The sequence below is a fragment of the Mastacembelus armatus genome, chromosome 16 (genome assembly GCF_900324485.2).
Source record: "Mastacembelus armatus chromosome 16, fMasArm1.2, whole genome shotgun sequence".
Lineage (NCBI taxonomy): Eukaryota > Metazoa > Chordata > Actinopteri > Synbranchiformes > Mastacembelidae > Mastacembelus > Mastacembelus armatus.
The window spans coordinates 15,579,334-15,720,516 of record NC_046648.1 but is presented as its reverse complement, the minus strand read 5'-3'; the positions used below and the strand labels follow the sequence as shown (position 1 = coordinate 15,720,516).

General features: G+C 40.5%; 2 protein-coding genes across 6 annotated transcripts; one reads left to right on the top strand and one right to left on the bottom strand.

Annotated features, from left to right (window-relative positions):
- Positions 1–28,922: 28,922 nt before the first annotated feature.
- efna3b (ephrin-A3b) lies at positions 28,923–83,840 on the bottom strand. 4 transcript variants are annotated; one of them, XM_026316521.1, is made up of 6 exons: positions 83,428–83,840; positions 82,909–83,123; positions 39,037–39,329; positions 37,310–37,375; positions 36,262–36,339; positions 28,923–31,347 (listed from the first exon to the last, which is right to left on the bottom strand). In XM_026316521.1, the coding sequence occupies exons 2-6, from the start codon at positions 83,016–83,018 to the stop codon at positions 31,229–31,231; spliced, it is 666 nt and encodes a 221-aa protein (XP_026172306.1). In that variant the 5' UTR covers positions 83,019–83,123; positions 83,428–83,840; the 3' UTR covers positions 28,923–31,228. The 4 variants fall into 4 exon arrangements, with proteins under 4 accessions (XP_026172306.1, XP_026172309.1, XP_026172307.1 ...); XM_026316523.1 differs by lacking the exon at positions 28,923–31,347 and adding an exon at positions 32,997–33,667; XM_026316524.1 differs by lacking the exon at positions 36,262–36,339.
- A 24,042-nt stretch (positions 83,841–107,882) lies between these two features.
- On the top strand, positions 107,883–137,240 carry efna4 (ephrin A4). 2 transcript variants are annotated; one of them, XM_026316574.1, is made up of 5 exons: positions 107,883–108,362; positions 126,107–126,405; positions 129,792–129,860; positions 135,193–135,219; positions 136,681–137,240. In XM_026316574.1, the coding sequence occupies exons 1-5, from the start codon at positions 108,238–108,240 to the stop codon at positions 136,776–136,778; spliced, it is 618 nt and encodes a 205-aa protein (XP_026172359.1). In that variant the 5' UTR covers positions 107,883–108,237; the 3' UTR covers positions 136,779–137,240. The 2 variants fall into 2 exon arrangements, with proteins under 2 accessions (XP_026172359.1, XP_026172360.1); XM_026316575.1 differs by having other exon boundaries at positions 135,756–137,240.
- The last annotated feature ends 3,943 nt before the right edge of the window (positions 137,241–141,183 follow it).

The window sequence follows — 141,183 nt, the reverse complement described above, 5'->3', positions numbered from 1 at the left end:
ACAACATGTTCCTGTGGGATTTTCCACAGTACTGCCAAACCTGATCAGCAAAGGGTCATCTACACACAGATATGCATGCTTCACTTGAGTGATTTATTGACTTGAAGGCACTGAAATTATCCAAGTTATCCAAGTGTGGACAGGTTGTGTATCCAGTTTTCCGATGACAGCAGGTGATGGGTTAAAGGAAGGTCGGGTCAAATTTTAAAGGTTATTTAGAGAGTTAAAAGAGGCAGCGAGCAAAAGCGAACTTTTGCTCGCTGGGCGGTGGTCTTCTCCAAAGCTCTTAACAACTAACAGATGGTGTCCTCTACCAGAATAGACTAATGGAGTAAAACACTGATTCAGTTAGATGCACGCACAGTAAGACATAGTAACACATTGATCTTGCAAGGGAAGAGGCTCATGGGGATCTGAAGGATGTTTTTGAGATTATTCAGTTGCAAGGAAAAAGGGAGGTGCTTTTGGAGAAGCCTTTTCATCAGGGACGCTACTCATTCAAATAAAATGTTCTTTTCTGTTGTGGGCTTTTATAGCACTGTCAGAGATTGATTATGCTCATGACCAAGATGTCTTAGTCACTGTAGCATAATGCATCAGTGCTGCCTCAAAAATGAATGTGATGCATTGTTATAAATTTATTCTTCAGAATCTTGGTCATAGTTGATTTTGACAAAGACAGGAACTGGAAATGAACTAAAAATCAAAATTGGATGAGCGTCTGCAGACAAAATGAAGACTTTGCAATTATATTTGGCTTTGATAGCTGCCATCTGCATAGGCTTGCTGGCCAAACCTGTCAACATTTTTGTATAATTTCTCACTTAAAATTAAGGAATCTGACAAGACCCAGACTTGGGTGACCTAGGTCTTGAGATAATAAATGATTTTTAATTAACAAGGTCATTATATTCTGTATTTATTCACTGTATAATTTCAAACAAAAACTCTTTTCATGTACATATGTTTTAAAGGAAAAAATGTTTGTGAAACTTCCATTTGAGGCCTACTCCACCTCCTCTGTGGCGGTACGTGGTCTAATACAGCTTTCTAGCCATATGTCAGGTGAGCTAGGATGCTTTAATGGACAGGTTGTGACGTTACATAGAGAACAGTCAAAGAAAAGTACCGGAAAGGATTACCTAGCTCTATTGTTACTCTTACATGACTAAAACCAATCGCATTACTGTGTCCAGGGCTGAAGAGCAGGTCTGGTAAGTCCAGTTATAATAGGCTTACAGTTAAGGGCCACGAGCCTTCAAGCAATATGGTAGATCATCACTCTGAAGTCAGAATTTGTCATCTAATCTGTGCATCACCTCATGTCTAAGATTTCACATCTGTTAGTGGTTTGAATTCTGGAACTGGAGAGGACATAGAGAAGGAGAAATGGCATATTAGAATGAATCCTGCAGCATCACTAGGAACTGAATTTATGGTCATCTAAGTGCATGTGGGACCCCTTCTCTTTATACTCCTCAGTAGACTCAAAGAGCTAACCCCATTATATGGTATTAAGCTTAAGTGGGCTAATGTCAGTGGCTATGTCTATTGCAGGGATGTGAGTGTATGTTTTTTGTTTGTGTGCTTATGAATTTGTACCTTCAGTTCACTATTCTGCGATCTAATATAAAAACAGAGTGGAGTATGTCAGTACATTTGGCCTAAATCAGTCACAGAAAAATGTCAGATTTGGAAAAGATGTCAGATTTGGAAATGATTACAGCAAACAAAAAACTAGCTTCTGCTCTCATCAACATCAGAGCGAAAGATAAACCATAAACACAAACTATTTACTGTTATGCTTCAAGTATTTTTTTTTGGTCAGATTTTCACCCCTTTCAGGCTGTGTATGAATATATATTTCTGTAGCTGGCAAGGGGCACATGGATGCTTTTGGAGTAGCTAATTTAACAGAAATGACAGTCAGTCTGATAAACATCAAAAGCAAGAAAGCAAACAGAGGAGATGAAATGTAATGGGAAAGTTGAAATAGCTTAAAATATGGTAAAAAGAAATTAAAAACAGTTGTAATTGTTATCTTAAAAATATGGATTAAAGGTTGACATAGGTAACAGTAGTGGGCAAACAATTGCCATATATAACTTAAAGTATTGTGCAACATCTGACAAAAGATAGACCTGATAAAAAAGATGCCCTGTGTGTGCGAATGTGACCAAAAAATGGCTTCTCATAGTTTTATATGTGCTATGTGCCATTCTGTCTCTATTTTTGTAGAAGAAAATTATCCCTCTTCCTGCCAGAATATTACTGTTTAATGTAACCCTGCTTGATTTAAGAGGATTTCATACTCTCATATGGATTTCAATAAAAAGTCAAATTTTGAAATAGATTTCCAGTGCTAGCGTACGCTCCACACTGTGGATTTTGGGAGAAGAAAAAAAAATGGTTAGAAATAAAATGTAGCCAAGTTGAAATTTCATTAAATTAAGCTTAGTGGATGATATGAATACCAAATTAATCAGTGAATCCTGCTGGCTGGGACAAGTGCTCAAGTAAAGCTCTCATATTTTTCATATTCTGGTGGTTTAGGTGTGCATGTTTCCTGGTAAGTCAACAGTAAACCACCTTTGCAATAGTAGACTTTACAGACATGTTTTTTTTATTTAAAAAGAGAGAAGGAGTACAGCTTGACAGGTCCAGCACACACTATGTCGTGTATTTGTCTAATCTGTATGGTCAGTAGACTTCAAGGCTGTACTCACATACACACTCTCTTTCTGTTCCACATGCATACATAACACACATGGTCATGGGACCAGTCCCTGTAGTTTTGCATCACCTCTCTACTGGCCTTCACTCCATCATGACTGGACTGGAACTAATTCCCTGACTACAAATGGCTGCCAACAGGGTTGCTAGTTCAACTGGTTAAATTCCCAGTCCAGCTGTTTGTCTTGTATGTATCTGGAGAAGCAGGGCAAAGAGATGGCCAGAGATACACAACAGGTCAGCGCTGCCATTTCTAATTACAAAACAGGATATAGCAGGGACAGGGCTGTTAACGCAAGTTGGTCTGTTCAGACTGACTGCTATAATTACAATCAGGCTGGATTCAGCCTGGCATAGATGTGCCCCTTCTATAGGGTCGAGGTGTTAAACCACCCGTGGCTCTCATTAGAGGACATGGGCTAATGAATGCACTCCACACGCTTACACTGGGAACAAGCACAAATACACACACATAATGTCCATAGTTCACTGTGCTTTTACAGCACTCTGGCAAGCCTAATTTCACACTTTGGGCTCCAGTGACATACACAGACACACATACCCTGGGAGGGGTGTAATTTTAAATAGTTATTATGAATGGAGCTCTGAAAGAGCCAATTAATCGTGTGTGGTTCTAATTATGTCGAACATTTTACTGCACACCTGACCACAAGGGACCCGGAGCGCAGGAAAGAGGTGTGAAGGAGAAATTTAAGGAAGAAATAAAATGGTGGAAATAGGTATAAGACGAAATGTTTCCAGAGGTGCAACAAAATTGAGGAATTTTAAAAGAGAGAAAGGCAAAAATCGGGAGGATGAAGATGGTGAAAAGAGAGCAGGAAAGAAGGATAGGGTGAGGGTGAAGTAGGGGTAACCTGATCTCTGCCTTGATAAAGCCAAATTTATTTTGGAGGGTAACAGAAACAGCTCCATGTCGCCATGCAGATCTACAAGGCTGGGGAGAAGAGGAACAGCAAAGCCCCATAATGTCAGAGAGAGAAAAATGAGGGAACCCATTAGATTGGTAAGATGGAGGAACACTAAATAAAAGAAAATGTCAGATTGAAAGTCAGTGACTGTAGTATAGTAGTGTTTATAGGAAGAAGGAAAAAGACATGGGAGAGGGGACAGAGGAATAAATGACTGACTATGAAATGATGGTTAAATGGAAAAAGTGGGGATGTCATCCAAAAAAGTCAGGTCTATAAAATTACAGATTTTTGAGACATGCACCCCACCCAGACACTGTCAGGGAAGTTATTGGTCTCTGGGGCCTGGGTGGTGCATTCAGAAGTGCTTGGGTGGGGTGAATGTGCTTTGGAGTTGAGCTGTGTTCGTTGGACTCGTGTCGATCTACATCTGCGCGCGTGCTGGCACTGTTGATGTTTTATTTGGATTGGTGTTGACATTACTGCCATGAATGACTTAATGTGTAGACACAGCAGTCTAAACAAAGTGCAGCATCACTCAGAATGTCTGTCTTACCAAGTAAAGAACAGCCTGGTGTCTGGTATGCGTACACATACAGTATGTCCAACTTGGCAATGTTCATCCAAAGGGACTGTCCTGACCCAGATCTTACTGTCCGTTGATTCAGACAGCTAACAGTAGGCTAAGCCCTACTTATGCACAACATTACAGACACCTACCGTGGCTTACTGATTCGGTTCCATTAACACAGTGTTAACACAGCTGTGGGAGAAAACGAAGGCTCCGCATTTGCTCATGTGAATTGCACAGAAAGATAGTTAGAGGACAAACTGTATTTAGGACAGTTTTTCCAGACAGTCTGTACTGATCCCTGTGGCCTTAATGCACGGTCCAGTCCATTACAGTCTTCACAAATTAAGTAGTGGTTATAGCAGTCAGATCTGGGTTGGACTACTTGGTCTTTGCAGCTTAGGGGTTTCAGACAGATTCAAATGGACTAAATTTAATTGACAGATGCCTGGAAAACAGAAAGAACAGTGCTCTGCTTCACACATCTATCAGAAAGTCACATTTTCTTGTTTCTGTCAAACCTGAGTTGTTGAGAGATGAAAGGATAGGAGAAACAGGTTTATGGAGAAAAAGAAGGATTGTGATATAGGGATGAAAACTTGGGACCATGACTGTAATTAGGCCCTGCTTCAGTCTGGGTTACCTTGGCCACAACAGCTGGCACAACTTGATGGCATTATGGGATGTAGCGTTGGTAATTCCTTCACATAGTACAGGTACATTGTGAGAGTACAGTCAAAATATGCCAATAAATAAAATGTAGTGTGTCTGGGGATCATGTACATGAATACTGCATATTCATGTGTGATGTATCTGCTATTGCATTAGTGAGCCACGTGTATGTCTACGTGCACTATATCACAGTGAACACTGTAACTGTGAGAGCTATTACTTGGGTGCATGCGTTCACTTTGTCCCAAAAGAGATAAGAAAGTCTTACAGAAAGAAATAGAAAACAAGAGAAGGAGGGTGTGTATGATTGTACTTGTTATCATAACTCAATAAAACTGTTATCTTACAAGTGTATATGTGCAAAGTTCACCTCTGTTTCTCAGGAACAGACTTTGAAAGTTTGTTTCATCTGCACAGACAATGTCAACTGAACTATAAGCGTTGAAACATTTCTCCCTGTGCATCTGGCTGAAGTGGAATCCATTAAACTCCCACAGAGACAGGCACAGCAATGCTCACAAAGCTTATACAGCCGCCTTTGTGCCTGCATCAGACCACCATTGTCTCTGTGTTTGCATGCATGTGTATAGTCACTGCCTTGTGAACCAATATATGGAAGTCTTCTGTTAGTGTATATAGTGTAAGTGTAGTAATGTATATATGTCTTAGGAGAGGGAGTTTGTGGACTTTGGGGTAAGAGGACAAAAAAAAAAACAGAAAAGGACTGAAAATAAAACGTGAATGATCTAACAATGAAGGTGTGACTGGGCTGGAAAAATACAGCAAAAGAGAGTAGAAAAATGAAGAAGAAAGAAAGAAAGCAAATATTTTGATACTGAACAAACATTGATATTGCCTGGGAAAAAAATGTTAAAAATCCTTGTAAAAACTGTGCAGTCAATCAGAATAATACCATAGAAGAAATAAATAAAGGAGGAACTAGCCTTATGGCCAAATGGCCTGTTGTCTTATCAGTCATTAAACTAGGTGACATCATGCCTGCTTGTCAGGTTGATACTACACTATTTACATCATCTAGAAACACTACTCCTGTTTACCTCATTAGCTCTGTGCACCTTCGTCTGACTCAGCCATCCACATGCTACACTGTCCACTCCTGTGTGATGCCATGGTGTTGTCAGCATTATTCCAGGCACTGAAACATGAAACCTGCAAAGCACTCCAGTCCACAATATGGGTTTATTATTGCGCCTCCCTTATACTTGCTAATTGCAGATTGTCTGTTCTTGTTAGCTTAGGTTTCATTACTGGAGCTTTGATTTGGTTTCAGGAAACAAGCTGACTGAGCTGAGTTAACAGTGAAATGCAGTAAATCTGTGAAGAATTGGCCGCTGAGGATCTTGCTGAGAAGTGAGAATCTCTTATTGCACTGTATCTTTTTTGCCATAATACCCAAGGCCACAGTAAATGACTTGGTGCTTGTGCAGCACAGAAATGCTCTTCTCATAAAATCATCATCATTAAGAAAGTACTCACTATATTTTACAGTCATGATTTCATATTTCTCACATGTTGTTTTAAACACAGTATACTACAGATTAAAGTAAACCTTTAAAGGAAAGGCTCAACATTTTAAATATCCTTATTTGCTTTCTTGTTGGTAGTTATATAAGAGGATTGATACCACTCAAATATATATGCTAAATATCAATAGACCTAACGGCACTGGGTTAGCTTAAAGACTTGAAACTGTACAAAAGAAACAAAACCACCTACTAGCATTTTAAAATGGACCACAAATAATTAACCATTATGTTAGCGCCCATACCTTTTGCTTATGTTAAGCTGAGCTTCAAAGATTTTGCAGCATCTAGTGGTGAGATTGGAGAATGCAACCTTCTGAGCACCCCTCACACCCCACCCAGCCCGTTTCCAAGCTCAAGGCAGGGTACAGTGACCATCGCCTTTAAAACAAAACACGATTCCTTTTCTAGAGCTAGTGTTTGGTTTGTCCATTCTGAGCTACTGTAGAAATATAGAAGTGCAACATGGCTGCTTCCATGACAGGAGACCTGCTCCCTATGTACGTACAAGGCTCATTCTAAGAGTAGGACATTGCAACAGTTGGAATTTTCCAGTGATTACACACTAATGACAACATATTCATGAATATTACATTCTATTTTTGCTCTAAATATTCCACATTGAACCTTTACATGTACAGTCATCAGTCTTCTTATGTGATTAATTAACTGAGCTTTTCTATAGTGTGTTGGTTATTTCAAGTACAACTGAGCTCAAATCACAGAGACTCTGTTTCTTACTTCAGGAGGAATGAAGAGTAGTAGTACGTCTATGTACTGTAAGAAAACCAGTGTGGCCCAGCTCTCAGTTCTAGGTCAGAGGAGATCAAAAGCTCTGCTAGTCTCTTTCCTGCCACCACAAACACCACCACCACCATTTCACACTCCCATCAATCACCCAGTCTCTGTTTGTATTTGTTTGCTGTTTCCTTGTACCATCGAGCTCTCTGTGCCTGTCAAAACTCTGGTTGTTGCTGTTCAAGTGATGGATCTCAACAGAATTCTGTTTGTGTCCAAAGGGAAACAATTAGATCAGTGTATGTGTGTGTATGTGTGTGTGTGGGTTGATGGGTGTATGTACCAATGTGAATGTGAGAAGAGCAAGTGTTCAAGGCTGTCACTGAATCAACTCATTAACTGACCATTTGTTATAGGCTCGAGACAAGATTAAACAAGATATAAAGACAGAAAAGAAGGACAGGATTTGAGATCAATGTGGGAGAAAGGAGGAAGAGAATGGAATTCAAAACAGAAAGAGAAACGAGAGTTACAACTATAACTGCGGTTCTATGAATCCCGAATGAACGCCGGAGGTGGTGCTTGAAGAACTGGATGATCATCCTTGCGCATGCGCAGGCTGAGTATTAATAAAAACAAAGTCACCTGTGACATTTCCGGTGACTTTCTGCTTACTGGTGCAAGTGAACAGTAGCATTTAAATGTTTGTTTAAGTGAATAAAGAGTGAATGTGCAACTCAAAAGGGTTTTTAATCTTCATTGGAGGTTCTTTTGCTGTTCTTAGACTTTTACCACTCTAATTAACAACATAAAGTGAAATTGCAGTTAAAAAGATGTAGGCTCAAGGAACATGCTGAAACGCTGATGTATTACGAAATACCGAGTATTAATAAAATCAAAGTCACCTGTGACCTTCCGGTGACCCCCCCCCTGTGAATCTATAAGATCATATGACACCAGAGGCTCAGTCTCTTGTTCTTCTCGCAAAAACACAAGGATTCTGAGGGACCAAGTGCTCTGGTGGTCATTTGGGATTCATAGAACTGAAGTTACAGTCGTAACTCTTGTTCTAGTTCATCCCTACTGACCGCCAGAGGCGGAGCTTGAAACACTGGATGACTTCATTGATAGCCACCTTAAGGTCTGTGTCTGCCAAGGGCTCAAAAGGGGGGGGGCCCACAGGGTATTAAGTACCAGTGAGAGATCCCATGTCGGTGATATAGGGCACCTTGCAAGAACAAGGAGACGTGCTTGTTATGGCCAATGGTACTACCATCCACTTCATCATGCCAATAGGAAAATTGCAGCAACATAGACTTTCAGAGTAGATGGAGGGACTCACCTGGAAGGAATCATTCTTGTAAGAATGCTAGGACGGATGAGACCGGGCAGTATACAGGATCTAGTCCCTTTCCCCAACACCACCTATCAAAAAGTTTCCACTTGTTGGCATACAACAGACGTGTGGACGGTGCTCATGCATTACTTATCGTATGACCTACTTCCACAAGGTAGTCTGAGAATGAAGTGCTGGGCCCTGCAGTGGCCAAACCCAGAGCTAGAGGCAATTGGGGTTGGGATGTAGTATCCTATCCCACCCGGGATAGGAGATCTCTCCTGAAGGGGAGGTGCTTTGGCGAGCTGTAGCAGAGCCTGCGCAGCAGTGGAAACCAAGTCCTCCCTGGCCAGAAAGGAGCCACCAAGAGCAGTCTGTGTCCCTCCAGAAGGACTCTCAGGAGTGTCGGGAATATTAGTGACAGCGGTGGGAAGGCATAAAAGAGAACCTTGGGGCAGTCGTACGCCAGTGCGTCCTGGTCCAGAGGGCTGCCACTGTCTGTCAGGGAAAACCAGAGAGGGCAGTGTGCTGTTTTTCTTGAGGCAAAGAGGTCCACCTCTGCTTTGCCGCAAACCTCCCAAATGTACTCCACGCACCTCTGGACAGGAAATCCACTACCCAGTTCTGTGTCCTCGGAATGTGAACTGCGCTCAGACTGAGAAAGTGAGAAGCTGCCCAAGTTAGCAGCTCTTAAGTCCAATGGCAGCAGCTGTCAATCTGCCCAGGAGGCGAAGATAATGAATGAAGGGCAACATCCTGCCATGTTGGAATGCAAGGAGCATTTCCAGAATTTTTCTGATGCGTTGAGGTGAGGGGCAAGCGGTCATAGGGATAGTGTTCAGAGCAATTCCAATAAAGGTTGCTTCCTGTGGCAGAATCAGGTTGCTCTTGTCGAGGTTCACCTGTAGGCCTAAACAGCCTGTATGATTGAGCATAGTCTGTGTGTCCAGAAGAGCCTGGTCGTGGGTTGGTGCACAAATCAGCCAGTTGTCCAGGTAAGGCAGAATATTTAAGCCTTGTGCCTGCAGGGGAGACAGGGTCACTGCCACACACATGGAGAAAACCCTCTGGGACAGACAGTCCGAGTGGAAGACCCTGAATTGGAAGTGTCTCCGCTGTAAAGTAAAGTCTCAGATCTAAAATCAGGCATAGATCGCCTGTCTTCTTTGGTAAAAGAAAATATGTTGAATAAAAGCCCCCTGGATCTATTAGGGGGTCCACAGGCACTATAGTACCCTTAGCCAGCAGGGTAGAAATTTCCTGACTCAGTGCCTGGGCCTTTGCCAGATTGTGGATGATAGTCATCCTGACCTGGCCAGAAATGGGGGGCCGGTGTTGGAATTGTAGGTGGTAGGTGGTATCCCTGAGACAAGGTGGACAGCACCCAGGTGTCTGGGTGTGAATGGCCCAGTAACTGAGTTGTTCTGGGGTAAAACAACTGACTACCGGTTCTGGGCCCGCTGGCCCTTTGAGGGCCTGGGGTGAAGCCGAGCAGGTGATATCGGAGGTCACTAAAATTAATGTTGAGTCGGTGTGTAACTTTGCTAAATTAATGTCGGACTCCGTAGTTTTCTCTGGACCCCTCCCCAGTCTGACCAGCGATGACATGTTTAGCCGCATGTCATCGTTCCGTCGCTGGCTGTCTAGGTGGTGTCCAGCAAACGATGTGGGCTTCATAGACAATTGGGCCACTTTCTGGGGAAAACCTGGTCTGATAGCGAGAGATGGCATCCATCCCACTTTGAATGGTGCAGCTCTCATCTCTAGGAATTTGGCCGAGTTTCTTAGCCGACCTAATGCCTGACAATCCAGGGTGGGGACCGGGATGCAGAGACTCAGTCTAAAACGCTTCTCTGCAGTTTCCTTAGAGCCGCCGCCCCCTTCAAACCACATAGAGACTGTGTCTGCCCCTCGAACATATAAATCAAACAAATCAGAAGTTAACAGAAGAGGAGTTATTCATAAAAACTTAATAGAAATTAAGACCACTCCTCTTATTGAACAGAAAAACAGAACTGTCAAATGTGGATTATTAAATATTAGGTCCCTTTCTTCTAAATCTCTGTTAGTAAATGATTTGATAACTGATCACCAAATTGACCTACTTTATCTTACTGAAACCTGGTTACAGCAGGATGAATATGTCAGTCTGAATGAATCAACCCCCCTCAGTCATAAAAATTATCATGTTCCTCGAAGCACAGGTCGAGGTGGAGGAGTAGCTGCAATCTTCCAGTCAAACTTATTATTAAACTTTCATCCTCAGAACAATTATAACTCATTTGAGAGCCTCACTCTTAGTCTCTCACATACAAACTGGAAAACACAAAAACCAGTTCTACTTGTCATTTTGTACCGTCCACCTGTTCCTTACTCAGAGTTTTTAACTGAATTCCCTGACTTCCTGTCTGATTTAGTGCTTAGATCAGATAAAGCCATTTAAGTGGGAGATTTTAACATTCATGTAGATGTTGAAAATAACAGCCTCAGCATTGCATTTAATTCTATATTAGATTCAATTGGTTTCATTCAAAACGTTAATAAACCCACCCACTGTTTTAATCACACCCTTGATCTTGTTCTGACCTATGGCATCGAAATTGAACATCTAATAATTTTTCCCCCAAATCCTGTTTTGTCAGATCATTCTTTAATAACTTTCGAATTTAAAATGATGGATCATGCAGCGTCTGGAAGAAAATTCCACTACAGCAGATGTTTATCCGACAACGCTGTTAATAAATTTAAGAAAATGATTCCATCTTTATTTGCATCTATGCCAAGTATAAACATAGTGGAGGGCAGCTGCCTTAATCCTACTCCCTACCAAATTGATCATGTTGTTGACAGCGCTGTAACCTCACTGCGTGAAACGCTTGATTCTGTAGCCCCTCTGAAAAAGAAGTTAGTGATTCAGAGAAGACTAGCCCCATGGTATAATTTACATGTTCGTACCTTAAAGCAGGCATCACGAAGGCTGGAAAGGAAGTGGCGTTCCACAAACTTAGAGGAAATTTTTCTAGCCTGGAAAAACAGTCTACTAACAGCTCTCCGTAAAGCCAGAACTGCATACTATTCATCACTAATAGAGGAAAATAAGAACAATCCCAGGTTTCTTTTCAGCACTGTAGCCAGGCTGACAAAAAGTCACAGCTCCGTTGAGCCCAGTGTTCCCTTAGCTCTCAGCAGTGATGAATTTATGAGTTTCTTTACAAATAAAATCACAACTATTAGAGATAAAATTCAGCAGATGCTTCCTATACCTGCAATAAATGAATCTTTTACTACAGTAGCTCTTGAATCATCTGTAGGACCTCAGTTATGTTTAGACTGCTTCTCTCCTATAGATCTCTCTGAATTTACATCAGTAGTTGCTTCATCGAAATCATCAACGTGTCTCTTGGAACCCATCCCGACTAGACTGCTTAAAGGCACCCTGCCATTAATGAACTCATCTTTATTGGACTTGGTAAATTTATCTCTAGTATCAGGCTACGTACCACAGGCCTTTAAGACTGCAGTAATCAAACCTTTACTCAAAAAGCCTAGTCTTGATCCAGGAGTCTTGGCTAATTATAGACCAATATCCAACCTGCCATTTATTTCTAAAATCCTAGAAAAAGCTGTTGCTAAGCAGCTATCAGACCACTTACACAGGAATGAACTATTTGAAGATTTCCAATCAGGATTTAGAGCACATCATAGTACAGAAACAGCACTGTTGAAAGTTATCAACGATCTTCTCTTAGCCTCAGATAATGGACTTGTTTCGATACTTGTCCTCCTAGACCTTAGTGCAGCATTCGACACCATTGACCACAACATCTTATTACAGAGACTGGAGCGTGTGATTGGTATCAGAGGAACAGCGTTAAAGTGGTTCCAATCCTATTTATCGGACAGATTCCAGTTTGTTCATGTCCATGATGAACCTTCCACACGAACAAAAGTTAGTTATGGAGTTCCACAAGGTTCTGTGCTAGGACCGATTCTGTTCACCCTGTACATGCTTCCTTTAGGATATATCATTAGGAAGCACTCTATTAATTACCACTGCTATGCGGATGACACTCAGTTATATCTATCTATTAAACCTGTTAACACAAACCAGTTAACCAGACTTCAAGCCTGTCTAACTGACATAAAGGCTTGGATGACCAGTAACTTTTTACTTTTAAACTCGGAGAAAACAGAAGTCATTATATTTGGGCCTAAAAATCTCAGAAATAACTTTTCTAAAATTATAGCTACTCTAGATGGCATAGCCCTGGCCTCCAGCACTACTGTAAAAAACCTTGGAGTTATTTTTGACCAGGACATGTCCTTTAACTCACACATAAAACAAATTTCTAGAACTGCATTCTTTCACCTACGCAACATTTCCAAAATTAGGAACATCCTGTCTCAAAATGATGCAGAAAAACTAGTCCATGCATTTGTTTCTTCAAGGCTAGATTACTGTAACTCATTACTATCTGGATGTCCTAATATCTTAATAAAAAGCCTCCAATTAATCCAGAATGCCGCAGCCAGAGTCCTGACAGGAACTAGCAAGAGAGATCATATTTCTCCTATATTGGCTTCTCTTCATTGGCTCCCTGTAAAATATAGAATAGAATTTAAAATCCTTCTTCTCACATACAAATCCCTTCATAATCAAGCTCCTTCATACCTTAAAGACCTCATAGTACCATATTATCCCAATAGACCACTTCGCTCTCAGAGTGCAGGCCTACTTGTGGTTCCCAGAGTTCTCAAAAGCAGAATGGGAGGCAGAGCCTTTAGCTATCAAGCTCCTCTCCTGTGGAACCAGCTCTCAGCCTGGGTTCAGGAGGCAGACACTCTCTGTACTTTTAAGGCTAGACTTAAAACCTTCCTCTTTGACAAAGCATATAGTTAGGGCTGGCTTCAGGCAACCCTGAACCATCCCTTAGTTAGTTATGCTGCTATAGGCCTAGACTGCCCGAGGACCATCGGTGCACTGAGCTCCCCTACCCTAACCCCCCCCCCCTTCTCTCCCACCTCATGTATATTCCACCATTGAATGTTACTAACCTTGTGCTCTCTCTCTCCCCTAGTTTGTGCTCTCTCCCTCCCTCTCTCTCTCTCTCTCTCTCTCTCTCTGTACCTTCTGCAGGTGTCCCTGGTCCTGGAGCTGTTTATCGCTGATGTGCAGTTACTGGCCCCACCAACTTGCAGTGTCTATTTGTTGTTTATTGTTGCTGTTCTTTTCTCTCTGCTCTATCCACTCACCCCAACCGGTCGAGGCAGATGGCCGCCCAAACTGAGCCCGGTTCTGCTGGAGGTTTTTTTCTTCCGTTAAAGGGAGTTTTTTCCTCTCCACTGTCGCCAAGTGCTTGCTCATAAGGGAATTGTTGGGTTTTTGTTTTAGTTTTTGTAAAGTGCCTTGAGATGATTTGTATTGTGATTTGGCGCTATACAAATAAAATTGAATTGAATTGAATTGATATTGCCCGAGGAAAGCGCAAGGTCGGAGCCCTGACCTGTTCTCATCGGTTATGGGCTGGTCTGACCACCGGTCGCTGAGGTTCCACAAAGGGGTCAGCCTGAATGGAGTATCCCCGGTGAGTAGTCGTTCCCCTGGAACTACAGGAACACTCCTCAGGGTCTTTCTGCAAACCGCCGTCAGGAGCGACTGTGCCAGTCATACCTGATGTCGAGTCTGCGTCAGCATGGAGAGTAGATGTCCAAACTCCCTGGACATAAATGCAAAGGCCTGCAGGGAAGCGTCGACCAAACCATGTGTCGGAGCATCGACTGAAGAGGTCTCCAGTGAGGCTGAGAGACCCAAAAGCAAATGGGAAAGGGAATTCCCAATATGGCCTATACGTGCCCCCGCATCATATGCCTTGCATAGCAAGTCGTCTGTAATACGACGTTGTGGCCGTGGGCACCTGTCGTTAGTTCTCAGTGCCTCATCTGGGGCCACAATCAGAGAAGCTAGAGCTGGTTCAACTGCCAGCAAATGGCCCAATCCAAATTTTGGAGCGTCCTGCATCGACATCAAAGTCCATCCATCTGATGTAGGCTGTGAAAATGCCTTAGTTAGTGTCTGCGGCTGTTCAAATGCAGCCAAGCGGGTTGCCCTTATGGACCGGGGCAAAAATACTTCAGTTGGTACATGCGTTCTTGGCGAGAGCTTCCCTGAGATTGTCAACAGACTATCATCAACAGTCCAGCGTCGGGTATATTATAATGTTAATTTAGCTTGCACAGCCCCTGGAGGGCGAGATGCACCCGCATTATAGCTTCACCAGGTCACCAGGGGGGTCACCGGAAGGTCACAGGTGACTTTGATTTTATTAATACTCGGTATTTTGTAATACATCAGCGTTTCGGCATGTTCCTTGAGCCTACATCTTTTTAACTGCAATTTCACTTTATGTTGTTAATTAGAGTGGTAAAAGTCTAAGAACAGCAAAAGAACCTCCAATAAAGATTAAAAGCCCTTTTGAGTTGCGCATTCACTCTTTATTCACTTAAACAAACATTTAAATGCTACTGTTCACTTGCACCAGTAAGCAGAAAGTCATGAAAATGCCTGGAGGTAAATGGGACTAAAATTACTGCAGTGCCAATTCATTCATCTACTGTATTTCTAACTGCAGGATTGGTCAAAATGGATAATTAGAAAGTGGGTCTACTAAGCACAGGCCCAGGAGCCTTTTTATCTAGTGCCAGAGTCTGTGTATGAAGAGTTAATATTTCTTGTCAGTAAATGGCCACAAAGTGATACAAAGAGATGAAGACATAACAAAAAAGAGGCAACAGAAAGACAAATACAGAAAAGCAAAATTACCACAGAATTATGCAAAAATGATGACAAAGAAACATAAAATGAACAAAAGTAATGCAAATCTATAATGCAAACAGTGTGTATGTCTGTCAGAGAGGCAGAAATGTATTTAAATATATATATATATATATATATATATATATATGCACATATAATACCTCTTATAAAAAGCATAAAGGAAAATGTTGATTCCACTCCATAATCTGCAATACAGACCTTGAAATAAACACAATAACATTAGCTATTTAGTTTATGTTGCCCTGTCAGAATCGAAGATCATGGGCACTCACCATTTTGCACCGTGCTGCTGAGAAATCGCTTCTGGAAGACCAGAATCATAAAACCATGAACTAATATGGCTAAAATACATGTTCTGTTTTGAGTAATGGGAACAGCAACTCTCACTTTTACGCATTGGAGAACTTGTGGTGTTACTACTACTCATTATCACCTCCAGTATCACTGCTGCACTCTGTATCTACATATAAACAATGTCAGGATAAGTCCAGGCATGTTTCTGTGGGATGGTGAAAGGTGTTGTGGGAAATGTAGTAAATGAATTCCCTGTAGCCAAGCTCATTTGAGGCTACAGGAGAAAAGGAACACTATAGGGCTGTGTGCATAATATATGAGAATAAGTAAGTCATCATTTCTCTACCAGCATGTCCAGATGTTTCTAGATTCCTCTCTCTACCCCCCATTTCTCTATTATCCATCATCCACCCTTCTGTTCTGCTCCACTGACATGCTGTTGATATGTGTAATCCCTGATTTTTATCTCCTTTCTCTCTCTACCATGTCTTTATTATGTATTTGTCTGTCCTATTAAATCTCTTCTTACAAAGTGGTATTTCTGGACTTCTGTAACAGTTGTGCGGAGGGTGTGAGTGTATTTATAGACCATAAAGTAGAATGGTATAACCTCCTTATTAGATGTGTGTTAATATGCTGTTGATGCCAGAATGAATCAAGGACAGCCTGCAGGATGTGTGTTAATGAGGTGTTGGGATTCATTCTGATGTGCTGTACTATGTGTGTCAGTGAGAGTTTGTGTGTATGTTTCTTGGCTCTGTGTTTGTTACACAAACTAATATGTTTGTCCTTAGTGACGACCTAAGGGAGAACACTGGATCAAGTCTCCCCCAGTGCATTAACTCGCACAAGGATTTTCTGGATAATTAACCTGTTCTTTGTGCACGGCCCAAAATAGGTGTTTTCAAAAGATGTGTGTGCCAGATAAAACTGAAACTAAAAGTTTAGGGATGGGGGAGAAGGCACAACATCCTTATCAGTAGTAAAATGCATCACTCATGGCAAATCAAAGTAACCCTGTTTAAAAGCAAAGTTTTCTCTGCCATCTAATTTATTTACTGTAGTTTTTAATTATTAAAGATGTGACCAGGTCTGAGTATACTGTTAATACTCTTAGAAAGGGGTTGATTCAACAGCATCATATTACATTAGTGTGGTGCTAATTCTAATTTTCTAATTTTAAGAGTTAAATTAATTAATAATAAAAAAAAACACATCTCACAATGTGATCTATAGTCTAGCACTTGGCATAGATCTAAAGAAGACAAAGAGGCTCGTGAATTGATGATGGCACTAGATTAAAAGTTAATCTTGTTACAAATATCCTGTGTGGGACACAGATGTCTGTACCTATTCATGTAGACATAAATAAATAAATAAAAAATGTCAATGTCAGACATCCTCTGAGGAACATGAATGTCGGTACAAAATTTCATGGTAATCAATCTAAATAGCTGTGGACTGAAGTGGATGATCAACAGACCATTTCCAGACCAAGCCTCAATGCTTGAGAGGCTAAAAATAACCGTAGTGTGGATCAACACCACTCTGACACAAGATCAACAAAAGCATTTATAAACACATGATCCTTACTGGATTGCATTTGACTGTGTGGGTGTATCAAAGAAATTGGTAACACTGGTAGCTCTACAGTTTTATAAATATTAAAATACACAACCCAAATCATAAATATGCATGCTGTCAGACTATATACCTGAGGGTACATCGTACTGTTTTGTAAGCTGAACTCACATTTCTGGAAACAGTGAAATTATTGCCATGTGATGCACATCATCAGGCTTTTAGTCAAAGGTGATGACTGACATAGTAACTGCAGTAGATCTGCAATTCCATCAGAAGTGGAATCACAAAATGTGATTCAAATTTTCTGTCTTTAACGGAGTTAAATGCAACAAATTTTAGGCTGGCTAATGACTTGGTTTATATCAACATGTACAATGAAATGGGTACTGGCAAAACAGAAGCAATAAGCTGGTTAAACATTTTAAAGAAGTGCATTAATTGGCAACTAAAGATAATCATTCTGTTTGCAAGACATGTTTATAGAATTAATGAAATGTTAGACCACCACATTATGACCTTTATAGCAGTATGATCTTTATAGATTTTAAGTATTGTAAAAACAATGGGTTAGACGTGTTGCAAATTAGCTGTTTAAAAACTCGAGATTGCCTAAAGAAGCGCCATAAACTAGCACTTTTGCATAAAGAGTGACTGAGGATTGGTAGAAATGTGTGATGTTTGGAATTTGCAGGCTCTTTTCATCCATTAAAATCCTTTAAAACTCAGAAGTGAAAAATGATTTCCAAAAAACTCCAAAAGACACAGTTTAGCTTTTTTGTATTAGCCTGGTGCTGATTTTCAAGACTAACACTGGATGAGACAGGCATAGTTGAATATAACAAGTCAATGGTTACTTGTTAGAACTGAATATCTATCCTTTAGCTGTTGTCATTTGGTGGATATGAAAGTTAATATTTTCACATATCCTTTCAGCAGCTGAAGATAAGAACTATTATTAATAATGAGTTCATATTCCAGCAAAGTAACTTCTGATGAAAGAATAACTGTGAAGGTGAAACAGAAAAGTGCTCACACAGTTGACATTTCACTTGTGTATAAAGGCTGTTGTGTTTAATTTGCCACCAGTGAAAAGTCAGGGTCCTAAAGCCCAGAACAGAAAGGAAGCTTCAGCAGAAGTCCTGTTAATGATCCATAGCATACAGAACAACAATAGTACACACTGCATTCTTAATCCTAGCAGAAAATATGACAAGCACGGTGCAGACAGACAACAGAATTAGTGCTTTTGTAAATGTTTGTGCATTTTATAGAAAGCAGCTTGTAGAGAAATCAATTTATTGTCAATAAATGTCTCACTTAGAAAAATTTACACTAGGAGAAACTATCAAGCTTCACATTTACAGAGATAAATCTGATGAACATTTCACATAGACCTATTAAGCAAGAACATTATATAACACATTATGCATGAGTATGTTATACAGTTCATTACCAATGTATATTTTGCAGAAAATAATCTTAATGGCACTATACTGCAGTACAATGTCATAATGAAACAATACTAACAAGATAAGGATTGTCTTGATCCATATTATGAAATGCTGTGAACTGACTGCAGCTTTTGGCTATAGGGATTAAATTTACTGTACCAACAGAGATTTATCACAATAATGACAAAGGCAGTGTTATACAGTTGTCATCATAATACTTCATGTAGTCATTATCAAAACAGTTGGTAAATTTCTGGCATCTGATTAATGTGAAGGTCAAGGGTCAGGACAGAACAGCAAATAAGCCTTATAGGCTGTTTAGAAACCACATAATGACCCATAAGCATTAATGAAATCCCATTATGAAAAAAGCTCAATAAAGAAAATGTATTTAAAGATCTGTAAATCCTTTAAATCCTATTGTCCTACAAACAATTAAATCTCTTTAGGCTTCTAACATCTAGCATTTATCCCCACATGCCAAAAACCTGACTCCCATAAACACATATTTATTTCAGAATTTATAAAGGCCATGAATTATGTATGATAGACATAAACCTCAAATCCTAAGGAGATTTTAAGGCAACTTACTCTTATAAAATGAAAGGGCAGTCTGGGACACAAGAAGAACAGCTTTAAGAAATTCAACATGAAACTCCTGCAATGTTAAGCCAATGTTGACTTGTAATTATTTGAGATAAGAAGATGAGTGGAGGTTTAGTGCATGTCTATGCTAAATGAGAGAGGTTATTTGTTTTCCTGGGGGCACGGGATGATACACTCATTTTCCAAGCTTAGGCTGCTGCACGGTCTGTTCAGAGCATCAGGGACATGAGAGGATGTTTCATTGGTCATGGTAACAAACACAAGGGATTGAGCATACAAACACACATAAGCACACACATCAAATCGTCTAATGACACACTGACACAATGTTATTGTTTCTTTTCAGTCCTTGCTTGTCACCTAAAATTCACAATAATCTACCTATCTGCTATGCTATTGGCTTGGTGCAGGTTACAGCCCAGGAGACGTCTAATCCGTGTCTGACTGTGAGTTAGTGTGTGAAACCGAGCCAGGTGCTATAGCTTTGATTATAGATCTGATTTTCCAGTATTGCTACAGCTGGGACATTTGGAACAACAGGAAATGATTCAGTCAAATATAGATTTGAAGAGACACTAAGACAAAAATAAGGAAGAGGAGACAAATAAAGAGGAGAGCTGAAGTGAAAATGACAAATGACTGGAGAAATAACAATCCTGTCAGCAACCTCTTCTCAAAACTGAACTGACAAACAAGCATCTCCATCAATTGTAACCTGCTAGATTAAATTGTGAATGAGTTGAAGGAGACTGATAGAGCAGCATGTGTACTGGAGAAATTGATAACTCTAAACTCTTTAAGGCTGTTATTTAAAAGAATTTTACAGTGGCAAGAATTTTGATAATTTCCAGAAAATGAAAATCATATTTTCTAATTAGGGATTTAGTATCATTGCATGCCACCTTAGATAAGCATGAGTCACCTTGAACTTTGATTTTATTGTATACTACACAATAAAGGCAAAGTTCAAGCTTTCAGATGACTTAATCACTATAAAATAGGGTCAGCGTAGGGGCACATGAACCGAACCTGAACATGGAGTTGCTGTGAATCAAAACTACTAAATGGCAACAGATAAAAATGCATGGCACAGAAAATAGGTATTATATGCAAATTCACATTGCTCAGTGTATCACAGCAATTTGAGATCTGATTCTGTTAATACACACACGTTGTCACATTGTCCCACTAGGACAGCCTGTTATTTTTTTCCTCATTAATTCCTCTAAGCAGGACTCAGCAAATTGCAACGTGCTCACAGCTTCAGTCATGCTCATCAGTTTGTGTGTGTGTGTGTTAGCCAGACGGCTGAGCTGTTTGTTTCTGAGTTGTTGGGCATTTGAGGGACTTGTGTGGATAAAAGTGGAAATGTGACTCTTAAAACAACAAAAAAAAAACACTCCTGTTTTTTATGGAGGACAGAAAAGCAGACAGCGTAAAAATGAGGCACATGAGAGATTAAGAAGAAATCTAGGGACAAAACAGCAGACACACCATATGCCCCCCAGCCCATTATCCACCACTTCAGTCCAGCTTACACTTATGTGCACCCCATGGATTTTCAAGGCTCAACTTTAGCCAAAAAAAAAAAAAAAAAAAAAAAATAGAGCATTAAACCTTTTATTCCGACATGAACAAGTGCAATCTTTCAGAACATGTGGATTCCCACAAATTCATTGAGAACAAACATACTCTATACAGGCTTAAAGTGATATTATATCCAAAATGGGACTTTTCAGTGTTAGACATTGATTTCCAGGTTTTCAAAGCAGAAGCTTTAAAGGAATATTTCTATCAATTTCTATCTATTGAAATGTTTTGCAACTGAATCCAAATTGCTCACAGCCATTGTTTTCTGCAGATAAGGAAATTAAAGCCAGTTTTATGTCTAAATAGACGTAGTGTCTGACACTTAAAAGAAGTATTTTTGGTTTCGGTTCACTTTGAATGTAAAAACATTTAAATTTAAAACACCAAGAAAATCTGCATGGAAATTAGCACAGGTTTGTTATGTTCCCATGCTGATGAGCATCTGCACCTAATAGTTATGTATTAGAGGATCATATCTGTCATCCTGACCTGACATTTGGCTTGTGAAGTAAACATATTTTTTCTTCATGTGTGGCTTGAATAAATGAATAAATGCATGAATTATGGAACAACGGTCATACTGGGCGTGCAGGTGTTTGTGCTGTATGGGTGTACGTGTGCTGCATGTATAAAAAAAATCCATCAGTCTGAAAACCTCACAGAACAAATAACACAATATGCCCAACCTGATGGCAACCTGGGTGTGTGTATATGTGTGTGTCAGTGTTTGTGTGAATGGGTCTGAGGGCGTGTATATGTATGTATTTGCATGCATGTGTGTCACATCTTTGACGACAGAAATGATTCAGACAAGCTCGTCACATATGTCTCACTCACCACGCGTGCCAATGTCAGTGTCATGTGTGGGTTATTTACGTATTGTTAGTGCAGTTCAGAAACCAGTAGAACTTTAAAAAGTTTACTCTATGCCTCAGTCATTTTTTTAATATAAAAAAGTAGCTTATAGTTACTTAACTCTGGATTTTTTCATGTGTTAGTTTTTATATTACCTGATACCTGACAGCGACCTTTAAAAAGATGAGCAGTATGTATGTAAAAACACAGAAGATAGGATATAGACGTCACCTAAACAGGCCAAACAAGTTGTTATCATCATCTGCAACACACAAACTCAACAACAAAGACTAGAAGCTGGCACTTCAGAAATCTTTATCTTGTGATAAGAGGATAAGAAAAAAGAACATGGCTGGATAGAGGTACAGCTAAGCTGGAAGATCCCACGAACTGATTAATCAATTAAATCCAAATCATTAAGTCTCTTTGATGCCTTATCTGACGGATAAGCAGATCCAAAAGATGATGTCCACCAACAAATGTTGTTTAGCATTAATACACAGATTTAGACAAACGCATTTAATTATGCACAGTCACACAGCAAACAGGCATCTTTAACAATGGTGTAATGATGCTCTACCCTTGAGTGAACGCACTCCTTAATTATACATGTGAAAATACTGTCACATGTGTGATGGTGCATCATGTGAGAGCTGTTTTTCCACACACTGGGAAGAGTTAAAGGATCAAATCACACTTTCAATTTGCATATTTACTCTGTAGTCTCAAGAGTTTTTCCACCTTCAGTGTGTATTTAATGTTTACACAGTGTTAAAGTACATGTGTACTGTATGGACGAACATATCAGAGAGACATAGAGTAAATATAACCCTTCCATCTGTTAAGCCTGTACAGATGCTGCCTCAGAAATAGAGGATCAGTGCTAAACTTAGAGAAGAGGGGGGAAATGTGATGAGAGGACGAGGGGAAAAGCTAGGCAGTGACTAACACCAAAAGCATAAATCTGGAGGCGACTGACAGCATCAGAGCAGCCGTTCGGAGGGAGGATGAGAAAATGGAGAGATGGCAAAGCAGGCTGTGTAAAGCTGCGACTGGGCCAAGTATGTTGCATCCATGTAAGGGATGAGAATTTGGGGAGAAGGAAACTGTGAATATAAGAAAAATGGGGTTATATAGACTGAATCTAAGGAGATTAATGTGAAATATTCAGCATAGTCATAACATCTCATCAAAGCCTTAGATATGGTTAGTTAAAACATTTTTTCTGTGCAGTAAACTCAGGGTGGCATACTTGTTAGCCTTTAGCAAGAAAATGTATTCCAATCTTCAAACAAAATGATTTTACTGTACATATGTGTCAATTTTCTTCTCTTGAGAGGATCAGTCATAATTCCACTATTCACTTCAAAACTGCTGGGTGTTTGAAAAAGTAAAAAGAATTTTGCTACATGAGAAATCAATGGAAAAATCTTTCTGGCACAGATCTATAAACTCTAATCCACAAGGCAGTTTAGTCATTCAGTGTGCGGCTCTTCAGGCATTGCTGAATTTCTGTGGTCTTTCAAATAAAAGATACAGAGAACTGCAATCCAAAAGTCACATGTTTTGCACTTGTCAGATGGAGACATGACATTACATTGGTAGGCAAAACCCTGATTGCCTTTTCATGGCTGAAGGCAATGAAAAGTTCAGATGGGTCAAAACTCCAAGTTGAGAAGCTTGGGAGCTGTTGATGTGTCTCCATTCTGTTGTGCTGCTCAGTGTGAGTGTGAAAGGATGAAACTTTGTGCAGATTGTAATTTCTTGTTGAAGTACATAAAGCATGCTTTTGATAATATTAGTGAAATCCTAAATTAAGTAACATAAAAAAATATGGGTTGTGTTTGCAGCAGGGCTTAAGAAAAAAGTCTCTGCATCTGTTTCCTTTGTTTTATTTGTGCTGCAGGTTGAATTGTTCTGCCGAGCCATGGCAGCTTTCAACGATCATTTTTGAGGTACTCCTATATTTATTTCAGGCAAATCACTTACTGATAACAATAAGATCTTACACATTTTTAATAGAAAATAGAAAAGCAGAACTGTATTTATATAAAAATGGCACAAAACATTGCTGTAAACTTACTGGATTTCACCTTGAGGTTGGAGAAATGTAACGATAGGCATCAGTGATCAGTGATCAGGCAGGATTCCTTCAAAGCCCCAGAGAGAGCGTCTTTGGAATGAACCAGACATGTCTAGGAGGTATTGGCTCTGCATAGGATTCAGGATTCCTCCTGATCTTTCAACATGTGGGTTGTGGCAGAAAAAACAAAGAAGAGAAAGTTTGTTTTTGAACTGAATCTAAAGAAAAGCATGAAATAGAGCCAAACTTGCTGATAAAGTTCATCTTTAGACTTGCAGAAAACTGTTAAAAGAAGCCCTATTGTTCTCCACATTTACTGGCAACATGAAGGGAAGTTTACCTCCACCACCATGCAGGCCTGATGATTAAGCTGGTGGGCAGGAAGGTTTTCTGAATTTGGCTTCAGGTGCCACAGCATGACATCACTGTCTCAGCAAGGTTTTGGCTTCTATGGCTCCGGAAAGATGCTGCAACAGACAGACTCACACACACACACAAATACACTTACATTACATGCTCACCACATACATGAGCATGCAGTACACTGTGTGTTTATATGCAGACTCAGTTGCCCCTTATGTTCAGTACAAGGCCTTGGAGTGAATACAATATTTTATTCAAGGCTCATTGCCTGAATTAACATAAAGACAGACTGCTGTGTTCACATGGTGAAGGGCAAGTTTTCAAGCAACAGCCATAGGGTAGGAGGAGAGCTTCACTCAGGGTGCATCACTGCCATGCAGGCCTGACTGATGATAGGAGTGTGTGTCAATGCAGTGGAATCATCTGTTTTATGTGCACTGTATTGTTTCTGCTTGTGTTCCTTATGTGGCTTTGGGTGTTCTGCAGATGGATGGCTGTAGGGATATCTGGATAGAGGTGGTTTTTCAAATTAACGTTTTTTTTTTGTTTTGTTTTTTTTTACAACTTGTGTGTTTTATCCATAGCTCCAGAAATAATTGGTTGTATTGATTCTAATAGCATGTTACTCATCAAAGTCATTTCTGAGAGCTTCAACATCACTAGGAACAGGTCAAGCAAGGGAACAAGTACAAGCTGTCACATAATCATACAGGCTGTAAACAAACCTGTAATTTAGTCATATCTATTTGGAGGACAAAATGACTATACACTTCAAACTTCCAGCACAGCCTTGCAGCCTGACTTTCTGGTTCACCTTTGGCCTATCATGTTGAGCACACACAGTTTTTCTGCCTGATGAGACATTGTCATTTCTATTTTTCCCAGTTAAACCTATTTTTGAGGATGTTGCTACATTTTGTGACCTCATCAAATACTTTGATGGATACAATGGTATCAAAAAGGCAGTCTCTGTCTCTATGTGTCAGCTCTGTGATAGACCGTCCTGAGTGTATCCCAGCTCTCACCTAATGTCAGCTGAGATTGGCTTTAGTCCACCATGACCCTGAATTGCACTAGGCCATGTAGAGAATAGATAGATGGCTTCGAATAAGAATGGAGTTTTTGGGCATCTGAGGTATTATGATTAAAATTAAAACCTCAGTTTTGTATTACAATTGAAATTATAATATATTTAGTTAAGTACAAGACCTGAGGTCGATCATACAGTGTAGACAGTTAGCCGGGTTTATTGTGTTGCCAGAGGTCCTTACAAACGAACAAAAAAATTGTGTGTGTGTGTGTGTGTGTGTGTGTTTTAGATATAGTTAGAACAAGCCTGTTGCAAAGAGCTTCATATTTACAAGCCTGCTCATGCATAATATTGGTTTCTCGGTAAAACAAACACAATCAGAGAAGGCAGAAATTTTTCTCTTCAGCCTGACTCATTGAGATAAATGAATGCAGGCAGAAAAGCTGCCTACTAGTCCGTGTCGGGAAGACCTTGAATTTGAACACTCATTTGCAGAAGCCTCGGGTGGATAGCTGTTGCATAATTTTTCACTGTTCGATATTTGAGAGTTTCCAAGGGCTCCACAGCCACTTTCCCATCATTGGAGAGCCACAACAAACCCCATCCATGATCTCACCTGTTTCAACATGCTGCAAATTAAAGGTTATAAATAAATCTAAAATGAAAATGTATGTTTAAACCAAATGACTCCAATGACTTCAGTGGATTTCAGTATTCAGACAAAAGATTACAAGTTAGGGGCATTAAGGAGCAGGACTTCTCACCAAAGCTGTGACTGAACAGCTGCACCAAGTGGTCAGCACAGGCTACTGCAGCATGGATTTGTAAGGAACCTCTGGTTAATGAGATCCACATTATCAGAGATTTCACAATTTTATGCTACACACACTTTTACCTGATTTGTTTTGCATACATTAGGTCTGTGAGGATACATGAACATAAAGACTTATGCCTGAATGAAATAAAGTAGCATTCTACTTCCTGATGGTTGGGTTTTAACCTAATGACAGAAGTAAGCTTGATCAGAAATAGTGGCCTGAGATTAATAATGTGTAATTTGAAAAGAAGAATATCTGAGAGCATCACGTCACCCTGAAGTGCAGGACAGTTCTCAGAAAACAAACTTTATTTTGGCCGCGTTGGGTGGTGTCAGTCATATTCCAGTCAAGTCCATAAACCAAATGTTATTTAAGTCTGAATCACTGCCTGGATCCATTTCCACTGGGTGGATGATGTGTCTGTTTCCAAATGGAAGTGATGACGATCTACATTAGATCAGCAGGAGGATGAGAACATGTGTCTATTGTGCAGTATATTAATATTCATTATAAAACAAAAAACTGGAGCCTCTGTGGCCTTGTGGTTGTACTTCATAAAGTTCTATAATGTTGTGAGACTTTAAGAAATTGAAATCAACATCAGTTTTTATACTCAGCACTTGGACAAAGAAGATGTACTAGTGTTTTATATACCCTACTGATTAGGTAAAGCAAAGATGCAGACTATGTATAATAACATAATTTCAAATTAGAAAAAAAGAGGACTTTCTGAATAAAGTGGCCCTCTAACCCCAATGCCGGCCATCTCTGTGTTCTCAAAAACGTTGTGGCAAAATATTTGTAAAAGGCATTAAAACTATTAATCATTAATCACTGATGATTTGCTCTATAAAATGTCACACTGTTGTGAATTGATTTTTTTTACAGACCACTATATCATCTTGTCATTGCTTATACCTTAACCTATTGGGACATTCAGTTAACTGTCACATAAGATGTATGTATTCACAATTTACTTTGAATGGGTGAATTCTCCTGCAAAATTGGACACAGTCAACAGAGAGATGGCTTAAGAAATCATTGGATCTCTTTAAAGTGTAACCCATTTGAATGTTTTTCCTAGTGCTAAAATTGCTTGTTACTGGAGTCTATAGATATGTTTTTTAGTGTTAGATTAAACTTGCATTACATTGCTCCCAGGAGCAAAACACGATTATCTTTCATCAACAAATTTTTGTCTTTCATACTGTACATCTTCTGATGACTATCTCTTCATCTTCTATCGTTCTACTTTACCTCTATCTCCTGACCTCTATCGTTCCATCTTCTCTCTCTCATGTTGGCCTTAGTCAGTGGAGAAAAACTCCACCTGTTTGACAAACACATGTTGCGTAAGATCACAGACAGTGAGGCTGGCAGTGCACTGACACCAGTAGCTGTTTTATCCATCCATCAGCCAGTGCAGGCATTCAGCAGCAGGTACACACTGCTGGCCTGTACCATTGTTATTCAAATGTTGGGCTGGTGATTGAGGCTCTTATCGTTCCTAATCGGAACATGCAAAGGTATTACTGCTGAGGTAGAGCGTCGCCACACCAACTTTGATATGGAAAAATCACATCTGGCAAGCTTCCAAACAACATTATTTACAGAGAACTAAATTTACCAGGTAAAATCTTTCTTGCAACCTTTCCATCTGTTGTTCTGGATTAGCTCCATGCTCATTCTCTTTTTTCACATCCTCAAAGAGAGAGAGTACAGGAAGGGTGAGAGGGGATTAAAAAGTGAGGCAAATAAAGAGCCGAACACACATCTTGTTAAAAGTAAGATCTGTAAGCTTATTATTTTTGTTATCATGATCAATGTTATAACCTCTGTTATGGTTTGTTCAGTTTACAGTTTATTTTCAAGTTCATTTAAAGTCATTCCAGTCGAAGGTAAACATGATTGTAAATTGTTGTTTCCAACACTATTAAATGCTTTTGTTGTTGTTTTGCAATCAATCGGTCACACAATCACTCAAACACAAGGAGCAGAAACAAAGAGACAGTTGCTCAATGATTCTGTCACTCATTCACACACACAGACACACACACGCATACACACACACACACACACACACTTTTACACTAGTACACACATAGATGGACAGCATCTCATGCTAAAGCTTCAGCACACAACCATGGAGTAATTCAAAGGAATGATATTGTGATTCTTACTGCTTCGGAAACACACACACACTTCCTTGCTCTCGTGTCTAAGTTCTTAAGTGCAACTTTTCGAAGAGTGATTTGCCCTCTGGCACAGTTCTTTTGCCCCTCCCACTCCACTCCACACCAGAACCTGAACCTTTCTTTCTTCACCCCTCCCACCAAGAGCCATATATATACCTGGGCTGGTTCACACACTTGACAAATACGTTTATCTCAGTGATGCTCCAAAGCTGGAGGATCCTTGTTTGTTTCCACAGAAAGCTGCTCTTGTTAATAAATCCCTATGAATATTTGACTTTGCTTTATTGTCCTGATGCATAGAAATAATGGTTTAAAATTTGTGGACAGAATAATCTGGTTTATGGACGTAGCTGTTAGATAAGAATATTGCATATTCATTAACTTGCAATGCAATGAACAACTCAAGATTTAATAAAGCATCTCAAAGCTGAGAGGTTGTGATAAGGTTAAAGGACAAAGAAATCAGATATATACACACAATCTAGTTTATTCTTTTGTGTTTAAATCACTGTAAATTTTGATCTGTTCAGGACTCTAAAAGGTTTTCTAAAACAACAATTTGCAAAGGACAGGTCACAGCCTGTACCAGACACTGGCTGCTGTCTAGATGCAGCTTAGTTTTAATGGGGTTCAGCAGCAAATAATCATGCCCCTATACAAGTAGGACAGCAGATCAAAAAAAAAAAAAAAAAAAAAAAGCAAAAATTGGTAAAGCAGAAAGATTCTCATTTATATCACAGGTTTTAGTCAAACTTTCAAAGGTCAAGCCCAGTCTGAAGTAGCGCTGCTTAGACTATGAGGGTTATTTTCTCAGACTTTAAAAAGCTCCCTCCAGAGCATCATTAGACATGTCCCAACAGCTTTCCCAGCCTTGTTATTTCATTAGTGGAGTGTTCCTTTAAGGGGACAGGCTATTAACCCCAAAGGGTCTGGAAACCAAACCTTCCAAACTTCATACTTATCAAGATAATTTAATATTTTAGTTGAACAGTAAATTGGCTAAGAGACTCACAGAGTGCAGCCCAAGTTTACATATGGCTTATCCCACCCACTTTTCCAATTATTAAGCCCATTAAACTCAACAAAATAATAACTATTAAAAAAACAGCCACAAAGATACTGATCTTCAACTTTGTAAAAAAGCTTACATCACATATCACTTCAGCAGATTTCAATATGTTGAAATTCCGTCAGCTTTGACATTTGCACATGTACTTGAGTGTCTCACAGGTGAGCCACCGTGTGACCTGGTCAGCCAACGGTTAGCTCGCAGTCCATCATCATCGTCATTATAATCATCACTGCCATCACTGTTATCAGCTACTACGGTAAGCCACACCCTACTAGAGTCCATCATTGGCAGGGTAGGGTAACCATGGTGAATAAGGTACTAGTTGTTATGGAAACGCTATTCTGAAGCAATGGTCTGGTACAACCTTCCCACCAAAGCACTTGGTTTCTACGTATTACTTGGTGCTTCAGTTGTGTTTTCATATTTTTTTCATTTTGCATTTTTTTAAGATGTACAGTATGTGGATGGATTTTCAGGCTGTTAGTACCATTTAAAATGTTCTCATTCGCTCTCAGACACACGTGTGGCACTGTCAGACGTATGTTCTCTCTCGCTCACACACAGACACACATACAATAAACAGAAAACCGTTTGCATGTGGCATCTGACAAATGGGTTTACAGAGATGATATTGGTTGAGCAGGCTGCTACACCAACATGGACCAGTGCAGCGCTTTCTATTGTCTGGGACTGGACTTGTTCATAGATGCTTATGTGAGTGACTGTCCTCCCTCCTTAGTGCCTCCTCTCCGCTCCTCTTCCTCGGCCTGCAGTTGGTTGAGAGGAGGGCAGTATTGCTGTGTGGATCCATGGCTGAGCTGTAGCAATTGTGTGCTTTGTTAACCTCGGAGATAAGAGAGGACCAACCGAGGACTTCGATGACAGGAGAGAAAAGTAACAGCAACGTGTAACATCAATAAATCCTTGCAGTTTCTGTGTCAATGGCACATCTAAATTCCTTATCCTTTTTCCTCCACAAATTGTGTAAGCAAATGTTTAAATGCTCTGTATTTCCCCCCCGACCCTTTCAGTCCTGTTGCCTACTTTACAGATGTGCTGGAGACTAATGGTGAACACAGGATGACGCAGCAGAGTGGAGATGGCAACTAAAACACTGGCGTCTGGAGTCCCAGGGTGTGTTTGTGTACGAACTATCAGCTACTTAGACTAGTCTCCTACACAGGACCAGCACAGTTCACCAGCTCGCTCCTTTTTTTTTTTTTTCCTCCGTCGACTGGGACAAGTCCCCTGCATCAAGAACAACAACAATAACAACAAAAAAAGGCATTTTCAGTTCAGTTTTACTGAAATCTATTTGATTCAGTTCATCTGAGTTCAGTTTAAGTCTTGTTGCAAGAAACTATGGCAACTAGCCCTAAGGAAGTGTTTCAGCCAATAAGATCCAAGGGAAAGTCTTCAAATGGTTTTCAATTGGGTGAGTGGATTTGATGCTTTTTCTTCTTTTTTATTAGGATTTAAGCCTCGCCACATCTCCTGTCAGATAAATGGTTTGTGTGGTGTGCGTGATTCAACAAGCTCAACCTGTGGCCTGTTCAGACACACACACAAACACATGCAGACACATACAAATACACACACTCATTCTACCACACCTGCATCTGTGTACACAGGCTGACTTTAATGCAATATATGGTTCAGTCTATGTCACCAAGTGCCCAAAGGTCGTTCACCTCCACCAAAACCGCACTCACAAACACACAGCTGTACAAACATACACACACACATTCGCACCATGATGCTTGAAAACTCTCAAAGTCTTGCTCCTCTTGCCTTCTGCTCTATTTGTGGTATCTTAACTCTCCTCTCCTCTGTTCTCCTTCTGACTCCCCCCCTCCACTCTCCCACCCGCTGTTACTGTACACCCTCCCAAGGCTAGTTGGCATGGTGATGCTGATGGGATGGCCGTTGCTAGGAGATGAAGAGTGCAGCCAGAAGGAGCATCGTCACGGTGAGGAGAAGGCGATCCCTGGATGGGCTGCTTCCGCTGACGCTCTTCTCCAGCTTGGGAACAAAAGGGTTAAATTCATCTGGAAAAATAAGCAGAGAGAGAGAGAGACAGCATAGACAGTGAGGGAGAGTGATTCTTCTAATCATACTTTTCTACACTTGAAAACCTTGAAAGGAAAATTTAAAAGATATTTTTATCTGAGCTTCTAATTGTGCTATAATCTGGTTACACAGCACGACTGTTACTAAGACATGACCAAATTTTGTAATGAAGCAGTCTGACAGAACAAAAGGCAGCCATCAGCACACACTGTCTCACTCCCACTGAAACATGGTTAGTCTGCAACAAAGACAACAGAACAGCAGTGGCACAGCAGACTGCAGCTGTTATCAGAGAGCTTCATTGTTCTAATAAAGTGAGACATTCCCAATCACTCACACTAACTCACGTATTTGAACACATAACCCAGCCTCCCGCCATCCCCAAACTGCATCTATGTACACCTGGCGAGATCCTAAAAATAGTTTGCGGTCCACACGTTGAGCATTGATGTCTAGTTAATGTACAATAACAAAAGCCACCAGACAGTTTGCGGCATGCCTATACTTATGAGACACGTGTGGCTAGACGCACCCTCTGTAGTCACTTGATTAATGAGACTGGAGACTAGACTGAACTAGACTCTGTCTGTAAATAAGTTGGTTGATACTGATGAGGAACTATTGTCTTTATCGTCTGATGGCATCAAAGTAAAGTCGGCACATTCTCAGAGTTTCCACTCGGCATTTCCCAGAATATTTCCAGCCGCTCTCTGGGTCAGACAGCAGAGTAATGACTGGCTGACACATGGTTTTAGAGATGGCCTCCTATGGTATGCTCTGCTGGCTGATCTAATGAGGTCTATGCAGCTGTGGAGCTCAGGTTAAATGCTTTGACCGCACTGTAACTGAGCATGCAGCTGAGGGGTCAGGACAATGTGTTACTTTGGCGCTGACTGATAGAGGAATGTGGTTTTGAAGACACAAACAGCAGACTGTGGAGCATCTCGCAAAACTGGTTCCAAAGTGGCTCTACTAATCGCCTCATCACCCCCCACCACCACCACATACACAAATACACACACACACACACACACACCCGCTGTCTCTCACTGTCACAGATAAAAACATAATTAGTAGCGCACATTTTTGGTGAAAAGTTTGTGCAATGAGGCATATCATGTACATCATTACTTGACAAGTTCCCAAGCCAAACATCAGGTCCCACAATGAACCTTTTCGAAGCACAAAGGCAGGCAACATCTGCCTTATAATTAGGAAGCTCTGACACCTATATATAAAAAAATATAATTTATATGCAGAATATTGACTGTAGGAGGGTAACATCTCAGCTGTTTTTTAATGTACATAGTGTCACCTGAAAAACACCTCTGTACACTGCTATCCAGTCCTGTAACACATAAAAAATATAAAAATTTAATTATTCGCTTTAATTGTCAACACAGAGGTGTTGTGTTCAAATATGTGGCAATCAAGACATTTTCAGTTCACAGTGTTTGTGTATGTAATTTTAATTAAACCCTCCAGCAGTATGGCTGAAAGGAAACAAACAGGAGCACTAAAAGTAAATTTTGGAGGGTAAAATTGATGAGAATATGTTGATACTGTGGTCCATTCTTTTAGTTCTATGACATAAAATATTGCATGTTCCTATCATAGTAGTGAGGCAACTTATGGAAAGAGATTTATCTATTAACAGTAGGAAATTTAAAATGTATTTAAAAAAACAGATAGAAACTTCCACTAATTAGAAATTTAACAGCCTCTATTAGCATGTGGTATTAAACTAGCACACATAATGCATATATTAGTATGTAATCTGCATTAGTGGTCATAATACAAGACAAAATACATTTAACAATATATATAATTTACAGACCTTTGTATGAGAAATACTGAAGTGAAACTAAAATTTAAAACATATAACACAACAGTTTCTACAAAAACAGAGACGATATTCAGTCATTTTGCAACTGTGCTCTGCCCCCTGATATCCAGCCTTATGTTGCTGGCGAAGCACCCCAAACACACTGTCACTTAAACGACTGGTAATTGCTACAATAAACCCCATTAAAGAAAAAGCTTCTGATTTCTCCTCTAATGGCCGGTCCTGGTCGTCAAATGCAGTAACCTGAGCCAACAGCGTTGGTAAATGAGTATCCTCCCACTGAAAGCCATCAGTAATCACATGGCTGCACAGGGAGCTGCTAGCACCATTCCATCTGTGTTGTAAATGAGATCTAAATGAAATCTAATACTAGAGGCTGCATTCAGAAGGGAACCACTGTTGAGCTGTAGACACTGATTGAAAGGGGCAGCACCCAGGAAATAAACTGTGAGCTGTGAAGTGAGAGGAGAGAGAGCGAGAGAGAGACAGAGAGAGAGAGAGAGATGGGTGGTTTACAATATGAGCCTGCAACATTCAGCTTAGTTAAACATTTTCAGACAGGGTAATCAGGCAGATTTGAACTGAGCAGTTTGTGTGTTGCCCTGTGTTTGCGTGAATGTGATGATGTGAACTTTGAATAACAGTGATTAAAACTGTGATGTGATGAGTCTAATTGGCAGTCAGGAGGGCTGAGGATGAGGGAGTGGGAACAGGAAGATGTATTGCTTCTTGGTTTTCAGTTCACATTTCACGCATCCCTGATGATTTCCATACTTTCTCTCGTACCACTTAAGTTGTCCTCTTAATTTAATTAGCAACACAGCACTACAGGTGAAAATGACCCACCAGAACTTGTGCCATACTATTGTTTCAGCCATTCACTAAATATCAACAATATTTTCATGTACTCTGCATCTGTTCATTTCCACTTGGTACAACTATTCTTCTGTGGAAATAATTGCTGCTTTTCTTATATTTGTCCAAAGTGTAATTAGACATGTACTGTATGTGATTTGGGTCCATTTATGTATTTTATGTTGACATCCTTTGCATTTACTATGTGTTTACTGGGAGGGAAGGAAGGAGTCCAAGTGCTGATAATATGTGATGAGAATATATATGTATGTATTCTTAGTGAACAGGGTCAAACAAAAGTATGGGTGAACTGCCTGCAATCTGTACTCACCATAAGGTAAAAAAAAAAAATCATGAACAAACACAATATAATTTTGGAATATAATTTTTTCTCTTTTTTATATAGATTACACCACTGTGACTGCATTAATATATATCATAAAACCCTAAGATTAATACTGTTTTCAAAAAAAGATGTTAAAAGCGGGAAAAACTCAATTTCACACATCAAAAGGTGAATAAACCGGGTTTTAGTGGCTTTCCCCTCCACTGCATTCCTACTTGTGCTCTGGGAGGAAAAACGGAGGATGGAAATTAAAAGGCAGGAGGATGAGGAGGGCATGGAGAAAAGAGATGGAGTGAGAGAAGGAGATGAAAGGATGATGAAGGGAGGAAAAAGAAGTGAGGCAGACATATCTCAACAAACTCATATGACCTGCAGCCATTTGCCGCAGCCAGTGATGAGTTTTCTTATGACAGTTATGAGAACAGACTGATTTATTACGCAAGTGCAGTAGTGCACTCATGCAAGCGTGCGTGTACATACACAGATTAACAACAACACAGCACCACATTTTACAGGTTACCTTGGAAAAGTTAGACAGGATGATGATCGATACCCACATGCCAGGTTGTGTAATGTATGGCATGGTATGTTATTGTGCTGCTGCACTGTTGCTGCTGGAACAACCACATGATGATCATCTGAGAGATTATCCTAAAATCTGTCACTTATTGATTTACTGTTCAGCTTCCCCCTTAAATCACTAAATTTCACAAAATTTCATTGCTAACAGATTCAGCATGATTCACCTGATTCCCATGATGTACCAGTCGTGTAATCCTGACAAAAGTAATAAAAGGAGCAAGGGGGAGCACTTGCCAAGATCTAGAAGTTAACTACAAGAAGTCAGATCCAGGCTGTTCTTTTCTGAATGGATGTTTATGGGGTGCTTTTTGGTAAATAATCATGAAACTCTGTGTTCTTTGCTTATCCGGGTGAAAACATCAAGTGTGAAATGAATATGCATGTAGTTGTTTAGCAGGATCAGCAGCTTGCCAAGCCAGCTGGTGCTGTGAAGTTAACTGTGCTGAAGGTTTCCTTCGGAAATGGCACATTTTACTTTCGTTGGCCACTTTTGATGCTGCACAACTGAAGAACTGGTCACTCTGAAATCAGATATTATTGATCAATCTCCTGTCAGCATCAAGGGTATGGATAGCGATACTCTACATTTTTGTTATTGTTGACAAATCTTATTCAATGACAAGGCTCTGATTTCCTCTGGGGATGGAGGAACAAGTCTCCCTTGCTTTTTTACACCCAACCCCCAAGTCTCATTGGTAGAGTGACTTGTAACACATTGTCTCTCCTCAGCGCCCTTGTATTGTCCAGCTGTCATAATCCAAATGAAAGATGACTTGAGTCAATAAAACATGTTGATTAAAAAATGCTGTTGTTCATTTACTTGGCCATATCACTATGTGTTCACAGAGCAGCAGCAAGTATCTAGTGTTATTCTAAGTGGGCATTAAAGAACCGTGTTCTGATATTTGATTAGAGATGCAAATAAAAATCTGTATTATTCAGGTCTGATTCCATGAATATCATTTTTAGTTTTAAATACTGAAATTTCAAATGATTTTGTTAATCAGCCATTATTATGATAACAGTTTTACTAAAGTGTTGTTTACCAAGTTAATCTGAAACAATCTGTCCCTGTAACAAGTATTACCTTGTGCAGCCAACACCTCATTTCACCTCATTTCACCTTATTTCACCTAATTTCAATGTGTCCACTCTGCTCTCTAAAAACAACCAATGTGGCTGTGTTTATGAATCCATGCAAACCAGTCAGATCTGTTACACATTTACCAAAACTGTAAGCTGGTATGTGTGTATCTGACTCACCAATATCGTCAATTTTTAGGCCTGGTCTAAGTGTGTAGTCTGGTTCTGTAGGCTCTGGCTCATCATCCACGTCTGAGGCTGAAACACAGAGAGAGAGGGAAGAAACTGAGTGAAACAGAAAAAGAGAGAGGTGGAGAGCGAGGGAGCAGGGGTTAAACCACTGCTCCAACCTGAAGGATTTTAATTACATCCAACTTGACATCCTGAGAGAAACATGCAAGAGAGCAGCAAGGCAAGGGTGTAGGGGTTAAAAAGAAAAATCACCCGAAGCAGACAGACTGACAAGCCATAACATCACCAGCAGCCCTTAGAGAGAAAGAGAGAGAGAATGAGTAAGCAAGTGAGGGGGGGTAAGGTGAGGGGGAGACAGATCAAACTGAAGGGAGACTGTAGAAGTGGAGGGGGAGGTGGCGGGGGTGGCAGGTGAGGGGGTTTAATATTACAAGGCTGTGGAAGTTAAAAGGACCGGACAGGCCAGGGATCAAAGTCGTAAGTTGTGTGTGTGTGTGTGTGTTGGTGAGCGAGAGAGAGTTGAGAGATTGAGGGACGGCAGGAGAGAGAGGTTAACACTACATATACATAGCCACCCACTGACTGCATACAGCAATAAATGGATTCTGACAGGGAGCGAGGGAGGAGTGGTGGAGGAGAAGGGAAGGATAGGAGAAGATGCTGAGGAGGGCCTTCAAAGCTGGAGCTGATCCTTTCTGCTGGTTTGGAGGGAGAGCAGGGAAGAGAAAGAAAAGCGAGGCAGAGAGAGAAGGAAAGAAAAAAGGAGCAATGGGGCTTCTGTGCTGTGAGTGAAAATGCTGCAGGGGAAACTCAGCAGGAGTATTAATAGCTCTGCCTGTTTTAGACTGTATTTAGATTGTGTATGCATCTGTATGCACCCAGTGTGGGTCTGTATGAAATAAGTGCGTGCGTCTGTGTGTGGGTCCGTGGAGAGCGTCATCTACCAGATGAGTAGAGTGGCCAGGTGGGTGCACGTGCAGTCTGCAAACCTGTACTGCATTACAGGTCACACATGCAAGAGAAGTGAGAGACTCACCTGTGGAGCAGCAGACATACACTCGTAGTCTCAGACAGCTGCGGCCGTGGTGATGTGTGGGCGTGGCTGTAAAACAAAACGTGACCACATCATGCTATTTTGTATTTATGTGTGTATATTGCTTTCAATTAGAGTTTTTCCTGAACACAAAGTCAAGTTTTTCTGCTTAAATTGTGATGCATTTATGGCTTGGATATCAGTCAGGAGCGACTGTTCCACAGTTGATATAAAATGTTAAACATTATGCAAAACTGAAACACAATAGCACAAGTCTATGGTAAGTTTTGAGTGTGCGTCTCGACACAGTGAGGAGGAATCAGCCAATATCTTAAATGTAGGCATCAGTCTGTATGGCGGAAAGGAGAAGTGGTACTGTTGCATCATTACACAGCAGTTCTATTTATTACGGATGTATTAGAGCACATGGAATAAGTTACTGTTATACAGCTACTGTTCTTCATTTACAACCATATTTACTAACAATAATGAGTCTGTATTGTATCGCTGTTGACAGAAATGAAGAAGCAAACAGTCAGTTCTAGTAGCCCTATCCTGTAACCATAATGACAGGTAGTACTATATCTAAAGCAATTTCCTTATACTGCGATGCTTGTGTTGCAGTTGTGAATGTAACATTAGATCAGATTAAACGTGTTGGATATATCTAAGAAGTAAAACACGTAAGTCTAACCATTTTCTCCCTGCAGGCTTTTCTTGTTCCCTGTGGTCTTACCAGTAAAAAAGAAATGAAAAAATAAAGTAGGAATGCAGTAAAAAAAAAAAAAATTCCTTATAGAAAACATTTTGACATTTCACAGTAGGAAATGGGTTAAAAGGTTATATAATAAAATTAATGATATCTGAATTTCATTTAGCAGCTTCAGTTTCAGGGTCCTGGTATTGTTCACGCTGACTCACTGTCACACCATCATGACTTACCAGGACATTTAAATAGAACTCAGCCATTGTTAATAATATTTGTCACATCTGTGTTTTTACTATAGTGACAATTCGAAATGTCGATGGTGTTAAAAACACCTATCAAATCTATGCAGGATATTAAAAACATACATTCATACACTTTTCCTCAATGTTCAGATGTCTTTAATGTAAAAAATAATAAAACATACTCCACAAAACATTAAAGATTTAACATATTCTGATATGTCTCTTTGATTTGACAATTCAAAGGTATTGTTGAGGTGAGAACCAAACAAGCAAGGAGACGTCTCTTTGTAGTGAAGCACTGTAGCTTTTGGATTGTGGTGCTGTAGAGCAAGACGGCTTTCTATAGGTGTCGCCCATCCAGTAACGTGCTTATTATACGGCTGTGTTATGCATGAGACATTTATCTTTTGCCTAAAATATTTTTTTAATTGTTTTATGACAAGCTAAAATTTCATTATTTATACAGCGTCATATTGTAGTTGTGTGTTAATTTGATTAGCAATCAACAAAATGGATGAGCCTGCTTGACTGCAGAGTGATATGATTAAATGTGAAACAGCAATTTATCATCCTGAAATTACCTGAGGACAGACTTTGGCTAATGTTGACGGAGCATTCATCAAATCCATGTAACAATCCAAAATTAAAAAGTCTAAAAATATAAGGGGTGTTGACAAATAACTGTACTACTCACGCTGATGTCCTGCAAGAATGGCAAGATTTTAGGAACATAAAAATTTTCATGGTACTGCACTGGTCACTGGTTTGATTCCACTCACAGATGTAGTAGTACTCCTGTCCACCGCGAAACTCGTAGCCCAGTGAGAAGGCGCTGTAGCGCTGGAACTTCTCTGAAAACTTGATGGGCGCGTGGGGGGCATGAGGCCGGTTACACTCCCATCTCTTGAAGCCCAGCAGAGGGTCACAGCTCCTATAACCACGGTAACTGACCATGTAGAGGATGTATTGCTCGCCAGTGCCCACCATACGCTGGCTGTCATTGTAATGAGGGCAGTAGATGTCCAGGTAATCGTTGACGTTCACCTGCATTGTGTAGCCTTCCATGCGCAGACTAGAAAAACAGAAAACACAGAGACTTAGAATTATAATAATTACATGGTTATCTGATGCACACATACCGCTCTTATTTCTCCTCTGCAACATGACTCAAAGGTGTTTCATGATGACATTCAAAGTTCTTACAGTTTTGTCAATTTTACAGACAATTTCAAAGTAGTCAACACATCATAATCAAATATGTTCTATTAGTTCCACTTACTGAAATAAAATATGTTTGCAATCAAATGTTTTGCAGAATTTCAGGAAGAGCAGTTTTTGTCTGACAGTTATACTTTGATATTGTGACTGAACTTTGAATATAAATGTATTTGTTAACATAGTGCTCAATACAATTATTAGGGTATACAGTATGTTATTAATATAAGTGCAAGTCATGTATTGAATGCAGCTCACAGTACTTAAACAAAATACATAACACAAACTTTTTTAATGTGCAAAACATAATGTTGAAATGTAGTAGTAGTATTCTTTTTTACTGCGTATCTAATGACAATACAAAACTTAGCAGTAATGAATAGAAATTCTTAGTACGACAAATACATTACAATATTTTTCATTAAATTAGTGGTAATAATATTCAAATATGCTCATAAAACAGCACACTCACTGACACATTTAATGTAGCTGCACTTTTGAGTTGTATTTGGCATGGTTGGCATAAAGTCCTGCATTTAGCATGAGTGCTGTTAACTGGCTCTAATTCCCAAGTATGTGTAACTTTTTTTAGATATAATGTTCATACAGGGGTCAAAAAATTTTTTAAGAGTTATCGAGTTATTAATAACACAAAGCAGGTGTGTGTATGTGTGTATTTGTGACTACATGTCAGAGAATGCAGAGCTGGCTCTTCAGCATGGACTCTGGGCCCCAGGGCCACAGCTCCTTCTCCTCAGTACAGCGTTGTCCCTTAACCCCAGTGCTCGTACATCAACCTGAGCGCAACGTTGTGCTCATGTCAGCCGTCAACGTCCTACCCACACCCCCCCCACCCCAACCTCATATATCAGCATCAACCCCAAAAAAGACTCTGCTTGACAGGAAGATAAGGTCTGATTCTGTGTTTGGGAGTGCATGTGTGTGTGTAGTTTGTGTGACATAGTGAAACAGATTCTTTCCTGACATCCCCAAGCTCTCTATTTTTCCCCATCATAGACACAGGCCCATATCTGTGTGACAAAGACAGGCAGCAGTTGTAAATCATGCACACGCCGATGAGCATGTGCACACACACCCACACAAACACACATGCTCTAATGCGCTAGTGGTGACACCATAAAATCACAAGGGGGCAGCAGTGTCATCCCGTGACGCTTCCTCTCTCCCTCTGCCAGTTCTAGGTCATGTCTCCAGGGAGATTAATATTCAATTATTAAATGAAGATCGAAACACTGTTCCCAATGTCTCTCTCCCTCCATGACTTCTTACAGCGCTCTTCAAATCCTTCCTGAATTTGTCTTTCTCTCCCTGCTCTCCATTTCTCTCATCTCTTTCTTCCAGACAAACATGAACGGAAGATTAATTGTTTAACATTCATCCTTTGCTCTGTCTTCCTCCTCCTCTCCTCTCACTTTCTCTTATTACATCATTTACTAGCCTGCAGAGGAGATTTACTTAGTGGCAGAAAAAAAGCATAAAATACTTCAAGGGAGCTATATTTTGTAGTGTAGGCAAGAAAATAAATAAATAAGAAATAAAATAAAAAATAAAAGAGAGAGTGAGAGAGAAAGGACACCAGTGAGGGATGAGTTTGGTTATACGAGGGAGGCGTGAATGCAAATTAAGTAAAAGAGCATTAAGAGCCAGAATGGAGCAGATGGACAAAAAAAGGTTTTATGCTACCAAAGAAAAGCAAGTTCTCCTAGATGAAGGGATAATGGGAGAAAAGAAAAAGAGAAAAATGAGGAGGGCAGTCCTGAGCATCTTGAGTAATCTGAAAGCAAATCACTTCTCTAAGATAAAAGCTGGCTTTAGGATTCCTGTGTGTGTGTGTGTGTGTGTGTGTGTGCATCCACTTTGGTTAGTGTGTGTGAACATGTATTTCTACGTGTGGCATCAAGTCACCTTACTCTGCCAACCTTTTTATGTTTGATAACATGAGATTTTGAAGGGGGTGTGTCTCAGACATAAATTTGCAAATATAAACAACAAAAAGAAGGATTATACAGAAAGCATCCATGGAGCAAATCAGGTGAATCCTTGAATGTAGTAGATCACAAAACCAGGCATTTTACAGTGATTAAAAGTAAGATGTTTAATTATAGCTCTGCAGATTCATATGTGACGATTTTATATTAACAAGGAGCTAAGTTTTAGTTTCAGAGTTAAAAGTGTCAAAGCAAAGAAGGGAGAAATAAAATGAAATCTCAGGTGTTTCTCAGGACCTGCATTGCAGCAGGTTTATTATTTTTGGAACAGTGGTGACAGTGCTGCCAGTTATGTGACATCTTTTTGCCATAAACATGTAAAGAAAAATCTGACTACAGACTGTGGCTCTGCTAATGAGGTTTGTATTACAAGTCATGATTTTCATTTATGCCAAAGTTTGTGTTTTCTACCATAACACATCAAATTCAGTGTGAGTATCCAGGAAAAACAGAAAAGTCATTACAACAACTGGCCTTCAACTACAACTGATTTGTACTTACTTTCTGAAACTTACATGTACAATAACTGTATGCACCTGATACACTTCAGACACTTGATACACAACAGTTAAAAAAGATGTGTAGTTAAACTTTCCTATTGAGTAGATGGATTGAAAAATGATCCTGACAAGTTCCACTTAGTGAAATACAGATTCAAAGCAAAAAATAGCAGTGGAATTAAATTGGTAGTGAGTACAATTCCCCGGTCTGGGTTTTGGTATAAGTTACAGCTAAAAAAGGTAGAAGTAAAAGTGAGACACAGAGGTAAAGAGTCACCTCAGTTGTCATCTTTTAGGATGTGATTTTTATTTTATTTTTTATTTTACTGTGTGAAAGCATTGTGTGGTAAAATATGAGTTCCTGCTTTTTTCATCAAGTTTTATAAAATTTCAATTCAATAAAGGCCAATTTGAAAACAGCACACAGTCACAAAACGTACAAGAAAATTCTTTAAACCTAGAAAGAACTAAACTCAGATCAATAATATATACTGTGAATATTTATAATATATACGATTTATTGCACAGGCATTATATTGCATTTAATTTCTGGCTAAGCAGTATAGACATATGATTTTACACTGCATATTGTATGTGCTGATGTGTACAGACTATTAAATGAATCTACTGTAGGATAACGTTAAACGGAAAAGTTCACATTTGACTGAAATCCCCACTGTGCACTCTGACTTAACTTTAGGTTTTTATGTTTATCATTTAAGTAAAGCAGTTGAATATAAACTGTCTGCTGGGAATGTGCCATTTTTTCTTTGTGTAAATTGGATGTTACAACTTCATACCATCGCGATCATATATTATTATTTGAGTCTGCTATAAAACGGAAGAAAAACACAATACCGATTTTAATTTTAAAAAGTGGTTTCCAAAGAGTAGTGAGTGAAAATCCATTCTTACTGGGAAGATCATTTTATCCCAAAATTGAGGCTTATTTATCCCCCCTGTGATATTTGAGTTTATTGGATAGTAATTCCTGCTGAAAACCTGAAGACATACACAGAGCTACAGAAAGAGGTGGAATAGCTTATGATGTGTCATGATGTGTTGCTTTCCTTTGCTCTCTCAAACTGAGAGATGGAACGGGATGTTTCAGCAGCTTCCAAGAGCAAAAGAACACTTATATACAGCTCCACTAAGAGAAATGGAGCAATGGAAGGATGGAGAGAAAGAGGGGTCGTTTTATAAGATGAGACGAGGGGTAGTTGGGGTTAAAAGCTGCAGAGTCTGGCCACCAGGGAGCGGAGGGTGATAACAGGAGGGAACGAGAAGGAGCAACAGCTAAGAGCAAGATCAAAGTGGGCCTGGATCAATGTCACTACTGTAAAATCACATCAGAGAGGGGGGGGGGGGGGGGGGGGGGGGGCAAGGGAGAGAGAGAGAGACACAGAGAGTACAGTATGTTGCCTATATAAATCTGGCGTAGGCAACATAATGCCACAAAGTTACCCCCTGCCTGACTATTATCCGCCTGGCCTGTTGGAGCACCGCACATCAATAAAACACTTTGACAGTAAGAGCAATCATTCCTTTTTATAACAAGGGCTTGGAGGACCGGCTTACTGCTGCTGTTCTCTGTTCGTAAGATGGTAGATTGTGTAAGCAAGGGGAGCACTAAGGGACACTCGAACCCCAAAGATTTAAGCCAGTGAGTGTAGGTTTCTTCGTCAGGCGTGACAAATTCCTTCCATAGTATTACACTGACTACATACTGTGTTTCATACTGCGAGAAGAGAATATGGATTGTACATCGTTCCTCAGACACCAAACTCATTCATGCATGCCCCGCAGATAATTAACTCTTTATTATTTACATGGCACTTTATTGCAGACTATATTAGTTGCCATCATTCTGTGATTACATCTAAAAAAAAATAGAGCAGTGAGAGGCAGGTATTTTATAGGGAGAACTCACTCAAAAATGTTAAAATAATCTGGTTGTATTTACTTTGTAAATTGCTCTGGAAACCAGAAGGAAAGGAATGAGGAGGCACAATGCAACAATCAACCAGAGAGGGTAACTGGGGGAGACTTAGCTCAGCCCCCCAAGGTTCTGTTAGTGGAGTAGCTAACTATTTTCAGCCTAAAATAGTTTGAACTTTCTTTTTTTACAAAAAAAAAAAAAAAAAAAAAAAAAAGCTGTTAATTGCATTGCCAGTAGGTAGGTAAATGTTTATTAATAGCAATAATACATTGAATGACAGCTGAATTCCACTTAGCTGCTGCATGCTGACACAATGTCAAGACTTACTGGGACACACGAAGAGCACACAGTTATTGGTAATGTTATTAGTTATAACTGTGCTTCTCCTACTATGAATAGTCAAAATGTCTGCCATTGAAAAAGATTTACTGCTTGACTTTTTGGTTATCAGATAAGTGAAGTTTAATTTTAGAGCAATTTCCAGTGAGCAACGAGTATTTGAGCATTTAAAACAGTATTTCATTTTTAAAAAAAGGAAATATATCTAAATACCAATAAGTAAATATGAAAAGCTAGTAATAAAAAATGAAAAATAAATAAATGCACTTTCTCACATGATCACATTAGGATATAAGTGACTTTAATTTGGTAAATGATTAGGTATCACAGCGTGTTCCTTATAGGATAAGATTCGCTATATTACCCTTTTATTATTTTTATATATATATATATATATATATATATATGTTTATCAATTATTTTTGAGGTATTTTGTCCTTTTTTTATCCAGTTGTATGACAATGTGTGTTTCCTCTAGTTGTTTAATTTAATTTAGACACTGAAAAATTTGTAATCCTCAAGACTTTCATTCATCACATATCTCTCAGTACTGGAGATTCTGAAGAGATGCATCAGTTTCTCTTTTTTTTTTCTCTGCTAGTTACTGACAATCAACATCTGGCCTTGACCTACACATGGCAAAGGAAGAGTTTATGGGCAACAGTTTTTGTGCTCTAAATACTCAATGATCAAAAGTAGAAGATGGTAGGTGGCTGATTGGGTCACAAGGGTATGAAGTGTGTGTAACTGTGTGTGTGAACCAAAGAACTGCCAAAAAACATGCATGCTAAGATAAATCAAGGTTAAAGAAATCAAAAACGATACCGCTGATGGGTACAAGGTTGGACTGGATTAAAATTTGTCCAGCAGTGTTACAAATGATTGCCAATCAGGACTTAAAAACCTCACTGCCTCCTGAGGCCATATTTCTTAATCCCATCTCAGTTCGGTGCAGAGATGCTAACATTGTTGCAGGAGGACTCCAATCAGCCAGCAGAGCGGTAGGTATAATTGAAAGGCTCCCACACTGAATGGAGACTCCTAGAGATCTGTAGCATCAATGAAGCCCTCATCAAACAGAGACAGACGTCCTTCCTACTGTATACTCTTCTTCCTACTCCCTCCCTGCTCCAATTGGCTTTCTTTCCCTGCCTCCCTCATTTGTTCCTTAGTTGCATTTTTTCTCTTTTTCCTTGTTTCTGTTAAAGTTTGGCTTTTGTGTAGGAGACATCATGCAAAGAAAAAGTGTTCTTCTATCTCTTTTTATTGTTTTACTCTCCTCCCTGCTATCATATCTCCATGGATGACTGGAGGAGGAACATACATGTGTGTTTGCGTCTGTGCCTGTAGGTGTATGTGTGTGACAGGGTGCAGTGGGTGACTAGGTTCTAAATTCTCCCAGATGAAATCAATACCTGTCTGGAGTGTCTTCTCTCAAGGCCGCTGCACACACCCTCACACACACACACACACACACAGACACATACACATGGTCCCACTCTGCAGAACGCCGGTTCATCATTGGTAATCAAAGTATCACAGCTAACAGAGTTTTTTGCCAAGCCGTCTCACATGCAGCACTGACATGATCCCAAAACACAAGTAGTATACTTCAAATCTCTCTAGATTTCCACCATTTTCTAATATCTTATATCTACATTCATATGCTCTTCTGCACTTTTTTTCCTCCCATCTTCCTTTCATTTCTTCCTTTCATCCATCCATCGTTCGTTCCTCTCCATGATTGTGGATATTGACTATGTGGTGTGATAGAGAATGTTCCAGCAGCAAGAAATCAACTGGCAGGTGTTATTAGCTGTGTGAACTGCCTGCTTTTATGCAGGGTTACATTGTACAGGCAAAGTCTCGAGACATTATGTAGATAATGAGAATGTTCTGCTACACATGCGTGTTTTTGCAATCAATCACACATGTTTTACTTTGTGGGTTTTGTCCGAACACGCATGACACAGATGGATGGATGTGAGGAAATTAAAATGAACAACTGCATGAAACAGCAGATGGCGAAAGCCGAGACTGAAACATGGGCAGAATAAAAAGACAAAGGAAAAAAAAAAAAAGCCAGTGGAGATCAGAGATGTGGGTGGATGAAAGGATGAATGACAAGAACACGAAAGAAGGAAGACAAAACACTTCAATAAAGAAAAATGTTGTTTAACCTGTGAATAAGACCAGGACTTGTGGTCTTTACCTTAATTTGCGTGTTTATTGATTTTGTTTTCAACTTTAATTTATCGCCCATTTCACCATCATCCCTCCTACCTAGCCTATTTTACGCTCCAGAGGCTTTCTTCACTTTAAGCTTCTTCTATCTCTCAAAACCCCATGTGTCATTCACCACATATCTCTCAATATCACCCAATCTCTCCGTCTTATTCTAACACTTTACTCCCATCAATCCTTCCTTTGGCCGCTCCATCCCTCTGTTTCCCTACATCTCCCTCAGTCTCTGTTTCCAAAGCCCTTACATGAGCAATAGTGATCCCATCAGACACTTGGCCAGCAGAGGCAAAGAGACATACAGAGAAGAGAAAGAGAGTGTATGTTCCCTAAGCTCTTCCATGATTGATAGTGATCCTGTCTGATGGCTGTGTATAGACTCAGCACTCAGTGAGACATTACCCTCTGACCCAGCTATTGATTCTCACATTTGCTGCCCAAAACACACAACACTAGCTCTGACCCTGCCCGTGCGAAAATAAAAAACACGCGCACACAAACACAAACACGCATACACACATTGGCCAGTGTGTACAGTCCTACAGATTGATAGTTTGGCGGTGCCCTGTGAAACCTGATCAATCTGCTGCATAACAATCATTCTCCCTGCCGGAGCCCACTTCCTGGCTGAGTCACATGGCACCCGTGTCCCACTGACTGATGTGTATGGGCCAGGGTCTGGAGGCTTGAATATCAGAGCTGTGGGGAAAAGAGCGGTAGCACTGGGATAAGCCATTCTCAGAAACAACAACAACAACATTACTCAGATCTCTCTCCTGAGCCACGTTTAATAAGGGATCCAGGGCAAGAAACGGCTCTTACAAGGCAGAAGGACAACCTGGAATGGGAAGTAGTGCCATCCATCAAGCCGACCTATAGGTCAGATAGTATTTGCAAATAATTCTTTATCTGCTTGCACTTGTTTTATCCTACTTGGGCTGCAAGGTGAGTGGGGTCTCCCATGTAAATGATATCAGTTACAAAAGAAACCTCTTTAAAACTCAATTTGCTTGTCTTCTGCGCTGTATCCAAACTATGTGTGACCAACTTAGCCAATGCAACAAAAAAAATGTCCTCCATCAAACATTTCAAACGGGGTAAAACAAAGGCTCAGAATGATTTGTAACCACTGACCCATGTCCGATATCACAGACAAGTTTAACACGGACAGGATATTTTCACTATTCTAAGTCCAAAGAGGCGAAGCCAGAAAGAAAAGCGAGACAGAGAGGAGTGCCAACTGAGCTCCAGCCTAATGGGCTTGCAAGACAAAACCACAGCTGGCTTTCAACATTAGTCTCCATGACGACAGAAGAAGCCCTAGCTATGGAGCTATTGTAGCCAAAAAGGGGGGCTACAGGGGTTCTCTGCTTTGTGCAAAAAACCCATCTAGGCCCCCTTTATCCACCATCTCTCCCCTGTCTCTCTAATGGCTAATTAAGCACCACTTATTACTATTCCACATTATCACAAATCATCGGCTATTACTGTGGCAAATTCTCAAATTCTGTTTCACACCGTTTCCAGTAGGAGATTCTTTGTTACATTTCCGTTTGGCTGCAAAATGAACAAAGCAAAAGGAGAGAGCAGGGGTGTGTTACTAAGGGTAACAGGCACAATTTGGATGTACTGTACAACCAACAACATGTGCAGGGCTGTGTTTTGTGTGACTAGAAAGGACAAATGTGAATACTTAATACTACTCATATATATATATATATATATATATATATATATATATATATATATACACACACACACACACATATATATATATATATATAAAAATGTATACACTTACATTGCTAAAGAAAATCATCATGCTAAAAACCTGCTATTTGCTAAATAACTGACAAGTTGTAATTAAATTACTTAAAATTCACCTCACAAGCCTTCTAATTTGCTCAGAAAGAGGCAAAACATGTTGCAACAAGGCCAAAAAGAGAACAGGCACATGGGTTTGGGGCAAATAGGAGCTCTGTTACTCTCGGGGTACAACAGATGGATAAACACACACAAACTTACCCACCCACACACACAAACACAAACAAACAAACAAGGGCAGTGAGATAAATAATAGACTTGGTAGGGCAAGCAAGCCCCAGCATAAAGTCTTTAAGTGTTTAAATACATCTGGGTATTCTTGTCAGACAGAAGATGACACTGGGCTCCAACGTTTTAAGCATTATGGATGTTCTATTAATGCACTGTGACGTGGGGAATTAATTAAATGTATTCAAATACATTCAGTCACAAAGGCCTGAAATTAAAGCATGCAGATTGAGACACGACGTTAATCTAAGCGATAAGTGCTCAATTACCCATTTAAAAAAATGATTTTGCTGCATGGAATCAGTGGACTAAAAGAATGAAAAGGACAAAGAAAAAAAAAATACATGCACTCAGAAAAAAAAAAATTCAGGCTCACTTCATCTCAAGAGTTTTCTATTTTTATTCGCTATCAAAGCAGAACATAAAATACAAGTTGAGCATAGATGTTTTAAAGCTAAGACCTTCCAAAGTGGTAAAAGAAACAAAAAAGGTTTTGTTGGGTGATGAATGAGCCAAAAATCTATCAATGCCAAAGTTTAACTCTGCCCATAATAGGTGTACAAATGACTAGTTGCAAAACTTGTGGAAAGTTTTTGCAGTGTAAGAGCCAATAGCTGTGTGTACGGGGTTCTTTTTACAGCTGGAGCTGTAAGCTTTGCTTCACTGTCTTCAATCTGCCTTTCCCCCTAACCAGACCTGAGAAATGTTTCCAGTCAACACTGAACTCTGAGTCTGGCCTGCGGCATTATGTCCCCCTCACACTCTAGTAAATTACCTCAGAAAACATACAACTCTGCAAGTCGATATAAATATACTAAAAATATGCTACCACATGGAAATAGAAGACAGTGATGAAAACGGAATCATTTGCAAAGAAACCTATTCAGCTTATAGACAGGCGACAACAGGACATATGCTACTTTCTTACATACCAATTAAAATGTAAATTAATTTAGGTGGAGTTTAAGAAAACGTGTTAGCATACTTTAGGCTCTAAATCGAGTTTATATATCTGTTTGTGTGTGTGTGTGTGTGTGTGTGTGTGTGTGTTTGGGGGTATTGCTGTTGGTATTCCATGATTTGACTGACTTTCTCTACTCAACATGAACAGACTGTCAAGACTCGACAGACTATCAGTGGAACATCCCTCTCCTGTTTTCTCTCCCTTCTCCCTCCCCACCACTATTACTTGCACTACCCTGCTCCCCTCCTCTGTCTCTCCATCCTTATCAGTGTCCTTCCATCTGTCTCTCGTTCAATTTTTCATTTCAGGTTCAATCTTTTTGACGTCCTTTCACTCCTCCTCCGAAGACACCCCTCCCTCCCTTTCTGTCTTCCTCTGCTGGCCTGTCAATCTGTCGTCCCCGCCCTCTTTCCCTCTCTCTCTTTGTCACTCTATCAAGAAGTCAATATGCTTCTCCATGTGGTGGCGACCTGTCAGTCATCATGTGACAGTCAGCAAAATGTGCATTCAAGTGGATCTTGTGTATGTGCACTTGTGTGTGGGGCTTTTCTAAGTGTATCTGAGAGCACCTGTGGTGAACAGAGTATCACTAATGCTCCTGTGCATCAACATGTCCAGATTTTAGAAATCTTTATTTCTGGCTTGGTTTACACCTGTTTAGAAGTTGTATGGAAACCAGTCACATATACATTAACATGTCCATGCAACTGTGAATATGACAAGTCACTTCTAACATACTGTTTCATAGCCGCAACAAAGCAAATCCACTATGCTGAAAAAGGAAAACCCGTGTTTGTGTGTGTGTGTACACTGCATGTGCCCATGCTCAAGCTCCAATTTCACTGTGAGTTACTGCTTTAATTTAAGTGGTAATACAGACAGACTACTTTTTGGCAACATCTTCCACATTTTCTGATTATTATTTATTGTATATTTCACTTCACTGAAATGTGAAAAGTTGTGATGCCATTGTCATCGAGTTCTTCATCTTTTTATTTCAAAACAAATGCTGGAAGCACAAAAGGGTATTTCTTAAGAAAGACAAAAAATTACTGAATCACTATTGAGTTTTATAAATGGGAATGTAAAGTTAGCAAAGTTAGCATTTATTCATAAGAAGATACTGCAAGCTGTTACGTTAAGTCAACTACAGTACTGTCCTTTCCGCTGACATGCAAACATGCATCAGCGACAACAACAGTGACTCATACAGCAGGTGGCCATAAGGGTTCATTTAAGATCTGATAGTCTAAACCCGACATTAAGGTTTATAGATATGCAGGTGTCTTTTTGAAAGCATTATGAAATGTGTTGTATTTATTTGTACTTGGGCATATATTCAAAGGGGACAAAGCAGTGGGATGTGTATATGAGCTCTCATAAAGTCAGCCCACGTCCCAGTGCAACATCCTGGCCATATAAGCAATGCCTGCTCTGCTCTGCTTTGCTGCTGGAATATGAAATATGCATGGACCATAAAGAGCATATGGACCATCCATCTCAATATCCGCTACACCAGACCATCAAAAAAGATCATTAAACCTAACACACACAGGCTTGCTCGCACACACACGTACACACAAAATGGCACATAAACATGCACTCCCACGTTGTGCATAATGGTTTATCAGTTTCAGTGCCAACTTTCTGCTGACAGAGCACACGCAATAACTGGCAAAAGCAGGCACACATACACAGATACACATGCAAACACAAGTTTAGGAAAGGGAAGAGATGTGACACTTTTGTGTGCATTTGGTCACTTCAAATGTTTAGTCTTAATTTAAAGATGTTACAAACAGCTGTCACATAATAACAGTGGAAAATAGTCTTTAAATAGACAAACAAGAACATATGCCTTTGTTCGTCGATCGCACACACAGCCACACACACATGCCACCCCTCTAAGCTGTCACTCAGTCTATATTTTCTTTACCATGCCTCTGTCAGGCTCTGTCACTATCAGGCTCTCTGGCCCTTCACTGCAGGGAATTAAAATTTAATATGAAACTCAAAGGGAGAGAGGGAGAGGCAGATAGAGAGGGAGAGAGAGATAGAGAGGGAGAGAGAGATAGACAGGAAGAGAGAGGCAAAGTCACAGTGACAGTAAATAAGAAAAAGCCCAAGTCATGGACAGTTGGTCTTGCAGAGAACAACAAATGCAGAACATAGAAGAAAAATCGTCTCACACACAGGGAGAGAGGGATGAATTCACAGTCAGCAAGAAAACCTGAAGGTGAGAGCTGAAGAAAAGGTGGGTGTAAATGAGGAAGAAAAGCAGAATGACTCAGGAAGAGAGTTAATTCTCATTCAGAGGTTCAGAAGGCAGAACTAACATCTTAAAACACAGACTACCACTGGGTGCACACCACTGTATCCAAATCTACCAATCTGTCCTCTTTCATCTTTTCCTCTCCTTCCCTCACACTTTCTCTCCTTCAATCCCTCCCCTCCTTTTTCTCACATCTAATCTCTTTCTAACTACTGTATGTCAGCAAGGAGTCTGACACTAAGTCAGAGTCATATTCTATCATCCATGCAGACAGAGACAGGAACAGACGCACACAGGACAGCTACAAGACGGTCTTCATCTTTATCTAATCTTTTACTTTCTACAGCCCTTCCTTCCATCATCGCTCCATCCCACTTCTCCTAAAACTTGTCAGCCCAGGTGCAGGCACCATCAATCTACTAATGGGCGCTGCCCTCTTGTTACTTCACACTGTGTCCTAAAAAGCCCATTCTGGTCGTTGAGCAGTTTTATTTGTAAGAATGAGGCAAGAATGAGAGATAGACAAAATGTGTGCAAATGTCCAACTGGTTTTCACCTTCACAGTAGAGGGCAAAAATAGGAGAAATTCAATCTCTGTTGCCTAACACTGCAGGTGTAATAATTCACTACTTTATGTGTGGAGGTGTAAAGCTGGGGGAAGTGCTGGTGGCAGAAGTATTGTTCTCCACAGTCAATTCCTGTTTTGTCACCACAGAAACACAGGAGTGTCCTGTATTATTGAACTATAGAAAATGTTTATCTTTTTATGACCATCAGTTTCAAATAATTCTAGTAATTTCTAAGAAATCATGTTTTTTTTCCATCGATTTGGTATGACAAATGGTTTTAAATAGTACCGTGCCCATGAGCCTCAACTGCTGTTGCTAAGGAGAAGAAGCCAGGGAATGATGTGAAGCCAGAAAGCTTTGTTGTTGCAACAAAATACTGCAAAACCGTTACCAAATTCATCAAAAATTGATCTAGAATGTAAAAGTAAACCATTGACTTTATGTGAAGCACAACTTCAGCCCCTATCATTCACATGTTCTTGATCTGTGAATCATTTAGGTTTACTTTTTTCCCAAAAACCCCAAATTTGCATGGGCTTTTATGTAATCACGCAACCTCTAAAATGCACTCCATGTTCGGTCTCAGCTCCCAGTAAAAATGTAATCCAAGAACCAGGTGTTGTCTACCTTAGTTGCTCAACCCGTGTACGGATGATTCAGCCCATAGAAGCGATGTGCTGCATCTCTTGACCATCTAACACTGCCTACGTACAAATTGAACAAGACTGCAACCGGAACTGTGGATGTCCAAAAAATAAAAAATAAATAAAATAAATCCTCCCACTCCGCAGCTCTATTTGTCAGAGTTTACCACACTTCTGGTAAACCAATGCACCTCCGGTTTACTACAATATACCTCCAGTGCACTGGGTACTGCTAAAATATAAATGCAGCTCCAGTATACTCTGGGACTGTCATTGGTACAGTACTGCCTTCTGGGTTGGAATGTAAAAATATCTCTTTTGAAACCAGATGTGCCACCTGCTCACCTCAACTGCTTTGGAGCTCTTTTGACAGACCAACTCCCTGCCTTGTTAAGAGAGCTTTGATTCAGCCAATTTCAAGAATATGAAAAGATTCTGTTATGTCTTGGGAGGTTGTTATTGTGCCTTTATGGATGTGCAGTGCATATCTGTGCAGCTGGCTAAAGTTTGATACCTTGTGTGTTGGTGCGCGTGCACACCTAAAAGGGTGCGTGTAAGAAGACAAACGGCCACAGCTGACATCACACAAAAAAAAAAAAAAAAAAAAAAAAAATACATGAGAGACATGAATCAACAGTGTTTGCTTTTTGACATTTTCGTCCCCTCTGGCAAGGACTTTTTCTCTCGCTCGCTGTCCTATCTCCCCTTCAAACACTCTTTCTTTTTCAGTCTTTTCTGTCTCTGTTTGACATCACCTGTTCCTCTCGTCTCCGGCACCTCTCTGTCCTTCCTCTCTCCCTGTCTGCCACTGCCAATCTAACCACCCTGGTGTAAAGTTGTAATCCCTTTCCCCTTTTCTCTCCTGTCGTTTACTTCCTCTCTATCTTAGTAATTATCTCTCCGCCCTGTCCCCTCGTTGCACCCCGTCATCCATCTATCTGCCTCTATGTAAAATATCTCCATCTGCTTTCACTTTCATAGTCCATTTCTCATTCCCTGCCCTCTCTTATCTCACTGAGCTGACCCCTTCATCTCTCCTCTCCTTCCTTCCATCCTATCTCTCCTCCTCCTCTAGTCAGTGCCCTCCTTCTGGCCTCCTGCCTCTATCTTTCCATCCCTCCTCCCAGTCACGGGCTGATTGAAATTCAAACCCGAGCTTTATTGTCAGTCGGTGTGGTCGGTGATTTGCTTAGCACACATTCCTGTCCGAGGGTGTGGAGGTTGCGAGCAATCTGGTGTTGGGTGTTAATAGAGAAGCTAAAGCACCATCAGAGGCCGCGGCAGCTGACTCATCCATCCATTAGTTCGCTGTAATGTTTATCGCTACCACCGAGCTAACAGCAGCAGCAGCAGCAACCAGCCCTCGCTCTTCTGTCTGAACTCTAAACTCCTGTCTCACAGAGGCACAGTCGACTGCTTCAGCTTGTGTGCATTAAACTCTTAAACTCCCCTCATGGTGGCCTCTGTGCTTTTCCCCTTTTTCCACCACCTCTGTCTATTCCCCTCTATTTCTTCCTGTTCACCAGTCTTTCTCAGCTTTTCTGCTCTGGCGTGCTCCCCCCACCACTTCCATTTGTTTATCCTGGTCAGAGGAACAGCAAAGAATGAGAGCAGAAGAGGAAATGATGATGTTTGTCATTAGAGCAGAGAAATGTCCAGGTGTGTACAGCCAGAGCTGGGCATCAAATCAATTTAATATAATTTTATTAACACTTTTCCTGATCCTCAGGGCTGCATTGCATTTAAGCGAGATCATTTCTTGAGGTTATTTCAGTATCCCCACAGATCCCCACTTCTTAACCTTACATTCTAGTGTAAGGTATTTATCTTGAAATATCACAACATTTGCATTATCACCACTCATTCCCAACCCTTTTGGCCAATCTATTCATGGAATTCCCAATTAAGTTTTTATTAATTCATTTATTGCCATACAAGTTGGTTTTCAAGCAAAATGTCAAAAACTTGATAGTAAACGCTATCACATATAAGAATCTACAACTTTTTACTGGTCTTACATTGCAGTAATTTTAATACCTTTGGCTTTTGGCCTGTTGGTGGAAAAATAAGGCATTTGAAGACAACACCTTATTTCAGTTTTCTGATGTTTCAGACCAAACAGTGTATTGATCATCAGAGAAAATTAATCAATATTGAAAATAACCAGTCCTAATTTTAACCAAGTCATTCAACACTGTATTAACCCTTCATATAATCAGGCAGATTAGAGTGAGACTTTGTTACAGTGAATACTTTCTAAAAATGGAGCAAATAAAGGTAAAGCTTTAATGCCCACAACGTTAGCTGTTAACTATGGGATGATAAGCAGATGGTGACTGTGTGGATGCACACGTGTTGGAAGGTGTAAAGAGAAAGTGACATTTGTTTGCTGATGTATGTGAGCAGCACACAGATTACATACACACTTGCAGGTGTCACAGGTGCAGCTGCAGGCAGACTCACCCTCACATGGGTTTGCCGATTTGTGTGTACATACGTGTGTGTTGATGATTACTGCACCCACATGGATTTTTCTGGCACACGTGTGTATTATCTGTGAGACTGTCATACACAGGACAGCTGCTTCAAACATGGCAGTGTGAGCTTTTGTTCCGTCTCTTCAATCAAAGTGCTTCCCCACAGCTCGGCCTGCCAGACAAAACCAAAGTCAGCCAGCACTGGGCTCAGAGCTCGACTCAGTTGGACCGAGAGACAAACAGAGAGAAACAGACAAAGAGGGAAAGAAAGAAAGTGAGAGAAAGAGAGAGACCTGTGGGTGAGAGGCCACGAGGTCTGTTTCTGTCTCTGGTGCAATGTGATGAAACCGGCAGGCCGCCAATCAGACATGACGATGAGCCAACCAGGGAATAACCTGCAGGTCAGCTAACACAGACTCGCACGCACAGACACACACACACAGACACACACACACACAGACACACAAATGCACACACGCTCATCCACATGTGCATGTTTGGTTCACAGCATTGTTCACTGAGGTCCAAGCAGGCATTTTCTTGATATCAAGTGTTGCATGTAGAAGGTAATTGGATTGGTTGTAATTGGTTGTGGTCGGCTAGTTTGAATAGCAAATGCTGGCTTTGCATAAACATACAAATTAAATCCTTGTTTATGTTGTGTGTCTACGTGAGAGCATAGCACTGTGTTCCTACTGCTGTATGTGTTAGTGGGCTAGGGAGAAAAAGATGCTGGCAAAAAAAAAAGGAGAGTGACGTGAAACAAAGGAGCAAAAGATGGAGGGAGCAAATAAAGAGTGGATGGGGAGAGGGAGCAAGAGGTCAGAAAGATCAGGCAGAAGGAGAGGGTGAGGACTATGCTGATGTTTCCATTGAGATAACTCTCAGTTTGGCTAATGTGCTGTGTGCTTGTATTTGTGTGTATGACCCTGTGTCTGAGGCAACGCTCCATTACAATGAGTCATGCTAGCTGTAATGTGGAACAGATTGTTGTTCAATTATATGTACCAGTCGTGTGTGTGTGTGTGTGTGCGTGCGTGTGTGTGTGTGTGTGTGTGTGTGTGTTATGCCACCCTGGTGACTCTAAAAGTCTTCTACATGTCAGTGAATGCTGTAGCAAACGGTCCAGTCACGTGTCTCTTACATGGACACAAACACACCCATGAGCAGTGCGTTATGAAAGACTCAATGAGACAAAGAAACTTCAGAGGTGTAAGAAACACACAACACTTTGGACCTCCCACTGAGTATGAATGTGCAGTGTCAGCCTTCATGCCTCCGCCTTCCCTTTATTACCCCCTTGTCTCTCGCCATTCTCTTTCTCAACTTGTTTACTTTCCCCTCCACTTATTCACTACTTCAATCTCCTCCTGCTTCTTCCCCCACTTGCACCATGCCTCCATCTCTGCACGGTCGTTACAGCAGAGAGGAAACAGCGATGTTACGTCACCATGTCTTTCCAGTGCAACTGTGCCTGTATGATGTCATTATACATCTCACTGCTCCCCTGCTCATCCGTTAAAAATAGCTAATGCACCATTTAGCAGTGACAATGACAATGTTATTCCATGCATGGTGATACGCTTGTGTGTGTAAGGTGGTAGCTGTTAGAACACACTAGTCTTGTATTTACATAACCACTGTGGCAGGAGGAAAGTGGGGCAGTCAGAAAGACAGCAAAACATTACAGTGTGTTTTGGCTTTTGTATACACTGTTTGTTTGTGTGTGTGTGTGTGTGTGTGTGTGTGTGCGTGCGTGCGTGCGTGTGTGTGTGTGTGTGTGTGTGTGTGTGTGTGTGTGTGTGTGAGGGGTCAGATCGACAGGGAGATGTTTCAGGGAGAGAAACTGAAGAAATGGAGGGAGACGAGCAGGCTGCCAGAAGAGATGGTGGAAGGAGAGACTGGGTTCTCATTTCCACAACACTCTTTCGTGCTGCTTGTGTGCAGGTAATCAATCAAGAGTCTGTTTTTCAATGACATTTCAGCTGGTTCTCACAGGGTGAAGCTTTTCTGTGAAGTCCAAGGAGAGAATTCACTACAGCATCCGGAAATCTGTAATTGAAATGTGTGACGTATCCTAGGATGCTTCACTGAGCAAAGACATCCCACTTTTGTGTTGCACTGACTCGTCTATCCTCACTTTACATCTCTTCTGGCCTTGCAAGTGGGCAGAGCTAAGGAGCAAGGAGGGAATGCAACTGAAGTAAGTTAGGAGGCAAACACTGGGAATTAGAAAGAAGCCAATAAAAAGACAAGCATTTTTTTCTGTAAGGGGGAGAGGCGGTGGAGTATTAGCTAAAATAATTGTTTATTGTTTATTAGAATTGTCTATTTCATTGATTATGAAGTCATTTTTCCTGCACCGTGTACAATTGCAACTTTTGCAATCAAAATTTCTGAGTACTGACAATGAAAACAAAGCATCCTGACTAATCTACTTTGGGGATTTTAATTAAGTTTTAATTGTTTGAAACTGTAATTTCCTAGTGAGTTATCTGAGCCTGCCTTCTTTAACACTTTTCTTTTCATAAAGACAAACATGTTCCCAGCTAAGAGCTGAACTGTCTGGTGACCGCTGCCCACTGAGCAGCTCTATAGGTGGTTTAAGGAAAAATCCCTCCTGTTATGCAAATTTCTGCTCACTCTTGCAATTTTTATAATATTTCTGAATGCTTTCCAAAGCTTTTGTAACAAGATTGTAGTTTAGGGGATTGTAACAGATTATTGTTTTAAGCAAGTCTTTGATCCCCACATTGTTTCCCACTTGTATGGAGTGTGAGAAAACTGAAAGTTGTCTTGGACTGCCAAATAAATGAATGCAGTGTCACATATTCTCTCTTTCCTTCATTGAAACAGTTTTAATATTCAGAAGTCAGCACTGTCTAAATATATAAACACATAGCTTTTTCTTTTGAGCTGTATAATCTAGATCTAATCAACTGCCAGCAGCATCTTGCTTTGGTTTGAGCGTTGGGTTTTGATTTTCAAGAAGACAACCTCTAACACATCTATCAACACTAATAAGAATTTTTTTCTTAATTCACAGTTTATGCATCCTCGCCTTTGCAGTTTTCCGTCCGCCAGTCTATGACCCAGAAATCAACAGAGGTGCAACGTCTCTTTTGGCTGATCTAAAGTGAAAAAGTAGGAATCAGACAAATAATGAAACACAAACTGAACGTGTTTATAAAGTTCTATAGATTGATGCTGATGCAACACTATTATTGGATTCTCATTCACACTGACTTGTTCTCTATGCTGTTTGCAATTGAATGGGAACTAATGAGCCTTAGAAGTACACAAGAAGTACTTACAAATGTCTCTAACCATGTGTATTACAACAGAATTCAAAATGAAGGTTTCAGAAAAGTAGAATATGACAAATAACTTGATTCACATCAGAATCACTTTCTAAAGTGCTGATGGGCATGAAATCAGAGTTTGCAAAGTGAGAGATGAACATTAAGCTGTTTACACCAACATTAACACTCACTGGAAAAATGCAGCCCACTCATTACATTGCAGGGGTGCAAATACAAAGGGCTCGTTTGTGTCTGGCAAAGAGTTGAACCTGGGTCAGTTTTGTAATGTCATCTGGCTACTCTGCACTGGACAATCAAATACATGCAAGCACTCAAAACAGATGAACAAGGTTATTCTATTTTCCATTTACCAATATTGAGGTAACATTATTGTTGTCATCATGGTTTGCCAGTGTTAAGTACTTCTTCACAGTATTACAAACCACAGCACAGTGTTTGGGCTCTGATAAGCCTTGTAACTAATGGATGTGCTACTAAAACCAACATTTATGGATTTTATAGCACATTTTCAGGCGTTCTTTCCTTGAACGTATCCACACTGTTGCACTTGGTTGTTCATGTGAAAAGCAGCAGAAATAGCTATGCAATGAATGAAAGAGTGTTAGGGTGACAACTTCAAACCCAGTCTACTTTCTCACCTGCACATGTGGCTGATCATGGTGTGAAGTGATGTGTATGTATGTACGTGTATAGATACATAAATGATCCGACTGGAAACTCATTTGCCATCTTTTCTGATGTTTTTTCATAAAAACTTTCCAGGCTTAAACCCAGTTTTCTTGTTGGTTCAAGGCTACTGCAGCTTCTGTGTCATTATAAAATGGTTATCACACAGCAGGACATGCTGTTCAGTGCTGTATTTAAAGAATTTATTAGGATCATATTCAGGAAGTGCAAGTTAAAAACTGATGAATAAGGGTTACGCTCTCTGCCATTTCTGTGACAAGGAGTAGCATTCATTAGCAGGCGATATTAATAGACAGGCTATTAGCTTAGGACAGAGCTTTGTGTCAGACACTGTTACAGTTACACTGACTTTGTCTCCCTGCTCTGCCTCTCTCTCCCTTCATAGCGCTCCTCCTGTCCTCAACACATCTCCTGGCTTATCCATTCTGATTCTCTACCTTGACTCATTTATTCCTATTTTCCATCCATCCATCCATTTTCTATACGCATTTATTCCTTAACCAGAGTCAAGGAAGCCTATCCCAGCTCTCTTTTGGATAGAAGGCAGGGTACACCCTGGACAGGTCACCAGTCCACAGGGCCACATACAGACACACAAAGACAAACAACCACACACACTCACACTCACTCCTATGGGCAATTCAGAGTCACCAATCAACCTAACATGCATGTTTTTGGACTGTGTGAGGAAACCGGAGTACCCGGAGTAAATCCATGAAAGCATAGAGAGAACATGCAAACTCCACACAGAAACCCCTGCGAACCCACAACCTTCTTGCTGTGAGGCAACAGTGCTAACCACTCAGCCACCATGTTGTTTTAGTCTGCTTTTCTCTTCCCTGCATTTGTCTGTCTGTCTCTCTCTCTCTCTCCCCCTCTCCCTCTCATTCTCATTCACAGGCTCTCCATGTCACTATACCCACTTACACAGATCTCCTCACTACAGGCCCAAACCACTTCCCCATGGCGTTGTCTATCTAATCCTGTTTTCCATCATTCCGCTCTCCTCTCTTTCCTCACACTCACATAATGTTATTTCTCACCATAAATCCTCACCCCCTCCCCTTACACTCCCCCCCTTTGGTCACCACATATCATTTAATAACACACCCTCATCCCTTCCAACCCATATTTTCCCATCTCACTCTCTCATTCACTTTAGCCATGACCACACTAATATAGATATATCTGAAAGCACAGTTTTTTGTCAAAATGGATTACATCCACACTCAATCTGTATATATGGGTATTATTTCGAAAACTTTAGCCATCTCAGCTGTAACAACTTAAAAAAAAAAGAAAAAAACGATCTCCATTTCCATTACACTTCACGTAGTTTTTAAAGCGAGGTTTGTTCTATCATGACGCTACATGTCTGGATCAATAAATGTTCTGGACTATGTAGAAAATAGGGATCAAACATTTTTGCTACGTTACATCATTATGAACATTTTGTGAGGTTTCATTGAAAAATAATAAATTATTTAATTGAAGTTCTCCTTAAATTCATGCACTTTTGAAAGTATTTTTGAAAAGTCTGCCTGGTATGGAACAAAAACAAAAAATAAAAACGCTGTCATGTTGACATGGCCTCATGTTCCATTCTTCATCAAATGTGGCTTCACCCTAATACATCTCCCATTTATTTCTCACTAACAACCTCCTGGTCCATTCATCTAACTTTAACAAATTTCCTCATTTCTTGCCAATCATCTTATCTCTTCTCGTATCACTCCTGTATTGTGGAGTGAGACACACACACACACACACACACGAGAGACGTGGAGAGAGAGAGTTTGAGAGAGGGCAATACAAGAGGGGGAAAAGGGAGAGAGCGTCTGAGGGTATGGTTTCGATTTCGCAGCAGACAAATAGGCTGACTTTACGTAGGTAACCTCTGTAAATGGGTTTTCGATCTCTAATTCTCAACAGATCCCCATAAACGATTACATAAAGACACACATGAGAGGACAAAAAGAGAAAGACAAAGAAGATGGAAAAAAATGAAGAAGAACAAGAAGAAAAGACTCAAACAAACACCTACATAAAAATTGACAAATCACCTCGGAATTTCCTGGTAGTTTCTCAGTCTGGTTGATGAGTCAGAATTTACATTCACACTAACTCCTACGCATACCAACACATAAGTAAATCAACAATTCAACACAGAGATACACATATGGTTGTCACCCACTCTGAATATGACTCTACATCTGACCCTAATCAGTCTCCTTGTTTGTTGGTTTGCCCAATGCTGACCATTTTTTCACAAGACTTTGGGTAAACACGTCACTGTTTATTTCTGACATGTTTTAAATTAACTCCAGACACTGCTGATGATTAAGATTAATCCTGGAAAAGATGTGTTTCAATAGGGTGTTACCACATTACAATGAACGCAGAGAGAAAGGGTAACGCTTGATTATCTATGGGAGAGGTGTCCTGTCTACTGCTACTTTTTTAGTCCCTGACATTCACGTAAAAAAAAAAAATCCACATTGCTCCATGTGACAAATGCACAGTTAAGCAGAGAAATTTCAATAAAACAAGATACTTTATGTTGTATTTGGCAAGTAGTTACAAAGGGATTTCTGGCAAAATGTCAACTACTTCCAAGGTGCACACAGTAGTTTGAAGTGGCTCAAGCAAATCCTGTAGTGTAAAAAACAACTTTACTATGAAACAAATGTATTTTGGGTGTTGATTTTATGATGAAGAAACCTGCTGGAGTTTTGACCTTCCCAAAATTGATGCAAGTTCCTTTTTCTTACAACTCTTTCTAGTACTTTCTTTTGCCCACCAAGCAAATGAAATGGATTTTTTTTGGGCAGCATCTCTAAATTTAGACATCAATTTTTCCACTGTATGTGGCCCTTTAGTTTGAGAACACTGCTCTTCCAATTGTTCTTTGGGTGTCATTTTCTGAAAAATGAGAGAGAAGATAACAATCCTTATTGGCAGCTTTATGTGGAATGAGAAAAATACATTTCTGAGTTTCTTTGGCTTCCTAAATATAGATTGTACAATAGCTTCTCAAATAGCTTGCATTGCAATGACTTTAATGAGCTGAAACAAAATAAAACAAAAGGGAAAAAGATGTACCATCGATCCATCCAGCAATTTTTTCGATTTATCCAATACGGGTGGGGAGGCTTGGAATCTATCCCATCATGAACTGAGTGTAAAGTGAGATACACTATGGACTCATATTTACAATTAAGTGCACAAAAAAAAGAGTTTGCATTTCACCTTATCTGGATGGACTGTTGATCTGTGGGTAGCCTACTGGGTATGAATATCCAGAGGAAATCCTTACAGGGAATTTGTTTCGAACATATTAGCCTTTGTAAAAAAGTAATGTATTACTAATTGAATTTTTTTTTTTGCTTTACATTTTCTTTATGCACTGTTGAACTGTTATGTTTTTCCCACCTAAAATCTACTTTGTATATATCAATTAAATGTTGAATACAATTCATTAATTCAGTCATTAAATTAAAAATGCCACATTGGTTGCATGATTTTAAAGTGATAATAACAATAAATAAATAAATAAATAAAATAAATTAGAAATTAGAAATTGGCTCTGCAAAATTGTGACGTTCATTCTTCACAATTTTCTGACATTTTATACACTGAACTGTCAATCTATAAGCAATCAACAGATTGATCGATGATGGAAATAGCCCTCTTTCTGAAAACTGTAAGTTGTTTTAGTGCAACCCACTCCCTCCGATTACAGTTCGCTAAGGTTAACATGCATGTAATTACTCAGAAAATCACCTCTCTCTAATTTCAAGGAGAATTTCTATGTAGTTTGCCAGTTTATGAATCAGCAGATATAAAGTCATAGTGACAGAGTTGGAAGCCAATGGGGAGAGAGAGAGAGAGAGAGGTAGAGCACCCCTCCTTCTCTTAATAAGTCTGATCTGTACTTTCTGTTTATTCCGACTCAGTCCAAATTGCTTCTAGGTGCAGCTTGTTCAAAAAGTAATTATCCTCCACCATATTTAATTGTTTCATTGTGTCATTACTTCATGTTGCCGGAGCATTAGCACGCCGCACATTCCACTATGCCTATTAAACTGAAATGGCTCTACAAAGCAATATACATTGTGATCGGACGTACACAACACGCACGCAAACACTATCAAACGTACACACACTATTAAGCGCCAATGGTGCCAGAGAGTGATATGAGGCAATATTGCAGGCGAGCAATCTGATGAAGTGTGCAGAAACAGTCATTAGCTGAGTCCTCGTCCCTGTTCAGTTTACCACACACTTAACGTCTTAACGAAGAAGCCGCATTGCTTTCACACTGCAACAGCTTATAATCACTTGCAGAAACACTCTCAGAATTATAACGCACACAAGCTCACTTTGTCACTCATTTATACAGCCTGAAACACACAAACATAGTTTTCCTCTTTTCAGCTTATGAGGCAAACAGTGGAGAGGCTCAGAGAATATGTGCATACATTACTGTGCGAGCTAGCGAGCGAAAGTCTTAAATGTTTCTGAGAGTGTGAGAGGAAGTAATAAGATGAGTAGAGTGCGTTTGTCTGCTGAGAGAGGGATGATGGATTGTTGAGGAGAGGTAGGTGAAGCTGAATATCTCCCTACAGCACCGGTCATAAAGCAAGAGAGCAGCCTCCTCTCCAACAACACAATGAGATCAAATAACCTCCAGTGCCTCCAAGCACAGGCACACACACACCTACACCTACATAGACATTCAGAGGTGAAAGTAACATCAGTCGCTGGCACTGATACTCAGGCTTCGCTCTGTTTTGAAACATCCATCATATTCTTGAGCAGAAAGAGCAGGCAATGGAAGTGGTAAAGGTGAGCACTCTTTGATACACTCCTCCCTTTCTATCTTTCCCCAAAATTCATACACTTGCATGCACCAAACACATGCACATGAGCAGATAGTAGTCCATGAAGTATGCAGGTGAGAAGAGGTGAACTAAGGTGAAAAAGCAAAAAAGAAGGATGGAGAAGAAGAATAAATCCAATTTGGAGAAAGAGGGAGAATAACAAACCAAAGTGGTCAAGTGGAAGGAGGGCCGTTGGTGGGAGAGACTCTCCAGAGCCCAGAGGGGGATTAGGACTCAAGGCATGTGTGTGTATGTGTGTGAAAACTGAAGAAAGAAAGAAGGAATCACATCAATCTTGCAGGAATCTGATCGTTACTTTTTTTTCATAACAATAAACCTGTGAGCAAGGCATTTTACAACCAGCATCTGTCACAAAGCCTTGACACAAGCACAGTCCCACACCCTTTCTTTCCCCGACAGTCATTAACAGGCCTCTCTGACTTCTCACTTTAGTGTGTCACTGTGTGAATGTGCTTGTTTGTGTGTGTCTGTTCACATGTGAGAAACCCCATTGCTGCACAATGTGTGTAGAATTTCACGCTATAATCATGTGGGGACCGGAACACATGACAAACAAAGCAATCCACACAACACACCATAGCTTCACACACACACACACACACACACGCACACGCACGCACACACACACACACACACACACACACACACACACACACACACCTCCTGGATTGGCTGATGTAGTCACCTTTGAAATGCTGAACTTTGCCTTCTTCTGCAGACGGCCAACTAGATGGTCAGATGTGGTCTGTACACTGTGGCCATAGAGAAAACGCTGCATGTTCAAATGAAAACTCTGAACTCAGAAAATCGCAGGATGTCAAATCATAAAACCACCAGCAGGGTTGTAGGGGGTAATTTAGGATTAGGGTGGGCAATGCAGAAAACAGCCTAAAAACATGCCCACATTGATATGGAAATTAGACCAATCGACCACTGACATAAATGGCTTAAAAACAGTTACTTAAATGGCTTTAAAAAAAGTGTGTACATGCACATACACATACACATATACGGAGATAGAGAGAGGGAAAGAGAGAGAGAAAGATATGCATATGAATGGCATGCAAGGGATCTGTCCCAGAGCTTGGTTGTGCCTATCAAAGGCTTGTCTCTCCCAGAGACCAGTCAAGGCCCAGCATTACACACTTAGCATTAGAATACATCAATGGCACAGGAATGGAGGCACGCAGGCTTTCATACTCCAAAAACCCACCTTCAGCCTCTATCTTTCCTTTTTCACTCCCTCTTTCGTCCACCCAGCCCTCCTCCCCCACTGTTAGCCCTCTCCTATTATCTCTTGCTCTTCTTATACCCCCTCCTCACCAACTCCTTCTTCGTCTTAAGACTCCACTCCCACCCCCCCTCCAAAAGGAAGCCTTTTTAACCGTGACCAGAACTCAGAGCTGCATGGACCGTGACCACATAGTCATACAACACTAGATAGGCCGTGTGTGTGCGTGCGTGCGTGTGTGTGTGTGACTGACATTAAAATAGTCATAGTTAGGCCTGCCACTGCTCAGTCACCCTGAGTATTGTGAGTGTCTGAACAGGCTGCTTCAGATCTTGTTTAGCTCTGTCTGGCCATCAGCATTCACCCCAATACCTCACTGACTAACTGACAAACTGCACTTAATGGAATCAAACTTGGCCCATCAAACGTCTATAAGTGCATGTATTTGTGTCTGTGTCTGTGTGTGTGCCCCATCACTTGTCTGTCAATACCCAGAGAAAGCCTTCAGCCTGAGAATAGGATAGGGAGGTGAGAAAAAACAAGCCAGCTCTCCTTTTCTCTCTAATTACAAATGACAAACCTGCTATCAAGAGTCAGTCTGGCACATGACGACGCTTGATAACCTCTCAGCTCTCTGCCGATACTCAGTGACAGACTGGAGGCTATCTCTGAGCGTGTGCTTGTGTTTGTGTGAGTGCAGTGACTGACAGATTAAAACAAGAACAGCAAATCAAACAGCGTCCTGCCCTATGGCTCTGATTTCCAATGACAAAGCAAGAAGTCTACAGCCAATATCTCACCTGTCTTCTTCATCTTCCTCTCTTCATTGCCCTTTTAGTTTTCCATCCCTTACTTTTAGTCATCGATTTTCTCCTTCCTTCTCTCTCTATCTCATTCTCCGTTCCCTCTGCATCATTTAAAAACCAGCCCTTCCTCTCCAGATCACCCATTTCCTCCCCATGGCGTAATAATGAGGTTAACACTGCATTGTGGCTTGTACGCTTGCTGGCTAATATCTCTAATTGCACTGTGATGATATCAAAAGCCATCTACTGCGAGTGTCAAGTGTTATATCCTCACAACACCCACAGTAAGGTTGTAACCTGTTCTCACACCATACTCTCTTCTTACACACCCTCAACCGTGCTGTTTTAACCATTTTCTATTTGAAGGAAACTGCACGAGGCTGTGGAAAACTTGATACTAGAGCACAAATGACACCAAAGTACTGATAGCAAAATAATGTTTATATTTTATTTTTCAGATAGAAATCACATAATGTGGGGCAGCATGGTTAGCACTGTTCCCTCCCAACAAGAAGGTCGTGGGTTCGCAACCTGGCTTTTCTGTGTGGAGTTTGCATGTTCTCCCTGTGCTTGCGTGGGTTTACTCTGGGTACTGGTTTCCTCCCACAGTCCAAAAACATGCATGTTAGGTTGATCGGTGACTCTAAATTGTCCATTGGAGTAAGTGTGAGTGTGTGTGTTTGATTATCTTTGTGTGTCTATATGTGGCCCTGTAATGGACTGGTGACCGGTCCAGGGTGTACCCTTGCCTTTCACCCAAAAGAGAGCTGGGTTGGGCTCCAGCAGATCCCTGTGACCCTGGTTAAGGAATAAGCGGGCATAGAAAATCGATGGATGGATGGAAATCACATAATGTCTATGTACTAGCTCTTGTTAGGTTTCAAGCATATGTCATCTCTACTGGCAGGTATATACACGAAGTGACATTATCACATCACTAACAAAAGCAGGTTGGCCCACGTTAGTTGTTGCACAGAGATGAATGAATATTACAAATCAACAAGTGTAACTGTTGCACAAGCTAACTGACTAAACCCACCAATAAAGCCAATATGACTGTACACCTGTTTAGACTGAGTTGTGTGCATGCAGCTTGTGAAGATAACACTTAAAGTGTTGCTAGGCATTTGGCATACTAAAATATGCAAATATGATATATATTATATATATTGTGGGCATTATTGCAAATACTTCTCCGGTAGTCTCAGTGTGCTTTGTCAAATCATTGTCATAATATATGTATACACATAAGTGAAAAAATTAAAAATAGCTTCCAGGTGATTGTTGTATATTTACAAATATTTACAGTGTGCATTCTGATTCTGATATTAAATCTTACACATTATGTTATGTAGTTATGCAATTCAAGGATTACTAGTCCACAGTGAGTTTCAGAGTTCACTGTGTAACATAAGTTGAGAAAACAACTATATTACAGCTTTCAGGCACTCATTAATTGTTCAGCCAGTTCTTGTGGAAATTTACTGTTTTTTTCTTTAAAAATCTATTTCTGTCAAACATCTTTAAAAAATCAAATGTTATATGTTTTCAATCAGCTGTAGAAGAAGCATTTGGATGTTTTCTGTGATGCATTTTGGTTAGTACCAAAAACATATTGAGGTTCGATATTTAGCCCCATACAACTTCAAATGTGAAAAACAGAGTGAGCCAAAGAAATAAAGCGCGAATGAGAAACGCTGAAACTCATATACACACAAACACAAGTCTGAATGCAAAGGCAGACATGGGTTCGCACTACAGGAGTGAGCTTACACTTCTTCCCATTCACACTTAGTATTGAGTTAGCATTGACTCCCTGCTGAATAGCCTTGTGAAGGCACAGGGCAATGCTAACCAGGAGGCACTATCGCTAGCCGCCCTGCTCCTTGGCAGAATATCCAGGGTCGTATTGATATGGTAATGTCAGGGACATTTCATGGCCAAAGCTCGAGACCGTGGGCTCTCTGTGATCCTCCAAGCCCAAAAAGGACACATCTCCAGGGCATTGTGATTTCCCCAGTCAAGACCCTGAGTGATCAGGATAAGCCCGTCCATGCTGCTTTAGTGCTGTCACTCAGCTGCTATTGTGGTCATGTGAACAGCCATTTTCATCACAATTGACCTCAGTTTTGGCAGTACTGTTCTTCAAGGCCATCCTTTCTCTATTCTTCACTGCCCTACCCTCCTTCCCCTTCGCCTCCATCAATGACTTCTTTTTTCTCTGTCTGGTCTGTCTTGTTGCTCTCTCCATCTTTTATTCTCTTCAGAGGCCAGATATGGCAGATGCAGAGTTAAACTGATCTCTGCCTATCCTCTTCTATCTATGCAGCCCTATCCATTCTAAGGGGAGGGTGTCAGGGCCTTTGATTATCTGAACTGATACTGTTGAAAATTGCAATGCGTGATGCAATACATATGGCGGGATTCACCTCAAGGGGGAAAAGCACTCATGCATGTGTGGCAGATGGGTGTCATCATTCTGCGTTTTATTCAATTACACTTCAGCAAACAAAGGGGTGTACGGTTTGTGTTTTTCTATAGATTTTATGTTTGTGTGTGTGTGTGTGTGTGTGTGTTCCTCCTTTGCTCCACTTTATTTGATCAGAGCTGGAAGAAAATAACAATGTACTCCCTTGAGGAATCTGTGGGAGGTAATGACAGAGATTGTCCCCATGAAACAAGTTTTCCCTGCACATTTGTGTGTGTGTGTGTGTGTGTGTGTGTGTGTGTTAGTTAAAGACCGTGTGAAGTGAGAAGTATGCATATGTATGGGTCTAATACATGTGGGTAATGTGTGTGGGTGGTATGCTTGTAGGCTGTGGGGCATTCACATGCCTTCTTTTTCACATTTTTTCTGCACAAAACACACACACACACACACACACACACACACACACACACACACACAAGGACAGACATATATAGACACAAATACTAGGATGGGAGGAGAGTTTGCCTGGCTGCGAAGAACTCTGCTCCATCAACACAACACATCCTATTTCGCAACATCTCCTCCCACATCCCCCTCACCCCCTCCACCACCTTTATTTCTCTCTCTCTCGGGAAGTGACACAGAATTCTTTTTAACTGCAGTACATTCATTACAACAACCCTGCAACCCCCACATCCTCCATGCACCCCCTCCACTCTCTTTTCTCCACCCCCCTCTCTCTCTCTCTCCCTCCCTCCCTCCCAATCATACGAGCGAAATGAAGACAGTCCGTATTCACCTCCAGCAGCCGTCCTGGACTTTCATTAAAAACATGATAGTCGAGCAGGAGAGAGAAATTGGCTTGGGTGAGGTAGTAAACATTCATATGCGGTCTTACTACAGCAGTATGTTAGCACATTCCTGTGCGTCAAAGCATAGAAGCAGAGAGCAGAACCTACAGACAGCGTGGGTGTTAGCAGTGAGGCCAGCCAGCATCAGTAGCTCTCAGCCTTTCTGCTTCTCCATCTCACATTATTGATAGCCATTGACTCAGTACAGTGTACAGATGTATACACAAACACAGAGTTCTCTATGCAAATACAAGTATGCATTAAAAAAAAATCTCACTAAATTGGCGAAAAAGGGCAAAACATAGAAGCATACACGAAATCCATGTACACACACACGCACACAGTACACGCAGAGGAGCTCACACACAGTACACTTCACAGATAATGTTGAATTAATAGACAGCATATCCTGCAAGTCAACAGAAATGCCATTGCAAGTAATATTGCAAATCAATGACTGGGGCTGCTTTATGGAAGTATTGGATTTCTGCACAGTTGTGATGAAGTGCCAGGATTTGACTTTCCTATTTGGTTATTTCATCTATAATTCCTCAATAAGTCAATTCCAGCAGGTAACAATTGCTACAAAGATCTTGCCCACTAGAACATTTTATCAACAGATGCATGCTTGTTAAACCAGAAACACACTGTTGATCCCTTGTACTGGGCTTAATGATATTTAGATGTGAATTTTACCAGACAATGGTCTGATGACAAACATATATTCAATAAACTGCGTACAAATGATCACCATTTTTTTTTACTTTGCAAAGATTGTCATTAGCTGTAAATTTGAGCGCCTACCACAACTTCCAATGGTTCCGAAACATTTTGTCGGCATTGGTGCGTTTGTGAGTTTTTTTTTTCCATATAAAAACTGTTGTTTATTTTGCTAAAATAACTTTTAAAAATGCCAGTTGCTGATGCGGCATTGGCTTAAGTTAGTGTTTGATAAATCAATGTAAACATAGAAAACACTCATTGTTCCTATTGTACTGAAAAGTACCTACTTTAAAGTAGGAGCTACAAAAGTCCATTTATAGATCTTGGTTCCTGCAGGTCCTAAACAAAAAAGGAGAATTTCCTCCAAAGGTTCTAAGAAAAATGAAAAAGTTCATCCAGTTCAGAAGTGCCTCATGTTATGCTCTCAGTAGAACATTTAGATTTGAGAACCCGCTCTGTGGTATTTTAGCTTAATGAATGACAACCAACATATCACTTATGTAAGTAGTTTGTCAAATTACTAGTTTTTTGCCATTGATGATCAATAAATCAACTAACAGTTTCAACCTCGGACATACAGCATATTATTATAGAGGACTATAGTCATAGTCATCCACTTCTTCTCAGAGTAGAGCTGCAGCTCATGAATATTTTTGTTTATTAATCTCTTTATTTTTTTTAACTCATCCATTGTCTTATAAAAAAAAATATTCCAATAACCCAAAGCCTAGGACTGTTAATATGGGTCGCTGACATACAACAGTATAAACCTGAGAGAGGCCTCACATTAAAACAGCTTAAACTAACAAATATTTAGCATTTTGCTTAAAACAATTAACTTAAAAGAATTATGAATTAATTTTATGTAAATTTATGTGATCAACATCAACACAACTTGTCAGCTAACCATCACAGCAGTAAATCGCACAAATATGCAAAGGCATAGAAATCCCTTAAAATCCTATAAAGAGCTGCGGCATACATTGGAGTTCAACACAATCTGCTCAAGATGTGAAACCAAAAACAGGATTCTCAATAAGAGGCAACATATATCACTCACAGAAAATCCACACATGTACACTGAGAGCTCATTGTGACTTGAGAGACTTGAGAGTAGTGGGATAATGCAGAAGAGGACAATGAGGAGAAGAGGAAGTGATGCCGAGAGGTTGGACCAACAGGAGAGACAGAGGGAGAAAGGGAAGGGCAGAACAGAAGATACATGGCCACAGAGAGGTGGAACAGGCTGAAACATCCAGGAGAGGAGTGCAGTGTCTGTAGGACGCCATCAATCCAACACTGACAGCCAGACCAGAACAGAGGCACTCTGAGACACACTGACACACAGCAGTGCTGCTGACCCCACACACATCTGAACAGCACGAGCTATTCATACATGAACGAGCACACACACGCTTCATCCACACATAAGCAGGCAAGCACACACATCCACACAACCACAAACACAAACACATGAACCCTACAAGGTGTAAATGTGCTGAAACACAATTAAAACTAGGCAAAATGAGCAGTTTGAGACCAAAATCACACATTGCACTGGCATTGATCATGACAGGTTGGCAGAACTACTCAAGGTTTTCACATTTTTGTTCATTTGCACAGCTTCATTGTGTCTAACGCCATCTGCAATCATTCACAGCATCATATAATTACTTGTGTTTGTCAGGTGTCCTCTGGGCTGCATATTTACTTTGTTTACACCATGTTCCATTAATGCTCCTCTTTTCTTTGCTTGTTCCACGATGAAACACTTTAGTAATTTAAGGCTAGACTTACTCAAGGTGCAACACAATTTGTGCACTTACATAAATATAAATTTGTGCACTTACACAAACACAAAAGCATAAAACCCACAGCAGGGACTATAAAAAAAAGTAACTTAACTTCCATACTTAACCTGATGATTTCAGAGCACTCTCCCAGTTGGTCATGAATTTTCTTGCTGCAAACAGACCTTATGCGAGTAAACCCACATAAGTCTGCAGTGCCGCTATCTAAGGACTGCAGATTCAAATACAATGCGGTACTCATACACACAAAGAGTATTGGGCAATATGGCTGTAATCAGTATTACAACATGAAAAATTATATTCTGACATTGATCCATCTTGTAATATGCAAAACAATTAAAAAAAGGTTCAAAGCATGTATGTATCACAAAAGACAAAACTCAGACAGAGAAGCATATTTAAGATTTGAAATTTGCTTGGGATGATGATTCCATAGTATGTTGGGATCACGGTCAAACTTGAATTTTCAGCCGCTGATTTTTGAAAATGCCCATTCGAGAATGAATTATCGGTGACTGCCTGGTTTGCACTGACACAACAGACCGGTTGACTGTCAACTTTACTGCCTGGTTGCTGCTGCCATCAGAAACAGAGTGCTTGTGTAGCACCTCCCTGCCTGGCCTGGCTGGGACTGATTAAAACCTTCTGCTGAAACAAGGTCATAATTCACTTAGCCATTTCCCAATTTCTGCATAATTACCCTCCTGTTTCACAAACGCTAACATGGGCGAACACACACACACACACCTTCACCCATTCTCACAGACACAAGCACATTTCCTCTCTGATTTGTGTCATTACTGAGGAGAGTGGTTAAAAGGTTTCAGAGTTGGCCTCTTAGTGACAGCTTAAATGGATAAAACCTCAATTAAAGACTCTCTGCCTCTCCGCCACACTCAGTCTGTGGCTGGCATGAGCATAATTCTCTGTCCTCTGCATTTAGTGGAAACAAGGACCTGCCTTGCCTTTTTCCCCCTCTGGCAGCTAAATCAAGCCTTCACAATCAAAATTTTCTCATATCTCATCATAATTTTTTCTTATAAAAACCTGTTACAGAGAAGCTACCTGCAGAATAAACTCGTAATTTCTTATACACTCAGATCAGACATTGTTTACATCTTGATAACAATATTCAAAGCTCAACATTAAGCATCATTTCTGCCCAGCGAGCAATGACAATAAACACTTTTCTTGTCAGCGACAGTCGATTTGTGGTGTGGTGTGTGGCGAAAACAACTGCATTTTCACAATCCTGCATTATCCTTACATGGAGGACTTCTCTAATTGTCATGTCAGTAGAGTTTATCAACACCGGATCACTCTTCTCTGTTGTGATCAGGCGTAGCATATGGCCTCAACTATGTCGCTATCATTAACCACGTCACGAAAACACCATATGAGCATCTGGTGTGTGTGCGCGTGCACGCATGCAAGAACTGACAGTCTACATTATTAGTACCCCCTCAAAGCCCCAACTGTGCTGGGGGTGGAACAGAGTAGACATCACATAGAGAATCTTCACACACACACACACACACACACACACACACACGCAGACACGCACGCAGACAGACACACACACACACACACACACACACACACACACACAGTATAAAGAAACACCTTGTAAACATCACAGCCTTGTTATTAGCACCTGATTACACTGCTGGAGCTTAGGCATCGGCTCAGAGAATAATGTTAATAACAACACTGAGTGTGTAAATGTGTGTGTGTAATGCCTTCAGCCCATCGCTATGGGATCTGTTCTCTGTGGACAATTTGTTGGAATTTAACACATGGGCGGGGAAGATATATTCATGTTTCAGCTCGCATTTTGCCTAAAATCTACACATAACGAGGAAAGACAGCCATTCAATAATTTGGCTGTCAAGGTAAAAAGCAATTTATTCACCTCAGACGGCACCGATTTAACTTAAATCAGCTAAACACTGCATGACTCTGACACAGCTCTTCTTGTTATTGCAATGTGAGAATTTATCTTTAAGGTCCACGGTAGACGTTGTTATCCCACCAAACTGTCCTGAAGAAGAAAAAGATCTGTTTAGTGACAGAAAAGCAAAGTCTACATTTCCATCCTATACCTTTACATTAGTCATACAGACACTATCCAGGGATAACCTCTAGGTGAAACAATACTCAGAGACCATCAAACATCTTTGAATTACTAATAGGGAGGCAAACATTGATGTTTGACTTAGTGCAAACTCTTGTGTCCCCAGGCACTTCAAAAGTCACTTAACTGCATTTAAAGATGTAACAAATTGGATATTTCATCTCAAGCTGCTATTATAAAAGTATGGGATGTGCATCTGTTACTCTGAAATCATCAATATTATTTTTAGGATTATTTTGGGGACTTTGTTGCTTTTATTGGTTAATAGGTCACATAGAGGCAGAGAGGAAATAGGGAAAACAAAGACAGGGAGAAAGTAGACCTATGCCAAAGGTCAACGAACAGACTCCATTTCAGCTATGTAAGTTAATCAAATGCCTAAAATGTACTCTGTGGGGACAGGTTGAATGATTCCTCATACATTATAACTCCACTTATGTTCATATTACATGCTGAAGTAGCCCAAATCCAATGTTTTCAAAGGTCTGATTTTTTCCAGATCAAATCTGGGACACCTGCATATGTGGTCCTGGATCCAATTCATATCTTACCGCCCACTATGTGATCAGATTGGATCTCATTCAGGTGCCAACAGTCTCATCATTCAGTGATGGGCTCTCACAGACCGGTAAAAAATAAACATGGAGAAGAGCTGCATGAGTTAGTGGCGAGACAAGGACATTTCAAATTTGGGTAATGCAGACAGTCTAGTGTAAGTGACACCATAGGGAACTGGTGGCATAGGAAACTCCACAAGAACCAAACCTAGAATCATATTTATCAAGCATCTCTGATTAGAAAATTTGTCCTAACCGACCCAAAAATCTCAGCGTGATGCGTATTTGGTGAGCCTTTTAGGCAAACAGATAAAAAAACAGTTTATAAGCTGTTTAGGTCTAAGTCTGCCTGCTCCAGGATTTAGTTGCAGTGCAGAGCCGCTCTAAGCTGTTAGGAGTTCCCAGCAGGTGGCAAATGATATGATAAACATGCATGTACGATACATGCATACAGATGTCTAAATAACAAATTCAAAATAGTTGTCTAAAAGTATTACTTTCGGGGATTTGTCATGAATCACATAAATCACTGGTACAAGCACCGATAAAGACAAATTCCAAGCAAATCTGTACCAAAACACATACTGGCTCTGCAACAATTATCACTGATGTTTTTGCCAAATGACACACAGATATGAAAATAAAAAAACAGTAGCATCAAAACATCACCTACATTAATATTTTAACCAAGGTGGATTCACATCTATGAAAATGTATTCTTATATTAAATATAAGCTTTTTGTATTTACTATTTATCAGTCCAGAAAAACCTGTGCATAAGTGGGTTGGAGTACACAAATCAATTCCAACAATTTATTTGGGTGGCTCATCCAAACTGATTTTCACCCACTCCACAAAGTGCTTTAGTATTGTATTTATTTCTCGTGTTAAAATGTTGAAGAAATTGAACACTGAGTGAAGCGTCTGCTAGAACACAACATTCATGTACAATTCGTAACTTGTGAATTTACTGTAGCCCACCATGCTACACCTCCATGTCTCTTGAGACTGCCATCCAAAAATAAATTCTCAACCTCTAGTAAACACTAGAAGCAATGTTGCCTTCTGTATCTTGTTTTAATTTCCCTGCATCAACTTCCTTATCTAGATCATCTGGCCATTTTTTTAAAATTGTGTTCAATCTACATCAAAACAATTAAACTAACTAATCACCATGCATTTAATTTTATTATTATGTTTCTGGTTGCCATAAAATGGTTGTGATTATCTTTTCAAAAGAAAAAAACTTTTAATTGCTAAGCTTGTACAGAAAGTTTCATTTTAAAAATCACTTCTCTGCTGAAGGAGTGATTTAAATCCAGGTCAACCAATCAGTGCGATTTGTAACAAAGATGCTTTTCTTGTAAATACAGCCTGCAAAGCATGTGTGCCAATCACTGAGGCATCAGCTTGGAATCACTTATTGCTAGATCAGGTATTTATAAGACATTGACTTTGATAGGTTTGGCCAACCCTGCCTGACTCTCATATATGCTTCTGTGTCCCTAAAATCCCTAATATTGAACCCAAACCATTAGAGTGACCAGTGAATTTCTAACTCAAGACCCAGCAAGCACAAACGCTGAACAGCAGTCCTCCATTTTCATAGCAATGCTCCGATTAGTCAATCATGGGAACGAAATGGTTTTGGAGGAAAGGGAAAAAAAGCCAATCGAGAGATGCAGAAAAACAAGGTGGGCTCAATATTTCAGGCTTGTCTTTCTCTCAAGATCAATGGGAGTGTTTTATGTGTGTGTGTAAATTGATAGAGTCCACTAGGAGAATACCACAAAATAGGTGGCTTTGGTCGAAATCTAAAAGTGTGTGGGAGGAGTGAGTAGAAAGAAAGAAAAGGAAGGTGTGGGTGAAATGAGGTGAAGGAACAACCAGAAAGGCAGGAAACATATTGTCTAGCGCTGGAAAGATTTAGTCCAACTTAATTTGACAGAGAAAGAGTCTCACAACATTCACATTAAACCATGCAGCTCCCAAAATACCACCACCCCAAGAGTGCTTTCCCATCAGGCAACTGGAGGATGAAAGAAGAACAGCAAGGTGGGAGCACACTCCTGAAACCTAGCTCATCCCTAAAGAGAGAGAAAAAAGATAGATGACTTGAAAACAATTAATTTATTTTCCTTTTTTCCTGTGTAAGTCCCTTCTTGCTCTGCTCACCTACCAGACAATGCCTGTCCAATCAGAAAAATGTATTTAGAGAGAGAAACAGCAGAAGAGAGGGAAAGAGAGAAGACTACTGGATCGTATTATGCAAACAGTACACATCCATCACACAGGTGTTCCCTATTGCTTTTAATTAATGACGTGTCTGTGCAAGTGTCTGCACACCACACATACCCTCTCACAGCCACACATCGCTATGCAAACCAGAATCCATTCACCCATATGCTATGTGGCCTTATTATTCGTTACTAATGAATTGTCTGATCACTGTGTCTATATAGCCTTTATGATGATCGCTGAGCCAGTGAGTTTTGCGTGTGTGTGTGTGTGTGTGCAGTAACTGACAAACGCAACAGCAGCGCAAAAATCTGCGATGGATGGATTGTACACACATGCATTCATGCACACACAGGCGGGCCTTGTGATAGTGAGTGAGTAATACTCTCCTTTGTACAGATATTCATAAATGTAAATGTTGTTGTCCTAAGTGGGGCTGGGAGACAGATAGGTTTGTGTTGCTGTCAAGGGGATGGTTGATTGGCCTGTTTAATCTTCTCGTCTGTGTCTATGTTCCCTTCTCTATCACTCACACACACACACACATATATATATATATATAGAGAGAGAGCACAGAGTAGAAGAAGTGACTGTTGTGGAGCAGGAAGTAGCAAAGATCAGTAAGGATGAAGTGAGGAAGGCGTTGAAGAGGATGAAGAGTGGAAAGGCAGTTGGTCCTGACGACATACCTGTGGAGGTATGGAAGTGTTTAGGAGAGGTGGCAGTAGAGTTTTTGACTGCGCTACTTAACAAGAGTTTGGAGAGTGAGAGGATGCCTGACGAATGGAGGAGAAGTGTACTGGTGCCCATCTTTAAGAACAAGGGAGACGTGCAGAGGAAACTACAGAGGAATAAAGCTGATGAGTCACACAATGAAGTTATGGGAAAGAATAGTGGAGGCTAGGCTGAGGTCTGGAGAAGGCTGAGTTCTGGAGAAGTACAGAGGAGGCCAGAAGGAGCTGCATTGTGTCTTTGTAGATTTGGAAAAAGCGTATGACAGGGTGCTGAGAGAGGAGCTGTGGTTTTGTATGAGGAAGTCTGGAGTGGCGGAAAAGTATGTTCGAGTGGTGCAGGACATGTATGAGAGCTGTAAGACAGTGGTGAGGTGTCCTGTAGGGGTGACAGAGGAGTTCAAGGTGGAGGTGGGACTGCACCAAGGATCGGCTTTGAGCCCCTTCTTGTTTGCTGTGGTGATGGAGAGGCTGTTAGATGATGTTAGACAGGAATCTCCGTGGACCATGATGTTTGCAGATGACATTGTCATCTGTAGTGAGAGCAGGGACCAGGTGGAGGAAAATCTAGAGAGGTGGAGGTTTGCTCTGGAAAGGAGAGGAATGAAGCTGAGCCGCAGTAAAAGAGAGTACATGTGTGTAAATGAGAGGGACTCAAGTAGAACAGTGAGGTTACAGGGATTGGAGGTGAAGAAGGTGGAGGATTTTAAGTACCTAGGGTCAACAGTCCAGAGAACGGAGAGTGTGGAAAAGAAGTGAAGAGACGTGTGCAAGCAGGTTGGAACGGGTGGAGGAAAAGTGTCAGGTGTGATGTGTAACAAAAGAGTGTCAGCAAGAATGAAAAGAAAGGTGTACAAGACCAGCAATGTTGTATGGTTTAGAGACAGTGGCACTGAGAAAAAGTGCTGGAGGTAGCAGAGCTGAAGATGTTGAGGTTCTCTTTAGGAGTGACGAGGATGGATAGGAGCAGGAATGAGTGCGTCAGAGGGACAGCTCATGTTAGATGTTTTGGAGAAAAAGCCAGGGAAGCCAGATTGAGATGGTTTGGACATGTTCAGAGGAGGGACAGTGAATACATTGGTAAAAGGATGCTGAGGTTAGAGCTGCCAGGAAGGAGGCCTAGAGCAAGACCAAAGAGGAGGTTCTTGGATGTAGTGAAGGAGTACATGAGGATAGTTGGTGTGGGCGAGGAGGATACAGAGGATAGGGTTGAATGGAGGCAGATGATTCGCTGTGGCGACCCCTGAAGGGAGCAGCCGAAAGGAAAAGAAGAGGGCCTGTGTTATAGTGCCTAATATAAGAACTCAGGGCACAGGTCAAGTATTATTATCATTATGATGATGACCCTCGTCCCCTTGCTTATATTATAATTCAACACAAAATCCATCTGTATTCTTTCTTTCTCATCTAACCAGTCCCATACTGTCTCTCTTTCACTATCTCTCTCTTCTCATATTCTTTTATTATTTTTGTTCCACCCTGTGTGACGTGTCTCTGCACAATCTGATGAGCTGGATGAATATTAAACAAGTTCCATCTCAGCATCGATTACTACATGTGCATTTATATGAGGAGGAATTTCTTCTTGCAATTAGTGACTTCATTCCAGTGACATGCATTAAGGTGAGAGCATCACAGATAAACACACATACAAGCCTGCTGTCTAGATATCCATATGTGTTTATCTGAAACATAATTGCTTCCAAACTATACAACTGATAAATTAAGAGATATCACCAGATATCTATTATGCAAATCAGTTAACTGCTCTGTTATTAGATTACACACATACACATGTATATGCGTGCACACACACTGGTGCACACACACACTCACAGCGGTGGTTAATTGCCAGGTGGTGGAAGATAATGTGTGATTTAACGGACTGATGGATTTGTTTTTGTTTCGGTCACCCATCAATGAACAGAGACATCTGTAACAGGGCAAACGCACACATACTCTAAGCTTCACACACACCCAAAAATGCACACCATTATACACACATTCATGCCCAGGGATATCAGTGACAAGTGACTGATAGGCAGTGGCAACAGCCTCTGTGCAAGACGCAAACACAGGAAATTATCCATCTTCTCGAAGTATTAAAAAAAGTGCACAATGAGGACGTGTATGTTTGTGCATACTCACATAATCAGAAATATATGTGAGTGGGCAAGAATGTGCACATGTACAGATGTGAGCATGCATGCATGTGTGTCTGAAGTAGTTAATCCTTGGTAACAGTCTCAGCCTGTCTCTTGTGGTTGATGAGAGGCTCAGGGTCAGAAACTGGCTGAGAAACTGCAGGGTCCTGAGGCTTTACAATGTGTTTACCACTCAAACTGACAGCTATACTACAGCTTATTATTGGCCTTCTAAACCTCCACTGCACTGCGAGTTAGAGAAACTCCAGAGACGCTGATTGCCAACGGCTAGAGACACACCAGCCAACACCACAAATGTTGAATGTTGTGGTGTTGAGTGCAGAGATTAAAATAAATGCAGGAAACAGGATCTGTGCTGTTGAAAAATGGATCCAAAGTGTATCAAAGAGCAGATTAGAGAGGTTATCCTGCAGTTTATATGTCTTTTGTGTGCCACTGTCCATGGCCCCTTTGTCTCCTAATTCACTATAAGTAGGCTGAATTGAAAAAGCTATCCCCACTCGCTGCTCACACATTGTCACTGTGTATTTGTGCAGTGAGAAAGAGACAGAGAGAGCAAGTAAGAAATGGGAAGATCAGGGATGAGGCGGGTCCATTGAGATGCACTGTTCTTTAATTAACCACAGGCTTTTATAAAAGACACACACACTAAGACTCACACTGCAGGGGCTGAGAATATTCTGCCACTAGGATAAATGCGCAGAGAGAGAGGAGAGACGGTGGGGCTCTGCAGTGCTCAGGTCCTGGACAGTCAGGTTAAAGGTTATGTTGCTCCAGACTGCTTCAGTCCTCCCTCTTTGTCTGAAACTTCAGCTGCAGCGTTTTTTTTTTGTTTTGTTTTTTTTTAAAAAACATACAGCAAAGAACAGCTGAAATGTTAATTATGTATACATTTTTCCTATGACCGTCCTGCTTTATATGTTAAGCTGATTGTGCTAAGATTCTGGGTTTCCTTTTTCACTTTCCTTTTTTTGTATTTTTATATTTTTTCATTCTAAACCAACGTCTGTGTCTGAGAAGGAAACCAAAGGTGGACTTTCATTAGAGAATTATTGCTCAGCAAAAAAGTAGAAATTGAAAGTACTATATATAAATAAAATCCATTAGTAGCAACTGTACATGCAATATTCGCTTTTCTAAAATGTACAGAAATACCATTCAAGAAAACTAATATTGTGTGCAGAATCGTACTGCAACCAATAACCTTGTTTTCCGCAGCTATTGCTATACGCAGAACTTCATGTATAGTAATTCAGCTGTGAAGCATAAATTCACTTGCATCTCACAGTTATATTTCAAACTCTAAAGTAAAACCATTGGCCTGGAGTTATTGTGAGTGAACCGGATGATACATCCTCCTCCTGCTAAAACAACGAGAGTATAGAGTTTTCATATTGTTTATGTCTTTAATAAGAGGAGCCCTAAAGTATGACTTCCTCATCTTAGGAGCCCGGTAAATTCTGCTGAAAAGGTAAATACCACATACTGAGATGTTTTGAAGGACCCCTGGCAGGAAAGCATAGCTCACACATAGACAGTCTCAACTGCAAGATGGAGAACGAAATGGAAGGCGTGTGCTGGTATGTGACATGCGCTTTTGTGCACCTCTAAGATTGAAAAATTTAGGCTGATTGCTGTGTCATTTTGTGACCTTATTGGAAATGCAAAATAGATTACAACTTGCTGAAGTGCTAAGTAAAATGAAACTCTATATATTTCATGTTAAATGTGGCATTTAGTCACAGATTAGCCGAATTAGAACTGCACATTTTGAGCGGGGGAGTAAGTGATTGTAAATGTAACAAATGTGATTTGGACGCACAGCTTTGAGACACAGTGAAGCACAGCTGGAGCGATATAAATGTACAATGTGTTTACTGTGAAATGCAGGAGGAGAGCTGCAGACTGCCACTATATCCGTAAGAATCCAGCACCAAAGATGTGTACTTGGGAGGACACTATTAAAAAGGCAGCTATCAAAAAAGTGAGATAAAAAGAAAAACCTTTTTCACTTGAATCAAGATAGAGGTGAGGAGTGAGGGATTAGGAGGATAACAAAAAGACCAACTGACTGAGTGTAAACAAGAAAGAGGGTTAGAGAGGATAGTAGGAGAAAGCAAGTTTGAGAGCGAGCGGGAAGGAGAGATTGAATAGTGACACTGCTGCAACACAATGGGGTCAGTATGAAGAAGTGCTCCTAATTGAACCAGATAGAGGAGAAGACAGAGAGAAAGAGCTCTGAAAGACTGGGAGAGGAGAGCCACATGACAGAGCGAGGAGGAGGAGAGCGAGGTAAGAGAATCAGATGTGATTCTTCTTGTATTTCCACTCCTTTAACAAGAATGGCTTAAAGTAGAGGAGAGGGGAGAGAAAACAAAAGAAGAAACAATAAATGGTAATATGCACGTTGGTGCTGGGCTGACGAACAGAAACAGAATATGTTCGACAGGCCATGCAAGTAAAAAGGTGTTGAAAAGATGGTTTGGTGCCACCTTGACTTCACAGTGGGGGTCTGACAGCACAGTCGAGACTCAAAAATAGCTCTACCATACAAAGGAAGGGGAGAAGCCTGTTTGAATAGTAGTGCCTGTGGATCTAAATCATTTCTTCCACTTAGAAGAAAGAAAGATACAGATGAGTAAACTGGCTGCTACAACCTTGATAAAGCTTCAGCAGTTCACAGGGTGCAATTCAGGACATGTTCATTCTCCTTAACAGGTGGAGAATAAAGAGATCAGAAGAAATCTCACACACACACATGCACACGCGCACGCGCGCGCACACACACACACACACACACACACACACACAATTAAATATGAGGAGTGGCTGCCTTACTTTATGTTGGAGCTGTTCCAGTAAACGGAATGCCTGTTGGCTGACACCTGGAGCAGGTTCGGCCAGGTGACACTCGTTAGCACCCAGAGAGACAGTGCTACCAGAGCCATGCTCTCGGCTCCTCTCTCTCGGCCTCCGTCCCTTCGGTCTCTCCGGCCACTCTCTCGGTCCCTTCACCCCACCAAACAACGCGACTCAAACATCCCAGCAAATGCCTAACAGACGGGAGAGGGGGGAAAACAAAAGCTTCATGCATGCATACAAAAGCATACCTTCAAAAGAGATAATACTTGCTCTGGTTATTAAGTGCTGTAAAACTCAAAAGTCTATTGAGGTGTAAAGTGACTGAGGTCCAACCCTCCCCTATAACACTGCGACCACCACCACCACCCCCTTCTCCTCCTCCACCCACGCCTCCTCCCTCCGCAACAAATCCTGGGGCTTCAAACAACGGGTGGTGGGGTGGGAGACTCTGGAAGTCCTTAAGAACGGGTCTGCGCCTGTGTCCTCTCTTCTCACCGGGAACTGCTGCTTCTGAGCTCGCCTAAGGAGTGTGGGAGGCCGGTAGTGCGTCCAAGCGGAGGGTCGGTGTTTCTCCGGGCATGAAACGGTCCTGTCCGCTGGGAAATAGTTGTGCTGTGCTGACGTGAAAGGAAAACTAAGGAGTAGGAAAACGGTGCTAAAATAATAAATATTAATCAAGCCCTCTTCTTTATTTAAAAAAAAAAATCTGTTCTTGTTATCTGTGTGTGGCTGCAGTTTCTTCTCTCCCCTTCCCAAGGATCCGAGAGATGCAGAGCACGCCGGGCTGCTGAGGTGCTGTAACCGCTGCAAACAATTCAACCAGCCAGTTTCATTAGGTCTTCAAGACTATCCGACAACCATCGTTTACGGTGAGCAGCCTGCCCACCCGTCTCTTCCCTTTCTCTCTCTCCCCTCCTTCTCCTTCTCTCTCTGTTTGGTAGGCAGCACTCGTTCACTTTCTAACTCCACCCCCTGCGAGCGACAAAAGCGCATTCCTCCAATATTGTGGCCGAGGAGCAGCACATCAAGCATCACTGCGAGCTGAAGTTTCTGTGTCAACTATTCGACCTCCACGGGCGGTGTTAAAAGTACAAAGCTTTGAACCCCCCCTCCTCCCCCTTCTCTGCCTAGATGTGTCTGCAGCAGCCATCTGCAGCCTATTTTAACAGTCATTCCTTTCCTTCCCCAGCCACGCACACTCAATCACGCACACACACATTTTTTATTACAAAGGCTAGAAAACACCCAGAGACTCACACAAACATATATATTCTCCCTCACCACTACTACACTACACTTCCCAGACACTGTAAATCAGTCTACACTGTTACATGTGCAGTCCTCCTATAGCTGCATCACATTAACACGCAGGCCCACGCATCACACGCATCTCCCACCACCTTAAAGAAAACATATAAACTGCATATACAATCACACTGCATTCTTATAGTTACATTATATGGATTTGACTTTGTCTAAGTTTTGATAAGATGTGACTTGCTGTTTTATTTTGCAAGCTGTCCAATAAATTTAATTTTAGATCTAAATTTTATTAAAGCAATTAAGTTATAATAGATTTTGAGGGGTTTTTTTTTCATGCAAGTGTAGTGTGGCTCATATATTCCTGAGTTAGAAATTAATGTAGCAGCTCTGTCCTGCAGAGTCATAGTAAAATATTCAGTAATTTGCCCCCCTCTGTCACTTCCACTGCCACAAACTGTGCATCTGAGGTGTGTGTGTGTGTGTATGTGTGTAAGGGAGGGAGAGAGAGGACCAGGCCAGACAGGGAAAGAGACAGGAGGAGGAGGTGAAAAAAAGAGAGATAGCAGCTAAGAGAAAGACTGTTACAGTTTTCTTGCCGCCTGCTGGGAATGAGTTGGTTAAGGAGAAGTCAGAATGATTTATTGGGAGAAAAAAGGAGGGAAATAAGGAGAAAGAGAGCAAGAAAGAGAGAGACATAAGATGCCATCGGGGAATCCCTCTGTCTTCTTTGGTCCTTCCACCCGTTTCACAAGCCGTTCACCCCCCCCCCCCCCCCTTCCCTCTTTCTTTTCCTCTTCTCACGTTATTCTCAAATTTTCAATACAAACTTTCTCCACTCTGTGATCCTTGCTAGCTGGCTTTGCTGTTTTTGTCTCTGTTCTTTGTTAGCTTCGTCTCTGATGGTCTGCCTGTCTCCTCTGCCTTTGCCTCGCTCTCTCTCCTACATATGGCATGCAACTTTTTAATGAGCACTGTTTTGCCTCTTCTTCTTGTTCCTCTGGCTATCATGTTTTCTCAGTCTATGTTGTGTCTCTGTTTATCTCTACGCTGCACTGTGTTATATCAGAGCAGCACAAATAAACACCTGGTACAATTAACTACACTGATATATGAAAGTATAGACAAACACATTCACATTGCCCTTTTCTGCCTTTAAAAAGCAGAAAAGGGGCTCTGTGTGGCTCTGGATGCCTGACGCTTTCACTGTGAGGTTGTCAGCAACCACCAGAGACTACAGGGAGTCATTGCCTTGAAATAACAACCCACCACATGTTAATTAGTAAGACTTACAGAGGCTGGTAGGTGGATTTTGTTACCTATGGACAGCCAAGTTAGCCATTTTTGACAGACATGAAAGTGCTATCTGTCTTCTCATCTAACTCATCAAGAATGGCAATCCTGAATGCCTGAAACTATTCCTCCAGAATAGCTACAGTATTTATAATGCGAGGAAGAAGGTTCATTCTTGACAGTGAACACCTACTTATGATAAAATATTTTAATTTCCTCTCTTTTCCCAGGACTTAGTTTTTACCGTATCCCACTTCCCTTTTTGTTGACTAGAACTTGCACAGGTGTCATCATGTGACCTTCTGTCACCTGAAATCCAGACAAGCATTGCAGAAAACCTGTAAACATGCAGCCACAACTCCATACATGTGAGTAAACCCCATTTGCTGAAGAAGCATAAAGCTCACACAAAAACTAGTGAGTGGCAGTATCACCTGTATTTCTAAAAAGATGTTGCTCTCTTTTTATCAGATGGTGATTTTTAAAAGTCTTCCTTTATTATTGTTGTTGTTCTTTTGACTAAATCACATTCACCTCCATTTTATTAGGGAGACAGCAGAAATCTCAGAGACAGATGTCTCAAAACCAGCACAGATAAAACCAAAAGTATCTGCATGGCTATATAGGCCTTGAAGTATATTTTTCCATTTAGGTGAAGTGACCCTTTAAACCCCAGTCTATAGAGCATGGATGATTGACTGTATGGAGGCAGTAGGGCTTGGGCTGTAAAATATACCATATGGCTATTTTAGTGGAAATTGAAAATCAGGTGCATGAAGACAAAGTTAGAAATTGAACACCTACAGAAGCACGTTTTTGATACTTTCTTTTTTTCAATAATAAAAGTTCAATTTCTCTTTTCCATTTTAAACAGATGCTGACATGTTCTCTTTCAGAAAACGCCCCTGTCAATTCTAATCATCCAGGTTGGGTGTTCCAGGCGTGGGCTGCAGTGCTATTGGATTACTTTTGTATTGGGGTTATTATGAGAAACGACCTCAGGGCTGACTGCATGCAGTGACATCGAGGCTCTTATGACATTTCCAACCCAGAGCCGGCCAACAACACATCTGTCAAATTCTCCTTTCTGCAACCTCAAAATCTAATCGGAGCTTTCTCATAGCACTGATAATTGCATATTAGGCCTATAGAGCTCACATCACTTTCTGGGGGAAGTAAACAATGCACATATGAATTCAGCAGGAGTCTTGCATGTGCATGACCATCATGTGAATATACAGATAAACACAATTTATGTTTGTTTTTTTTTTACATTTGTATGTACATTGCCTTTTAATGGCATTCTTGAACTGAGTCTCTTTCTCACTCCACCTCCTGCTCACTCTGTGTCTTGGCCTGCTTCGCTGTTCACTGTTGTGTTAGTAAATTGTACTGACACTCCCCCCACCTCCTCTCACTCCCTCACCACCTCTGTCGCTCTCCCTCCCTCCCTGTCCCTCTCTCACCCAACTGAGTGACACGAATTTTCAATCTCTCTGTTTACCTTTCACTGCTGTGCCTAAAACAACACTGGCACAGGCTAAGAGCGATGAGGAGACTCGGAGGGGAGAGACATGGAGATGGAGCTGAGTACGACAGAGCATCGGATGAGAGAAAAAAAAAACAGAGAGAGGTGGATCACGAGAAGAGGTGGTACTAAGATTGGATGGGAGAAGGAGAATGGCAAAGGGTTGAGGGGGGGGGGGGGGTCTGGGAGGGGATGCAAAAAGGAAAGAGGTGCAAAAAGGAGAGAACAGGGCTTTCTCTGTGTTTTGGTTGGAGAGGAATCCAAGGGGGAAAAAGGAGAGAGAAAAAGTGAGGGGTTAGGGGAAGGAGAAGAGGAGCTGATACTTTTGAACAGTCACGCAAGCTGATCCAGTGAGGGGACGGGGTTGCTGAAGGAAAAGGAAATGAAAGGGTGGAAGAGAATGTAAGTTGGGGTTGGGAGAAAGAGTTAGATGGGGCACAGAACATTAGGAGTGCAATGAGATATAGAGAGTGAGGGGGAAAGAGAGATTTATCGAGGTACAGAAAGAGGGAGAGGACAGCAAGAGTGATGTGTAGAGAAAGGGTTTTTTTAAGAAGATAGGAGGGATGGAGGACAAGAAGGAGGAGAGGGCGTATAGAGAAAGAGAGAGAGAGAGCTCAGAATAGATACGCTCTCCACAGCATGAAATATTGAACGAAGGAGACTGAATACAAGTATGGGTGAGGAAAATGGAGGAACTGATAAAGACAAATACAATAGATGTGTGTGTTGTTTTGAAAACAGAGGAAGATGAGAGAGAAGAAGGGTAGGTGACAGGAATATGAAGAATAGCTGCTAGTGGCTGAAGACCCAACACACACACACACACAAGAACATTGCTTTGAGTTTAGATTACTCCCATGTGCGGAGAAGATGGAGTGGAATTTGGTGATGTTGAAAATATCACACTGCAGACTATGTTTCATCACGACTTGCACCATCCCAACACACACTCTCTGTCACACACACACTCACACAGATACAACACCCATCCCACCCCCCACCCCTCACTCCTTTGATCTCACTTCTCACTGATCTTCCCTCCTTCCATGTCAAATATTTAGGCTGCATTTGGCAGGTTTGATGAAAATTACCAAGGAGAAATGATTTTATTTATTTAACTTCCACATCACAAGTCAGTGTCAGTAGCCCCGAGTGAATAAGCCCAAATTTCAACAAGAGGATGCCTGACACTGATCCAGAAAGCTGGAATCTGTTGATTTTTCCATTTAACATTTTTTTTTTTTTAAAGCAGGAAATCTTTGCCACCAGCAAAGAACAGAAATGATTTATTTAGAAAAATTGCTGGGGAAAATGTGAAGAAGTTTGGCTAGATTTAGAAAACACTAAACGCACTGTTACTTCACACAATCAAGATGATGAGTTAACACTCTGCCTCAATCATTTGCTATTAAAGTGTCGAGATGAGGAATAAATTAATTTATTTTTTAATGAATTCCGACTGTGCAACCCTGCTAAGCTTGAGAGGCCTATCATATTAATAATAGCATTGATAGAAATATCTGACTGGCATCACACACAGAGCATGATGCTCAATAGCGAATCTCTCTTTTTTTCACCTGCTCTCTCACTATCACACTCGCACCCTCAAAGAGTTGTATTCACTTACTCTGCATTTTTAACCAAAGTGCTCGACATAAATCAGACAGTATGCATCAGTGATGGGAAAGAAGGTTTTACAGCGGCTGAAGAAGGAAGAAAATGAGCAAGAAGGAGGGCTGCAGTAATAACTGGGGATGTAAAGACACCTGAAGTTGAATTATCATCTGAATGGCAAAAATGTGTTTACACGTTCTGTTAAAACCAATTAAAATTTTATTTTTGGTACATAAATACAAAATAATGGACTGACAAAATGAATTGGTTGGTCATACAGTTCATTCGTTTATTGAGGTGATTAATGCCTGACATCATTTCATAGTTCATAGTTCATGCTTTTAATTTTACACAACAATACCAGTAACAACATTTGTTTCACAGAAGGAGTCATCTCCACTATGTATTTATACTCTTGCAAATGGAAAACTGTGAGAGATCACACCAGAGGGGTGACAAATTTAAGGGAAAACTGTGTTTCTTAGCATATATGTTTTTCCAGAGATATTCTCTCATTTCATGCGCACTGTCTCACAGGTCTAATCAAGCAAGTAGTCATGACAATGCAGGTTTTAGATTTCCAAATAAAGGTTGTTATTTACCTCAAAAATCAGACAACACAAACAAAAAGTGAATATGATTGAAATTTAGCCTTAATTAATTAACCAAAATAGAACAGCATTAGACAAAACACAAAAAATGCAGCATTTATAGATAAATCTTAGAAAAAAACAGCAATAAAGAGGTAGCTAGGTGTTCTGCTAGTGTTGAGATGTGGTGACTGTGACAGACACAGCATTTCATTCTTATCATTTATGCATATACTCATCCAACCATTTAGGGATCCCCTTATGTCCTGTTGAAGGGGTGTTGCCATCTGGGAATAAACCTCCTCTATCAGGACAAAAATGTTCAGCAGACCCTTTAAACGTAGGATCACCAAAATGTAAAAATACTGTTACAAATGAATATCTGCATTCAAAATTTTACCTAAGTACAAAAAGTGAAAGTAAAGTTTACATTAATGTATAAAAGGTTATTGGATTATTTTTATTGATGCATTTTTGTGTTCATCCCAGCTGGTAAAAGTTAAACTAATGTTGACCACCTTATATACTTATACTTAGAAGTGTGATACTCAACATGGAAATACTCAAGTGCATTACAAATACCTCAAAATAGCACTGAAATACTGTACTTGAGTAACTGTACTGTTACTTTCTAGCACTGGAAATAAAGTCAATAGGATCTTTCACAGTGTCAACTGGGCCTGTTCAGTTTTTATATACATGTCACAGAGCATGTTGAGCTGTTACCTGCATCTGCATTTGTTCTGTCTCCAGTCATTTATTCTGGTTTTCCTTATATCTTTATTTTGCCTGTCATCTTTTTGCATATTTAGACATTGCAAGAAAGTGAAAAGTTTAGAACAGTTAGAACAATATGTGCATGTGTGTCTTATGAGTTTGTGTATTTGCACGGTTGCAAATTTGTGTGTAAGAGTAGTTGGGCTTTGGGGCTATTTAGACAAATGTACCTGACGTCTCATATATCACAAGTCTCAGTACTGTATCATCCCCCGCGAGCGTACTTCTGCAGACAGCACAGAAACAGTGAAGACAGCAGGTATACACACACATACACAAAACCACCCCTCCCTGAGACAGACACACATGCACACACATGGAAAAGGAACAGGTGCAGGTTGCAAAAGCCAGCTGCCACCCGTTCTTTGTAACATCTACATTTCATCAGTCACAGCAGCAGCAGCAGCAGCACAGGTGACATCAAGCCCAGTGGGCACTGAGATTAGGAGAGTGGGAAGAGGTTTAACTTACACTGTCATCTAAGGTCAGATTTGCATTTTCCTTTTATTGTTAAAGGTTAGGTATTCCACTGGTTAAGCTGATTTGAAATCAGTACTTAAAGGCACCTTCCACCCTCAAGGATGTTCCCTTGAAGCTTCTGATGGTAACACCATATCTGTGGAGGAAGCTGAAAGGGTGCTGGAGAGATTGTTGCCCATTTTGACCATTGTGATTGGTAAACAGCTGGTGTCCTCTATGCCTGTATCTCTATTGCTCTCTGCTTTTCTGCTTTATTTCCCACTTTGGCCCTTCCTTTCTCTCTTGCCTGTAGCTTCTTCTTTGTCATTCTATCTCAGTCCCCTTATTTCTGTTTCTACTGCTATCTCTGTCACCCTATTGCTCCTGGCTTCCTCCTTCCTCGCTCTATCTCTTGCCCATTGCTTTCCTTTTCCTCTTCTCGGCTGCTGTGGAGAAGTGCTGTCAGGTGAAACCCTGGTAGATTAACCTGTGACCCTCAGCAGGAGGTGGAACTGATTGGCTTGTAATTGCTATCAATGTAATGCGTGTGCGGGTGTAGGGTGAGTCTTTGTGTGTCTTCTCTCTGTTTGGGCAGTATCATGACTATCTAGCCTAGTACATGCAGCCATCAAATTTAAAGAGTGAAATGCATCCTAGGTTGGGATGGTGCATTATGGTTGTAAGTGGGTCTTTGATGTCCATACTAAAGAAAATGAAAAAACATTTCTGCTGCTCTCAGCAAAGTGGAGTTTACTGCTGTGTCCAAATGCACACATACATACAATAATCAAATTACAGTATATGTTTTTTCTTTGTACCAACTTTGAATGCCACAGGTTTGCCGTAAGTGCGAAGTGCTCTTTTTTGAAGCAAAGGTGTGTGTGCATACATGTGTGGATGCGGAGATGGGGTGTGGTGAAACAGAGTTTCTGACTCCCAGCAGTCCTTTGTCACACTGACTGACTGCTGAAAGGCTGAAAGCAGGAAAGTCATTTTCGGACTGTGGGGCTGAATGATGACAGGTACTCCGATCCACTGTCTGTGTCTGTTCACTACAATAACACAATACAGGCCAGTCATCAACAGCTCTGTCATCTCCATTTGTAAATGCACTTCACATAGCCCCTCCATCTCTCTCCCTCCACTGACTGCATTCAAACACTTGTAACTGTCCCCTAAACCTAGTTGGTCTTTATAAAGCTGAAGCAGATTCACAGAATTGTGTCGAGTATTTTCCCTTGTTTCCTTATTTTGTTTGCCTCGTGTCATCCTCAATTTATTTTAGAGTTACTGCTGAATTTATTGGCTTGTTGTTTTGGTGAGTGGAGTGGGTGGAGGTGGGGGTGTCACTTGGCTTTAATGTATGATTCACTTGGAGTAGCCATGTATTTCTGGTGGCGTCGCTGCTACTTCTCGAGCCTATTGATGAAATTAATGACTGAAGTGACTAAATGGGCCGTCACAATGCATGGCTCTGGAGACTTACAGCGGTGGGCAGGCTTTTACGCCAGCCAAGCACTAATACAGTCAGCTGCAAGAGAGACAGAGCAAAATAAAAAAAATTTAAAAAAGGACGAGATTTTTTTCAAGGTGAGGCAGCAAGTGAGAGAGACATCAGATGGCAGAAGTATGCAGAGTAGAAGAAAAGGATGGAAAGAAAGGAGGGGTAAAAGCGGGTGGCAGTTAGAGAGAGAGAAAGGTAGTGAGTAAGTAAAAGCAGGTCTGGTCCAGGTGGGGTTCAGACAGTCAGTATGTTATTTTAGGAGGGCAGAGGGAGGGAGGGTGAGAGAAAGGGATGGATAGAGGGAGGAGAAGATGAATGTAGTTAATTAAGATGAGCAGGCAGAGGAGACAGTGTGGAATTACACAAACACTAATTAGAGTCTTCGTTAGGGGGCACAAAATGAGAGCAGCACATCCATCATCTCAACCCTCCATCCCTCTTTTCTCCCTCCTTCTTTACCTCTGTTCTCCACTGCTCTTGCTTTTGCATGGCAACCATATTTCCTCCCACTGTTCTCCTCATTGCCCCCTCCAGCTCCAGCCCTCCTCTGCCACTTTTCATCCCACACTCGCCTCCCTCCATCTTCCCTCTGCTTCTCAATTTTCCCTATCAATCTCATCAGCAGTTAACTAAATAGGTGCAATTTAACATCTGGAATCGTAATCGAAGCAAGCTGCAGTCTACCCTTCCTTCACTTTGATTTCTATTCTTTGTGTTCACGTCATTCCTACTTTTTTTATCACCACTCTGGGAAGGATTTCATTTTGACTCTCCCTCTCCCACTTCCCTGTTACATGCTGACAAACACACATCCATTAAAAGTACCATGTCAGCACTATTTTTATTGTCTTTCCAAGCCAGTCAATGCCTCCTCTAGTCTTGCTGTGCCGGCTCCATTCCCCCTACATACAGTACACACAGCACTGATAAACCACTTACCTCTTCTTATCTAGCTTTCTTTCCTCTTCTCTCTCTTTTGTACACACAGGCTCTGAGCACTACTCTTGTCCTCTTTATTGTTTTACTGTCATCCTCTGGCTCATCGCTCATTCTCTAAGTGAGGAACAGATCTGCCTCTTACCGTTGTCATTTGCATTCCTCTCCCCTGATGAGGGTATAGTATAGTACTGTAAAGTGACATTAAAGTAATTAAACAGGCCAAATATTTACTGACTTTATGTATTTAGACCATTATATACACATTAACTTAAACATTTATTCTGATTCACTGCCGTCCACTGAGCTGCAGGTTCCAGGATTCGCTTAATTATTTCAGTATGGCTTAAATTATAAATTCGGAGAGGTGAAACTTCCTGCAATATATCAGTGAGAGTTTAGTTTCCTTTTGTAATTTATTTTAGTAATACAATTCCACAAAGGTATTGTTTGAAAAAAGAACTTTCAGGTTGCTATGGATGTTGTTGCTAACCATAACCTGATTTTAAAATCATTTTCATCTATTTATATACATTTCTGTATACCAGGTCCAAAATGTTCACTTCTGATCAACATTGTGTGACCTTATTGAAAGCTCCAAGACAGCCACTAAATGGACATTGCTGTGAAATATAGTTTTTTGCATTTGCTGTTTCCAAGGTCATGTATGAACTTTAAACCATTTATTTTAAATCAACATTGACAAGACACAATGTAAATTTGAACATCAATTCCATGACATTTAGAAGCTTAATTTGTTGGTGATATGGCCGAAAGCTCCAGAGCAGCTGTTAAATGAACCTTGTTGAAAGATTTTTTTTCACAACATAAAAAAAAAAAAAAAAAAAAATCAATAGTTACTTTTATTTGAATTTCGTAGGATTATTGGGTACTATTCCTACAGTCACCAAATTAAGGATGAGACACAAATATAGTAGAGCTATTTACACACATACACACAGGCAAGCACAAACCTTATTTATTACCATGTTGATCTCTAGCCACAACAACAGTTGCCACGTGTCATGGCAGTGGCTGTGGATGACTATGGGTCTGTGGATTGTTTATGAGAGAAGTAGCATTTTAGTGGACAATGTGAGATGGCGCCATTATCTGCTTAACCAATAGCAGTGGTGGGTCAATAGTGATCAACATAGCACAACCAAAATATAAATATTTTAAAATGTTATTCAGCGACCTCATTTCTTTTCTTAAGGGCCTACCCTGTGACTATTTATTAGTTACTTCTCGCTCCCTGACCTCTAACCCAAACATGAACTTTGTATGTGCTTCTTGCTGCAGGGTCACAAACGGACAAGGCAGACAAAGTGGAGCACTCCCAACTGTTTGCAGCTCCAAACTTGGGTTAAAGGTCACACTGCGCTCACTGTTGAAGCCTACTAACAAGCTACCATCTACCCTAGAACTCCTATAGTTTGGTAATGTAATCACTCCACTTTTTATACAAAACACTTTCACAATGATATTAATGAAGGCAGGGAGGCAAGAGCAGTGGCTCTATGATGTATCATAGTACACGAACACATTAATGGTCTCCAGAGGATGAAGCCTCACATTGGCTATAGTGCTTCTAGGAGCTTCACATTTGTGGTTCAGATTGAATTATATTGATAGCTGTTGGCTGGATTGCTGTGAAATTTGGAAAACACGTCCAGAGGATGATTCATAACAGGTTTAATCCCTTGACCTTCCATTCAGCATCGTCAGCTAAAATTTTATTTTTTGTTTGACCTTTTTGTTTAATGACCAAATACCTACAAAAGGACATTTGCAGGTTTACTTTGTGTTTAGTGCTACATTGCAAACGTTCTCCCTGTGCTTGCATTGGTTTTCTCCAGGTGTCTTCCCACAGTTTAAACATATGCCGTTTGGGTTTAGGCTATTTGTTGACTCTATATTTCCCACAGATGTGAATATGAGTTTAAATGTTTATCTGTATGTGTCAGTATAAAGTAAATACATTTGAGTGACACCTATACAAGCAATATAAATAATTAATTTCTCTCTGCAGGCCCCACTTGGGAAGATCTGGTTCTAAAACTAAAATCAAATTCCCAATGGCTGATCCGAAATCTTTAGATTTCATCAACTAACAAAGGTTATATTGTTCTTCAGTATGTTCTTGGCAGTTTGTATGCCCTGCAAGCATACTTTTTTATAATTTATATGCCCTATCCTAGGTCTTGGAGGTTGAAATTCCTTCAGCTATCCACAGTCATGTGGGACTCTACTGCAACACCAAAATCACTCGGCAAAGCCAGGACCATAAGCATCACCTTGTCTCCTGTCTTCCATCAGTGCCCACTGAGGTACATTCATAATTCCTCCTGGCCAGCACAACAGCTAATTTACTAATTAAAGGTGAAGCCACCAAGGTGTGTCCGTTCACCTCCTATAATCCCTGCAGGTGAGAAACAGAGAGAGATGGATTCCTGAGTATCTGACTGAGCAGCAGACAAGATGAATAATTGATATCTAGCCCAATAAATACTCAGAATACACCAAATGTCTTAGAGCCCATGCTGTCACCAGTCTCTCAGGCTAAACTAATCCTCCAGGAAATGTAATACGTGATTCAATTAGCAGCAGCATATAGCGGCAGCTACCTTGGGTGTATGACATGACTGTGTGTGTGTGTGTGTTTGTGTGTGTGTGTGTTCACTGTACACTCTAGGTACAGAGCTGAACTAAGTCCATTCATTATTGTAAAACCCTTTTATTAATATATTGCACTTTCCCACTTCTCTTTCAGATGCTCAAGCATGAAGAGGTAGACTTTTATTTGCTAAAGAGAAAAGCCCATGGATACACAAAATATAAAATTAAAGGCTATCTAGTAAATTAATATTCTGGTGGCAAAAATCCTGGCTCATCCTATGTTATTTTGCATTTTAAAATAAATTGACAGACCCGCAAACTACGGCCTGACTGTACAATCTCAGGCTAATGTTCTCTCCAAGCGAATGGTGTTTGCTTTTCCATTATTCATCATCTTGTTTTCATGCACTCACAGTTGTTTTCCAAGCTCACAGCAGTAGGATGATGCCACTGTCTTTCAAGCCTGTTTCTAAGGGTCAACTCCTGCCTCAGACCCAAACATACAAACAAAAGGAAAAGAAATACTCACCTATAATCTTACCAAAGGGCATATGCAGTAAAATATTTCCAGATTTTTATTGCTCAGTATTTCAAAGAGAGTACTGACTACAGGCATTAATTTAAAAGGTGAGCAAAAACAAACTTAAAGTCAGATTTTCAGGTGTTCTAGTTCTTAAATTGATTATTTTGATTATAATAAAGTAGAAAGAGTTAATTTTGACTGAAGTGTAAATTTAGACACTATTCAATGAATTAAATCATCACAATAGTTATATATCAGCTACAAATTGTGGGCAGGAATGCCTTTTGTTGTTACTAAAATAAGAAGCTGTCAACTTCTGGCATTAGACAGGACCACTGACTGAAGTATCCAGTACTACTAGTCTTCTCCATTCGTGAAACCTTGTTGTAATCAGCTTGTTTCTTTTTTTTTTTAAACTGAACCTTAAATTAGCTCTCAGCAGGGGGATCCCTGAATTCTATTTTCATACATTACAAAGTCGGATCAAGAACAAAAAAGAATGACAACACTTTTAAAATATAAAACCCCTTAGAGGAAAAATTACATAATCATTCTCAGACTTGGAAAATAATTGTTTTCTTTTCTAAATGCACATAGTGAAATACAATCCATCTCATGGTCCAGTGGGAAGAGAGACAGAGCAGAGAGAACAAGAGTCTTTCACGCTCCCTGAATCTCTGTATTACCCTGAAAGTCTCCTGAATCTCTTTCACAAACATAGTGTGCATCTACAAAAACTATATAATATACAGAATGTGGATGGGATTAATGTGTGTGTGTGTGTGTCTTGAGTTATGATTGATGTCTTTCTCTTCCTAATAAGCATTTAAAAACAATTGGCATAAAGGAAGGGAGCAAGGGATGAAGGAGAAAAAAAATCATCCACTTAAAAGGGCCTAAACCATTTAACCACTTAACACTGAAGGTCAACTGTCTCCTCTGTCCTGTCTCCTCTGCTTTCTCAAATTCAAAGTCATTTTGCTGCTATTTCTGTGAGTAAGAGTATTGTTGCCAAAATATGTTGTACAAGGTTTACCTCCTTTACCTCCATCACTTGTAATGTAACAAGGTTTGGGCCGTATATTGCACTACTCTATGCAACATTACAGTCATTTTTATAATTCATTGTTTAGGTTGTAAAACACTGGAAATATGTGGAAAACACTTGTCAAAAAGTCCTGTGGCCAACAGCCAAAACAGAAATATTTTATTTTATATTTATTTAATACATAAATATGAAATGCAGAAAAGTAGCATATTTTCACATTTGAGAAGCTGCATCTGGAGATCATTTAATCCATTATTAAAACGGTTGCCAGTTTATTGTTTGCTAATCAATTAATATTTCGTCAGCACACCAATCTTTAAGCCTGAACTTTTAAACCAGTGGGGAGGGGGGGTTAAAGTGCTTTGCAAAATAAACATTTGACAACTGAGAAAACAATGTGGGATATGATCATAAGCTTCAGAACAGCTGTTAAATGGAGCTTGTAGTGAGATCATTTCTAAGAATTAACTTTCAATCTCAGTCAATAAACTTATTAATCAACTAATCATTTCAGCTTTGCTATACAACACTCTTTATACCACACAGCTCCATTACTATTTCACAGTGCACTAATGAAGGATGAAACCATTGTGTATCATTTTTTTTAAAAATATGAATAAATGCTACAAGGTGTGATATCTGTATTTAACTTTCGAATGTAATTATAATGGCAAGAATCATAAAAGAAGATCAAAATTGAAAAAAAGAACAGGCACGTTTTTTAGATGAACTGCTGTTTTTCCTCTCTGCTGCAGCACAGTCTGATATATTTTGCTGATTCACTGACAAGGTCAGTTCTTTCCCCAAGTAAATATTACATTTTGTTTTGGGTTGCAAGTGTGTCAAACTCCTGGTGTTGCGGTTTTATTTTGGTAAAGAACTTAGTTTTCTTCTCTTTATGCAAGTGTTGCTCTTTTACTACCATTTGTTATTGGCAGGTATTGACACAATCAAGCTAAGTCCCAGATCCATATTCCTTACTAATGTCAAACAGGTTGTGAAGTACGTAGCATGTTTTCACTCCAGTAAAGTGAAAGTTTCCAGTTGTAATTGCAAAGTGACATGTACTGAACAGCGTGCTGTTGTAAGTAAAAGAGTATGATATATTATAGCAGCTACATGCTATGGTTTATACCATTATTGCTCATGTGCTTTCTCTAGGCTACACCTGTCTATGCTCACACACAGTTTCCACCTGAACCGCCACTTAACATTTTCTAAAATAACAGTTCATTTTGAGATTTTTATAGTAAATATCTAGAGGTGCTGCACTTTTATCGTTCTTTTTCTATAACTTTCCTGGTCTATAGTGTGTGAGGATTTCTGCAGACTCTGTGTGCCGTTATAGGAGCTGAGCCGCATGACCAGCTCCTCAATGATCTGTTCATCATCATCATCAAGCATTAAGGCCTGACATCCCCAAACTGGCCTTTTAACATCCATCTATCCATTCATCAACTCCTTTACCTCCATTCCTAAAATTATTTTGACTTTAAGTCACATTCACCACAAAATGGAGAGAATATTTATGGTTTCCTTGAAAATCACTTGCTCAGTGACTGGCTGATTTGCAGTGATGGTGAATTAACCCTGATTGGCCAGCCTGTCTGTCTGTAATCAAAGTGAATGAGGCAAGGGCAGGCATTAGACTGGCTGGATGAGGTTCTCATTATTTTCCTTGCTACTTTCGTCTCCTCTCATCACCTACATCAATTTATAATACAGTTCTCTCATTGCTTCTCCTCTCCCTCTTTCCCAAGCCTTCTGTTCATCAAATCCCCCTCCTTGACTAACACATTCCCTATTTTTCATTTCCACGTTCTCTCCCTCTCTTTCCTTTTCTGTCTTTCTTCTTTCTCTCTTGCTCTCCCTCCCCAGGATATTTAGTTTGATTTATTGCCTCTTGTTGGAAAGGTTGGCGTTTTAATAACTCAGCTCCTCCTCACCCCAACGAAGAGAGAGAGTGAATGTGCGAGAAGAAGAACTTTAGTAAGCACAAAATAAACGCGCAGACAGACAGCAAGGTTTTTCTAGTGCTTTTCTTTTATCTCCCCAGCACTCTCCCACTCTTTCATGTCTTCCGGTTCCACTCACTGTTCACTCCAGCTGAGGATATAAAAGCTAAACGTGCAGCTGAAATGGATGTCAATTTGAGCTCCTCTCTGATCTGTGGAGAGAAAAATACACATTCGTGCAACACACCCAACAGCAGTAATGGACAGAGGATGTGAAAACTGACAAGCACATAAAAAATGAACCATCTGGTTTGAGGTAGAGGAAAACATGGGACCAAAAAAAAAAAAAAAGCCAGTGATGAAAGAGGGATAGCATTTTGGCCATGAGATACACAGTAAAAATCAGTAGAAAAAGCAGAGTTTGAGGTGTGAAATGAACAGAAAGACAAGGCAGGAAAAGTATGTTCACCAGCTAATGGGCCAGTGGAGCGTTAAAGAGAGTACGAGCGAGACAAAGATAGTGAGAGACAGACTGGGAAATGTCTAGCATCAAACAGAGCCTTTATTTAGATGGCAATTATTCACACTGGTCATTAGAGAACCATATCACTTTCCCTCAGTTACTGAAAGACAGCGAGGGAGAGGAGGCAAGGAGAGAATGAGAGGGCAATCATTAGAAGATATCACTTTCACCTATCTTCTGATGAGGGGAAGGACGGCACAGTAGACAGATACAATCTGAGAATCCAAATCCTTGAGCAATAAGACAATAACTAGCAATTAATAATTCAAATCACCAAGCAGCAGCCGCGGTATCGACAGGTGGGGGTTAAGAAACCTGTTAACATAACCTTGTTCGTTTGGTTTTCTCTGTCTGCATCTGAAACAAATCTATTTGATTGGGATAATTATGTAGTCTTAGCTACAGGCTGCACTGATTTTTTTGTTCTTTAACAGTGAACAAACAAGTTCAAGTGTATGTATAGTATGGTTACTTACAGAGCATGAAGAGGGATTTTTCAAAAACATGTTTGCATTTCTGTTTGGGTGTTTATTGTAAAAATGTCAAACGTTGTGAAGTAAGAACAGCAGAGAAAAAGGCATCTTAATGACGCAGAACCACAAACACACACACATTTAGAGGAGACACTTGTTGAGATAATGGATTAGCCATCTAACAAGAACTATTGCAGCTAAATACCCAACCCTAATCCTAAGCCAAATCTAACTTTAACCTGTAACTCTAAAACCAACCTTTCACCCTCAAACAGTGAGGACCGGGCAAAATGTCCTCACTCCCATGGCACTTTATTAATTCACCAACATGAAATTCAAACACTCATTTCCCGGAGTCTCAGCCTAAATCTAACAATAACCACTACTTGTTTAACCCTATCAATTAGACTAATCCTAAACTAAGCCTAACCCTAATCCTAGATTTACACCAAGTATTCAGCCTAAAAATTAAAGATTTGTTGTTTTGAGGTTGCCTTTTTGTTGCCAAAAAGAAGGCAAGCCCCTCAAATATGTGTGTGACCCTGATCTTAACCATAACTGACTAGCCCCGGCCTTTATCATAACCCTAAACTATTTCTGAGTCCAACCTGAAATCCTAGGCTTAACTCTCTAACAAACTTTGAAGTCATAAGGACTGACCAAAATGTCCTCACAACAATAGTATTAAACTATATTTTGTCCACACAACCAAAGAAAGACATGTAGGCTACCGTACACACACACACACACACACACACACACACACACACACACACACACACACACACACACACACACACACACACACACACACACACACACACACACACACACACACACACACACACACACACACACACACACACACACAGTGCTAGTGTCTGATTCCGCAGTAATAACTCACAGGAAAAAAATCGTTGATGGGGAAAAAGTCATTGACGACGGAAAAAAAAAATCTGCATTTTTATCTTCAGCCCATAATTTTAAGTGGTCCGGCCTGTTTGAATGTTTCCTTAGGGAACAATTAACTTGCTTTTAGTTCCTACCACATAAGCATGTCTGCCAAATCCCCATCAGATTGCTGCCCACAAAAACACACACACTGACAGTCAGAGATTACAGACACGAAGACACAAACTGGAAAACACTCATATGTGTGCACTTAATGAAGAACTCTGTACAGTGCAGTAGTCTACAGTAGTTTTGTTTTAAGGCTATTGTATCTTCCAGCTTTGATTCAAGCTATGTTCTGGCCCACCCTTTCAAATGATTAAAAAAACATGGACATTCATGTGCATTTTATTCTCGTATCTCATTCAGAGCCACCTGACAGAGCAGGTGAGGGATTTGTGTCCTCCTCAAAGGCACTTTGATGGAGTTCAGACTTGAATGTGTTGTGCTGGGACAGACACTTCAACCACTAGTCTGCCCAGATGTGTTTTTTTTTTCCTTTGGCTGCATTCAAATGGAAATCTCATGTTGGCACCAAAAGATTTGCTTGTTTTTAGACACCAGAGCATAAATCGAGGAAGCTGCAAGTCACAAAAGTGGAGTGTCTTGGCAGTAAATAGATGAAGACATAACCTTCACAGCATTTCTGGCAGAATATCAGACTGCATGCGTAAATAGCCATAGCCTCGTTCATCTCAAAGTTAATTTTACGACAGAGGGTTCACTCAGTCCATCTGGGATAGAGAGGAGGAGCAGAGGGAGATGCAGTACAGCAGGGATAGAAAGGGAAAGGAGAGGATAAATTGTGGAGGTGTCCGGGGGAGAGGATGACTGCTGGCACACAGAAAGGATGGAGAGAAAGAGGACAGAGAGCAAAGAGAGAGAAAGAGACTGCAGCGAGCAGCCAGGTGAATGGAAGGAACAGAAGGACAAATGAATATGCAAAGTGGGCTGCGTGTCCTCGTCTTGCTTCCATCTGACTCTACTAATCATCCACAAATGCTGAAAGAGGGGAGGGGTGAGGACAGAAAGTAGGTGACAGGAAAGAAAGAGGAACAACATAGAAACTAAGTAACTAAGGATTAGAGCAAAACATCGCAAGAAGTACAGCTGGCATTAACATTTTTCAATACTAGTATCAATCTTAGATAACAAAATACTATTTTCTTACATTGAGGAATACATTATAAAAATATTTTTGTAGAAAACCCTTTTTCTCTTATCAAAAGTCAAAGCTCTGAAATGTTTAAGATAAAAATAGTAACAAAATAGTAATTAGGAGTTAGTAGTTGAGCTGTAGCACAAAATAATATTCTTAACTGTCATTTGTGTTTATTTAAAGTAACTCGTATTAATGATGAATGAATTTGATGAAGCTGTTTCAGTTTGCTGTACACGTTTGCTCACTATCACGCTGCCACGGCTTACTGGGACACTTGAATATAACAGAGCCATACTTAATGAAATGTCTGCTATGGAAAAGCTTACTGTTAGCCAGTGTAGATTCCACATTTTATGTGTACTCTAAATACAAGTACATAAACCACCTCTGTACATAAGGTCATACATGCAGTATTTGTTCCAACATTCTTAGTACTCTCATGTACACTAGAACTACATACAGCATAGTACCAACTCTGTATAATACTATAAATTGTGCACTGTAGTGCATTTTTTAATGTGTAAACATATTTGTTCACTAAATTTGATTCAGATCTTTTATACTGATGATATATGATTAAGACATGAAACTTTTGAAATAATATATAACACAATTATTCTCTCACTAATCAAAATAAAATGGGCCCTTGCTCAGTTCAATACAATTCTACAGATTTTTTGTTACTATTGTCTCACCTGGTCTGGTATGAAGAGCAAATCACAGTGAGTTCAGATCCTTTACTCAAGGAAAAGTACACCATGGAGTTTAAACACTAGTCCTACACTGAAATGTTACTAAAGTTAAAGTATGAAGGTATGATTTAGAGTAAAAGTAAACTACAGAAATACATATCAGTCAATCATTTTTAGCTATGCATTAATCTGTAGGTACCATTTTACTATTTGTCTGACAAATAGTCAAATCTCAAAATGATTCCATTTACTATAAGTTGAGAGAGGAAAAACATCAAATCCTCCCTTTTTAGAAGCTGGAACCATTTAATGATAATTATTTGTTCAATTTTTTTCTGTCAACTAATTGATTAAACAGCTAATCATATTAGCTACTGTTGTATATACAGTGCATAACACTTTATAAGCTTTTCAGATATTTTTATATAAAATCTTAATTGGGATAAATATAGTTAAGTGAAAAGTACATTTCATTCCAAAATGTAATGGAAGAGGAAGTATGAAGTAGCAGGTACAAAGTACAAGTACCTCAAATTACTTAAGTACAGTACCTGAGTAAATTAAAGTTGCATTACACCCATGGGTCTTTTAATTGTTACAAAATTTACATAACCTAGTCTCACTTGAAGTAGGTAAATGTCTAATTAAAGTGGAAGCTAATAAGAGAAGCATTCGATCAAAGACAGAAAAAGAGGAAATGATATTGAACCTAAAGAGTTTAGGCTGTGTGAACAAACGGAAAAAGAGAAAAGCTGATAGAGAAAGAAAGAAAACCAGATTGGACATTCTGTGATGATGAGGAGAAAGAAGAGGCACAATCGGATTGCTCACATTGCAGAGCACTGTATTCTGTAGGGACCACTTACACAGTCAATAGTAATGGATAGCACATGCGGTATCAGTACAATAAGAGACCTTGCCTTTTTTATCTGCTTACATGTAGTACATGGCAGCAACAATAGCCCCAACTACTGCATTGAAAATCTATCCAACAAAGTTCTCATCTTTTCATTACAAATAGCAACTATTATTCACCAGCGAAGTTGGAATGGCTCCCCAGACAACAAAAGAGAGAAATGAAATGAAGGGAAAGGCGCAGATGACCATCAATACACAGGAGTACAGGGAAAGAGTAAACACAGAAAGACAGGTGGAGCTGAGGTAAAAAAAAAAAAAAAAAAAACGGGAAAAGGAAAGTGTGGCAAAAAGCATTCAATAAACACGTCTCTATAGTAACCAAGATGTAATTTGCTTGGTGAGAAGAGGAGAATGACGGAGATTGAGAGAGAGTGACGGAGAGAGGGGAATAAAAAAGCATTTACCATCACTGCATGAGTCCAGAGCTGTAATTACGGAGCTGAGACGCAGCAAGAGAGGGGGAGGAAAAGAACCACACACAGTGTACTTTTACAAAAGGAAAAGATGAGAATAAGAAAAACACATGTAAAGTGATGACCCCATAAAATTGGTTGTGCGGCAAATAAGTGTAATAGGTATGCAGAAAAAAGGCCAGAAAAAAAAGAAACAAAGTACAAAATGACAAAGCTAATGGAAAAGAAAAAGTTGTAGTTTTCTTTTGTCAGTGTGTGGGGGGAGTTAGCTCATTTGTCCATAGAATCATCACAGAATACAATTTTTAATCATTAGACCAAATTAAAAAATGAACACTGACTAGGTCGAGATTAAAGTTGCAGCGATGTCAGAAATAAAGAAGATGTAGAGCAGAATAAAAGTGAGGATAGGGAAGAGAGACAGATGAAGAGGAGAATATCTGATGGGAAGATGCAGTACTCAAAGGATGAGTGATAGACAGGCCAAGATCTGTGTGAAACATGCAGACATATGGACAATCAAAATAGCAAGAGACCAAAAATAGCTCCATTACAGTGTAGACAGAGAATGGGGCCAGTTCAACTCTTGTGTGTGAATGTGTGATGGAGAGAGAGACAGAGTGATATAAGTAGAGGAGTGTGTTCATGTAGTGTGTGTTTAAGAAAAGCAAGTGTGTATGGTTGTGTGTGAGGTAGCTGATTACAGCTCTGGCGAGTGGTGTCAGCCTGCATATGTGAAGATAGCAGGATTAAGAGGCTACTGACACTACTGTACAAAAGCAATAGAGAGAGACGTAGTGATAGGGAGAAGTGGAGGAAAAGCAGGAAAACTAAAACAGTGAGAGGACCCTAAAAGGAGTAATGCCTTCACATTTATAACATTTATGCCATTAAATGAGCAATAATCTCATGGCAAATGTATAAAAATGAACAAAGTTAAAACGAAATTAGAATGTGCAAACAAATTGCAGGGCATGAGAGGTCACTGAGTAATTTGATTGGCACAAATTTATATAAATCATTAGATATGGTAATTGCAGTCACCAAATGACAACTCATTTGAACACCTTTGAGAGATTTAAAGTTTTGCCATCATCATTAAACATCAAATAAGGGAATTCTGTATGTTTTGTAATAATGGAGATTATTTCTCCAGTGCAGGCCTTGATGAGCAATGCCAGACATCAGCAAATGAAGCTGGTTCAGAAAGCAAGTGGTGGCCCAAATACTTTACTTTCTGTCTTTCCTTTAATTTGTCACCCAACTGCACAGGCATATGAATATGTATGACTCACTCATTTTACTTTCCTCTTGATTTTATAAAACTTGAAACAAACTTGAATATATAAATAGAACAAACTGCTGAAACTAATGCTTAAAACAAATGCACATTTGGAAAAATGACAGAAATAAATTCTAGGTTTGAGTATGTTATAGGAAACTGGAGGAAAAAAAAAAATCAATATAAGCTTAGACTTCAATTTGACATCTTCATAAATCATCTTTAGCTTGATTGGTGCTGTTTTTAGAAGCCCTGAAAACATTTTTATCATATGAGATTTCTTACATGACCACACATTTTTTGATTAACACACAATTCTTTTTTTGGTAAGCCAACGTGAGATTTACACCATCACACAAATGAAGTAGATTAATGCTTTTTAGTATTAAACGCCTAATAAGTAACACCTGAAATTCTTTTTTCCCCAGATTTTAACTCTTACATATTTTAATTGCAGATATGAAAAGCCATAGCAAATACAGAAGAAGTTATAAGTCTGAGTTAGTGTTCACTCTGATACAACCGTATGGCACAACAAAAAAGCTCTGCTGAAATAAACTGTGCCAGGGGACTGGGAGAAAAAAAAACATATTTGACCAGTAATGAGAAGATCAATGAGAGTGAAGATGAGGATGGATGATGGATAGAGACTGAGGAAAAAGAGGGAAGGGTTTTTTGAAAAGACTGCTGATAATGATGAATAACAGACAGAGAGGAGCTGGAAAAAAAAATGTTAGACAGAAAGGAAGGGAGAACAAGAGAGGAGGTTTGAGAGAGAAGAGAGGAAGGTTTAAAGTTGGCGTTGATATTCCATTTTCTGTCTGTTTAGTTAGTAGAGTGTGCAAAATTCATCAGCATTGCAATCAACATGGCTCTTAATTTAGTGCATGATGGTAGAATTCAATTGGTGCTCCCATGAGGTAAATGAGACCACTTTTCTCTCCAGTCTAATCTGATTCAAGGGGGAAACTGGTCAATTTATAGTGTGCCACAGAAGAGTTAGCTGCAGGGCTGCTGAATACTTAAACTGTTCTGAAGAAAATTCCACATTGAAAGTTAGAAAGGGTTTCAGGAGAAAAGAAAAAGGGGGAAACTAAAATGAATTTTTACAAAGCATCATTAACCTCTAGCATTCTTACAAAATGTGTTAGGAAGTGGCTGGTCCTATAGATCAATCACAATGGGAGAGAGGGAGAGAGACCCCTGTAGAGTGTGAAACTCCTCTGTGGTCTGCTCCCCATTTGCTGAGGGAGCGCTACCTCACCAGGGACAAATTAGCCACAGTGGAGCACTGAGGCATCATGGGAAATTAATGATCAGGACCTCCAGGAAGTGAGCTAATGAGTCCTAGTGCCACACGCACATGTACACCATGAGCCACACGCAGACACACATACACAAGATAAAAGATGGAGGAAGAAAGAGAAGGAGGGGGGTCCACCAGAAAGGAAATTGCCAAATGTGCAGTGTTGCAGCAGCTAATAACACAAAACTATCAATGTAACTTTGTCTGGATGAGTGATAGTGCTGGAAGAATCGCAAGAATAGTTCTCTCTCTCTCTCTGTCTCTCTCTCTCTCTGTCTCTCTCTCACACACACACACACACACACACACACACACACACACACACACACACACACACACACACACACACACACACACACACACACACACACACACACACACACACACACACACACACACACACACACATTTGAAGATCAGATAATTAGAGAGGATCACCAGAAGCTTTCGCCCATGGGGGCGTAGTGATTACTGTCACTATACACCCTCCCCTGGGGTGTCTGACAACAACCAGAGAAGTAACACAACACACACACACACCTCATGTAGCCAAGTGTAGCTGAACTAAATGTGGATTTTGCATAATACAGTCAAAGGGGTGGTACAGATCCCTTATGTTTCATTATCTTGCGTGTTGGGTACCTGAACACACCATTTTATCATGTAATGTTGTCTTGCTTGGATCTATACAGTAACTATAACGAATGGAGGGGGTGAAGTAGGTGTTAGTTTTGCTGTGTGAAGCTGATGCTCAAAGATACCTCAGTGCTGGAGTACCCATGTGCAAACACAGAGCTGCTGCAGGACAGCTGTCTGATTTCTGCCAGTTGCTTGATGGGCTCTATTTCATGATTTAGGTTTAAACTCTTCTACCTGACATCAGGAGCTGTGGGGGACAAGGGGGGGGGGGTTCAAGTTTTCCTGAAAAACACAGTAACGGACTGTCTCCCCACACCAGTGGGCGCACCTCACAAGGATTTAAACTTGCACTAGAGTGTCACGCATCACCACACCCTTGTCGACTGATTGGTCCAAAGTTTCTCCGGCGCCGCCCTCAGCCCAGCGGATCCGCCCTTGCAGTGCTCTGCAGCCTGTTGCTGCCAAACCAGCTGGTAGTCTGAATTAATATTCTGGCCTAATACTGTATACAGAGGCCTGACCTTTAAACCTCTTTGGTTACTATTTTCACTCCAAAGCCATCATGCGGAGCTCTCACCAATTCTCCAGAGCGTTTCTCTATGGAAGTACACACCTTGAAATCTGCACCCTGTGACTATTTAACCTTCTTCTGGCGATATATAACTGATCCAGTTTACTTTTACATGATGCGGGACTGAGGTAGAAGTTCGTTCATGACTTGGTGAAACTACTAAGGAAACGTGGTCACTGAGCTCTTCTACTGGGTCTCCTCACCTGACCCTGCCTTGCACGTCACTCCGAGCCGGTGCAGAGACGCTCCTCTCCGCGGAGGTCAGGATGGGCTCCCCATTGTGGACACCGGCAGCTCTGACTACTTGGAAAGTCACGATTTTCCTCTTCAACATAATATCAGCTGCTGTGGCTAAAAGACACGTCGTGTATTGGAATTCTACAAACACAAGGTGAGAAAGTAGTTCGCGTTTAATGACTCCCCCACTCCCAGAGCGAAGTCTGCGCTGAGGCCCGAATGAAGGCACCACACAGCCTGCGATAAAGAGGCGAAATCTACTTCATTGCGTTTTACTTTTCACAAGACAAGTACAGCTGGTCTGAACTTGCACTTCCACTCTGTTGCACAACTACCACAATCATTCCTGCTAAATGAGTCAGGCTTTAGTTGTTTTAAAGAATCTCTGCTATGCGACAGATCACGTCCTTGTGTGCGTAGCAGATATGATTTCCTTAAACCTACACTAGCCTAAAAATCTCTCTGCCGTGGATTCTAGTTAAATGCATACAGCAGAGCCCTGAGCTCATCTGAGATACAGTGGCTTGACCTCACCTTCTTCTTGCAGCTAATAATCTTTACCATGATGACTAAACTTAGCCCAAGCTTTCACCTGTCTGCTGCTTTCTGGAGTTAGTGATTATAATACTTACAGAATACCAGAAGTCAGGGTTTCTTCTTAAGTGTTTACTCGTAATAGTGCTCTAGATGACATTCTGAGGACACAGGTGTATATTAAAGTCTAAAGTGCTCCTGTGCATAGGTGAGTTTGTAGTTGGGTAACAGAAGGGGGTGTGTGTGTGTGTGTGTGTGTTTGTGAGTGTGTGTAATGGGTTGATTGCGTCCATTAGCAAGGCAGAGTGAGGCTCACCTGCTGATCCAGGTGTTCCAGTTTGGCTAATTGAGGGGTTGAGGTGGGAGACCTGCAGGGCCCAAAATAACACACGTGCCATTCTCTCACCTGCTTATTTAGAGACTCTGTCCGTAAGGCCAGATTCCCCAAACACTCTTTCAGATAAATGACCTTTTTACTTAATAGCCCCTGGCCACAGAGACCACTTTGTCAGTCACAGTTCTCTGTGTGTGTGCGTGTGTGTGTCTTTTACATTTGTGAATGCACAAAATGTGACAGAAATCTGACTCGTGGGGCTTATAATTTCCCCAGGGTTTCTTTGTCAGGTCTGCAGGACTCATCCTGTACTGGAGTCAGCTTAGGTTATATCCAGTGTGTCCAGGCGGGTAAAACCCAGTCCTGTAATTAGGACCCTACAGAAATTTGTTGGGGAGGAACACCAGGAGGATTAGGAAGCACCTTCTTGTTCCCCACAGATTCAGGGATGAATGGTCACAGCCTGTGGCAGGGCCACACAGTCAGCTGCAACACCACACAATCACAATGCTATCAGCATCATGGCGCAGGGTAACCCACTGTGGCAGAGAATCACTCTCATCAGCAACACCACCTTATCACAAAGCTATCAGCGGAGTTGTGATGTTGCACCCAGACCAGAATCCCCAGGGTTTACTGCTACAACTTGCTTTCATTCCTCTCCTCTCCTCTCCTCTCCTCTCCTCTCCTCTCCTCTCCTCTCCTCTCCTCTCCTCTCCTCTCCTCTCCTCTCCTCTCCTGTCCTGTCCTCACTCTTCATTACCTCCCTTGTTACATCCTGCTCTCCTTTTCATTCTTTTTGTTGGTGCTCACTGCTCCTCTTTCATTTCCATTAGTTCTCAGAACTCCCTCCTACCCAGTGATGGATATTGGCACTGTGATTAGTTGAGCTTCACTCATTTTCCATACCATATTTTCTATTAGCTTCCAGCCAGTCATTTAGACTGTCCTGAGGCCTGGAAACGTAGCCTTTGCAAGGAAAAAACAAGCACAGAGTCAGGAGAGCTATGCCTTTGTTGGCATGAAGCTACACTGCACAGTCCAAGACTGAACACAATGCTCATGGTAAAGAAGACACTCTAGAGCACAAAACAAACCTATCTTGGCTTTTTATTTGTCCATAGTGTTGTAAAATTTAAAAGTTAATGTAAAGAATTATCAACTGTGGGTTTTAGCATCTTTCAGCACCTTGTTTTGGTTGTAAAGCAACTTTGCTATTTTCAGTCATGCTTGCTTTTTTCATTTGCAGCTTATTGTGAAATTGTTCTGATAAACCCACAGTAAACTGCCTGATAAATATTAAACAAAAGAGAAACAAACATAGCAACTAGGTGAACCTGATATTTTCCCTAAGAATTAATAAAGAACAAAACTTACATTCATCAGGTTGTGATTAGAAATTACAGTAACCGCATGCAGATGTTGCTCTTTATATGCTAACATGTCACAGTTAGGTTTCTAGAATCAATTAGTGTAAGTTTGAATATCATGTATAATTTCTTCAGAACATATTGGTAGAGTAATTTTGCTGCCTTTCCATTGGTTCAGCCTTTACTGTAAATGTTGTAGAAAGAGCACAGACCACTTTGCACTGCAAACTGTGAGTTTCTTTTGCAGTTTAATGCCAAATAATTGTACAGACCCCTTTATTCAGGCATTCAGTGCTCCCACCTTCACTGACGCTGGAAAAACAGCTAAAGAGAAGCTATGGTTGCTATTACAGGCATTACATTGAAGGCTGAGCTCATATATGACATAACTGTAGCTAGCGCACAAACAGGCTCTTTTTAATACGGATGACAAAGGACGTTCTCTGGCCGTCACGTCTCCTTCAACATCTAGATTTATGGTTTTAATGAAGCAGGGGCAGTGAAGTGGAGACTGAAGGGCCCCGTCGCTCTGTTCTTCGCTGGCTAATATGGCAGTAACAAAGGCTCAGTGAAACACTTTAACTGGCACACATTTAGCACCCTCCAGATTGAAAAATGGAGCTCTGAAATAGAAGTGATAGACTGGCTGCAGGGTCAGCACTGAACATTGTGGAATCAGATACCCTGGCCTCTTTCATTGTTGGGCTCAAGTGGCTCGATTGCCCTCTTTTATGATTTTATGAACAGAGTTTACGATCGTTCTTGATTTCATAACTGTGTGTCTCTCAGAGCGATAGTTCATTATTAGAAGAGAAATTATTTTTTACTTCCTGGAGCAGTTAAAGGTTAGTAAAATATTATAACCAGAGTGCTCTAAGCCTGCGCGTGTGTTTATGTGTGTTCCCAGTGCTGACAGTATACCTCAGCTTACCTCGGCCTAGTTTATTGGTATGTTCAGCTCCCTCTTGTGTCCTTTAAAACCTGTTAGAGCAAATAAGTTGACCACCTTACTTGCTGATACAACATTGTCTGCTTCTTGTGCTACATTCATCTTCTTAAATCCACTCAGGGTATGTCAGGAAGTTTACTTAAAGGACCCAAACTGTACAGATTTTTTTGTTTGTTTGTTTTTGCAAGAGATTGTAAAGAGGCTTTTATATGGGCGATACATACATTGGTAACAAGGATATGTGCCACTCATGCCTGAAGCTTAAATCAAGCGACTTCATTTCCTTGTCCTCTGACTTACCCTAGTTCTTGGCTCACACCTCTACCTTTCCTTTTCCCTTTCATCTGTCATTGAGGGAGGCAAACTTGTTGCAGCAGTTCCCCCGGATTAGAGCTCAAACTTCAGACTCCAATTACTTGCTTCCTCTTCTAACAGTTTCTTTCTTTCTTCCCTGCAGAGTAGAAGATTATCAGCGTTTTAACTGGAGATAACTGTTTTACTATTTACATTCACACAAAGATGATTGTAGGATCAATATTAATATATATATTTTTTACCATTTTCTTTCAACCTTGTCGTCTCTTCTGCACAGCTGAACTTGAGTTTGGGCACAGACCTTAAAACGTTTAACACCAAACCAATCCAAGACTCAGATGCCACCCTCCACCCGCCTATCCCCTCTCCCTCTCTCTGTCTCTCTCTCTCTCTGACAAAGACTCGGGTCGAGCTCGAAGCCAGTGAAGCATGTTTAAATGGTGCGTGAGGAGATGAATATTTGTATTGGTTTTCTGTATCTTTATTGAAAGCAGCCCTCATAAGTCTTCCATATAATCTCTGCTCTGTTTATGCATCATTTCCCTCTGTGTGCACTCATGAATGATCTAGTTTAAATACCAAAGTAAATCACATTCTGTATACCATACCTTCATAGGCACGCGCAAACACACACATAACAGGATGCAAGCAGACACACATGCACCATACAGTAAAGTGAAAGTGTTTGTGTCTTGGCAGTAGAAACAGATTTTTATGTGCTTTTATTTATTTGTTTATTTTTTTTATTATTTCTTCCCCCACTGGTCTGTCTGTGTCTCTTCCTCCTCTGTGTATGTGTGTGTGTGTGTGTGTGTGTGTGTGAGCATGCAAATGAATATATTTCTCGTACTGCCTGTTATCTCTCCTCTCTGTGTCTGTCTCTGTGCTAATCTCTGTCTTCCCCTGGTAAATGATTAACATGGAGAACCTGCCTGGACTATAATCAACAAACCCACGGTGAGGTAATTACCACTTTATTCCCTGTCCTGCTAACAAAGCAATCTCTCTCTCCCGTGCTCGTTCTCTCTGCATGTCTTTCTCTCTCTTCTCATCTGTCATCGGGGTGTATCAATGTCTTTCTCTCTTCTCTGTATCTTTCTATGTCAATAGTTGTTGTCTCACTAGCTGCCGTGCTGTGGTCTGTGTAGATCCAGAGATGTGTTTGTGAGTGTGTTTGTGTACCATATCTGTCTTTGTAAATGTGCTTTGTCTGTTTGTTTGTGCTGTTTGGTGTATTATCTGGAAGTAAACTGTGGATGGGTTCACTTTGTGTACATTTGAGTTTCTTCATCACTGTCAGAAAACAATGCATTGGTTGTAGTGATTTGTACGCCTGTGAATTGACATTTGGTGCCATAATTGTTGTTTGAAGTTCATTTCTGTGGAGTAATAGTTTGTCAGAGATATGTCTGTGTGTGTGTGTGTGTGCGCGCGCGTGTGTGTGTGCGCGCGTGTGTGTGTGTGCGTGTGTGTGCGTGTGTGTGTGTCTGTGTGTGTTTGTTTGCTCTTTTGCAGCTGACCTGCTGGCTCTTGTCTAAAAGGGAAGCCTTTGTTTCCTTGAAAAGAGAGTGTGATAAATTTTAGTTCTTAAAAACAAAACCCAGAGATGCACCAGGATACAGAGCCCCCATTAACACTCAATTTTGCATGATTTATATTTTTTCAAACTTCAAACTTTTTTTTTATTTTTTATTTTTTTGAGATTCCCTTTCATTCACAGCAAGTAGTGAAAGTTGCTATGACTGGAGAAATTCTCAATTCTGGCCAGCAGTATGTGGTTGTGAGAGCATTTACCAACTGCTGTGCCGGTCTCTAGTCTAAATAGGTCATTGTTTTGTTTCCACTCGTTAGTTGATTTTAGGTGTGACTAAAGTGTTCAAGGAAAAAGGCGTGTTATTACCTTTGGATGTTTGCTAGATTTTTGTTCTTTTTTTTTTTTTTAAGGTAGGGCAAGCAGAAACAGTATTGTGCAACTATGCCTTTTGCTCATTTTGTGAGCAATTTCAAGTGAATCTTTGCAGAAAATGTATAGGTTACTGCTAAAGTCACACTGTATCCTGCAGTTTTATGTGTGTCTGTGTGAAATCACTAATCCTCCATTGGAATTACCAACATAAAAATATTACACAACAAAAATAATCTTTGCCATTGAAATAAAAGCTGAGCTACACACACATGCACATGTGAAGGCTCGAGCACACTGTGTTGAAAATGAGGTTTGGGTGGAGGCCTAGCAGTGAGGATGTTTGTATTAAAATGGATCTGATAGTCACAGTGCAGCTTGGAGCCGTCTGAGCAGACACGGTGTACAAGCATGAAAGGACAGCCGCGCTCTCCTCCTGGTCAAGATATTTAGTAAATCGATACCAATTTAACACCCAGATATTATCGCTGGCTTCTCGCATTATCACTAGACTGCATATGGACCCATCTTTTTCCCAATTTCTCTCCCCACACTGTCCTGTTTCTGTGTACACACATACATCAATATTAGGTTGCATTAAGCTGTAATAAGTTGTATTGTATGAATGTCTCCAAGTGGGTTGGAACAGCTGTGGAATGAAATGAGGCTCAGTGTTGTCTGCAGCTCAATTGATACAGCACAAGCAGGCTTTGGCACAAAATGGCTGCTTTGCTGTATGTGTGGTGGTTATGGTGGTTAAAGGCTGCTGGTGAGCACTGGGCAGGAGTGCGTGCAATCATTCATTCATGGAACACAATGGGCTGGCATTGTTGTAGGTAGATAGACCATTGAGTATTTCTTTGACATACAAAACAGCAATTAAATTCTGTGTGTGAGAACATGTAAACATAAAATGTGGGAAACACTCTCAATTTAAGCTTAACCAAAACAACAAAATCTGCTTGTTGTTTAGCCACTATATGCATTTTACAATTTCACACACTCAAAACAAGTGCAGGCAGAACCAAGCAGACACACACTCTCACGTACCGATAACCTAGCACAATGCTCTTCCACTCTACACTCAGAAATCTTGCCAAGAGGCAACCTGGGAATTCCCTGAGACAGAAATTGAATTAGTATTGACCCAGACCAGAGCAAAAGGCTGTAGCAGGAACTTGGATTATTGTACCATACAAGGTCCTGACTGCCAGGAGGACACTGATACATGTTTGCTCTCATACCTCAGATCTTCAAAGGTCCTAAAAGACAGTCACTCCAAAGGTACTTTTAAATTGCCCATGTGTTCTTATAGATAATGTTCACTATACAACAGTCTGAAATTGCATTTCCTAAAAAAAGTTTTTTAGAAAAAATTTTGTTCGCATGATGAGTCTTGCTGTTGAGGACACTGTTATGAGCGCTGTGAATTAGCTTTGTTTAGCTTTAGTACTTGATTTGAAATGCCATTCAGTATGGTTTCAGCAAACTTTTTTTTAGATTTCTTTTTAGATTAACTAAATCTGTTTGGTCTGACCCTGGTTATGCATTTTGTGTGAAGCAGCCATATACTCAATCTCGTGAATGGGTTTAAAAGCCATACATTTGGAGATACAGTGCTGAACTCAAAATGGCTTTGTCTATTGTGCTATGTTTGTAAATTCTTTCTGGCATATATATATATATATATATATATATATATATATATATATATATATATATATATATATATATATATATATATATATTTGTTTTAATTAATGCAGTATGTTCTTGGATTAAAGACTCAAGAAATCTCTGAGTATGCTTCTGTCTTTTTAAACATTTTTTCAAGTCACAAAGTATCTTTTAAACGCAATAGTTTTAAGTGGCATTTATTAGGACTTGTAGAAATATTATAAATGTGCATGATGTACCACCATAATCCTGCCAGGGAAAGGCATAACAGTGGATAACAGTAGAGCCCGACCGATATATCGCTTTGCCGATTTTATCGGGCGATATGAGCCTGTCGCAGATATATCGGTATTGGCGAATATGCTGCCGATATTAAAAAATGTTTAATGTGCATTTAAAATGCGTTTATGTATATATATTCTGTTTATGTATACTGTATTATATATACAGTGCCAGTCAAAAGTTTGGACACACGACTTGACATGCCATTGCCTGTGCAAGTGTATCCAAACTTTTGACTGGTACTGTACTATAATATAGCCTACACATAAATAATATCGGCCGATATATCGATATCAGATTTTTTTTTTTTTTTTTTTTTAAATTCATAATATCGGCATCGGCCCCAAAAAACCAATATCGGTCGAATAAACCTTCTAAAAAGCTCAGCTTCTCTGCATTTTATGTAGATGCAACAAAGAAATACTTAAGATAAAAATACTTAAAGGGTGTGAACGTGTGTGTGCTTAGGGGGTGTATACCTTTGTGTACTGTACCTTTTTCTAAATGATTCTGCTTATCAGAATTACTCTTTCATAGGTGTAATGCTTCTTGTCAACCATATTACCAGTTCTGAAAATAACACTTTCATTGTGTCCTTTGTGATTTCCAGTGGGGATGGATTACATGACAAATGTTGCACTGTGTAGATATTTTGAATCTGATGAATGATTTTAGGAGACTTTTCTGTGGTGGAACAAAAAACTAATATTATTTTGGCATTGCCTCCCAGAAGTGTGGAAGCAGAGCCTATTTTTCAGCCCCCAGTGATATAAAACGCCACATTCCTATCAGTTTCTTTTTGCACTGGCATACACACACACACCCACTACATATGAATATACACATTCCCTCTCTCCTTCTTGTTCTTGTCCGCCCCCAGAGATGGTAAAAACATTAGACCTGCAGTGGAGGGAGTGAGGGATCCGTTTTGGAGAGTATGGCAGGGAAAGAGTCAACAGATTTCAACTCCCAAAACTGCTCAGGAAGGCCCCTAGGGATGGAGGGATGAGGTGAGAGAGTGAGAGAGAGAGGGGGAAGAAAGGATGTCAGCAGGTATTACTATCACTGTCACATGCAGGCGTGAGGAGCAAACCCCTCCCTCCATACCAACACACACAGGGGCTCACACACACTCTGTGACGAATGCTTGTACACAGGTGTAGTGCAGACACACACGTACACACACTACCAATAGTACGATTGCCCTGCCTCCACACACTCGCATATGCCTGCTCTGACTCTGGGGAGAGTCCAAGTAGGAATCCCACCCCATTTAACACTGACACTGCATTTTGGTTTGTGTGTCTGTGTGTGTGTGTGAACAGCAGTTCAAACTTTTTACCTGAGTGAAAAGGGATAGAATATGAAAAAAAACCATGGTATTATATGCTTATTTAAATGTCAGTGCTCCAATTTTCTGAAGCTCACACTAAGTTGATGAGATATGTTTTTGGTATGTCTGTGTGTGTGCGCGCGCGCGCGCGTGTGTGTGTGTGTGTGTGTGTGTGTGTGTGTGTGTGTGTGTGTGTGTGTGTGTGTGTGTGTGTGTGTGTGTGTGTGTGTGTGTGTGTGTGTGTGTGTGTGTGTGTGTGTGCATGTGCTTGCATGCCAGCATATTTGGGCATGTTATTTTAGCAATAACCAGCACCACATGATAATCAGGTACTTTGACTTTAATCCTGGTACTTTGACTTTTTCTCTCTACTTCTTTATGCTTTTTTTTTCTTCTCATTCTCCTCTTTAGTTCCAATCCAATTAAGATAATATCTTTTATTTATAAGTTTTAGGAATGTAGACTTTTTTTCCCCAGAATTTGTTCTTTGATCAATCTGTGTTTGTGCAGTTAGATGACTAATATCAATACACCCTCCACTGAATGTACCGACTTCACAGTGCATATGTTATTGCTTTAATAGGATCCTAAGGTAGCTTGTGCCATCTACCACACTGGCAGCCTTCTGACACACTACAACATAGTGTAGAGAGATAAATACTGTACCTACAGTACAAACTATAAATCTGTTCATAAAGCTAAATTGCTTCTTTAACATTAAATTTAAATATTCCTTTTAAATTATTTAACATACTTTAGCATATGTTTATATAAATAGTCATTGTAAAATGACCTGCTCTCTGTCATCGTGCAAAAGTATTGGAGTTTTGTTATATTAATAAAGAATGATCAGATAGTTAGTAATTCACAGTCTGAGAGCATCAGGAGTGGTGGTTGTATTTTCCGCTGAATGGGAGAGGGGAAATAGCCTTGTCCCAAATCTCCATAGCTATGGCCTTGTAGCAGGAGAACTCATGAATCTCATTGCTCTCCTATTTCATTTGAAATGGAGTTTTCGTACAAAACATGCTTTTTAAAATGCTAGCGTGGACGCTCCATGTTTGTGGTTGTGGAATTAATGTGCGTGTAACAAATACCTGATCGTGAGAGTCAGAAAATCCCTTACTCACTACATTTTTCTTTTTTTTTTTACATTTAGGGATGTTCCCTAAAGGATTTTCTTTCAGAACAGAAAATTGTTCTAAGCAAATATAGAAACTGAAGAACTAAACAAGTGTTTTTGCTGTTTGCTGTTATTTGCCTACTTAGCAGCTGATTTACAGTGGACTCTTTGTTACTATTAGAAGCAACACCCACCTATAGTCACACATGCTGAACCCTCCTACGTGTTAATCTTGTAATTTTAGGTTGTTGTTGTTCATTACTTAAAGTAGGGACCAGGCATCTCTAATCCCAAAGTAATCAGTTAATCCCAGTCCAGTGCACTACATGAGGCTGGTGTCTGAACCACTTCTCTTGACCCTCGCCACTTCCTTCCTCCCCCAAGTCCAACACCCTCCCTTCCCTCTTATTGTGTCCAAACCCTTCATCAGTGATGTGGAACTCAAATGGCCATTTCCAAGAAATTCATTGGCATCCGGCCTTAAGAATGGCATCTAGTTATATCAGCCCAAATATCAAACCCAAAATTTTGTTTCACACGTTTAAGATATTGTATCAGAGTTGAATATGTTTACTTTGTTTAATGTCTAATAATACATATTTAATAGCTTTGAAGCCAAACAGGCAGATTCTGTTAAAATATTGATTTTTTTTCAATTTTATTTTTTTTTTAATGATTTTAGTTCTGGACTTAAGTGTCCTATCTCTGCTGTGAATGTTTAATCAGATATGTAAAGGTTGGGCAGGCGGGTGACTGTGCGTGACTAGAACGGGGCAAAGCTGCCTGCCTTGAGGAGGAATAAGGGGGACCTTCCATACCCTCGATGCACAGAGCAACATGAATCTTAACCGTTGTGACGGAGAAAGATGGAGAGGGAGGAAGAAGCGTGGATCGGCTGCGAGGGAGGGAGAAACGAAGGGGCAGTTGAGACTCTTGGGATTCCAAAGCAGTGACCGTGAAAGTGCTTAGATAAACAGAGAGAGAGAGACGCAAGGGAGGGAGGGCAAAGTGAGTGACATGGTGGTGGAAGAAGCAGTGGAGGAAAGAGACGAGAAGGTGTAGGAACGCTGACAGTGGAAGGAAATGAGACCTGCTGAAGATGGGGTGAAAGAAAGCAAATGGGAATGAAACCAAGTATAGAAGTTTTTAAATAAGTTCACCTGGTGTCAGAAGAACTGAAAGGGGCCAGCTTTGCTCTATTTACTCCTTAATTCTTGTTCTCCCAAATGTTTTTCTCCTCATCTTCTCCTTTCCTCTTCTTCCCTCTGTTTAAATAATTCAGAACTGTTGTATTAGGGCAGGTTGCCTTGACATGTCTGAACTGTGTGTCTCAGACTCACTGACTGACTGAAGGACAGCTGCAGCTATTCAACTGGCCATACCTCTTGTAACAATTACAGAATAGTCAGACACAGCAGGGAAGTGAGAATGTACACCTGCGATGAATAGTCCATGGTGCCTACCCAGCATTGACCTTGACATCGTGGGGAGAGAGTAAAAAACAGACTAGGAATTGGAAAGAGATTGTCTGCAGCAACAGAAGTGTGACCCACTCAGTAAATGATGGATTCTCAAAGCCAAGACTGATTTATTGGCTGAGTGTATTTGCTTTGCGAGCACCCTTTTCACCATAGTGAGGAGTGTATTTAAGTAAATGTGTGCGTTCCTCACTGTGTATGCATTTGTGTGTGTGTTTTAAGGGGTGTTGCCCACTTAACCCACTTGCACAGGTGGGCCTCACTGAAAGACTCAGGACACAAGTGTAGTCAAGTATAATAAAATAGAAATGTTAATAAAAACAGTTGTGAGGACACCAACAGTACGCATCTCATGACAATGGACTTTATTGATGCATCATAGTTACAAACACTAGTATAAAGATGGGTTGTGCTTGGGAGAATGTGAGTTAACAGTATTTGTTGTCTACAGAAAGTCTGGCAAACAACACATTAATTGTTTGGCCTATAAAATTCCAGAAAATAGTGAAATGCTTTTCCATTGCACAAGGTTGACATCTTTAAACAGCTTTTTTTTCCTGACCAGATCCCAAAGATATTTGATTAAAGTTAACATAATTTTTTCTGCAACTTCTGTTTTGGCACTGTGTGCAGATATGAGGGGCCCAAACAGCAAAATTAATACACAAACATGCAACAAATGATGTTTCCACAGTGAATCAGTCCAGTTGCCACTTTGAAGCAGTGCATTTTGATAGATTTCTTACTTAGTTTGAATCAGGGCACCCATCATAGCTGTCACTGTCTGCCCCACCTTCATAGCCATCATGTCAGTGTCGGAGGAGTGAGGTACTAGAGCTATTTTCAGGTTTTTGTATCCAAGCCTGGCACCTGTACAAATCAGTCCTGTATTTACACTACAGCTCCATTTAGACTGCAGAAACATGGAGAGCACTCATTACTCTGAGGTTAGGCTGTCCGACAGAGGGATGCAGGAAAAAAGATGGAGCGAAGGATGGATGGGTGGGGCGTTGGCTTGGCACCAGTCCCAGCTCCGGATTGGTTGTTGTCCTGGCAACGGCACGTCTGACCTTATTTACCCCCTTGCACACCCCTTGCCGTACGCGCACTCCATTCTCGCCATGCACATTTCTTTTTCCACACACCCTTTCCCTGTCACTCTTTTCAGCATTAGAGCTGAATTGCTTCTTCTACTTATTTTCCCCTCTCACTCCTCTTATAAGTGTGCCTATGTCCGCATAGAGCAGGTGAGAGCTTCCATTCAGGCGACTCTTTTAGCTCCTGTCGTGCTGGTGGGCATAGTGAGGCAACATTTCGGCATGCAGTGCTTTTGGTCAAACAGCGAAAATAAAAACGAGCCGTAGAATGCAAGACTGCACTCCTGTCCATTTATATTGTGGACAGTAATTTCATACCTCCCAGAAAAGTCACTGGAAAACTTATTTTAGGATCAGACTAGACCACACATGGAGAGCAGTGCCTATGCATGACAGAGCTCTGCCACAGAGGGGGATGATGATTTCTGCAGACCTGCAGCCATATCAAAATGGTTCCGATGGATTGGTTTCCATACTGATGGGTACTGTGGGCCCAAATTACACAATTTTTCTCAGCTCTGACGGCCATAGCTATACATCTTGTTGTGCTGCTGAGTCCTACAAAATGGACAGACAAACACTCGATGAGAACCTATGCCATAACAGGCAGAAAATAGGGTCTGCCTGTACCAGTGCCTGAGAGTCCTGTTAGGCCTGAAGCTGGTGTGTCTGTGTTTGTGTGTATATCTGTGTGTGTTGTTTCTGTGTCTGTAAATTGATAGGGAATGTGGGTCCATGAGGCAGCCTGCTGATTCGTGCAGTTTGAATGAGGAGTAGAGTGGTCTGAATGCCTTGTGCCTTCTGGTCATTTAATGGAGCCTGCAGGGCAAGAAAGGTGCAACCAATCATTCCATCTAGGTTATACACATACACCCACAGCCAATAGTGGCCAACACTTAGGCACCAAATTCATATCAGTATATGATGCTTTTCAGTGTGTTTGCTCTGGTACTGATATGTTTCTATCCTTACGAGGACAGAAGAACTTATTTTGTCTGATGGCACAGGGTTTTCCACAGCAAACTGTTTAGCGAGGGTGGATTTTGATGCATATTAATACAGAGCTTATGTGTACAGAACAATCACACACTTTTGGAGACAGAAGAGGGGGGAACGGTAGGAGGGAAGTTCACATACCATCCATTTTGTGATTAGGAGTCATAGTAAATACAGCAGTAGGTCTGGTGTAAAGGAGAGAGACACTTCCTGCTGACCTTGAAGGAAGCACACACACAGGGACACTCACATGGGCATACCAAACAGGAAAACGTAGATAAGCACAGCTTGCTTCCCTTAAATCCCTCTTTCCTGTCTGGCAGGAGCAGCTCATTTTGGCCATGGCTTGACGACACAGAATCTAGAGAGGTACGATCTGTTTAGGGCGTAAGGTAGGAGGTGATGGTTAAAGGATTTTTTTTTTTTTTTTGGCCAGCTTGGCATGTGCGGTGGTGGGGGGGCCCCAGATGGTCAGAGGTGGGAGGTAGAGCCCTTGTTTGTGTGCATCGAGGGGAGTAAGCACCAGGTTAGACACAACACTGGTGTTTAGGCTCTGGACACAGTTTGGCTTTGTGTGAGCACAGAGGGGGGCAACAGCTAATAGAGAGGGGGTTTACACCCTCACATAAAAAGATCGAGGTCAAACAGGCTTGCCATGCAATACTTGCAAAAGGTGCTGCACAAAATAGATCTCTGGTCTCCTTCACTCTGTGACTTGTGAATAAAGCTGCATGTTTGAATGATTCCTTCTTTTTTTTCCCCTGAGGACAGAATAGCCTGTGGAACAACTGATCATGGAAGCTTTGGAGACCTCAAGAAAAGAAACTTCTTTTTATTTTGTTTTATTTCCTTGTTCCTTATTTTCTCATGTGCTGTCTTCAAGGTCTTTCTGTCATGAACTTCTCTCATGCTTTCCATCAGTTTTTGCCTGCAATATGCAGGCTTCCTGCGATAAAACACATCCAAAGTCTGGTTTTATTTATGAGAAAAAAAATCTGTTTTTGTTTCTTTCCTTGAAAATAAAAACAATGAAAATATATTGATATTTAGCTCTGTACACGGATATGTTCATTTTTATTCAAGAGCACAAAATATACTCCCACTGTCATGCTATGCCCAGCCAAAGCACAGTGACCACAGCATGCTGTGCCCAGTCAGCACAGTGACCCGAGTTAGCGGTCACCCTGCTGTGACACAAGAACTCAGGCTGCCATTCGGCCTCCCATCATCACTAAAAGCAACCAGCAGACCTTTACTGTGGACTGGTGAATGTATGATCACGTTCATGAAAGTGTTTATTAAAACTACTGTACCCACTGTACGGTACTGCAATTTTATTGTATTTAAATATTTGTGTCCCTCATATTTCTGTGCAGTACTCACGAGGTGCCCAGTGTAATCAGTATGTGTAGCATGCAGCAGCTGTGCATGATCGAGTAACTGTCTAGTATTCTTGAAGTCGTGTTGTTGGACTGTTGCTCCTTTAATTATTCTCTCATATTGAAAGATCAAAGTTCTCTGCCACGGCCAACCCCCAGCATTTCATTATAACCACACACACACACACACACACACATGCTGTGCATTTACAGACACACAGGGAGGATATAAGTTATGTTCAATTTTTGATTTTTGAATATGATTTCCTGTAATTATAAAAAGTATTAATGGTAGCAAGTCTTCCAGTGAAAAGCCCCACATGTTATTTTTACTCTGCTCTGGGTGAGATTGTTCTTCATCAACCAAGATCTCGCACCAGTTCTCAGACGGGTGTCAGTGATCGCCTTTTGGCATGAGAGATGAAGTATGAAATGCTTTCATGACCTGTGGTGTAGTTGTGTGTATGTGTGTGGTCATGCCCATCTGTGTTTAAATGCACAAGTGGCTGTGCACAGTTCCCTGTCTTTGCCCTCTCTCCCTTGATCCAGCACTGGACTGGACCAATCCTCTTCTCCACTTCCAGAGGATTGTCCTGCTGATAGGCTTCTCCTGCACTCTGTTCTTTTGACACTCACACCTTGGTACTCCCCTGATGCCCCTGTGCTGTCACCAGTCTGCTGCCTGGTGGCTGAGTGTAATTAGGGCATACCCAAGCCTACCTGGGCTGGAGAGAGGGAAAGGGAGGAAGGAAAGGAAAAGAAGAGAAAGAGGGCTGACAGTTTGACATCAGTAGAGTGCACCATCTCTGTAATTGCTGGCGTGCAGGCGCAGGCTGAGGTTGGAGGCTTGTGGGAAGAAGAAGGGGTAATGTAGGATAGAGAGGAGTCAAAAATAGGAGGGAGATCACAGGGGAGATGCTCTCAAGCAATAGATGGCGTATGAGTGTGTGTCATCCAGAGTGAGGAAAGACAAGGGAGGAGACTGAGGGGAAAAAGGGGGTGAGGAGGAATGCAGATTAGGGGTTGGGTGTGGGGAAAACGGACCTGTGCACCACAGAAGAAGCTTTAGGTGAGTGACATGTATAGCAGGGGGTGCGGCGTGTTGACACAACACACATCTAGTATTACATACACACACACAAACTTGTGCACGCACTTATGCACGCACATGCATAGCTGATGCACCTAAGTAAACATTCTTCTGCCCCAGAAAAGCCTTAGAAAGCACCACAGGTAGTATGAAGAGTAAATGGACTGCTGTGTGTGTATTAGTGTGTATATGTGTTCTTACACTGGCTTATGTGTTTTTGTCTTCTTGTAACTAGACAATCAAGTCCCTTTGTTCAGCTGTAATTAGTGTGCACAGGTAATAGAGCTATCGGACGCACCAACGCACGCACACAGATTCACAGAAAGGATATTGATCAGGAGTGTGTGTGTGAGAGAGAAAGTGAAAGTGAGAGACAGGGAGAGAGAGAGAGAGCAAGGGATCTTGATCGATGGTGTCCTGTCCCATTGATAGATCGCCAATTCTGCTTGCTAGCTATTGAGCAGGAAGCAGCTTTGGTAAAACCCACCTCCAGGGGTCTCATCTGCATCCCCATGACATGCACACACACACTTTTCTGTTCCATCATCTCACTCACAAATACACACCATCTCAACCACATTCAGGTTTAACATTAATAAAAGATTTCTGTTTTTTTAGTCATGCCATACAGCCTCTTTTTCTCTAGTGGTCTCTTGTCATTTTTCCTCTCATTGCTCCATCCATCTTTGATACCCTCCACTGATTTGCTGGACCATTGTAGTGTCCTGCATCAGGTCATGTCTATCTCTTTGCTTTCGGTTTTCATCAGTTCTATCCCCTCTGCCTCCTCCTGCTTCTTCACACATTCTTCTTCTCATTTATTCTTTTGGTCTCTTCTTTGTCAGCCTCTTTAACTTGAGACTACTCTGCTTGTCCTCCACTACCACACTCTCCCCATTCCATGCTCTTTTTCCCTCCCATGTTCCCCTTCACTGGCTCCCAGCACTGTCTTCCTCTCTCCTCCGCTCTGTCACCCCTTTATAAAGACTCCCACTGACGGGCCTAAACCTTCTGCCCAAGCCACACTCTGACCCTCATTCTTTTCTCCGGTGCTCCATGCGAAGAGGAGACCAATTAAAGTCCGTCATCTCTCTTCTTCCACTCCGTTGTTCTCCTCTCAGTGTGTCTGCACTCAGACTCTCTGGGGTTGCTAATTAAAATACTTTCTTCTCTCTTTACTCCACTTCTTTTCACCTGTTCCTCAAAGTTTTGTCTTACTGTGACTTTTTTATTCCTGTCTTTTTTTGGTCCACCTGTTCCTCTTTCTTTTCTTCAGTCTCCTCCATCCTTCTTTTCAGCCTTATCTAAGTCACTCCATCACTGTCATCTGATTTCTTTATGTTAAATTGTACTTCTCTTACCTTGTCCTGCCTGTACTTCCCTCAGCCTTTCTCTCAGCCTCTGTATCCATATTAGCTTGTACATGGGTAACTCTTTATACTGCATCTGACAGGAAGTCAGATTCCGCAGTCCAAGGGAGCATACATTATGCAGCTCTTTTGTTGTAATGATGCTGTCTTGTCCAGATTCGCTGTTATGCCTAAAGCCAGTCAACCTTGACTGAAGACGTGGTTGTGCGTACACATGCACATCTGCATAAGTTTGTGCACGCCTGTGTGTGTCTGTACTGTGGAAAGCAGAGCGAGTCAAGTTTATTTTACAGTGAACTCCTCTCAGTGGTCTTAATTAGCATATGAAGACTTGTTGTCTCCTCTATCTGTCGCTCAGCACCTCTTCCATGCTGGTGTGGAAAAAAATGGACTTGTATCTGTGATATATGAAATCCCAAAAGATTCTTTGCTTTATCACCCTGTGTAATCGTTATGCGTACTATCCATCTGCTGGAACTATCCACATTCCTCCAGGCATACAGGCATTATGGAATACCTGTCATCTGTCTTCTTTCTCTTATTCTGTGTGTGTGTGTGTGTGTGTGTGTGTGTGTGTGTACACATGCACGCTTAGTCTTCCTCCTTTATGTATTAACCCATGTAATCGTGACATGAAAGATTGATACTGTTGTCATTCTTCCTTTCAGATTAACAGCAGGAGATCTATCGATCCAGGTGAACCTGAATGACTACCTGGACATCTACTGTCCCTACTACCCCAACAAGGAGATCCTGGGCCCCGGGCAGCCAGAGACACTGGCCCTCTTCCTGGTAGGAGAAGCATATTTCCAGGGCTGTGTGGAGACGAGGAGGGCTATCAAAAGATGGGAATGTAACACCCCTTATGCTCCATTTGGACCTGTGCGCTTCTCTGAGAAGATCCAAAGGTTCACGCCCTTCTCTCTGGGGTTTGAGTTTCTGCCAGGACAACACTACTACTACAGCTGTGAGTAGCGGGCTTTGTGTGTTTCTGTGTGTTACAAATACAGTAGTTTTACTGCTGACAAAAAAAAAATATGCCAAGCTTGCCAAGCTTTAATTTTTAGCACACAAAAATAAAATTCTGTCGAACAATAGCAAAGTTTCTTGATGTTCTAGTTCATATCAGTAAATGTCTCATCAACCTGAAAACATTCAGTTAAGTATCACGTAGAACTGAGTAACACTGAAAAGCCTTAAAAATTAACAGGCTGGAACATGGTGATGTTTACGGTTTTTGCTTGGCAAATGAGCAAAGCCTCTGCCCAACCGTCAGTTTATCGACCGATCGTTTTAGCTGTACAGTTGGTGCTCTGAAAGTACTAATGTGCGATACCGAGCCCTGGTCATAAAATGATTCAAACATGGGTGAATCAAAATGTATGTGTGTTGAATGGGCATTAGCTCTCATATTTGTTGTAAAAAATATATTTTTAGTACAACAATGAACAGTGGCCCCAGGCTGGATACTGTTGCAGCCAGGTAGAACGGGCCAAACAGAAGAAAAATGTAAATATTTCATGTTTCAGTTCATCAGACTATGAAAAGTGTTGGAAGAAGTGTAGAGAGCAGGCAGCATGACACTTTTTAGGGAAGAAAAGGTGGAGAGCATTTTTAGCCAATGTGTTTTTTTTATGAGGTGCCGAGTGTTGACAAACTGCAGTTTGTGGCATTAAGGCTTTCCATAAATTCACTCTGAATGACATTAATATGATGTTTTCTTAAACCTTTAGGCAACTACACAATTTTAATGATGGTTTCCTCTTATTCCATTATGTCCTCCTGTGCTCCATTCTCATCACTCATTTATTTCAAACCACTGGAGGGAGAAAATGGAGGTAGAGAGACAAAATATGGTTTAGTGGTTGTAAAATCAGTGGAGATTTTTTTTTTTTTTTTTTTTTTTTTTTTATTACAACTTTTGGTGTCAGTCCAACCAAGAGGGGGAGGACATGAAACAAGGCAGAGAATGAAAGAGTCAAGTGAATGATTTCTATGGCAGGTTGACAACAAAGAGACGGAGGGACTGCAAAGTGTAGCAGGATGGAGATCAATACACGATGACAGTGAAAGTGGGGGAAAAAAGGGCAGGCAGAGGTAGAAAAGCATGGAGGAGTGACAGAAGGAGAGAAATGGCAAAAGATGGACACAGTAAGAAAGGGACAAGCGAGGCCGGATGAGTGGAATCCACTCTGTAGATGGAAGAAAGGGGAGAGCAACAAAAGCAACAGAGAAAAGGGATGGATGAGACGAAGGGAGAGAAAGAGTCTTTAAATAAATTACTGTTGCGGTCCAAGGGACAATGGAGCATTGTGAGGGCATGAGAGCGGTTCCACATTCACGCTAACACACACATATATATGTGCACGCACACACACTGAGCTATTGTGGTTGTTCAAGCCAGTTCACAGAAAAGCAACAATGGGTCTTCCCCCCTCTGGTCAGGCCACATCGGGCTCCAAGCGATTGTGTCTGTTTTGTCCCCATCAAAGATAAGGTGTAAAGTTGGTCCAAATGTCTGGCTGTGGGGTTTGTGTACTGAATGGGCCCACAGCACTAGAGACAGTGTAATGGCATTAGCCTGGGAGAACACTACAATAGTATTAGAAACACTAATGGCATTACTTGGCTCAGTCTGAGCTGGGCTCAGCTCTTCTGTCCTGCTCCCACACACTATTGCACTGACAACTCGCTCTCTCTGGGTCGCTGAGTCTCTGACCCAGTGCCCGGCCTGCTGACTGGTTCACCACGTCTGGATCCCCACAAACAGGAAACGCCTTCACATCCTCTGATAGTCAGCTGCTCACAACATGAAACCATTTGAGGGCATGGTAACTGTGGCAAAGAGAGCTTAACGAACAGCAGCTGCAGAAAATGCAAGCAAATAGATAAAATAAGCAGACTTTGCAATACACACGCTGCCTTAAAAAGTGCTGCAAATGAATAAAACACAGGCATATAAAGAAACACATTTACCACTTTGACAAATACAAAGGCACCCTATGCTGTTTTACAAAAATACAAAAACACAACCCGCTGAACATGTTATTACTCCCACAGTGAGATAGCCAGTGTTCAAACCACTCCCTATTTTCACTTCTTGCTCACCACTATTTTATCTTACAGTCCAAACTCTGACAAACACCCCTCATTCCAACATGGACACATTATTCCAAGATGGTTAGTCATAGTCTTTATCAGGCTAGCATGGCTGTAACAAGTATAAGTCCATTACTGATTCGACTGCATTAGTAATAATATGATGGTGATTTTGCAGCAAAGTTCATAGTTCCATCTGTGTCAGAAATTCTCAAAGATTCTAACTGGGAATTACGAGCCCGAGCCTGACATGATCAGTTTTTCCTACTTGGCTGCTTATAATAAACATTGCATAAGTGTCTGAAATTTCAAAATAATCAAATGAATAATAGTTGAATTCCATTTGTGTTGCAAATATTCCTTTTAATTAAACGGAACCATTTTTAGTGTTCACCTGTGCTTTACCTACTGTAACACATCGAAATGGCTGCTGTGAAAAAGGCCTATTATACATGTTAAAACTAAAATAAACATTGTGTGAAGGTTTATTTATGGCTTTGGAGTTTGATAAAACAAAGTGCCTGGAGCTAAGATTTGGTGTCAAATTAAAATAAACATCCAAAGCTCATAGTTAAAGCATCTGCATGTCACTTAACTGTATTTTCTGTATTTCGAATGTGTTTCTGCTCCTTTAAATGCAGTACACTGGGCATCCTGTCACTTAATTTTCTTTTGTGTTTTGTCTGTTTGCATTGAGTACTTTTGGCCACCACAGATAATGCCTAATTCTACAGTCCCACTATTATTCTGTGCTGTATCTTATCAGTGGGGCAGACTGTTAGTGATAATACACTCAGCTTGTGTGGTGGGTCCCTGTTGAGTGAGCAGCTGTTTGTGAATTATTCAAATATAAAACCATTTAACTGCAGTTTCCAGACAGTTTAGTTTTTGTAGAAGCGATGCTGAACTGACAGGTAATACGGCTGATGTTTGTCTGTTTTCCCACCTGAGCCATGATGGGTATTGATATCGGCGCAGTTGCATGCTTTTATGGTTGTTCTCTCAATTGTGTATTTTATGGGTTTTATTTAGTTGTGCAGATAAGTGTGATATGTGGCGGTCTCTGCCACACAATGAGATACTTCACGATATGAGTGAGGTTTCCATACGGTTAAAAAGTAGCTTAAGAGTTCTCTCATTTGATGAATTTCCTTCAGCGTAGATACATTTCTCTTATCATGAAGACAGTTTGTTGACTTTAATAAGTAAGCAGCTTATTTCCATCTTTGTCATGTTTTGTGTTTTCTACCGTAGCTCTACCCGCAGATGAAGGCCCTCCTTTGCCATGTATGAAGTTGCGTGTCACCGTGTGCTGTGAGCCCAGTGAGTACACTCCTCTTTTCATCTGTTCTTCCTTTTATGCTCCTTTGTACACCAAGCACTCCTCACATCTCTACCATCAGCGCATAGCATGGTGTTTAGGCTGCTGCTTATCCCCGCTGTCTCTTTTTAGTAACTGTGATGCTCTAATTCTTTTTTTTTTTTGCATTATCTTTAACCATGTAAGATGAGTCTTACTACATGAACATGAACACCGCTCTCCACTCCACATTGCACATTGGCTTTTAAACCTAATTGGATTGAAGGTTTTTTTAAAGTATTATTTTCTAAAGCTCATTTCTCTTCTCCTCCCAATCCTTCCACAGTTCTTGCTTTTTTTTTTTTTTTTTTTTTTTTACCTGCTTGTCTTCCTTATTCTCCCACTCTCCATTTCTCTATCCCAGTGTGAAATTCCCAGAGTTGATCTAATCCAGAGCCCGCCTGGAGTAATGTTAGTCTTCCAGCCCAGTGAGCTGCCCATTCCGGTTGGGAATGTTGCCCAGTCACTGTGGGAATCCCTGTACAGTTGTTGGCGTGTGTGTGTGAGAGTGAGGGAGAACGTTTCTACGTGTATGACCATTTTCGAGTGTCTGTGCACTTTGTGTCTTTGTGCGTTCCTGCATGAGTCTCTGGCCTTTGCGTGTGTTCTCTGGCAGTTTCATTTGTGCAATGTGTGTGTGCATGTGTGTCTGAGACGTCTGTCCCAGTTCCCATCCCAGTCCTATCTGCAGGGGGCTTGTCGTGCTGTCCCAGCCTGAGCTAACGCACACTTTTTTTTTCTTTCCCAGGGAAACTGTTCACAAGTTTGTGTCTGTGCATGTGTATGTGAGAACCATTTACTAAATTCTTACATGTCATCCAATGGACACCTCCCAGTCCTGCAGCCTTGATTAAATTCATGTCAGTTGTGTGTAAAGTTAAAAAAAAAAAAAAATTGAAAAACCGTAATAAAAAGATCCCCATTCGTCTCAAATGAATTCTTAAATGCCATCACTGTTCCGGCGCAAGACAGGGAGTAATTTGCTGCGTTATTACCAGAGTGAAGGCTGATGACTTTTTTTATATGTTAATTATCCTGCTGCCATTAATTAGAAATACCACAGATAGTTGTTCAGTGGGAAAATGCTAATGTAGTCTTGACCTTCTGACGGTATTCCCTAATCATCCTCTCTGTCGGAAATAATCAAAATATTTGAAATCACCTGGATTATGTATTCTGAGAGATGCACACACACACACTTGACTTTACTGTTAAAGCTCTTTATGTTAAAAAGACTTCCATCTACAAAGATTCACATACTTCCATCCGCTGTTTCCCTTTCTTGTTTTTTTTAGGTCTCTTCTCTCCCTCTTATCCTGTCCTTTAACCAAAACTAATCCCAACTAAATTTCAGGATCTCCCTTTCCTCGTCTTTTACTCTCCCCTCCACTCCAGCCTCTCGCTCTTTCTTTCTAGTCTTCTGTCATTCCTGAAGTGGCACTAATCCTCCCCTTCTCTCTGTCTCCTCAGCTCTCTCCTCCCTTCCTCATTTTTTATGATCTTTTCCTACTGGAGCAAAACTAATCTAGGCACCATCCATGGCAGTCTCTTACACTTTCCTCCTCATTTGACTCCTCCCCCCTCTTCCACCTTCCCTGTGTCTCTTCTGTCTCTTTGTTGTATCTCCATATCTGCTACACAGTTATTCACCGACTCCCTATTCTCCCCCCATTTCTCTGCTCCATCTCTTTTGGGAGCATGCTGTGCAGCAAGTGCGTTGGGCTGAGTATTCATGAGGCCGGAGAGAAGAGACAGAATGAGATGGATGAGAGAAGAGATGAAGGGACTTTGGAGGGTCTCTGTCTCTTCTTCTCTCTCTGTTTGGATGTCCATTAGTGGCGGTTTACCCCAGCTGTTGTTGTGTTGTTCCCTGTATTAACACCTCACGTACTCTCTGGTTCCTCCCTGCGCAACTGCCCTTTTATCTGACAGGTAACATGGCCTGTGTGTGTGTGTGTGTGTGTGGGTTTGGGGTTGGGGTGGGGGGTGGGGGGTGATAATAGCTCCCATCCTTGAGCTACATTTTCTCTATTATCTAAACTTCAACCGTGCACCTCCCTTCCTTAGTCTCCAAATTCAAAGCCCATGTGATGTCCACATGATTAAAAGGGTGCTTTGTGGGTGTTTTGAGTTAATTATCAGTGAACGCACATGTACCTATCTCACCCTGGTCTGAAGGACAGAGTAGTGACAGTTAGAGGGTCCGTCAGGTACGCTGTCATTGCTACAAGGTCAGATCCTGCTCTCCGGTCCCTCTGTCTCCTCTCCAGTGTGTGAACGTGTGTTTATCACCTTAATTTAACCCAGAACACAACAAACTAGACAGGACCGCTTCAATGGCACAGGGGGCTCTTAATGGCATCCTGTGTGTATGTCTCTCTCTTTGTGATGTTACCCCCACCCCCTCAATCCTGATTCTTTCTTGGAGCGATGTGAGACATGTTTTGGTTATATTTTTCGGCTTAGTGATGTGTGTGTTGATGTGATGTTTATTTGACCACAACGCTGTCACGAGTCTACGCAAGAGAAAGAGCTTTGCTGAAAGATGCTTGAGTCTGTGTTGCATCAGAAAACATGGCTCTGAATCGGCATCAGCAGCCTGGTGTCATGTGAAATCTCCGGCACCCTGCAGCCCTCTATTGCATCTTTCACTTCGCCTCTCACTCCTTACTTACCTTTTTTTTTTTTTTTTTTTTGCAACTTCTCCCTGAAAGTCCTCCTGTGGTGTTTATCTCTCTTGTTCTCCTTGTCGCTCTGCCTTTCTGCCTTTCACTTTTTAAGCTTTCCTACTGTGAGAAACCATTATAGACCAACTTCCACCTCTCTAATTGATTCCCTCTCTCTCTGTCTCTCTTCCCTTTTTTCTGTCGTTCTCCTGCTGTGAGCAGTCCATTGCATTCATTTCACTTTGCAGAGCTTCACCATTTTCCCCGCTTTTTGTCCTTTTTCTTGTTTTTTTTTTTAAAAGATGTCTTACATCGCTGCCCTCTTCTACCCCCCTCCACTCTCGTCCAAATACCTTTGTACCCTCTGAACTCGATACACACAAGGACAAAACTCAAATACAGGCACACACACACACACCGCTTGCCCAGCCAAGCTCTGTCCAATCCCGAACTCGACACTCAAAATTTGACTTTAAGCGCTTTTGTCGATTTGCATTCTTATTCGCGTTTTTTTCGTCTTTTTGCAAATTTTGCTTTGTTTTTCGTGCTAACAGTCTGGGTCGGTTAGCATTAGCTTCCTGCATATGTAAAATGGCGGCATAAGGGGAGAGCTGGGATGGTGGAACAGTGTGTGTCTCTGCAGTGGGGCGTTTTGCCGACTTAGAGACACACACACACATGCACTCACACACACTCACTTACCACGGTTGTGCATGTACATTTACACATGCTGCATGTTTCTAACTGCAGTGCAGAGAAGGTACTGTTCATCCAGTCACACCACCATGGGCGCCATTTTGTGGCGGTGGTTGCCATAACCAAAATTGTGATGTCGACACAAACGAATGTCGTCAATGTTCAGTTTTTGCTCAGATGCTGTGATTAAAGCCAGATCAAAACACACATATCACACACAGTCCGGTAAACGCAGGGCATTTAACATCAGCAGTTAGTTTCAAACTGCAGCGTTTAGTTAAAAGTCTATGGTATGGTTTTCCCTTAACCAAATAGCTTAAATTATGTTTGATTTAAAACTTATGTAATTTAATGAGGAACTTTCTTTCCTTTACTACCAAATACACATTTCCTATATTCAAAAAAAATTTCACAAAATTTTTAAAGTTTTGTAAGCTGATTTGAAATTCTTCCTTGGTAAAATTCCACACATTTTTATGCTTTGGTTGTATCAATACAATTTAAACTTGGAAAGACAGCTCTAAATATTTTCTGGTCATTAACTTGCATTAAAATATGACTGGATAGCAGATATGCAACAATCTTCAATTAAAAATAAACTTGAGATCATGGACGTGATTTTTAGTTTTATTTTGAGGATGAGAAGTTTTTCTGTTTGATTTGGTTTTTCCTGAAAACATGAATATAGACACACACATACACACACCAGCCTAGTGAGAGGCCCAGACTCAGCATGCTATTTAATGCTTCGTTAACCCATAGATGGTCATTAGTTGTACAGAACCTGGGAGTAATTTAGTGGCTCATGTCTATCAGAGCGGCATGTTGCTGCAGAGACCTGTAGGTACAAGACTGATATTACAGAAAAACAGTGTTTCTCTGCAAAGCCTTCATTTAATAAATCCTTTCTATCTCTGTGTGACTGTACAACAGATGAGTTTGGAGTGTCCCATTTCCTCTCTCATAATCTCAGTCAGTCACTGCAGGATGTGGATAGTGGTAGTTTTCCTGGAGACAGTACGCACTTTGTCTTCACGTGTGTGTGCATGCATGTGTGTTTGTATGTGACTTCTGGGTTGCAGTGTCAGAAGCAGGTTCAAGGCCATAGATCGATTTAATAACAGCTGCCATTGTGCAGCTTCATCCGTGTTTCCTGGCCCTGCTGTCCTCTCTCACTGATGGTGGCTTCTTTTTTTTTTTTACTGAGGATGTTTAACCATTTTCACTTTCCAAACTCACTACCTGTATTTTTTTTGTCCTTTTCCTATTTTTTCCAGCTCTTCCACCCGTTCACTCCATCCAAACCATCCCTCCATTATTTCCTTTTAGTGTGCCCCCTGCTGAGAAAGTGACGCCCAGGCACAAACACCCCCCTGTCCCGCCTCTTTCTCTCCCTCCCTTCTCTGTCTGTCTGACCTTGTTTCAATCTTTCCAACCTTCTTTTTTTCCTTGTACTTTCTCACTCGAGTTTTCACCGCTCATCCTTTCATCTTCTGTCCACTTTTTGGTTTCGCTCTGTCATTTTGAATTTTCTTGTTTTTTTTTCCCCCCTCTCCTTCTTTTTAATTTCCTGTATCCCTTCTGTATAATCTCGATCATTCTTACTCTTCCTGATTTACATAACACTATCTTTTCCTGTTGCCATGCTTCTCAAGCTCTTTTTTTTTTCTATTCGACCTTTAAGAGAATTTGCATAGGGGACATATTTAGGGTTGCACAGCCAGTCAGTACTCATTTTTCATGGCGTTTGGCTTTGAGTAATGGTAAATACCATCCCCTGGTCATTTGTCTGTTTCTTGCTCCTTTTGTTCCACAGAGCAGTAGTTTTATTGAGAAAGTTAAGCATGCAAAAATGACTAATCAGCAACTTGTTTCTTTGCCTCAACTTTATATAAATCTCCTCTCTCTCCCGCCCCTCTCTCTCCTATTACAGCGTCTGGGGAATCGAAACAAAAACAAGGTGAGAGGAAACATTTTAAACCCGATTTATTCTTAAGGTTAGGAATCCTTATGCAGTGGTTACCTGGCTTTGATTATAGCATATATGTCATTTCTCTGTCTCTCTTGTCTTTTTCTCTCAAGTTCACATGTGCTTTATTTTATTAATGGATCGTAAAAGCAAGTATTGGCAGATTATAAAAACATCAAAAAGAAAAATGATGGGAGCATCCGTTCAAAACGAATGTGGATTGGAACAGACATACATAAAATATAATAGTTTGAACACCCAATTATTAAACAGATGCCTGGTTCTTAAACAACTATGGGCATTGATGTGCCACTATAGTAGATCCTCTGAGAAGTTTTTCTATAAGATTTTGGAACCTGGCTGCAGGATTCTGATGCCATTGAGCCACGAGAGTATCCAATGTTGGGCAGCATGATCTGGGATGTAGTCAGCATATTCATAACTAAACATACTTGGCATAACTAAAAACACTGCATACTCTGTATCAGACATAGACTTTCAGGCAAGCGTTTCCATCTCTCTTTCAGAAACTGCACTGCGAAGTAGTGCTTATTCACTGAGGACAGCTTCACCTACACTCCTCTTCATCCTTACTCTTTTCCTGTTGACTACCTGACTTCCTTGTCCTTCCTCAGCGCTGGCCTCACACCCGTTCACCATGGAATCAGGAGTTATTATTCAGAGGTTCAATCTAAGCTCATGCGATGAATGATATAGGACAATCTATGCTAAGCTATTGCTAATGACACATATTACCCTGTTGCTGTTTTATCTGTGAATTTACAGAAAGAATCAGGTGTGTTCTCCAAACCAGGGCCACAGTGACTCAGGGACTGACACAGCCAATCGTTTTTGGTTATTTGCATCTCCCGACTGTTGTGTAAATGTAAACACAGAATAATATGCCTAGAAATATGGCTAGTGGTAAGACACATATCCCACTGTTCTTCTGCCAGAAGAACAGTTAGTCCGTGAGGGCCCATTCCAACAAAGTTTTCTCACTTTTTTCCCCAGTTTGTCATCCAGGTTCTTATTTTCTACATACTGTGTTGTATTTACGTCTTTTTGAGAACCTGCCTCAAGTTGAAAAGTGGCCAAATAAACACATACTACTGCACTGGATGGAGGTTGGAAGTCAATCAGTTAGACAGTTTGTGTCTTTCTGGTATGCTGTGTACAGGCAGACACAAATAAGTACCTAATTTTATAACAGCCTCATTTGGATCTGAGTATGGTAAATGTGTTTTATAACTAATAATATTGAGAAAATTCTATAATAATCAGGCAGGGCTGATGCGCCCCCTACTGGGATTAAACTGGTTTAACTGGAAATGGACTGGGTTAGCCATTAACCCAAACATTGGACACTAGGTTTTGGTGTTGCATGGTCATGATGGGATCTGGGTCTGCGACTGCTGTTCTGACCCCCAAACCCTGCTCTCTCTGCTTCAGAAGGTAGCAAGAAACAGATGGGTTTGTGGGTAAACCGAGAGCATCCAGCTGGTCTTGCTTCAGTGAACACACTGTGGACGACTGCAGAAGCTTATTGACTGATGCTCCTGTTGACCTACCAGGTGTGCTAAGATGCACACAAGCTTTTTGTTCCTTTTATTTTATTTTATTTTATTTTTTTAAATTGGATTGTCGATTTTTTCTATTTAGTTAATATATTCTGCACTGTGAGATATGTGACTATATAATTCGGAGGCTTAGTAAGAACTGATCTCTATTTAAGTGCAAAGTCTGACAAAAATTACCTTTTGCATACACAAATAATGATTTACATTCTGGATATATATGGATTTACTGGTTTGTTTTTCCGTATTCTATACTACAGGGTTTCCCATGTTAGCTGGTTCAATGGTGTAATTTAAGTTTGTAATACCAAATTGTTTGTAATGAGAATCATTCTAATTGATTATTAAGAAAAGATATTGCATTAAAAAAATATTAATTTATTTTTCTATTTTTTTTATTGAAATTGGAGACAATATGTGTATTTTCTATATGTAGTTTTGAAAATGTAAAGGTTAATTGTACAGTTGGTTCTAAAAAAAAAAAAAAAAGCTACATTATTGGAACTTGATATATTTTTAATCAAAATATTTTGGTGTCCAAATGCGATAAATTACACCAGTCATGCCATTGTTTTTCATGTCTGTTTCCTTAAAGGGTGATAATTTTATAATTTGTTTGCTAATTACAGTGATGTAGAATTTTACAATCATATACTGCTAGGATTTTTTTATGTACTCCTTTATGTAACATGTTCTGCTTTCACATTTTAGTGAAGAATATCGCTTCTTCTGTGAAGAGCCAACTGCAATCTGAGCCTTTTTTATGTGGCAAGACAACACAATAAATATGATTGCAATAAAACGCTTCAATTGCTATTTGGTATTACTGCAGGTCTCAGTGACAACACAACACACACATATTATGCACATAACTTTATTTGTGGAACACACACATCCAGTGTAATACATGAGTATGGAGATAAGGAGACTATGGGGACTTGAAATGACCTTGTGGTGTAAGAGTCCATTGTAATGTGAGTAACCTAGTGGAATATTGAGCTGAGTTTTTATCTATGGGCAGTCACAGCCTGATAAGACTCAGATATCCAATAAACTCCCAGTATTAATAGATGTTCAAGCATCATTTCCAATATATTGACTTTAAAGCAGTCACAGTGTTTATTTTCACTAAACACGTGGCTGAGGTTGAATACAGAACAAGAGATGTTTTTATGCATTAAAGATTTGTACATCCAAATAAACTGTAAATGTATTTCCATTTATATAGGCTGTAATGTAGAGTTTCTTGTGAAGCCAGAAAGCCAATTTCCAGGAGAACAGGACTAATGCTCTTATTTCATGGTTTATGATCTCTTCTGATGACATGTTTGTCACTGTTGAGGCATGTTGTCATGAACTTGCTTTCATTTTGACCTCTTTCTTTAAATGTCCAAAGCCCATGTTTTCATATTTTTTCCATTGTGAAGGATGAAGTAGGAATACTGAAATCAGCAGAAAAACAGGAACACTTTAATGGTGTAAAATTTTAATTTTCAAAGAGGCAGTGGTCCACTCATATCTTATGTACACTGAAACTGTACGGTTGTTTATTCAAGCAGAACCATGCACAGACCAAAGCCTTTATGTATCAGTTTGATAGTTTTTTGCAGTTCCTGACAGGAATAATTATACCAAAAATTTCATAGATATATTTTTCATTTATTTGTACTTTGACAATGATGTTGTGTGTTAGAAGTGTACAGTGTGGCTATATACTAAAGCTGAAACTTAACTCACAATAACCTTCATAATGATCGACAGATGTTTTATATGTAACTTTAGAAAATCGTGAGAACCCCGTGTCAAAGTTTCCTCAAAGGGATGACTGATATTAAATTAAATCTGGCACAACAAGCTTAACCTTTAACTATCTTGTAAGACAAAAAACAAAGCAAAACATTCTGCAAATCTCCACAAATAACAGAAATTACCCTGAATCAATTTTCAACACAGCAGGTTTTGTCGGCGCACGTTGGCTGAATATATAAGGTTTGGGTTGCAAGTGTCGATTACATCTTCAGAAATGCTAAACACTGGCTAATAATAGAAACAAACTGCTTATTTTCCTATGATATTACCATCATCTGTATAACAATACACATCCTTTTACTATATATTCTGTGATTGAATAGTTACATTTTAATTAATGACAATTTTAAAGAGGACACGTTTAGTTAGTGTAATTGCACTTCAAGGTTTATAATTAAAAAATATTGAAAGACATATTTCATTTGTGAAAAGTGAAGTGTCAGATCATTGCAGAGTTAACATATCTGCCTTTTCTTTTTAGCATTCAGCAAAGTACAGATGTCTTGGACAACCGCTCCTCAAACCTTTCCTTAAATTATGGGAGGTGTTTCGAGTCTCCCAGTATGTAATCAACACCTTCATCAGTGACGACATTCTTCTTGTGAATCCTGACCATTGCAAAGGTCACGTATTTCAGAGGTGAGAGGGCACCCCTGCTGAAAGCAGTGCCCTTCTGAATACTTTGCAAAATAAATGCCCCAGTATCATGAGGTCTTCAAAAATATATATATTTCAAGATTATGAATTCCTTGGTTGCTTTTTTTAAATTATTATTTTCCTGAAGTCACAGCATCCATAAAAACAAGCACTCCATTTCCTCTGGGCAGTGAAGTGATACAAGCTGGATTTCTCTGGGCATTCTGTCTTTAGAGGCCTTTGTCATTGGATTTAATAAAAGCTAGTGAGGATTTTAAAGAATACAATGCATCCAGTACTAAAACTGTACCTCAAATCTGTTATCTTGGACCAGCATAATAAGATTGTTAAAGAGCTTCTTTACTACTTTTATTACCAAAGTAGTATTTTGAAAGTTTGCACAGAGAATCTATAAATACAATTAATGGCAATTGGATGCCGACATGTAAGCTTCTCTGATCTGTCCATTTCACTAATCTAACCTTTAGTTGTCATTTCTCCCCTTAACTGTCCACATCTGACAACTTCCATAAACCCTTTGCATCAGGAAATGGGACTAAATCAGTTTGAAACCCTTGAACATCTCAGCTTTGGACATACACCACAGCATCTTCTAGAATCAAGAAGCAGAAACTCAGTGAACTGGAAAGTGTTTTGCAGTTGGACACAGATATCTGTAAACAACTCAGTGTTTTTATCCTTCAAGGTAACATCTCAGCCGTGTGTGCTGTACTATATAGTCCTGCGAAAGAGCTCTTAAGATCAGACAAAAAAACTATGTTAAAGTCTCCACCAATCAGTAAAATGTCACTTGACATCTATTGCACATATTGCATTTACTTTTTCCATGCTTTATAATCAGATATATTTCACAGGGTGACTAATTGACCCTTTACGCAGTCGAGAGTAAAAGAAAATGGATTTAACATGCTAAATCTGTGAAGTGGCTTACAACAAGACCCTCTACTTTCACAATTTAATTCAAGAATATCCTCCTTTTATATTCTGTGAGGTTTCACTTCACTTGTCCTCATGGAGACAAATTTAGGAGCATTTCCAAAGGCACATGGAGCTGATCAATAGCCATGCCACACTTTACCTCATATATACATACAAAACTAAAACAGCAGTAGCTGCATGTGCAAACAGAATTATAAAAAAATATTGCTTTGTATAATGCAGAAATCAACTTTGTTCATGGTACTTGCACAGCCAATGTACAGATGCACAGACCCTAATCCTTTACAACTGTAAGGTAATTATTGAATTATTAAGTCATTATGACTTATACATTTTTGCCCTAGCTTACTACAATTACATACTTTTCTATTTGTCAAAAGTTGTCCTATAACAAAACACTGAGAAATCTGTTTTTCTGAAAATTATTAGCTTTTTCTGAAGTACTATAATAACCAATGAATCACTGCATCATTTACAATAAGAGTTCTACTGTTGTGTGTCTGTGTGTGAGAGTGAGACCAGGCATTGTGAAACACTCTGAGGATTATCACTGAATCATTCTGCAGCCTTGATAAATTGGTGTGCCATTTAACTTCCAGGTTATGAATAATAGTCAGGGTTTTTAAGGCCTCTTTGGGTCAAAGCAAGGTCTGTTTGTTCTAAATATAGTCTAAATTAACTGGATCTGCTTATGTTGTGTTGGTTTTTTTTTTACATCCATGACATGTCAGGTAGCCAATAAAAGTGTGATAATTTCTGCTGTATGCTTACAAAGCAGGTGCTTCCAGAGTGTCACACAAACAGTGATAAATGTGGATGACTCTGATTATGATAAAGGAGGAAAGAGCACATATTAGTTGTTTTGGTGCTTAACTCAAACAAGAACACTTGTCAACAGATATGCCTGCTAATATGCCAACCTTCAGAAAGAATAGAATAATAATATCACACTTCTCATTCATGTCCATTCATT

Coding starts and splice junctions, on each gene's coding strand:
- efna4 (XM_026316574.1), top strand. CDS start 108,238: ATGGGCTCCCCATTGTGGACACCGGCAGCTCTGACTACTTGGAAAGTC. Junction 108,363..126,106: donor TGGAATTCTACAAACACAAG/GTGAGAAAGTAG, acceptor TCTTCCTTTCAG/ATTAACAGCAGGAGATCTAT. Junction 129,861..135,192: donor CACCGTGTGCTGTGAGCCCA/GTGAGTACACTC, acceptor CTCCTATTACAG/CGTCTGGGGAATCGAAACAA.
- efna3b (XM_026316521.1), bottom strand. CDS start 83,018: ATGGCTCTGGTAGCACTGTCTCTCTGGGTGCTAACGAGTGTCACCTGG. Junction 39,330..82,908: donor TGGAACAGCTCCAACATAAA/GTAAGGCAGCCA, acceptor CTGTTTTTCTAG/TCTGCGCATGGAAGGCTACA. Junction 36,340..37,309: donor GTATGTCTGCTGCTCCACAG/GTGAGTCTCTCA, acceptor TCTGTGTTTCAG/CCTCAGACGTGGATGATGAG.